Raw genomic sequence first — 144,179 nt, 5'->3', positions numbered from 1 at the left:
AGACATAGCAAAAGCAAAAATGGGCCTAATTAAGGGATAGCCAGGGAAACTGTATTTTGCTAAAAGGTGCTATAGACAATAAAGTAATATTTTAAAATATTTTATATATAGTAAATTTTTTATAAAGGCCTCATTTCTCAACTATTTAGGGAACTAAGTCAAATTTACACAAATAAGAGCCATTTATTCCCCAAATTACAAAATGGTCAAAGGATACAAATAGGCAGTTTTTGACAGAAGAAATCAAAACTATTAATGATAATATGAAAAAATGCTCCAAATCACTATTGATCAGAAAAAGGCTCATTAAAACAACTCTGAAGTGCCACTTCACACTGCTATTAGATGATATGACAGAAAAAAGGGAAAAAATGCTGGAGGGGCTGTGAAAAAATAGAGACCCTAATGCATTGGATTTTTGTTGTTGTTGTTGTTGTTTTAAAATCTAACTTTCAATTTTAGTTCCAAGGCAGAAGAGTGGTAAAACCTAGGCAATGGTGATTAATCAACTTGTCCAGAATCACACAGCTAGGAAATATTCGAAGCTAGATTTGAACCCAGAACCTCCTATCTCTGGCCACAGCTCTCAATCCACTAGCCACCTAGTTGTTCTTAATAATGCATTGTTGATGGAGTTGTAAGTTGGTCCAGCCATTCTGGACAATAATTTGTAATTATACCCAAAGAACTATAAAACCCTTTAACCTAGCATTAGAGAGATCCAAAAAGAGATGAAAGAAAAGGGGGAAAGACCTATCTGTACAAAATATTTATAGAGGCTCTTTTTGTGGTGGCACAGATTTGGAAATTGAAGGGAATATCCATCAGCTGGGGAATGGCTGAACAAATTGAGGTATATTATTGTGATGGAATACTATTTTCCTATAAGAAATGACTAGTTCTGGCAATGTAGAGTTAAACTGCAGAGTGGAACAACCCAAGAAAGCCCAATTAAACAATATGTCCAGTAGGGATGCTGAACATCAACTTGGGTATCTAATACCAAAGTGTGAGTATAAGTAGGGGAGATAGTACAGAGGAGGTGCCATATACATTTGAACATGAGTCTGTGGGAGTTACATCTTTAGTTTTAAGGAGCAATTTTGAAAGTCCAGCCTCTGGGACTTCCCTTCCATTTTCCCCTCCAGTGTCTGCTCCCCAAAATAGAAAGAGAGAGAGAGAGAGAGAGAGAGAGAGAGAGAGAGAGAGAGAGAGAAATGAAGGGAGAGCCTAAGACTAAAAGAAACTGGCTTGAGAAGGTTTGGGGATATTCTAAAATGTGTGTCTACTGTTCCTATATTTGTCTGCTAACTAATCTACTCTTTAAAGTCCTCAGTGTAGCTGTGAAATGGTTACTAAGTGCAAGAAGTTAATAAGGATGAAATGATAGCTATATATACTTATCTCTCTCTATATATATATATGTATATATATGTATATATATATATAGTTTTACTTTGTTATGAATTTTAGAGAGAAATGGTAATTAATATTTTCTGTAATAAGTTGTTGGCTATGTAAATTTTTCTGATACTTTGTAGGGAAGAGGTATAATGATAGTCTTTGTTATGATTTCATTTACATTGAAAGAGGATGGTGTAAGTATAGATGGTTTGCTGGAGTTGAACCGCATATCAGCGTCCCATACCCTTTCATTGGGGGCATACAGCTTATTATAACACTAACGTGCTGTCATGGTGAGGCAGGCCAGATGGCACAAGGAGCTAAGGGATTGGTCTGAGTTTTATGGTAGGTCTTTCTAAGTTTGAGAATGGGAGAATACTTCCTTGCCTTATGGGCTCAACGATTTGGAATGGAAAGAGATACTAGAGATTGTATAGTCCAACCCTTTCACTGTATAAATGAAAACAAAATCTGAAGCCAGAGAGGATAAGTGACTTTTCCAAAGACTTGGAATTTGGCAAGATTTGAGTCCAGGTTCCCTGATGGTAGCTCTAGCATGCTTTCCATTTTATTGCACTGCCTCAAAGGATGAAGGTTTTTTATTCCAATATAACAGAAGCCATGAATATACTAGCACCAAGACCTGAATAAAATGATCAGGAGACTAGATTTTATTAGGAAATTTAGTGTTGGGAAATTTTTGCCAGCCAGTTGACTTTTGAGCAATGTGATCATTCTTGAACCCTACTATTCACATTCTAAATTTTATACTTTCCTTGTCAGTAAATCTTTGAATAAAGTTGAACTATGCTTGACAGCTAAGGAGGGGATAGAAAGGCAGATGTGTGAGATAGGAGACATTTAGAGCAGAAATAAAAATCCAGTGTATATTTAAGGGATGATAGTATAATGGGGTGCTTATCTGGTTTAATTGGCAAAAATGAAGAGGGACTGGGGGGGGGGCAGATTCCTTGCACTGCTGTGAATCCATCAGAATTCCTTCAGAGTCTGTGACCTAAATTACCAATAATATCATGACTCTGGCACCAAAGGCTATCCATCCTTTCTCTGGGAGACCTTGGGCCTAGAGTGATCCAAATTCTCAAACTACTTGCTCCCCTACCACTGCTACCACATCCTGGCCTTGAAGCTGGAAACTAGTATGAAAGGCTGTGGGAAAAGGTGGTAGAAGATATGGGAAAAGATAGGACTCCCAACTTACCTTCCTACTCTGGAATCATTCCTACTCCCACAAGATTCTATATTAGCTGTTATTCCCTCCAAATGCTATTGAAAAATTCCCTATTTATCATTTAACCTTTTCATTCATTCAGTCAAACCGCCTTGTTTCCAAATGTAGGGTCCCCACCAAATAGACCTCCATGTCCCCCCCCCTTTAGCAATCCTTTGATTTCCAGACTCTCCCCTACTCTCAAGATCCTCTCTCCCTGAGGTATCTTTCTTGCATTGGCCCTCACAAACAAAAAAGTATTCTAGAGATCCTAGAATACTTGTTAATAGCTATGGGTTACTAGACTCACAGGTAGAGATCCCAGGCCTGATTTAAAGTCTTGGTCAGGGCAGTTCTGGCTCTTGGCTGTGAGATGCAAGAGGAAGGAAGGTGGTCTGGGCCAAGGAGGTTGGAAGGGAGATGGAATGCTCAACGACTTCTCATTTCCAAGCCCTTGGAAGAGGTGGAAGGAGATTGGTCTGAAACATGGCAGCTTAGCCTAGCTAGGGTCAAACATCTGATGGACAGGCCCTCAGGATGGAGAAGGATTTGGGATGGGAAGTCCTTGGCCATAGAGTCTAGCTCAGGGTCCTTCATTTGAGGACTCCTAAGATGTTACAACGACTATAGTTCTCATTTGAATGTTAGCTTCATCTATGTGCTTTTACTCAGGATACATCAAGTCCCCAAATCCCTGAGTTATAAACCTTTCTACCCCATCTCCCTCATGTTGTCAGAGAGCCAAGTAGGCCATATATTCTTCTTCATATCCCCAAGCAGAGCAGTAGAATCCTTCACCTCTCTTCTTCAGTAGGGTTTAATCAAAAGGCAAGTATACTAGATAGAACAAAGAAAGGGAAGAAAGGTGAAGAGGGGACCCTTTCCATCAATCTAGACTCACCTGTGATAAACAGGAGCAGGAGAGACAAGGACAAACAGGTCTCTGGGACTTTCATTCTTTCTGGGTTCATTCCTGGTCTCAGTTCTCCATACAAGGCCCAAAGGACCCCTGGGTCTATTAGACCCTTCTATCCCATGCAATGCGTTCGGCTGCTCTGAGCTCATTGAGGGAGGGGGGAAGAGGAAAGGGAGGAGGATGGCTGGGCGGGGCACCGGTTGTTTGTAACCATAAATCCTGTCCTAAGAGGGAAGCAGCATTGAGGAAATCGTTGCTTCCTGCCTGGCCCAGTTACAGGGACTAATCTCCTTGGAAGTACTAAAGAAAGAGACAGGAGTCAAATTCTCTAACCTTGATCCTTTAGACTTGCCCTTGTACCTGGCCCTGGTCTTTGTCTTGACTTGCCTGCCTCCCCCCAAACCCCCAATTCAAATCTGCCAATACTAATGCTAACCTTAACTCTGAAAGGGCAGAATTAAGAATAATGAGTGGAAATTGCAAAAAGACAAATAGGTTTGATGTCAAGGAAAAAAAAAAACCTGGTTAAAATTATATAAAAACAGAACAAGCTGCTTTAAGAAATAAGGAATTCACTGAAGGTCTTTAAGGAGAATGGTTGATCACTTGTTGTACATTTGGTAATGGGGACTCTTCTGGGTATGGTTTATTGGAAACTAATGTCCCCTCCCATTCTGAAATTCTGTAATTCTGTGATTAGTCATCTTTTAACCGTAGTCCTCTAAAAAGTATTCTTCTTGAAGTCCTTGAATCATAAACCACATCCCATTGTTCCCTATGGGACCTCTTTAGGAGGCAGAAGGGAGGGAGGGATCAGAAGCATGGCCTCATGGTGCCATAGCAGGGAGATTGGTAGGGACATAACATCAAAATGTGACAAATTTGGTGGAGCTATGGGAGTTGGGTTAGGGAAGGGGCACATGGGTATGTTTTTGTGTGACTTCCAGACTCCAAGTTTCTAGGGAAAGACCAGGAATAGGTAGATATGTTGAGTGGGGAGATCCATTGACTTGGGTGGAGTACAAGCTATATAGTTATAGTTTAATGCCTTATGTCTTTGCCTGAGAGTGAAATAGCTCCTAAAGACCCCTATACCCTTCTTCACTTCTATCCCTCTTCACGGAGACTATTTTTTCTCCTAGAAATAAACAGAACTTTTGCTTATGACTCTTTTCCTCCCAGGTCTGGAATCTCAGTCATTTCCTGGAGTTTGCTGTGGGGAGGCCAAGGCTAATTTCTGGGGTCTTGGCAGAAGAGTTTCTAACAACTTGTTACTCATTATTCTCTTATACCTCTTTTACAGGATCTGTACACCTGGCTGGCATTCCTCTTTTCTTAACCACAGACAAGACATCCCTGAACCTTAGACTCAGAGCAAGAATAAAAGGAACAGAGACAGAAAGAAGAAATACAAAGGGATAGCTAAATTGGATCAACAAAAGAGATACAAGGGTCTTCCAAATTCTTCATTTTGGAATCCTTAAGTATGCTGCTAATTTTATTGAAAACTCCATTGCCTGTCCGTTGCAAATTTTGTTGTTGCCACCTCCTTAATTAAAGTTTAGTTTTTTCCACCACCACATTACAAGGTAAGGAGGGGCTTAGGAGAAGAGTTCATATGAGCATCACTATCCCTCTGTCTCTGTCTCTGTCTCTCTCCCCTTCTCTTCCTCCAACATCATTGATATGGGGAACTCTCAATAAAGAACTATAGATATGTGTGCAGGTGAAAAATTTGCCACACCTGAGCTACATTTTCAGCATCCTTTTAAGTACATCCTCATTTGATGTACAGAGGCTTCGTAGATAAATTTGGCTGAAACCCACACTATGGGGCTCTTTTTGGGCTTTGCTTTAGTAAAGTGCTGCAGGTGTGAGTCTCTGGCTCTCTTTGCTTTGCTCACTTTCCTAAAAAAATTCTTTTCCTTTTCTTTTTCTCCTCTTTTTGTTTATTATTAAATTATATATATATATATCTGTGTGTGTGTGCATATGTACATATTATATATATATACATATATATATATATATTTTAAAACACTAGGAGTACTCATTCATTTTTACTCCTACATACCAAAACTGATCAGCATCTACTCTCCAGTTGATGGTCTTGGGAAGTTGTCTGGGATACTGAGAAATTAAGGTTGTCCTAGGTTACCTTCAGTGAGGCAAGCTTTTAATTGATTTGATGATGTTTGGGCTTCTAGGGCCCTGTCCTATTCTCCTTTATATCCTGGAAAGGAAGCTAAAGACTCCTTCGAAGAAAATAAGATAAGGGCAAATATTCTGGAGTTTCAGGTATGAGATCAAATTCTTCCTAAAACGAGCAGAGTGGGAGAACAGTGAAGACCTAGGAGATAACTTCAATTCTAAGAAAGATCCTAACCACTAAAAATAGGCACCATTTTTAAAGACCTTCCTTCAGCATTGCTTGTTCCCCTTCCTATGTCTGGGGTGTTCAAAGACAGGACTGACATCTCTCACACTTTAGCCTCTATCATATTGCTTCTCCTTAGGACTTCAGGACACCTGCTCCAGGATCACCTACTCCTAACATCTTAGGCTGGGTGCACATGATTTGGAGCTTGTGTCAGGAAGGTCAAGGGAACTTCCAGCAGTGATGTTCATTTGGCTAAATCCCAGGTGCAGCTGTATTCATTTCCAGCAACCCTCCAGGGTCTAATTGTCTCATTTTGCACAAATAGAGGAAGGGCCAGTTGTATGACTCATGGTGATGGTATTCCTTGAGGAACTTCTGAGCTTTGGACTGATATTACCCTACCAAAGATGAAAGCTTGTCCTGAATCATTGGAGTATTAGGGATGTGTAACCTTCAAAAATTCTACCCAAGATGTAGGTTCTATCCCAATCCCTGATGCTGCAAATCGATTTTCTGTGCTTTTCTTTCTTACTTACTTGCACAAGGGAGGAAGGGGCTAAGATCAAAGTCCTTTCCTGAGACTCCATTAGGGAACATTGTTTTCATGGGATTTACATTATTTATAGCTAGAAACAACCATAGAGATCATCTCTCAAGCAGCTTGGTGGCAATGTGGATAAAGCATTAGGCCTAGAGCTGGGAAGGAAAACTTAAGTTACTTGCCCAGGGTCACATAGCTAGTAAATCATCTATTTGCCTCAGTTTCCTCAGCTGCAAAGTGGAAATAATAATAGCATGTATCTCAGAGGGTAGTTGTGAGAATCAAATGAGCTAACATTTGTAAAGTGCTTAAAACAGTGTCTGGCACATAGGATGCGTTTAATAAATGTTCTCTCCTCTTCTTTCTCAACCTCCTTATTTTGCAGGGGAAGAAACAGATGTAAGAAGATTGACTTACAAAAGGTCACTTGCTAAATCTAGTAAGGAGCAGAACTAGGACTTGAATATAGGACCTTCCCCCCTACCCCAATCCAATGCATTTTCTAACATCATGCTTTCTTCTTTGGGTGATATTCACCTCAACTAGGTTTGATTGGAGGGTATTTTTTTTTGACAAGCTAGGCAGGTAGGGGGTAGAGAATTTAGGTCTTTCTAAGAGGTAAGCAGGAAGAGAGGTTCCTTGAAGTTTTTGTCTCTTACACTCTGTCTCAATAATAAGCCAGGGTTTTATCTCCCTGGTTGGAATAGTCAACTGCCTTCCTTGACTGGAGGTTCTTCCCACTCAGTTTCTTCTTTTCATGTTTGTCAGCTCTCTGGGTATTAGCCAAACCAGCAGGAAGAACAGTTTCCTAAACTGGTGTTTCTGAAGACTAGGCTTTTGGTAAGTGGGGCAAAACTAGAAGTGAGGGGCAAAGTTGGGGAGGAGGGGCAGAAGGGGGGGGGAAGTAGCAATGATTCTCTTCTTAACTTCCCCAATGCCCTTGGATTTCCCCGATCCAGACCATGCATGGCAATTGTGTGCTTAGGAAAAAGGGCAAAAGAAATGGAAGAAAATGGGCAGGAGATAAAAAGGGGATAATAGCTCACATCTATATAGCGCTTTCTGTTATAAAGCGCTTTATACACAGTATCTCATTTGATCCTCACAACATCCCTGTGAGGTAGGTAACGAAAGTATACGAGAATACCCCTTTTGGATGTGGACAAGGGACATAAACAAGGACAGTTGTGAAAGTTTTTCTTTTTGTTTTTTAAAGGCATCCCCTCTCCCCCCTGAAAAGGTACTTACTCATGTTAAATATGGCCAAAGCTTCCTTTTTCTCAGTATCTAACTTGTATGTGACAGGTTTGGAACTAACTAGGGAACTCTGATTCTTAGAATTAATTGGTGACTATAAGACAATATATATTGTCTAGATGGTAGTGAGTGATTTCATTGAAGAGACCATGTTTTGGAGCAGTGGAGTGGAGCCCTCTAGAAAGACTTGTATTTCCCTAATACTGTCATCTTTGTACTGACATCTGCTTCTTGGTAGAACTGACTGGAGGATGAAAAGGGCTTTTGCCTTTGCTTTTCCCTGAATTGCCACTCAGGGATTGAGAGGTAGAAATCTCTTAGAGCCCAAACAATGAAGCAGTACTGGAAAAATCCTGCAGATTCCAGGCTTAGGTTTTTTGCTTTTGCTGAAATGATATAACATTACCTTGGTTATAGGAAGTGTTGCTGCCCAAGTGAAACAGCTAGCAAAGAAGCAGCCCTACTGAGCAATGAATTGTACAGACTGTTCCTGAGGAAGACAAAAGGACAGCAAGTTCCACAGCAGAAATTTGTGAGTTGTCCCAGCCATGTGTTTTCTACACATTTACTTATCTGCTGTGGTTCTATAATTTTGTGCCTATTCTACTCCCATGGATATTGTGCATTGGTGGGAAAATATGTCTCTGATCGATGGGTAGCATGATGTTATTCTTCATTATTCTTGTTTTACCTTCTGTTTAGTATTTCTAATTAGCAGTTAATAGAATTGAACTGGGTGATTTGTTAAATGGGAACCACACTGGTGGTTCAAGAGCTACATCAGAAGTATATTCTTGGCCATCAGGATTACTCCTAGAACCCTGAGTAAGATCTAGAAGTGGCCACTCCAGCTATAAATCCTTCAGCCTGCCTTCGTGCATTCAGGTTCGGTGCCTGAGCCCAGATTGAGACAGAAGGGGGTAGGGTGTCAGGTGCTATGCCTGCATAATACAAGTATTAACATCCCAATTTTTTTATATATGAGGAAGCTAAGGACCCAAAAAGTTAAATTATTTGCCCAAGGTCATATAGATATGTGGCAATGCTAGGATTTGAACTGGGGTCTTCCAAGTCCAGTTTCTTTCCCTTTTATCACAGCTGCCTCTATATAGGAAGAGGAAGGAAGGAGGAAAAAAGGATAGATTTAAAGGATGGATGGATGGATGGATGGATGGAAGGTGATCTCATGTTTGCTCCTCTCTGGCTTCCAGAAGTAAGCGGAAGTAAAGCTGTTAAAAGCCTTCTTGGATCTTTTTTCCCTTATCATATATATATATGTGTGTGTGTGTGTGTGTACATATATATATATGTATATACCTCTCAAATATATATGTATACATATATTTTTTTTACTTGTCTGAGATATAATTAGATTAAGTTTAAAGGAAAGGAATAAAAGTCTGGAATAGTGACATTTAAGATAGGTATAAAGCAGGATGCTACCCCATATTCTATTATTGCTGCCCACAGGCTTTGGAGCAAAAACCCTCTGGCCTAACTCAATGGTGGACATGGGCAGGGTTGTAAATAAGGGTGCAGGCAGCCTTTGGGAAGCAACAAACTTGAGGGAATTACCCAGTATAGTAGTAGTAGAGGAGGAGGGGAAAAGGTTGCAACAGACTAGGACTCTAGCTCCAAAACATATGGCTGAGGTTAGGGATTATAAAGGAGAAAATGATTGTTCTTAACTTTAAAGATAACCTGTATCTAGGGTAATTACACTCTATTTTACATGATAGGAATGCTTTGAGATTTACCCAGAACACCCCAGGGTTATTAAATTTGGGGCACAGGGAATTTCTGAATCCAAGGAGCCAGGCAGGCTCAAGGGTCAAGATGTAGGAATATTGGTGCCTGAAATTGGGGTTAGGATGTAGTAACAATAAAAGTAGTAAAAAGTGAAAGGTCTAGGGTCAAAGGGCTTAAGCCCTTTGAATCAGTCCTTGGAGGAAGAGGGCCCTGAGAGGTAGTTTGTGGAAGGGCAAGGCTGCTTTCTTTCCAGGAGGCTTTGATAGGGAGGGCACCAGGGCAATGTTCCAGCTCCTGGAAGTGTACTGGAAATGTATGAGGGACAGACAGAGTGCACAGAGCCTGGCTCCCTTGAGGGGGCCTCCCTCACTTTCAGCTTTTTAATTGCATTCTCTCCACACACAGATTATTGCCTCTCTATGGACAGTATGGGTGGCAGAAACAAAAGGCCGACTACCAGAGGGCCTAGCCTAGTCCCTCTCTACTAAGTTGTTAGTTCAATTAGGGAAGCTACCCTTGTCCTGCTTCCCAAGGACCCGGGTGTCTGAGAGAAGGAGATTGAAGTGGCAGAGGGTCAAGAGTCGGAACATGACTTCCCGACCTCTCAGTAGTTTTGATCATTGGGAATCCACTCCAAAGACTGGAACCTTTGTTCTCTCTATCCAAATATGAGAAAAAGAGTTAGCAAGGTTTGTCCAATAGGGGCCTCTAGTTTCTTTCTGAGGAATTCTGATTGTTTGCAAGTTTTGTTGGGAGAGGGAAGATATGGAAGTTGGGGAAGGGGGAAAGAGGAAGGGGGAAAGAGGAAGGTTCAATGGGGATGGATACAGTTCTCCTGGAGTAGGGTAGAATCTTTGCTTCCAAAGCAAAAACCCCTTTGCCTCTTCTCCTCAGGTCTGGTGTCCCCTTAAATAGGGATGGCAGGACTGCCCTGTGTGATGCTGAGGAAGTAAGGGTCTGCAGATTGGTTGGACCCCCATCAGTTTCCTGGGAGGCTGTACTTGGCAAACAGGGATCAAACATGAGCCAATGAGCTTCCCCCCTCTTCACCTACCATAAATTTATAGTCTAAGGGGTTGTTAGAACCTAAAGAAACCTTACAGTTAATCTCATCCAACCTCCTCCTCTTATATGTAACCTCCAGGGATAGGTTTACATACAAGGGAGGAAACCAGAGCCTACAAAGATGAAGAAACTTGCCCAAGGCCCCCTGACTGAGGCACAGGGAAAAGTCATTCTCTCTACCCTAAAGCAGACCTCACAGTTCTACTCTTCTAGGGGATATGCCTCCTCTCATGCAAACCCCCCAGCCTGCACTGACAGTCGCAAAAGGGAGATATTCACGGTGCCCAGCTTCCCGGGGAGGGCTGGTATGGGCTGATATAAAAGACCCACCCATGGATTCTCCCCAGATGGGAGCTGCCTCTGGCCTCCTCACGGGCTGGACATAGCGTTCCTGTCTTGACTAAAGCTCTTGTCATTTTCTCCAGTCCTAAATTGCTGTGATCCTGGGCAAACTCATCTCTCTTCTGTTTCAATGTCCTGCTTAGTAAAAAGGAGCTTCCAGGGCTGGGCAAGGCGGGGTGATGGGTAAAGCCCTGGGAGCCTGGAGGAAGGGCACAAACCAAGTCCGGAGGATTAGGGTTACTGTTAGTCTCCAAGAGGCTCCTGTAGGGGCAGACCTGGAATTTAATCATCTATAGGCGGGTCCTAAGAGGACACACTCCACGCCCACCTGTTGCCATCAACCCGGAACCAAGCTGTTAAATGGGAAGCAGGGACACACCCCTCCAGCCGCCCTCACCGGCGCCCAGCTCTCCCGAGCACGGGACCGCCCCCTGAGAGGCCATGTGGGCCTCACCCCAAACGGGAGACTAAAGTCCCATCAGGCGGAGGCAGGGCCCCACGAGGGCTCAGGCACTGATCTCCACGGCGCCGGCTTCCTCTTGCTCCCGAATCATATGCACGCCTGCAGTCCGGAGGGTGCGTGTGGAACTGCGGGAGCGGCCGGGGGAGCTCGGGGACCGACTGGGGGACGTGTGCGTCCGGCTGGTGGCCGGAGAGCGGGCAGGAGAGCGCGGATAGCGGCGGGCTGAGCGAATGGGCAGCCCAGGAGAGCGGCCTGGAGCAGCGGAGGAGATAGTGTAACCGGGCGGGCCGGGCTCTGTGGTGCTCCGAGGGTCCTGGGCGGAGCTCTCCTCCCCTTCCGGTGGGTCCTGTAATGGGATGCTAAGGGTCAGAGGCACAAGCCTACTGGGCGGCCTGGAAGCTTCACGTCTCCATCCCTCTGCCCCCAATTCTATCGCCAAGTTCAATTGCCACTCAAGCCCTTGCCGGAGTCCCAGCAGACCCGGATCCTGGGACTATTCACCTTGTCCTTCAAGATGTACAGGGCCACTGGGTTCTTCCGCTCATGTTCTCCACTTCGGGGCAGGGTTTCCACTGCGAAAAGGAGAGATTGAGGGAATCACCGGCCTGGCCTGGCCTGGCCTGGCTCTCTACAGATCCTAGCACTCCCAAACCATTCATTCTAGCTCACAGATGCTAAACTACACTGGGACTCCAATCCCCTCTTCTCAAAAGTAGCAGTCATGCCTCTGATATTTCAGGAATGTAACTCAGATGATTGCCAATTCTTTCCAAAGCAGACTTTTGCTTTTTTGTTTTGTTTTAGGCCAAAATGTCTGGACTCTTGCTCTTCCCCCTCACCCCATCCTTAGAATCTCCCTGGCCCTTGGGAGACCCAGAAAGACCTAGACAAAGAAGCAGAAATCTCCCTGTATTATATTGCTGCTCTGTTCATCTGAGATGAATGGGATGGGGGAAGACAGGCTTCAGCTTCTTGCTCTCACCTTCAGATTTCACGTGATCATCATTCTGATCCTCATACTCTAGAGAGCCCTGCTTTTCCAGCTTCCTCTTCTTTCTGCAAAACAGTCCAGGAATCCCTTGAGTAAAGCCATAGGATAGGTGGGAGAAGGACTGGAAGACACAAGGCCCAGGTGGGCTTAGGATAGGTCTTGGCACAGGAATGGTATTTTTGTTGAGCAGTTAGTGAGGAAGACAGAAGAGTGGGTTATGAGAACAGGAATATTCTTCATATTCAGCAGAGGTGTTTATTATCAAGGAGGTGCTACACTACAGGAAAGCACTGAAAGTAGAGAAACAGAAGGGAATGTCAAGATGAAATCTCTGGCCCAGGATGCAGAATTCAGTAGTTACCCGGATTTTTTGGAGGGTTTCCAACATGCGCAGACTGTCACCAAAGTCACAAGGAGGAAGATGCCTCCTGTAGTCAGGATGATATAGAGGGAGCTTCTCCCTGGAGAAAGGCAGGTGGGGAAGTGAGAACTATAATAGATTGGGGTGGCAAGGAAGTAGAGGAAATGTGATGGAAAGAATTTCTCTGTAATAGAATTTCACTGTCAGACAATTCCAGAGGACAGCAATGAAATATGCTCTTCACAGTGGTAGTTGACTCAGGGGTGCAGATTGAGACACACTTTTTAGAAACAGCCAATTTGGAAATTTGTTTCACTTACCTATGTATGTTACAAAGTCTTGTTGTTTTTTGTTTTTGTTTTTTACCAGTGGAGAGATAGAGGAGGTAGAGAAAAATCAATATTTGTTCATTGAAAAAATGAATTTTTAAAAAAGAAATCTGATCATGGAATCATTGGCACCCAAACTAGAATGATACTTGACTCTTGCAGTAGGATAGATACCTGCCCTGTTGAGCTCTTCCAAGGAAAAGATACTCACGATACACAGTAAGCTTGATGGGGACACTTCGGCCTTGGCTAATGGGGTTCTCCACCAAGCAGCTATAGATGTCATCATCTGCCATAAGCACTCGGGTAATGGTGAGCACCTTTTGGTCAGGAGACAGGAGCATCCTTGAGTCATTGCTGAGTGGCTTGCCATCCTTCAGCCAAGTATAGTTGGCTTTGGTACCATTTTCATGGGAACAGTTCAATGTGAAGGCCTCACTGAGCTCTAGGACAGTAGATGAAGCCACCACTACCTGTGGCTTTGAGATGGGAACTGGGCAGGGCACAGAGAGGAAGAGTGTGGGTTAAAGACCTGAGAACTTCACAATTCCCACTCTCCGCTCATAATGTACCAGAATGTTTCCTATCACTGAATCTATGACAGGACAGGACCAATCAGAGATCATAGAATCCATCCAATATCTTTCTTCTCTCCCCCTTGATTGAAACCCTATACCCCTTACCCTTTCTCAGGGCTATTAGACTTTACATTTACAAATAATTCAGTTTTAAAAAAAAGTTTTGACTAGACTCAACCCCAACCATCCAATTCCTAGTCCCTGGCATTTCTTTATGTGAATGGCCTATATATATATACTGGATGGACCCACCTGGAAAAATTTCTGAATGGTTCCTCTTAGAGCTACTCATTCTGTACTACCACTCAGAAAGGCTCAATATCAATCCCTGGCTCTCAGTCCCTAGCCCATCCCTCCTTTCTAGACAGCTTACCATCCACAGTGAGATTGATGGTCTTTTCTCCAGTGAAAGTATCATCAGTGATGGAAATCTCTACCTCATAGGTACCTTCATCAGATGTCTGAAGATCACTGAGAAGAAGGGAACCATTCTCAAAGAGTCGGATTCGGTCACGGTAGTCAGGCCTCAGGGTGCCAATGACTTCAGTGCCAATGGATTGTACCACTGTCACTGGTTTGTCCCTCTTCAGCTGCCACTTAACTACTGGTTTGTCACTGCTGGTACTACTGTACTGCACAGAAAGCAGAGCTGACTTCCCCACAGTGCCATGGATCAGACGTACTGGGCTTGTGATATTCACCCCTTCCAGCGAGCCTAGGAAGAGGTATCCAGGAGGAAAGGGAACACTGTCAGACCCTCCACAGGAAGGAAAGTATTTTTCCTCACCTCATTCCTACCACCCATCACTCTGATCTCTCCTTGGTTACTCTTGCCCCTTAGTTACTCTTGCCCCAATCTTTTCAGGTTGTACATCTCTTTGCTAGCCACCTTTCTGTCTGTCTTGCTGTCCTCTTACCCCCAATTCTCTTGCTTTTAAGTTTTGGAAGTATAATAAAATCAGTACTGCCAATCAACCTATTTGCCTATGAGTCTACTCAACATCCCTATAACTTTCCAGATCAAGATGCTTCTTTTCAACTATCACTCCCCTTTATGGGTTGTCTGCCTTTATTAGAAAATAAGCTACTTTGAGGGCAAGGACTGTTTTCATTTTTGTACTTGTATACCTAGCTCTAATTCAGTGCCTGGCACTGTATTAGATGTTTTTATTATTTATTATTGAATGCTTTTAAATTCATTCATTCATTTTTTTATCCTTGCTACCCCTTTTCCAAGTTAAATATAACTTTCTGATACTGTCTCCCCTACCATTTTCTCTATCCTTAGGTCCCAATGTTTTCTTCCTTTTTTTTTTCTGTCTCATTGCTTTCAGTATAGCTTTCATCTTCCTCCTTTCTCTTTATATTAAATACAGCTATTCTTCTGATCCCTTGACTCTTTGCCTTTCTCAGCTCCATCTTCTTGACCAAATTCTAGCTAATTCACACCCCAGGTCCTCTAAAGGTATAATGTGAAATTCCATCCTCACCACTCTTCCAGTGGCTCCCAAGAGATAAAGGAGATCATGAAGGAGTCCCTTATTCCAGGAAAACAGGGTTTCTTTCCTCTTTATGGAACATGTTACCCAATAAGCTCAGAGGACCCCACAGCCAATGGAGGGTGGTAGTATCATTCACTTGTGGGTACCTGGCTCTCTCTCCAAAGGTGGCACACTGAGAACAAAGGACAGCATAGATTGGCTGCCCCCTGCCTCTTTAAATGCCAAGTTCAGATACAGAAATCACCTCCCCAACTTATGCAGGAAATTCCCAGTGGAATCCTTTACCCCTTCCTGTTAAGCCCCTCTGTTAGGAAGGGCTTTGTTACAGGCAAACTATTTCATATTTCAAGATAATAGAAAAGCATCCTTTTACCTCCCCCCCCCGAAACTCCCCCACTCAGTATCTGAAATTTCATAATTAGGGATTAATTTCTTTGCCATAAGCCAAAGAAATTGTGTTTTCAATGAAAAATTCAAATATTGGTGTGTGAATGTGTGTGCATATGTATGTGAGTGAGGGGTATCATTTGCATTTCATTATTAAATTTATCATATTCTTTCCTGACTGATGGTTTTGATTTGCTGGGTGGAGAGTGTTACAGGAGATGGGGAAGGTAGAAAGAACATAGAGGCACAGGGTATCTGAAAGGAAGAAAGATATTAGGGGGAAAAGGAAAATAAAGGTAGTCTAAGAGCTTGCAATCAAGCTTCATCTTTATGCCTGGGTTTCCCCTGCCATCCACTCAGCTCACTATTGTTAGCATCTAAGCAAAAATTCTTTTATCTAGGAATGCAAAATGAGGATCTCATTTACGAAACTAATTCTAGGGCCAGACCAGGGGTCAGCAACCTTTCTGGCTGTGAGAGCCACAAACGCCACATTTTTTAAAATGTAATTTCGTGAGAGCCGTACAGTGCTCACAGTGTGCGCTCCTGTAATAGGGCCTGAAAAAAAATGGACTTTATGGCTCCTGCAGAAAGAGCCATATCTGGCCCTCAAAAGAGCCAGATATGGCTCAAGAGCAATACGTTGCCGACCCCTGGCCCAGACTATTCATTATTGTTATATACAAATGGGAAGCTGTATTGCAATAGGAATAGAAACTGGTTGAGGATTTGAAACCTACACCCAGTCACTAGCTAGCTTTGTGACCTTATTAAATTACTTAAATTTTCAAGACCTTAGTTTGCTCATCTGTAAAATGAGTTAGATTAGAATTAAATGTTCAACGAATATATATTGGGTGTCCGCTGTAAGGGGAGAGAAGACATATATCTCTACTTTTACCCAGCTTACTGTCTAGTAGGAAAATATGATGCAAATACAAATAACTAGTACAAAATCACATATGAAACTGCATTAGGGAGGTGAAAACAAAGTGGAAAACCAAAGGTGGAAAAATCTTTACTGACTAGGGGAAAGATGGGGAAAGTTAGAGATCAGGAAAGGCTTCCTGAAAGAACTGCCATATGAATTACAAATCACAGAATTTGAATATAGGAAGGTATCTCAGCAGCTACCTCATCCAATCTGCCCATATTATAACATCCTTAACAAGTGCTTATCCAATTTCTACTTGAAGACTTCTAAGGAGAGAGAAAGTTCCACCATCTCTCAGTACAACCTTTGCCCACTTCTGAACAGTTCTAATTGTTGGGAGAGTTTTCCCCTGATGTTAAGTCTAAATTTTGCTTCTTGAAATTTCTAACCCTTGCTTATTGTCATGCTTTCTGGTGCCAAAAAGAACCGATCTAACCTCTCTTTCACATGACTTTTCAAACACTTGAAGAGAGCTATCACATCTCCCCCAAAGCCTTTTCTCTTAAAAGCTAAACCTGTGCAGTTTCTTAAACTGATTCTCATTTGACACTGACTCAAGGGCCTTCACCATCTAGCTTGTTTTCTGGACACTCTCCAGCCATATTAATGTCCTTCTTAAACTGCAATGCTCATAACTGAACTCAAAACTCCAGATGATGTCTGATGAGGGAAGGATATAATAGTACTATCAGTTCCCTAATTCCTAAAAACTATGCCTCTGAATGTAGTCCAAGATTAGATCTAATAGCTAACATTTATATAATGCTTATATATGTACCAGGTACAATGCTAAAGGCTTTATGTTAATTATCTCATTTGGTCCTCACAGCAACCCTAGGAAATAGGTGTGATTATTATGCTTATTTTACAGATGAGGAAACTGAGACTAACAGATGTGAAGTGACTCGGCCAAGGTGACACAGCTCAAAAGCATCTGAGGCAGGAGTCAAATTCTGGTCTTCCTGACTTAAAGTCCAGTGTTCTATCTACTAGGCCATTTACCAATCACTGGGCACATAGTTTGGTTCTTCTTTTGTTTTGTTTATCAAATCCAAAACCCTTTCAACTGCTTCCTCTCTGATTTGGCAAAATAAGTGCCCAACTTCCCTAACCAGGCTGGCATATGTAAAATTAGATATCCCTGGAAAGCAGAGATGGAAAAGATCTTAGAGAGTCTCTCTAATTCAACACTTCATTCAAGAGAAAAGGAACTTGAAGCCCCATCAGTAAAGAAGTAAATGATTTCTTCTAGGTTACACAGGTAGTAATTATTAGAACTGATTCTCTGGCATCCAAATGGAGTAATTCTTCTGCCATATATGTATCATCTGCCTCCAACTTCTCCCAAGGACACCAAAGAAATCATCTTTTAGTTAAAACCATATGGATGTTTGTCTGCATATAACAATATGCAGAGAAGTTTACAGAGTAAAGCAAATCACAGCTATCACCTCTAAATTTCTGAACTTGGAGTGCCCCCTGTATTGCTTTTAACCAAAATCACAGAACCTCAGAATTGGAAGGGACCTCAGAGGTCTATTACAATAACCTCCTGGTTGATTGGCCTCCTCCAAGTCTCTCCATATTCCAGTCTGCCTTCTACTCAGTGGTCAAAGTGATCTTCCTAAAGCACACATCTGACCTCCCTACTCAATAAATTCTAATATTATCCTATGACCGCCAGGATCAAACATAAAGAATTCAAAGCCCTTCCTAACGTATACACACCTTCTCAGTCTTACACTCCTGACACACATCCTGTGATCTAATGACACTGCCCTCCTCACTACATTCCTTAAACAAGATACTCCCATCTCTTGGCTCTGGACAATTTTCTGACTGTTCCCCATGCCTAGAATGCTCTCCCTCCTCATCTCCACCTACTGGCTTCCAGGCCTTCCTTTAAGTTCCAACTAAAATCTAGGAAGCCTTTCCCAATCCTTCTTAAATATATTGCTTTCTTTCTGTTGATCATTTCCAATTATCCTGTATATATCTTGTTTGTAAATAGTTGTTATCATGTCTCCCCCATTAGATTGTAAGCTCCTAGAGGACAGGGACTATCTTTTGCTTTTCACTGTTTTCCCAGTGCTTAGCACAATGCCTGTCTCATTTCATGTTTATTGACTGAGTCTTTCAATTTTCACCTTCCATTTTCTTCATTGGATCCTCATATAGCATTTTGTACAATTCTGGTCTCCCTCTTCTTGATGATTTAAAGCGATTTGTTATATCCTTCCTGAAATGTGACACTCAGAACAGATATCGGGAAGAGCCCAAGGTGTGATGATCACCTCTCTTGTTGTGGACATTATGCCTTCATTAATGCAGCCTTGAATCCACTTAACTTATAATAACATTGACCTGTATTGAGTTTGTAGTCCACTAAAAATCCCAAATCCTTTTCAGATGAACCCCAGCCTGGCTGTCACACCTCCCACATCTCTACTTGTGAAATACTTAAAGCAGGGACGCTAAACAGTGACTCCCCTCTAGAGCAAAATGGGTGGAATTGATTCTTCTCTCAGATATCCTACTCCAATCAAGCTCTTTTTAAAATAAAACTTCTTTCCTTTTTCAAGGTAATTTGCTTGATGTTGATTTTGTGTGTAAAAAATGGGGAAGAAGAGGGTCTATACTGTGTCGTATCACACATGAGCATATGAGGTACATGTGCACACATACCAGGGTTGTTATCCTCACTAGACGATTGGTAGTACATCTTTCTAAGCTAACACTTATTTCTAAAACTGTAGCCAAAGAAACCTCAGGAAGACCGTCACTGAAATCCTCACTGGAATCCATATTAAGTTTGGGGTTCCACAGCTTTTGAGGGTCATAGAGAACTGGGAGAGAAACCAGAGATGGAATATAAAGTTGGGAAAATAACTAGATGCAGAAATCAAAGAAGCTAGAATTATTTAGCTTAAAGAGTATTTTAATCATTAACCTCAAGTAACGTTACTGTATAGAACTTCACTGGTCACTAAATAAGAAGAAATGTTTCAGTATTAACAAAAATGATTCAGACATAATTATCACAAACAAGAGACATACAGCTTAGTATACTAGCCAAAGCGGTACCAAAAAATCGGCATGTACTCATTAGAGCAGGGCTACATTCCATTAACCTGAATTGAGGTTCTTAACCAGGAGCCCATGAATTTTTATATATAACACATTTGTATGGAAGGCAGGACGAGATATATATGCATATATATCTAGTTATACATAGGTAGATATATAGCTAGATCTATATATATACACACACACATACACATATATATACTGTATATACATATATATAATATTGTTATATATGCATATTACATATATACATAATTACATTTCAATATAACTGGCTTCCTTTGACATTCTTTTTTTCATTTTATGCATTTAAAATCATTATTCTAAGAAGAGGTCCATAGGTTTTACCAAACTGCCAAAGGAATTCTTGATTCAAAAATGGTTAAGACCCCGTGGACTGGATGATTATCAGTCTGAAAAAAAAATAGTTAAGGATAGCTTGAAAAAAAATCTCTATATCCACTTACTAGGTTTTAAAAAATCTTTCCTACATACCTAGGCAGCTAGGCAAGGTAGTAGATAGAGCAACAAGGCTTGGCATTAGGAGATCCAAGTTCAAATCCAGCCTCTCGTACTCACTGGCTGTTTGACCTTGGATTTCCTCCACTATAAAATAAGATAATAATAGCACCTAGCTCCCGAGGTTGTTGTGAAGAACAAATAAGATAATATATTTTGGCCTTTACCACCTTTGGGGTAAAGTTTATAATATAAAATATAATATATACTACATAATATAATTACAATTTATTTTCATTTATCCCAACAGTACCTCCTTGAAGCTTTAAGTAGTAACCTCAGATCCTAATGTTTGGGGATTTAGTCCATATTCATTCCATTCATGCATTTCATAAGGATTTCTATTTTTTTTTCAGCCTTAATTTTTCCCAGACTGAAGTCTTTTTTCATCTGTCTTCTTAAAGGAGGTCTTTGAATCCTTTCATTTTAGTTTTCCTTCCCTTGACCATTTCTGTTCTCTTATGTCTTCTTTGGAGTATAGAGATGAGAAATGAGACAGTATATCAAGTGCCTTTGTATAGGGATAGGATAATTTTATGTTATAATAATTATGTCAGAGCTTCATGAAGTTTGCATCACTAATCCCTCCATCCACAGAGGGTGCAACCCCTGGCTCCATCAGTAGATGGCCCTAGTGAGCTGCTGTAGCCACTGGATTTAGCAGCCAAGTCCCAAATGACAAACAACTCCATTACCCGGTCTGTACTTGAAGTCTTTCTAGTTTAGGACTGCTAGAGCATAGCCTCAAGACAACCCAAAGTTACTTCAATGCCCAGATGAGGCATTAAAGAACTATAGCAGCGGTAGTAGTATTAGTAGTGGTAGTAATAACAGTACACTTCAACTGATCTTTTTTGTTTTGTTCCTATTTGTCTGATAATGGCCACATATTCATAACTATTTGGAGCCTCTGAGGTCCCATGGTTTACAGTAATTCTTCATTATTATCCTGGATCATAATTAACAGGTCAAAGTCCATCAGCCTATGAATATAGTTTTTTTTTTTTTAAACCCTTGTACTTCGGTGTATTGTCTCATAGGTGGAAGATTGGTAAGGGTGGGCGATGGGGGTCAAGTGACTTGCCCAGGGTCACACAGCTGGGAAGTGGCTGAGGCTGGGTTTGAACCTAGGACCTCCTGTCTCTAGGCCTGACTCTCACTCCACTGAGCTACCCAGCTGCCCTATGAATATAGTTTTTATTTTTTTCCTCTTGTACTTTTTTTTTACACTTGTCCACAAGGATTCACCTGCCCTTTGTCTGCTCACTCACACAGCCTCACGAGACTTTCCTGCAGTTTGTCCCGCAGTTTGAGATCATAGCAAATTTAGAGATTTCATTTTGTGTTCTCCCTCTTCCAAGTCATCTATAAGAATTTCAGATAAGACTACATCCTTGAGACATTTCATAGGATCATAAATCTAGAGCTAGAAGGGACCTCCAAGGACATCTAATCCAATATCCTCATTTTCCAGATGAGGAAACCGAGACCCAAAGAGGCCCAAGATCACATAAGTAGTAAATGGTGAAGCTGAGATTGAACCAGCTCCTGTCTTCAAATTCAAACATCTTCTCTCTGTACCATTTGAAAGGTTAGGGCTTAGTAACAGTGTCATTGCCAAAACACGCTCTATCCAGAGAAGTGGCTTTCTATCTAGGCACTTTGTTTCCTAAGACCCAACCCATGACAAAATATCTTTCCAGTCTCATGATCTAGTTCATCCATATAGTGCTCCTTCCAGAAATCCGCATGGGTCTGATATGTGACATCTTCCTATAAAGTAGAATTTTTTGATAGTGAGTCAATGAAATGACTAAAGATGTAATGGAATATCCTTTTTTTTCAAGAGCTTTAAAAAGAACTAACATTCATTCAAAACAACCCATTCAATTCTTTTCTTTCTTTCTTTCTTTCTTTCTCCCTGTTGACCTCCAGAGTACTTTTCCAACTTCCTCAATGACTTTAGCATCTGTTTTGCCTTCTATTGATCTCTCACCATGATTCTACCTTCAATAATCATGATGATAGATCCTCAAATAGCCTAAATACACAATTATCCAATCTCTTCAACCTTTAGACCCCACCCACTATAGTCATCACTTCAAACTATACCCTGACATCCAATGACAAACACTTTAGTCACACCTTAGCTCTAAAACGTGTTACCTGTTAGTGTGCCCAAACAGTAATTAATTAATCGCTTATGTGTATCTAGTAGAGTTTCCACGCCAGAATTTCCCTACACTGGTAAAGCTATAGGTTGGGATATTAGGAAGTACAGGGCACTGTGATAAGCCATGAATTTTATTCTCCACAAGAATATTTTCAAACTTTTTCTTTCACCTAAAGTTTCCAACATTCCCTTGCAGATGACCTAGTTTTCTAAGGCCATTTTACATGCAACCCTTCCTTCCACTGTTGCATTTTGCCTATTCTCTTCTCCTTCCTCTTTCCTTTCATTTCAAAGGAAAAGGCACCCCTACTCTTTATTAGGCCAATACCTTCTTTTACTAAGGTCAGCCCTTGATCCCATAAACTTTCATGCAGCATAATATAAAGAATAATGGTTATGAAGTCAGAAACCCTGTACTCAAATTCTATCTAGGACCCATGTGACCTTGAGCAAATAGTTTATCATCTCTGGCCTTTAGTTTCCTCATTTAGAAAATGATAAGGTTGGACTAGATGGCCTCTGTGATCACTTTCATCTCTTAGGCTAAGATCCTATATCTTCCTTCATGACTTATTCCAAAAATAATCTCTTCTCTTTTATGGATCTTTAATCTCTTCTTTTCTACTGGTTCCTATCCATCTGATTTCAAATGTGCTTAAGTTCAAATCTCCCCAAATGTCAAAATAAAGTCTGTTAACCCTTATCCCATTCAACTACCAACTCTTTTCATAGCTAAATCTATGGAAAAGATTGTCTATATGTAATTCTAATGTTTATATTCTTTTCTCAATCCCTTGTAATTTGGCTGCCATCCCTGACACTTTACAGTTTTATCTTCTCTCAAGATTCACTACTAACCTCCTCAATTTTCTTCTTTCTTGAGATTTACACAGCATTTGACAGAGCGAATCATAATTTCATTTTGGCTCTTTCTTTTCCATTTATTTCTAGGATGTCATATTCTCCAGCTTTTTTCCTTACCTGCTTTTTTTTTTTTTACCTTACCTTCCATCTTGGAGTCAATACTGTGTATTGGCTCCAAGGCAGAAGAGTGGTAAGGGTGGGCAATGGAGGTCAAGTGACTTGTCCAGGGTCACACAGCTAGGAAGCGTCTGAGGTCAAATTTGAACCTAGGACCTCCTGTCTCTAGGCCTGGCTCTCAATTCACTGAGCCACCCAAGCTGCCCCCTTACCCATTTCTTTTACTACTACTAATAGCTAACCTTTATATAGCACTTACTAAGCTAAGCACTTACAATTATCTCAATTGAGCCTGACAACAACTCTGGGAGTAGACACCATTATTATCACCATCTTGCAGATGAAGAAAATGAAACAAAAAGACACTTTGTGATTTGCCCAAGGTCACCCAGCTAGTAAGTGTCAAGGCCATATTTGAACTCAGATCTTTCTGACTCCATGATGATTGTACTTTATCCACTGTGATACTGACCTGCTTTTACTAGGTCATCATTCTCTTTCTAGTCCCTTGAAATTTGTTTCCCAAGGTTCTATCTTTGCCTCTTTCCTATATATTTTCTTCCCTGATAATCTTATTAGTAATTAATTTAATTGTCAATTATAGAAGGCTCCCAAAATTTTATTTGAATTCTTAAGATCCTGTCTGGAGCCCATGTTTCAGACTCAAACCTTTAACTTCCCACAAGACATCTCTACCTACATATCCCATTGTTACCTCAAAATCAGCTAAAATAGAACCAAGCTTATTATCTTTCTCCAAAAATGTACTTCTTTAAAAAAATTAATGATGATCTTTTTACATGATCACTTCTTGATGACCCTTTTATTTCCCTGCCACCAAAGAATTTTAATTCAATTCAAGAAGTATTTTAAAGTGTCTGTGCCAGGCAATATTCTAAGCCCTGAGGTTACAAAGATATTCATTCTTCATCTGCAATCTACCTCTTATCTGATAAGAAGCAGGAAATTTGCTTTCTTCTCAGTCTTCTGAAGTCACAACTATCATAGAAAAGATTTTGATCAAATCTATTTTTTCACCTGACTTCAATATTTCAGTCAGTGGCATCACTATTCATTCTAATTTCTATATTTGAAACTCTAGTGTTACCTTTGACTTTCTACTTGATCTCTCATATCTAATCAGTTCTTAAACCCCATCTATTTCTACCACCATAATACCTGTTAAATTTTGTTCTCTCTTCTCTATTCCAGTGCCATAAAACCATAGTACAGGTATTCATCAGCTTGGTCTACTACAATAACATTTTTTCTTAAGAATGGGATTTTCATTTTCATCAACAAGTATAAGCAATAAAATATGAGACTAAAGGAAAGTTTTTTAAAAACCTCAAACTAACAAAAAAAAAGATTGTAAATAATTGTATATCTAACCACAAACTTCCATTATTTACTAGCTGCTATCTTATACACCTTCCCAATTCTACAATATTCCCCACACCAAATTGTCTTTCACACTGGTGCCAGGCTTAAATTCCTTATGAATAGGTCTGGCCATGCCACTTGTTTTCTCATAATTCTTCAATGGCTCACTCTTGCCTGTGGAGTAAAGTTGAAATTCTTTTGATTGGAATTCAAGGCCTTCTGAAATCTAGCAACATCTTTCTATTCTAACCATGTCTATTCTATTCTCTTCCTACAAACTCTGTTTTCTAGTCAATCTGAACTAGTGCTTACACGATCCATATCTTTTCATTTCTCTGCCTTTGTTTATACTGTTCCCAATGCCTATACTGTCCTTGGCATCCTTTGTCCCTTCTCCTATTTAATTCCTAACAATCCTGTTTAAAGCCTATTCAGATGGCATACTTTAGGAAACTTTTCTTGATTGTCCAACTGATAATGACTTTCTTCCTTTAGATCTCATTAGCCACTGACTTTCCAAGTACAAACTTCTCATCCAGTCATCTAAGCCCTAGAAACTCTAGCACTGATTTACCTATTCTACACTGAATACGTACTTGTTAAGTGTTTGCTGAACTGAATCGCTATGAGTGCCAAAGTGCCTTCCTCCATGCTAAATGTTTTTCAGGGGGGATGGGAGATGTATGAGATCTATTCTGAGGAGAAACTCAGATGACATACAGTCTGGTCGGAAAAACAAGATTTCCATACAGGAAATGAACAAAGAACAGTACTAGACAGAATATAAGTTAGTGATAATAGATGTGATATAAATAATAAATGCTGTAGGAAGTCAAGACCAGGAAAGAAAAGTGTTGTTTTTAGTAGCAGTAGGACACTTCATGGAAGGAATGGGACTTAGGATGAGTCTTGAAAAATGGATAAAATTTGGGTAGGTAGGTAGTAGTGGGAGAAGGAAATATTTCCATGCTATTTCCAGGTAGCAGAAATAGCATGAACAAACAAAAGTGGTTTATTTTCTTTCTTTTGTTTTCCAGTGGGTGAAGGGCAAGAAAATAAATGTTTGAAAACATAGAAATAATATAACAGAGAGTGATCCAGATCACAAGGAGAAAAGACACCAGACCCCTGGTTTGCTATGAAATCTGCCTAGCAATTAAACTGATAAGCCAGAGATTCTTTGTTTTTTTCCGCATTCCTTTATCTACTGTTTTCTATGATCCTTGAGCTCTCTCCCACATCACAGAAGACTTGAAAAGAAAAAAGGAAGATACAGGTAATTTTGCTTATCTTCATAAACTAAGAGAACTTATCTAATTTCGGAATAGTAAAACTGCAGGGAATGCAGGTTGTACATCTAAATCAAAAGGGACAGAAGGAAGAGAAACTAAAGAACGTGCTCTCCCAGGGCATTGAGACAGGCAAGATAATTATGACAATCATTGTTTAAAATGTTAATGTTTCATCTCCTAGATTTGAAACACAGCAACTTGCACAAAGTGTTTAATGGCTTTTTTTGCCCAAAGGGTAGGAGGCAGCTGCCTAAATTCAGAAAGGAGAACAGTCCTGGATAGTTGGCTCTGAGCACTCTGTAAGGATCAGAGGGGACATCCTAGAGTCCGAGGGAAGGTTGGCAATCTGGACATGTGTGTCAGGCAGAGACAACTTAAGTTGATCACCACCTGATGGCTACCTCATATACTGCATCCAAAGTGACTAAACTAGCCTTGATTTTAACGTCTGTGGTCATGAGCTGAAACCAAACATAAATGCTTCATAAGTCTAGGAAGAATTTATAGGATTGGAGAAGGGGAAGACTAGAGGAAGGGAGCCAGGTTTTGAGACTACTGTGATATTTCATAGATTGGAGTAGAGGCATTGGGAATGAAGAAGAAAGGACAAAGAAATGTTCAAAGGAAGAATTGGCAGGATGTGGAAGCTGATGAGGTATAGATAGAAAAGGAAGAGGAAGGCCTGAAAGAAGATGCCAAGGTCTCTAGTTTAGGTGGCTAGGGATCATGACAATTATAGTTGTCAGAGCAAGGTAAGGAGAAGATGATGAATTTGACTTTGAGTTTGAGGTGAATCAGAGAATCTTTATAGATGTGGAAGCCCTCAGAGGTTACCTAGTTCAACCTTCTTCACAGCATCTTTGACAGGTAGTTATCAAGCACACACAGTGACAGGGAACAACTCACAAGGCACTCTTCCCATTTGGAGAGAGTTCTAATTGTTTGAAAGCTTTTTCCTTAATTTGTTCTGAAATTTCACTTTTTCTGTTACCAATTGTCCTACTTCACCTCTGAAGCTACACAAAATGAGCCTTACTGTTCTTCCACTTGCCTATTCATCCTATCATTCTGTCACCCTCATGGTTAGGTTATATATGGTAGGATATTTGAAGGAAGGTGTCCTGGGAGGCAATTTGAAATATAGGACAGAATGTCAGATAAGAAGTCAGGTTTATCAATAGATTTTAAGTCATTAGCAATATACCAAATAGTCATAAGAGCATTTTTTGTAGTAGCAAAACCCAAATGGATGCGCATAAATTTGGAAATGGTTGAAATGGTTGTACAGGAATGAAATGGATTATTATATTGTTTTCTAAGGGCCAATATATTTGAAGAATTCAGAGAAACATGGGAAAATTTTATGAAATGACAGAGAATGAAGAAAGCAGAACTAACAGAATAGTCAATATACAAGATGACCATAAAAATATAAATGAGGACAACAGTAAAAGACAACAGAACTCAGATCAAAAGCAATGATCAGTACTAGATCCAGATGAATGATGTTAGAATACATTACCTTTCTCTTAGTAGAGAGGTGGTGGATTACTGATGAGGAATGTTACATGCTCTGTCAGTCGCGGTCAATGTGCCAAATGGTTTTGTTTATAACTTTTTTTTCTGTTATAAAAGAGGGTATGATGGGGGGATTATTCAGAAGTAAATGTGGTGTAAAAGTAAAAAATGCACTAACAAAACATTTTTAAAGGTTATTAGTATAGAGATAGTATTTGAAAATATAATAGTAGATGAGCTCTCTAAGCGAATGGAAAAATGCCAATAACTGAACATTTAGGAAATGCCTAGAGGTAGCAAGTAGAGAAGGCTGAATTACCAATAGATAAAGAGGGAAAATTAGGGAAGTAGGAAAAGATCAGGGTATTATGTTATGGAAGCCCTAGAGAGTTTTAAGAGGAAAGGAGTGATTGATAATGTCAAATGCCACCAAAAGATTAAAGAAAATAAGGAATAGAAAAAAATCATTGGATTTTTCAAGAAGAACATTATTGATTACGTATGAGAGAGGAATTTCAGTAGAAAAGACATCTCCATCCTTCAGGTTCTACCTTACATACCTGACTCTACCAGGTTGACATGATTCCAGATTTACATAGGCAACCAGATGATTGAGATCTCTTGGCCCATGGTAATTATCAGGAGACAAAAACAAAACAAAACAAACAAACAAAAAAACACCTCATCTTAAATCAGAGGTGGGGACTAGGATGCTTAAGATGAATCCCACCTAAACAATTATGCCAATGGTAATGATATAACCAAGTGTCATACAACCTAGGCTTCTCAACACCCCAGTTGTGGAAGATCATGCTGCCTGAGTTAATATTTAGAAAGCTTTTAGCAGTGCCTAGCACATAGTAGGTACTTTAATACATTTTTGCTCCCTTCTCTTCAGTCCCTTCTCAGTCTGCATGTCACTCAGGTAGTCTCTAGGCTGCCTCAACAAGTATAGAGACCAAGTATAGAGAACAAGTATTCTCACCTGCATAGCGTGAGAAGACAAGGTGGAAAATACAGAATTTGCTCCTTAATCTCATAGTCCCTTAGATCTTCACCTTTATTAAATTTGCAGGGGTGGGGGGCAAAACGGCATTTCCCTAAACCTCATACATCCATAGCAAAGGGAAAGTCCTTGGTGAATCATCTTATGAGGAGGCAGGATACCAAAATACCAAGTATTACCTGGATTCTGCCTCTCTATGGGGCTCCAAGAACCTGTACCATTTTGTTTTGTTTTGTTTTTAAATAGGGAAATAACTATTTCAGTATAATTGGTTTCCTTTGTAATCCTATTTATTTTATGCTGTACATTTTAAAACACTATGAGGATGGGGCAACTAGGTGGCTCAGTAGATTGAGAGCCAGGCCTAGAGATAGAAGATCCTGGGTTCAAATTTGGCCTCAGACACTCCCAGCTGCATGATCCTGGGCAAATCATTCAACCCCTACTGACTCCCCTTCCAGTGCTCTTCTACCTTGGAACCAATATGGAGTATTTGTTTTAAAACAGAAGGTAAGGGTTTTTATAAAAAACAAATCCCAAAACAACACTATAAGGAGTTCTATTGGCTTCCCTAGACTATTAAAGGGGTTCGTGATACATGAAATTGTGAAGATCTCCTCTTTTAGAGTCAGGAAATAGAGATAGGAAGGAAAATATACCGGGGGCTTCACTAACTTTAACTGAAAGAAGAAAAATTAGTTGAATGTCCCTCCCCCAAACTATATTTCATCCTTAAAAAGGAATTTTGAGGAGAAAGTCGTACATACCAAGACCCATCTGAGCAAGGGGAGCAGACATTGCTACAGATGTGGGAGGCTAACAATGATCCACATTCCTATTATTTATGAGGCACTACTGCCATCAAGCTCTTAATTCTCTAAGAAATGGATGGGAACAGTACAGGAGTTAGGTCTCTATGGCATAAAGGTCTGCTGTGATGCAGCCCAGTGCCTGGAACATAGTAAGTGCTTTAAAAATGTGTTTTGACTTAAGATTGTGATGGTTGAGACCCAGTCAATGTTGATGAACAAAGGGGAATGAAAGGGGAGACAGGATGTTATTTTTTTCAAAGCTTCTTTCATTCTTTGCCTTTTTAACTCTGGAAAAGTTCAGAGGAGACCAGAGCAAAGCACCCCACTCCCCACACTACTCCTTAAACCCCTACTAGTGTGTCATCATCTAAAAGCATGCCAAAAGGACCCATGCCAACAAGTCAGGCTATAAGAAAACAGTTCGATGTAGCTCATCTTTATGTACTGAATGTTGTGGGAGCTCCAGGCCATGCAGCCTTTGTTTTTTGGTGGGGGGAGGACAGGAGGGAGTAAGGAGGATGAAGAAATGTATTCAAGACTAAAAGCCTGAATTCACAATACTTCCCACGGCAGCTGAGCTTTCTCCCCTCCTCCCACTGCAAAGACATTCAGCCCCCCTCCCCCTCATTTCCCGAAGAAGCCCCTTGGTTCCTTCTCCAAACCCATCTGCTCCCCACCCCCCTCTCCTACCTGTCTGGATCAGGAGGAGGCAGACGAAAGGAGTGAGGCTTGGGGCGCTGGAGCCTCTGAACAGGGCTCCCCTTTCTCTCTTCATTTTGGGTTGAGTTCTTGGGCTCTGGTGCAGACAATTAGCATGATTTCTCCACTCTGGGCACGTCCCTTTGTACCACTTGGAGTTTCTCTGTTCCAGTACAACCCTGCCAACTTGCCTCTGAATACACAGAGCTCTGTGTGTTGCTCAGCTTGCTCTTTTCTCTCCCTCGGATCTGACATTTTCTGGTTTCCTGAGCCCTACATCCTCAATTTCCAAAAGGTGGAATTAGGAGCTGCTGAAAAGCCACCGGGACAGGTCCAAGCAGGATGCAAAGCACAAATGCTAGTTGCTTCCAGACTCACCTGTGCTGAATAGGAAGATGGTGTGCCAAGGGGTAATTTCCCCCGTGGGGATTTGAAGTTGAGAATAATGCAGGGAACCAAGTTGGAGTTATACAAAGAAATTAGACTCTGTGTCCCAGTCTTAGGCAGTCACCAGTCCACTTTCCTTGTTTTTAAGGGGGTGGGGGCTGACCATGCCAAGGAAATGCCTCCAATGGGCTCTGATGGGAGAAAGGGGTGGAGTTCCTGAGCAGCCAGAATCTGAAGAAGCAAGTAACTAGTAAAGAAATGAAATCTCCCCTTCAACTCCCAAGGAAAGGAAAAAACTTCTGTTAACTTGGAAACAAATACAGAACTTCCACGTAGTTAGAAAACCCACTCTTTAAACAGTGATTCCCAAACATTTTTGGCCTACTGCCCCCTTTCCAGAAAAAATATTACTTAGCCCCCTGGAAATTAATTTTTAAAAATCTTAATAGCAATTAATAGGAAAGATAAATGCACCTGTGGCTATAACCGCCTCTCCTGGATCCCTCTAGCACCCACCAGGGGGCGGTAGCACCCACTTTGGGAATCACTGATCTAGAAAAAGGGCTAGGCTCACTAATCCGGCCACCACACAGAGTCATAAATGAAATTCCATACAGAACTAAAGGCTCTGAGACTCTGGGAACCATATCCCTGGGAGAAGACACCATTCTAGATGCCAACTCTGAAGAGATACTGAGCCTGAGAGTCTCTTATGCCTTTTTAGGAAGCTTACAAAGACCAACCACAAACAGGTGTGTAGACCTCCTAACATTCAGCAGCTATGGCATTAGAGAATGGTTAGCTGTAACAAAGTAAAGACAAAGGTCAAACTCAGGAGCTGGGCTTCCGGAGAGAAAACTTTTATCCTATAGAGAAGCCTCCAAAACAAAAAGGTGCTTAACATTCAAATCAAAATAGGTGTGCTTAGTACTGGGGTTTCTCAAAAGTAAGGGTAAACTGAGTCATCCAGAAATCCATGCTGACACTTCCAATTCTGTTATTTTTACATCTTTCTTCTTCTTTTCCTGTTTGATTATTTCTACTATTACAGAATCAAAGTGCTTATGTGCTCCTCTCAAAAGTCATCTTGTTTTTGACAAAGAATGCTATCCACCTCCAGAGAAAGAACCTTTGGAGTCAGAATGTAGATGAAAGCAAAAGATTTTTCAATTGTTTATATGGGTTTATGTTTTAGGCTTTTGGTTTTATAAGATTATTCACTTACAAAAATGAACGATATGGAAATGTTTTGCATGATAATATATGTATAACCTAGAAAAAAGTCAACTTGTATAACTTCTTGCCTTCAGACAGAATACAGTTATTAGTTTTTAAAAACAAGTCAAAGCAAGAATAAGAATAATGTCCTGGTGGTGGCACCAGAATAGCAGATCACAGCAGTTATTATAATTTATAGCATTGGGAATAGATTTAGTAATCTGATTGTCCTGAGAAGAAAACATCTTTTCCCAGTTATGACTGTCCTATTCTGTGCAGGGAACTCAAAGTCCTCTGGTTGAAGCTAGCTCATCAGCGTAGAATTCAGGATGGGTAAATCCAACAGCTAGCCATAGGAAGAATCTGTCTTTCCAACGCCAAGTTCCATACCTTTTCACCATCAGGTGTCAGTCATTACTGTGACCAATTCCTCTTTTGCTTGCCAGTCTTAAACCTTCGACTACTTTAAACAGCTGTAGATTGAAGGGGGTTACATCCTATTTTAATTTCATCTTTTCATAATGGCAACATGCCTATTAGGTAGCCTGAGTTTCCATAGTTGATAACTTGTTATATTCCAGTTGCCTGGGGGGTTAGAATTTTTGTGGGGGTGGGTCAAGGAGAGATAGCCTAAAGAGAATAGAGGTTGCAAGAAGGTGTTCTTTAAATGTTGTGACTACATTAGAGATATGATTTTCTGTAAACCACAAGGCAGGATATCTCTAGTCTCTGCCATCTTGAGAAACAGAAGGTAGGGGAGGGAGGTACAATGGATCCATCCAAAAGGAACACTGATGTACTTAGTGGGATTACAGCCTACTTCCCAAACTCCAGAGTATCTGAATAAGAGAAGGATTGTGATCTCTGATTCAGAAGCCAACATTTGATGCAAAAATGCAACCTTTGCGCTTCACTATCTTTCCTTTCTCTCTTCTTCTCCCCTCTTACTGTAAGAAAGGTGTGTTCTGCAATAAGAAAATGCAGATTCCATTGGGGCTGCTTAGCTTTGTGGTTTAGAGCTTCTAGACTTGCGTGAATAGTATACAAAGGAATTTATTTTGAACCATCTAATTCATTTTCATTTCTTTTGAACATTTTAAGCATGAATTGGTTTTTGAGATTTTTACATTTCTACTAAAACTTCCCTTGCATAGGGCTTCATCAAGTCCTAATCCATTGTCTATTTGGTGTGGAAATGGCCCTGGATTCTCAAAAGCTATGTTAGTGGAGGACAATATTGAAGCAGCAGATTCTATCCTGCTAGAGAGATGCTGACAACAATACTAACAGCAGACTAAATCAGTTTTCTGAGTGCCAGCCTAACTAAATACAAAGAGGTTCATCACAAGTAGACTTGCCATAGTGATTAATTCTTTGGCCAAGGCAACCCATGAAACAAAGAAAAATGCAAAATGGCTCTAAGACTTGTGCAAACTGCCTATGTATAATCAACCCTCTGTCCTGTTAAGAGTAAATATCAAGGGGCAGCTGGGTAGCTCAGTGGAGTGAGAGTCAGGCCTAGAGACAGGAGGTCCTAGGTTCAAACCCGGCCTCAGCCACTTCCCAGCTGTGTGACCCTGGGCAAGTCACTTGACCCCCATTGCCCACCCTTACCAATCTTCCACCTATGAGACAATATACCGAAATACAAGGGTTTAAAAAAAAAGAGTAAATATCAAAATTAGTACAGAAATAGAAGAATAAAAATGAGAGAAAGATATGGCATGTAATTAAAACAACTTCATCTTGACCTATTTTAGTGAGTTACTGATAATGTAAAAAAAAAGAAAAAACATGTACAACTACAAAATTTCATATAGAGATTTAAACAATGTATATAAATTGCTATAACAAGAAGACCAGAAGAACCTAAAAGGCATTTTAACAGCAAATGTTTATTTTACTTGTCGTACACAGAAATCTGAGAATCAACCAGTTTGGAAAACAACATCCATCTGTAAAATTTTATGGATCATGGAAAGTTCATGGAAGGATTGCAAGTAATATCACTTTATAAAACAGAGCAAAGCTGTGGAGGATAAAATCAGTTTAAAGAAAGCTTGGCAACAGACCCAACTAAGCAAAGATATTTGTCCCCAGGATATTAAAGATGAAAATGGAAGACCAATAAATAGAAGAAAAATGAAAAAGATCATCAAAGATTCTTTTAAAGTAACCAACTCCTTTTGCCATGTTAGTGGAACTATTGCTCTTGGATTCTATCATTATAGTCCCAGATTTAGAGAGGAGGTAGGAAAGACATTAAAGAAATAAAAAATGAGAGAAGTCACTAGATTAGATTGAGTGTGCTGGAGGCAACACAATTGTGAGGCACTGAGGAATTCATTGACAAAGTATCTAAAGACAGATAGGGCAACTAGGTGGTATTGTTGATAAAGAAAATGCTGGGCCTGAAGCCAGGAAGACTTTTCTTCTGGAATTCAAATCTGGTCTCAAGGCAGTTACTAGCTGTATTACCCTGGGCAAGTCACTTAACCTATTTGCCTCAGTTTTCTTATCTGTAAAATGAGCTGGAGAAGAAAATGGCAAGCTACTCTAGTATCTTTGTCAAAACAAAAAACCAAAACCAAACCCAAAGGAGGTCACAAAGAGTTGGACATGGCTGAAATGACTAAACAACAAATAGAGGTTCATGAAAGATAAGAGGAATTTGCAGTATATAAAATAAAGACTATAAAGAATTGGAGTAAAGGAGTTCTTTAAAAAATGTGTGATCATAAAAAGAGCAGTAAAGAACTAGAGTAAAGGAGATCATCAAAAAAAAAAAAGTATGATCATAAAAAGAGAAGTAGAAAAATGAGACCTGTACAAAGTGTGCTCCAGTAGAATCTTTGCTACGTCAAGAAAAAGAAAGGCCCCACCACCCATCTCATCAAGTGATCCCTGTGATAAATTTATGAGAGGATATCAACACAAGATAGAAAGGCAGGAATAGGTTCTGGTTTGCATAACTGGAGGTAACATAGAAATGAATAAAAGATCAAAAATCTATTTTTGTATTTGAGTAAGGGTGAAATGTCGGTCAGATTAGCAAAGGTCAGATGACATTTGCCCTTGTCAAGACTTTTTGAATCCTGTCATTCCATGTCAGTTTTCTTTAAGTACTAACTAAAATCTCTCCTTCTAAAGGAAGATTACTAAATCCTTCTTAATTCCAGTACCTTCTCTTTTAATTATTTCCTACTTATATAGTTTGCTTTTTGTTTGCACATTGTCTACTCCATTCTAGCTTGTAAGCTTACAATAAGATTGTAAGCACTGTGAGGACAGGGACTGAATTTCCTTCCTTTTCTATCCCCAGCACATAACACAGTGATTGTCACATAGTAGGCATTTTAATAAAGGTTTATTGATTGATTGATTGAAAGAGGAAGTTTCACATAGAGAAAACAGAATGTAGGATTTAAATTAATATCCAACATTTAAAGAATTATATTTTATAAAGTTTATTAGTAATAGCTTGAAGTAGAAGGAATAAAAAGGAAATAGAAGTAAAAAAACCCTCATTATCTAACAAAATTAAGACTATGTGTGCAATAGTCTCCTGGTTCTCACCTCATGCCCCCTCCACCAAACCAATCAGATCAAGAGAGCAATCAGTGGGACTATACTAAATTTGGAACCTCTCTACATCAGCACATAATGTGAGAAGGAGAGTAGGGTGCTGGGAATCAGAGCTTTTAGGGTAACAGATTCTAATTACACAATCCCCCCTGTGATTCCCATGGAAAACGAGCATGTAGAAATCTCCCAGATTTACATGCCTAGTTTCCCCATGGAATCAGTACACATGACCAACTTACATTTCTAAAGATCTATAACTAGAGGTACATACAATATTGCACTTTCTAAGGGGAAATTACAATAATTTGGGGATAAGAGGAAAATAAAAAAGAAAGAGAACAAAACCAATGATTGCTAGGCACTTTGACAAAAAGCCAATTAGGGGGCAGTCCCTAATTGGTATAAGAGTGTACAGTCAAAATAAATATGTTCAATCCCCCACAGTTCAATTTTACTACATCCCAAAGTTCATTCTGGATCCTTTGGTGCAGTTTGAGGTTTCTGCAGGCATCTCCATGGTGCCTTCTCCAAACAGTTCACTTTCTAGATTCAGGGAGGTAGCAAGTTTCTTATCCTAAAATTATTCTCAAACAAGAAAACATTATTTATAAAACTAGAATTTTGTGACAATTATACAATCCTTCCAAGGAGGGTGTTGACAAACACAGGGATCACCCTGAAATACATAGCTGAGTTATGAGGTATATGAATCAATCATTAAAAGGAAGTCAAGAACATAAAGAAAAACCAAATAGAAGAAAAGAAAAAAAATTAAATGGTATATAAAAATTCTGAGTAAGCAAGAATAAGCTTATAACAGGTCCTAGAATCAGGGCCCAATATAGTGATTTATGTCCCACATGCCTATAGGACCACTGAAGCAATATGTACTTATCCAATCAGTATCCACTACAGAAAATTGCCACACTTATGAGAGACAGAAAAAAGGACTAGATTTTAGCAGCAAATGGGAAATACCATTCCCTGGTCTGATTTTACCTTAGCTCTCAGGGATAGGGGACCCAACCAAACTGAGGTACTTTGTCTGAGTCTGGCATGGGGAAATCCTGCATCTGACATTGTCAAACAGCTGCTTCCTTGAACCTCAAAACAAGTCCTCTGTCTTGGTGCAGATGCTCATCAATCCCATTGGGATTGGTTGGTCTCCCTGACCTTGTGCTTCTTGGCACTATATAATGGCTCTTTTATGGTCCCTTCTCCTGGAATCAGACACGATCTTTAATCAAAGTCCCATAACATTTAACAATTAATGGAAAGCTTTCATAGTCTAAAGATTTTGGGTATGCATTAATATTAGGGCTAATGAATATTGTAAACTATTTTAATGCCAAATACTCTATCATACATACAAGGAAAAACAATGATAAAATAAAAAAATCAAAAGTATATAGTTCACAATCAGTGACACACTATGTTTGCCCAAGGAGAGGCACAATACAAATGTTTCTCACCCCAAAATGAGATCCATTTCCTTTTTAACTTGGCTATGATCCATAATGTGAGTGCAAATGATTTTCACTAAGTAACAGCTTTATAAAACAGTAATATAACAGGTAATGCGCATTCAAAGAAATACCAAAATCCCCAAATCACAAGAGTCCATTTAATGACAATAGCAAACAAACCCACTAGCATATTGCTATCATATAGGATTCACATGAGTTGCTGTGTGACACTGAAAAAAAAAACCAACAACAACCTTTGAAGCTCATGGATACTTGTCACAAGTTCTCCAGATCTAGCCAATCTTTCAACTTTGGCTGAGATATTTTTTAACAAAGTCTATTACTGCCATCATTCCAAAATTTGGCAGAGGAGCCCAGAAAAAAAAATACCAAAAAACAACTTTTGTACTGATGATGAAAACCTTTTGGGTCTAAAATGTCACCAAGAATCTAGATCATTCTGGTGGAAGGGTAGAGTAAGCTAAAGAGTTACAAATAAAAAAAAATCTAGTTGTTACAAAGTTCCCTGTGGAAACCTTTCCACCTCCTGAATGAGATTATAACCCATCATGGGGTAACCAAGCCCCTTGGGAAACCTCCCTCCTCTGGTATGAGACTGTAATGGCCATAAAAGGCATATCTTTATATGTCCCATCCATTGCAATGTGAAGGTGAGGACTACAATAGTGAAAATCACTTCTGATATCTCATCATTACATTTTTTTTAAACCTTTACCTTCCATCTTGGAGTCAATACTGTGTATTGGCTCCAAGGCAGAATTGTGGTAAGGGTAGGCAATTGGGGTCAAGTGACTTGCCCAGGGTCACACAGCTGGGAAGTGTCTGAGGTCAGATTTGAACCTAGGACCTCCCATCTCTAGGCCTGGCTCTCAATCCACTGAGCTACCCAGCTGCCCCTCATCATTACATTTTTAATAAATGTGGAGGTGGGGAATACAATAGTGCTATTGCACTGCACTTCAACTACTAAATGAACCCTTACCTTTTGTTACAAACAACTTAAAGGTAGACAAATGATGTCAGAGGTAGTGGTGCTCCTAGGTATCCTGAAAAATCACTTATGAAGACCCCTTAAAATCAATTAAAAATTTTAGATCATTAAATTCTCCAAAAGTTGTTTATAGGTTGTAACCAGTTTGATGGAGTCCATCTATCATCATCTATGTGACAATTAACAAAGGCAAAAAGAAACAAAAGGCTATTTAGGCAACATGTGACCTCAATGGATCTGGTAACAAACCCAGCATCCATAAGGTCCTATGGTTTTGCCACAGAAAAGGGTTTGTGCAAGTTGTTTATAGACTTTTACAATGGTATTTTCTCCAGTCCAATCATAGGGGGCAGTACAAATAAAGACAATGTAACAGCACACATAGCTAATGGCCAAAACATAGTAACTTTAAATGATTCAGTATAACAGACTATATTAGATTAGATTGATATGACTAAAAAAAAACAAAATTAAATTTTAAAACAATTAGCAAATACAATATATGTGACAGGATTATAGACACTGAATTCAAGAGTCCTTTTCTCCAATTCCAGTAGCTGCATTTCAGAGACTTCTTCACGATTTAGAGGGGAAAAATCTAGAATAGTTAGCAATGGAGTCTGAAAAGCTAAAAATTCATATCCAGACTCTTTAAGGTTCCTTCCCCTCCCCAGTATCATCATCCATCTAGGTTCCTTTGGTCACACCTCTGGGGTTCCCCATACCCACAGTGTGGACAAACCCCATATTGTGTATGTTACAGAGACTGGGCAGGCCAAAATGGCAAGGGGGCATAGGGAGATGAACCTCTCCCACCCCCCAAATCTCAGGATTACTCAAGCTAATTGCAAGGACAAATGCATCCAGAAATAGTAGTCAGAAAAGACACCCCACCCCAAAAGTTTGAGCAGTGTAAGCTCTGTATTGCTCTCTCAGAATGGGAGCTATTTGAGATAGGCAGATAACTGGGCCATGCTTGCAATTCTACTTATTAAATTGGTTGCAAATCTATTTCCTAACTGTAGGTAGTGCTAACCTACTTATGTACTGGCTAGGAGTAAAGATTTCATAATGCTAGTAAATGGAGACATGCGCCAATCAGCCTTTGAATGGAGGGCTGCAAAAAGGCTTTAGCCCAAGGCTAAGTTAGTGAGGGAAAACAAAAGCTTTCTATTTTAGGAACTGTGAAGGTAAAAACTCCTGAGAGTCCCTTAGTTGAGCTGGTTTGGGAGAACAAAAAGGGTTTAAATGGCTACTATGCTTGAGACCCACATTGGGGTTTAGGAAAGACCTTAAAGAGAGAGTAAACTTCTAGGAGTAAGATAAGGTTAAACTTTCTCAATTTAGCCCAATAATTAATACCTTATAATAATAAAAAAAAACTGAGCTGAAATTATTAACTTTCTCCAACACTCTGGGATTCTGGGCTGCAAGATGGTATCTTGTGGGGCAGCAGGGTTGTTTCCTCCAGGTAAAAGAGTCAGGAGGGTTAGAGGCTAATTTTTGCTAAACACACACACACACACACACACACATACCACACACACACACACACACACACACACACACACACACACACACACACACCTGGCTTATTAGGTCACAGCAAGCAATGGCTATTCAGTTGCTTTCAGTATAAGAGAAGAAAATGGGATTTAGATCTCACCTTTTTGCTTCCAAATGACTCTTGGGTGGGCAATGAACAGTAGGAAGTGTCAGAAGGTGGCTGCAGGCTCAGTAAGGACCCCTAAGGCAGTTAGTGAGGGAGGTAGGAGTGGCAGCAACAGGCGGAGTTCCCTGGATAGGGGGGAGGGCAAGAAGGCTAAGGGAGGAGAGAAATGTGTTTTTTTCAAACTAATCTACTCACTTAGTAAGGGTCTAAAATTCCAGACTTCTGGTTGCTATGAATGTAAGATTTAAATTAATATCCAACATGCCAAGAATTATATTTTGTAAAGTTTATTACTTGAAGTAGAAGGAATAAAAAGGAAATAGAAGAAGGAATAAAAATGAAATAGAAGTAAGTAATATCTAACATGCCAAGAATTATACTTTGTAAAGTTTATTACTTGAAGTAGAAGGAATAAAAAGGAAATAGAAGTAAAAAAAAAAAAGTTATATCTAACAAAATTAAGACCACATGAGCAATAGTCTCCTGGCTCTTACCTAACACTCCCTTCACCAAACCTACCAGATCAAGAGAGTGAGAGGCAGGGCTACACAACATTTGTAACTTCCCTACATTAGCATGTAATATAAGAAGAAGAGTGGGGTGCTGGGAATCATAGTTTTAGATTCTAATTAAACAAGAATGGTGTTAGAAATTAGTTACTGGAGGCAGCTAGGTGGCTCAATGAATAGTTTCAGGCCTGGAGACAGGAGGGCCTGGGTTCAAATCTGACCTCAAATACTTTCTAGCTGTGTGACCCTGAGCAAGTCACTTAACCTCGATTACCTATCCCTTACTGATCTTCTGCTTTGAAAGGTATATTTAGTGTTAATTTTAAGGCAGAAGATAAGGGTTTAAAAAAAGCCAAATGAGTTATGGGCTTCAGAAAACCTCCATGCTAATAGCATTCATGATAAGATGGTACCAGCTTTTTGAATTCCTATCTCAGAGTCATAGGAAAGATGTGAGGAAAAGAAATTGTGGACATAAGAGGAAGGTGATGTTGAGGACATGAAGGGGCCAGGTGACATTCAGGAGAAAGCAGAACTGTGATCTGCTACCTTAGTCTCCCCCAAACTCTCTTACCCTTTCCCCAAACCTTGTAATTCCTGTTGCTTAAATGGAGAGTTCCATCCCTGGCTACAGAAATCTAAACACCTCCCTTATCACCTCACCTCCAGCACACTTTCAGAGATCTATAGCACATGGTGCATAATCATTCTTTAACTCCAAGGGTTACTCCTTTTCCTCCCACCTTCCCACAAAGGTACCTTGGGGCATTTTCCCTTCATCCAGCTTCATAAAATTTTGCTTTAGTGAACTGGTAGTAATAGGGTCCTACCGTGGGTTTGATTTATCAGAACAGAGAGAAATAAAATGAGAGGCAAATACCAGCCAGAGCTTTTGCAGAGCTACAGAGCCCTGCCTAGGAAACAAGGAATTTGTGTGCGGCTTTGTATAGAGAGTGGGCAGGGCTATGCTGCTCCAGCAACCACCAAACAAGGGTCAGATTTGCTGGCTTCTTTTTGAAGCAAAATGAATATGGATATTTTTTGTTTGTATGTTTTTGAGTGAGAATGGACTGGGAAGAATGACCCTCTTCGAAGAGTTTTTTAAACTTCAGGTTATTCTTTGTAAAAGATACCAAATCAAAGAAAATGGAGATGAGATCAAAACTAAAACAAATCTCAAAAGGCCCCTTCATTTTGCCTCTCTTTCAAAGCCACCCTTCTTATCATCTCCCAGGTTTTGCTGCCAACAGAACACTGGAGAAGCATGGTGTCCTGAGGATATGAAAGAAATGAGTGTAGTTGGAACAGATATGAGGCTTAGAGAGAGGTATGGATTCCCTAAAAGGATAGGGGCCAAAGAAGAAGCATGGGAGTCTCAGATAAGGCATGAATTTCAGGTGAAATAAGGGCAGTTATGAGATCTTTGTGTTAGAAAGTGGGTGAGGAACATTTACTTCAGCACAAGAAAACTGAGAGTAAATATTTGATTTCTGAAAAGAGTTATCTCTCGTTCAGATGCTGAGTGTGATTTCAGCTTGTGTCCATGGTTTTTAAAAGTGCCCTATTCAGCAACTCTTCAGAGGAACAAAAAGAAAGAAATTAATTGCTTTTTAAGCATTGCAGTGGCACAACTGACCTATTTAAGATGCAGTAAGGACATTCTGAAGAATATCTCTAGAGTGCTTGTAAAGCTTCATTGCCCAAAGACAAATAAGTTAAAAAATCACGGGGAAAATTACCAAACTTTCCTCATTAATTTTCTTTTAGATCTTAAAAGTGTTTCCATCCTATTCTACTAAATAGGACATATGGAAGGACATATCACCAATCCATTAAACTAGGTCTCCTTCCAAGAATTGGGGTACAGGAGATATAGCAAAGCTTGTAGCAGAATCTTGCCCAAAGAATCAGAGGCTCAAAACTCTGTTCTATCTAGAGGCATGAAAGTGTTTATTTAAAGAAGAGGGTTAGTGCAGTGAAATAGCCCTATGCTGATGAAATGGCCTTAGAACTGATGGAATGGCCCAAGCCATTCATCTGATTCCCATTCCAGGGAATTTGCCATCTTTTCCCAGAATAGCTCACCTCTGGGCATTTTGGAGTGTTCCAGGAAGAAAACCCTGGAAAATGGGAGTAGAGGAGGAAGGTATGGATCCAGGTAGAGGGGTATTTTTCAGTCTGACATGTCACAGGTGAACTTAAGGAAATGAAAAAGAAAATAAAGGGCACATAGAGGTTTGGGGGGATTCCCCTGGACTGTGAGAATCTTCAGTGTACATGCCTTATGTTCCCTCTGCTATTCCACCTGCCATCATTTGCCAGTATAGGAGATGCTCTTATCAGTTGGGGACTTTGGGATGGTATAGAACTGTAAAAGAAAAATACAGAACAGTATAAGACTAATACAAATGACTAGTACATATTTTGCAATGTATGCTCACTAGATTTCAGAACATGAGGGCCCTGCTTCTATCACTGGCCACCTCTATCAGTACTTTACATATTAGGTTCTGGATAGAAAGGGATAAGAAAGATTTATACATATGAAGGGACATATTCTCCTTTGGAACTATATTCCTTCCAAGCCAATGCAGACCTTGATAGGTAATGATGCTACCCCAGTATGGAATCTGGTTGAAAGGGGATGTAGAACATGTGTCTATTGGGAACAACATCCTTTATAGGTATGTGTGGCAAATACCTGGTGTTCATACTACCCCAGTGCAACCTCTAGTTGGAGGGAAGCATTTATAAGGTACATAGTAAGAAATTGAGGACAATCTCTTGTGAGAGAGACAAGATATAAGAAGAATCCAACAGGCCAATGGAAAAGAAGGAAAAAGAAAATGCATGCAAAGGTAGGGAATGTCCTCACAGCTCTATCTAACTATTGTTGCTAAAAGAAGCCTTTTGTCTGTGTGTTGGAATTAGTTAAATTAATGAAAAAATAATTTATTAAGTTCTGACTATGTGTCTACCCCTGAGGATTTAAAAAAACAAAATAAATGAAAAACAAGATGACCCTGCCCTTAAGGAGCTTATATTCCAGTAGAAGAAAACAACATATAAGGGGGACCAGAACTTAATCTATATAGCCTAGCTCTCATTGCTCTTCTACCTTAGAATTGATAGTTGGTAAGGATTTGTACTTTTTTAAAGGAGAGGAAAAATCTGCACATCTTCCCAGGCATTTTTTAATCTGAAAAACCATGGCTGTAAGATTTGAATGTTTTGCAGATCTGGTGCTGAAAGGATGCTTTCAGACTCTGACACTCATGAATTTAATTGTTGCACGTAAGTTCAAATTCTGACTACCACTTATAGCCCATGTGACTTTGAGCAAGCCAATTATCCTCTATGGCAGTGATTCCCAAAGTGGGTGCTACCGCCCCCTGGTGGGTGCTGCAGCGATCCAGGAAAGCGGTGATGGCCACACTTTTTTTGTATTACATTCTATTCTGAGTTCAATAAATAGTTTCATAATTTCTAGGGGGCGCTAAGTAAAAATTTTTCTGGAAAGGGGGTGGTAGGCCAAAAAAGTTTGGGAACCACTGCTCTATGGGTTTCAATTTCTTCATGTAGAATATATAAAGGCTGAACTAGATGACTCCTATGTTTTTCTTAGAATGATGCTGGTTTTCATGATAGCTGATCCCAAAGTTGGGGAAAGGAAAAGAAGGAAGAAGGGTATACATTCAGTGGCATGGCAAAAAAGGAAATAAGAGAAATCTGGTTTTGTACAACTTGTTATTGATGAAATTATGCTTCCTTTTCTAAATGCTTACAAATATATTAATAATGAGCTTTATAATTTTGCTAGAAAAAAGCTCATTGGCCAATAGTTTGCAGACTCTATTTTTCCCCCTTTCTTTGAAAATTGGGATAACATTTATACAGCTTGTCTTACAATATCCTTCCTGACCCTCCATCTCCCTCCACCCTTTCCCCTCCACTTTTCATCCCCAGTGTTTTAAATGTCTATGCTTTGAAATTATATTGACAGCTTCCCCCCCCCCCCCCCCCAATATACTAGATTGTGTTCATGCAGTACTGCTGGCCAGAACTCAATGGGTTTAGGAGGTACTTGCTCACCTACTATCTCTTCATTTATCCAGTGTTTCAATTCCTTATTAACTATTTTTATTCTCTCTTTCCTGGTCCAAATATTGTTCTCAGTGGCCAAGAGTTGAGTTCTGTTGTCTGTAAGCATCTACACCAAATATTATCCTGTTGCTTCTTGGTTCCTTCTCCCCCCAAGTGGCTTAAAAAGCTGTTTATTTTCCTTAGTATTCATGGCCAACTTTATCTTATTCTGAACTTTCAAACTGAACACTTGACTTTATTCTTACGGAACTATTCTTTTATATTCATCTAGTTACTTTGCTCGTTTCCATTTTCCATACTTGCCAAGGAAGACTCATCTTTCCTGAGCTCAACTCTTAGACACTTATTAACTGTGTGACCCTAGGCAAGTCACTTAACCCTGTTTGTTTCAGTTCCTCATCTGTAAAATGAGCTGGAGAAGGAAATGGCAAATGGGGTCAGTGAAGAGTCAGACAAATGAACAGCAAGTTTACTAAAATCTTAAAAAAAAACACCAACTATGTTCATCAATGAATTCCCACAAGTTGGTTGTGAACTACATTGATTCTTTGGATAGTTATTTCCTCTTTTCAGTTGTGGAACCTTTTTTTTTTTTAGACATATCTGAAAGGCATTTGGGTGGTACAGTAGATTGAGCATTAGGTTCTGGAGCTTTGTCACCTCAAGTACTGATTCAAGCACACATTAGCTGTGCAGCTCTTGGCAAGTCGTTAACCTATATGCAACAGTTTCTTAAGGGTCAAATGAGGATAATAATAGTACACGTAGGGGGAAGCTGGGTAGCTCAGTGGATTGAGAGCCAGGCCTAGAGACAGGAGGTCCTAGGTTCAAATCTGACCTCAGACACTTCCCAGCTGTGTGACCCTGGGCAAGTCACTTGACCCCCATTGCCTACCCTTACCACTCTTCTGCCTTGGAGCCAATACATAGTATTGACCCCAAGACGGAAGGTAAGGGTTAAAAAAAAATAGTACACCTACCTCCCAAGGTTCATATTTGTAGAGCTCCTAAACAGGAGTCTGTTAAAACTTTGAAATCTCTTCCAAAATCTATCATGCCTATTGGATCATGGCTCACTGCCTCATAAGAGCTCTCAAAATATTGGAAGATAAGCTTTTATGTGCCTTCTAAACATCCTTTCAAGAGTCCTAGCTTGGAAGTCCGATTAGAGCTCTTACAGCACTGGCAGAAACGGGGTTGAAGTGAAATGTCACATTGGAATGGCCCCAAATAGGTCCTAAGAGTAGAATGGTCCAGCACAGGGTAAGGATGTTATGTTATGTTATGATGGGATATCTGGACCACTAAAGGAAAGGAGCCGGAATTTAGAGAACTTCCCGTGGCTCTAAGTGAAACCTATCTGACCCAGAAACAGAAATAGAAGGTGAAAGAGAGAGAAGAGAAGGGCAGGTAGAGAGGAAGGATTTGATCCTCCAGTCCTCTGATGCGCGGCATTTCGCCCTAGCCGTGCTGATCTTCCTAATTTATGGGGTACTTCTTTTCCTAAAAGGCAGGCGGTTCTAAAGTAAAGAGTTCGGTTCCTTCTTAATGAAGGGTTCTTTTCTCGCTAGAGAAGAAAAGAACATTTCAGAGACAAAGACTCGTGAGGATAAGGTTCACTACCGGCGAGATCGGACAGCAGCGCCCCCCAACGCACACAACGACAGACAAAGAACTAGAAACTGCCCCACCCCCTCGGGAAGTATAGATTCCGAGGCTGCAGGAACCGGAAACAATGTAACTGGAGGCAGAGTTCAAGTCTCTTCTACATTCCGCCTCGGATGCCCAGAGAGAGGGTGGGGCCCGGAAGGGGCGGGAGTAAAAAAATGTGGGGTGGGCGGAGCGCCGAAATAGAAAGTGGCGGTTTAGACGTTGTAGTTACTTAACTGTGTTTTCATTTTTGGGTCTGGGATCCCGATGGCGGTCCCGGGCCTGCAGCAGCGTTCCCTAAGCAAGAGCGGGATCCAGGCGCCGCCGCCAGGTCGGGCTGTCTTATGTCCCCGGCCTTCCGGACACCGCCATCCTGCCTTAACCCAACACTCGGCTGTCTTTGCCCGCGTCCAGGTTCTCTTAAATTTCCTGCCCCCGGCGCCTCTACCTCTTCACTTGTCCCTCCCCCCTCCCACTTCGGAGCCCCTGGGCCCTCCATTCCCAGCCCATCTTCCCCCACTCTTCCTCCAACCCCCGGGGCCTTGCCCCTTTTCCCCAGGGGCCCAGCCCTCGCGTGGTTTTGTAGGTGATGAGTTTGAAGCAGCCTCTTAAAGATGCTGATGTTTTCCTCCTGAGCAGGAATCATGGACGTCTCAAAAACCAGCACCGACCAGAAAGTCTCGATGTGCCCCCTGGGTGGAACAAACTTTTGAGAAGAACCGGGCCCTGCTAGCAGTGCTGGCTGAGAGAAATGAGGCAGTGGCGCCTATTGGGGCTTGGGTGGAGTGTCCCTCACGGTGTGGTGAGGAAGCCCCCGCATCTGTGAGTGCCACTTTTATCTAAAATGGGCATGGGGGAGGGTATACCCTTTTACCTTCTCTAAACCTGTGCTAAGCCACCAATTGAACAGCGTGGGCTTCCAGGGTCTCCACTCAAGGTTTATGTAAATAAGGATGTTTTTGTAGAAGGAGTTCTGAACTTCTGGGTCGTATCATTTGCGAAATGTTAACCGTTGTTGAGCACCTCCTGAATGCAAGGTAATGGACCACTTTCTAGAATGAGCCCAAGCCACACTTAAGACAATATCATTCCTGCCCCTCAAATAATAAACTTGAGGAAACAAGCACAATCAATAAGCTAAATAATGTTTCCACATAAAATCAAAGGATCTTAGAACCTCAGAAGCTGCCTGAAGTTTGAATCTCCATGTAGATACTTCGAAACCATAATAGTGGCTTCTTTCCAAGTTCACTGATCATTATAATCACACAATATTCAGTTTCTATTTTTGTTGTTGCTATTTCATTGTAGTTATATCAATTCTTTTCCTGACTGCTTTTCTTAATTTTGCCATTTTCCCCTTGATTATATTCTTCAGGTTGTTTTGACAACACAGTAATAGAACATCACATTTATGGGCTACAGTTTGTTTAGCTGTTCCTCAAATCAGTGGACATCTACTTTGTTTCCATTTCTTTGCTATGACAAATAATGTTGCTCTGAAAATTTTAGGATATATTCTTGTGTTTTTAACACAGGTAAATGCAATTCACATTTATATGTTTCTTGAGAAGGGTTCTGCAACAAATGAGTTCAACTGTTATTTGAAAAACCGCTAAACTTGTTTATTTCAGTTTATAATCTCACCAATGGGCAAAATATATAAAGCTTTAAATAACACTAAGATGGGAGGAGGAGGAGAATCTAAAAAGACCAATCTGTAAGTCCAGGGTCTGCTAATTAATACCTTTGTGACCTTAGGGAAATTACCCAACCTTTCACAGTCTCAGTTTTTTCATTTGTACAATGAAGATGCTGGAATCTCAAAGATCTCTAATAGCTTTAAATCTTATCCCATGTGATAGAATCAGTAAGCACTAAAGTTCAGGGGAAAACCAAAACCCTTGGCTCCAGAAAGGGCAGAACTATCAATAGTTGAAAGTCTAAGAGAAGTATGTAAGAAGAAAAAAAATCTTAACAATTAGAGCTATCCAAAAGTGGAACTGACTGCTATTAGGACATAGTATAATAGTGGATTTCCCTCATGAGAGGTCTTCAAAGGCATTGAATGACCATTTGTCTGGGTTTGAGAGAATTCTTTTTTAGGTTTGGATTGGATTAGATGGCTTCTAAATTGCTTTATAAATCTGAAATTTTGTATTATACATGTGACCTTATTAGGCAAGTCCCTTATTTCTCTAGATTGCAGCTTTATCATCCACAAAATGAGTGGGTCAAATGAAATCTTTAAGGCCCCTGATAGTTCTTCATTCTTTGATCTTATACATTTGGAGAATTTAGGAAGAATTAATAGAACTTATTGACTTGTTGGATCTGGTGGGAAAGTGAGGAGCTAAAAATGATGTAGGGGGGTGGTTCCAGATTGGGTGACAATTTTTTAGAATTGTCACCTCATCTTTTATTTTTTGTGATATAAATCCTGGTGACATTTATGTTCTTTTCCATTTCCTGCTCATCCCTATTTGCACACATATTCCTTAATGGCAGGTATTTTATGAGGTGAATCAAAAGTAATTTGGTTTTGAGAGTGTGGAAAGGGGACTAATAAAACTGGAAAGATACATTGGGGCTAAGTTGTTCCTCACATATGGCATTTCATCTCCTGTCACCATGCTTTTCTTCTGCCTGTCCTCCTTACATATATTACCTTTCCTTCTCACTTTTACCTCATAGACTTTATTTCTCAAAACTCAGCTCAAACACCACTTCTATAAAAAGTCTTTCCTAACCTCCCATATGTTAGTGCCTTCCGTCTATCCTTAATTACCTTGTATTTTTTCTTGTATTCTGTATGTACATGTATATTTTTTGTATTTATGGGGTGTGCATATGTATTCTATATAGTTGTATATGCACATGCTATCTCTTATAGGATTGAAATTCTCTGAGGGAAGATATCTTTTGTATTTGTATATACTGGGAAAAACACATGATATCAGCATTTGTAACAACTGTTTATTGGTTAATTGCTACAAAATATAGGGAATATTTGTATTGAATTGAAAAAATGAATAATGATAATCATGCAGTAGAAGACGAATTGTTAATCAGGGACACCGTCCTAATGAAATATGATTTGGTTCATGTTCTTGAGAATACTTTGACCTGTTCTATAGTTTTAATAAATATATATATTGAGTTCTGGTTAAAATCGATTCATTTTTGTGTTCTTAAGAAATGACAATTTAAAAAATTACTTGGTTCGTAATTTATCAAATTATCATCATTTAAGTTTTCAGGTCATTGGTACCTGATGCTAACTAAAAAAGTGTCAAAATCTACAATTTTGAATCCCATCCATGTCCTTGCCTCAAAGTAATTTTGATCTGGGAACCTTAAAAATGTTTATCTGTATACCTGGATTTTTTTTTTTCAGAATTTTATTCAAATTTTCTTTTAGTTTATAACAGGAGAGGTCAGATATGCAAAACTACCTGGGAAATGAAGCTCATTTAATTCTTTTTGTCTCCTAAGGTTTCAGCATCTCAGTTAGAAGAAGAATTTAAGGAACAACAACGGTTAAAAGAAGAAGCTCTAAAACGCTTTCAGGAACAAGTGAAGAACAGAGTAAATCAGCAAATGAGGCTAAGAAAAAAGCAGCAGCTTCAGAAATCCTTTGAAGCAGTAAGTTCAGGAGTGAATCTCAATATGGGTTTGTTAAGGAATAGAGAGGAAAAAACAAAGATTGAGATTTTATTGTACACCTTGCTTTGGAGTCCTATTTGGTATAACTTTGAATTTAGTACATGGAGCAGAAATCCACTAATTAGTGAATCTCAGCTCTATTACTAATACATCATGGATTCATTGTAGGGCCCTAATTGTACTACAATTTCTGTTTTTAAAAATCAATCTATAAACATAATAAATTTATTAAATATCTACTATATTGTGAAATGCTGAGAGGCAAAAGAAAAGTCTTCCCTTAAGAAGCTCACTGTCTAATAGGGGAGACAAGCAAACAAATTAGTACAAATAAGTTATATACAGGAAATAGGAAATAATTTGGAAGGGAAGGCATTAGAATTTAGAAGAGTTGGAAAAGGCAGTCTTCCTGTAGAAGATGGGATTTTAGTTAAGATAAAGGAAGGCAAGGAAGTGAAGTAGGTGGGGTTAAGGAGGGAAGGCTTTCCAGGCCTTTAGGACAGCCAGAGAAAATGCCTAGAGCCAAACAAAGAGTAGCCAGTGTCTCTGGATTGAAAAGTACATAGCTAGTAGGTAAGGTGTGAGAAAGTAGAAAGGTTAGGAGGGGCATAGGTTTGTAAAGGGTTTTGAATGCTAAGCAGAGAGTTTTATATTTGATCCTAGAAGCATTAGGGAATCATTGGAGTTTATTGAGTAGGAGAATGATATGATCAGGCCTTTGGTTTTGGAAAATCACTTTGGTGGCTCTGAATGGAGGATGGATTGGAGTGGGGAGGAATTTGAGCCAGGCAAACTCATCAGCAGGCTATTATAATAAGTTAGGTGTGAGGTGATGAGGGCTTGCACTATGGTGGTGACAGTGTTAGAGGAGAGAAGAGGCATATTCAAGGGATGCTGCAAAGGTGAAATCAGTGGGCCATGACAACAGATTGGATATAGGGTATGAAGAGATAGTAAAGAATTCAGGGTTGCATATAAGTTGTAATCCTGAAAGACTGGGAGGATTGTACTGCCCTTAGTGGGGAGGTGGAGTTAGGGGAACAATAATGAGTTCAATTTTGGATGTATTGAATTTAAAGTGTCTATTGGACTTGCAGTTCAAGATACTTGAAATGCATTTGGAGATACAAGACTGATGACTGTAGGTCAGCAGAGAAGCTGGGACAGTATTGGTAGAATTTGAGAAGCATAGAGAAGGCAGTTAAATCCGTGGGAGCTGATGAGATCAATAAGCGAAGTAGTAGAGGGAGAAGAGAAGAGGCCTAGGATAGCCCTGAGGTACCCCATAGTTGTCATGACATAATAAAGCTATTTATCTTCTTGAAATTTTACCAGGTAGCCAAAAAATCTCTAAAGTACTTTTGGGCTTACAGGAATTTGCTGAATAAAAGTGGTATCTGTGATACTTAAGTTGGAGATTCAATGCATCCTTTCTTCCATTATATATAGGCAGAAAAAGAAAGCACTGTAGCCATGCAGTCTTCCAATTTAGCCCCACACTTGACTCCTAAAGGAAGGACAAACATTTTTCAAAGCAATTTGAAAAGTACCATCCGAAGTTCTGATTCTAGCTTCCAAACTCTTCGTGATATTGAAAAGGAGGAAGAAGATGAAAATGGAGCATTTCAACAGCAGGCCTTGGCTGTAAGTACATTCCCTACACTTAATATATCCAGTGTATCTCAGTCCTAAACTACTAAAACTCCTTTGTTTAGACATTGCTTTGTATATCTTAAAGCATTGTACAAGTATTAGTTTTTATGATTAGGATACTTTGTGGTATAGTTATAGTGTTTATGTGTGCCATTTGATTACAAATAGTTGAGAACAAAACCTTAGATACCACATTTATATTAAACATTTTTATGAAAACAACATTCTTTTGGTAATTTTATTTTGTGCACTTGGTATTTTAAAATTGAATACCAGGACAAGTCAAATAACATGACACTATATAGTAAGATTACATGGTTTTATTCATGCAGGGACTTCTGCACATTATGTGCCTGGGCTGTTTGTTGATCTGTTTGTTGCAACACACACTGTTTGTGAACTGTTTATCTGTGAAACACTATTTATCATATTACCTAAGAGGAATAGAGAATGATTTATTTAGTTAAGAAATCAAAGGTACTAGATCTTAGTACTTAAATCAGCATACTATTGGCATTCTTTCAATAAATAAAGTACCTACTGTGTGCAAGGCATTATGTTTGGCTTATGAAATAGAAGAATAAGATACTCTTTCTACCTTCATACTGTGTGCGTGTGTGTGTGTGTGTGTGTGTGTGTGTGTGTGTGTGTACAGGTTATCAAGGGAGGTAAGACATGCATATAAATGACCTACATACATGGCATAATATGAAAGCAAAACATGAGGTATGAATGATATGACTAAATTCACTTTTTTTTTTTTTTTTTTTAATTTTTTTTTTTTAATTTTAAACCCTTAACTTCTGTGTATTGACTTATAGGTGGAAGATTGGCAAGGGTAGGCAATGGGGGTCAAGTGACCTGCCCAGGGTCACACAGCTGGGAAGTGTCTGAGGCCGGATTTGAACCCAGGACCTCCCGTCTCTAGGCCTGGCTCTCAATCCACTGAGCTACCCAGCTGCCCCCCTAAATTCACTTTTTATATTATTAGGAAAAGGGCAGAAAGCATATTAGAGATCAGAAATATATACATTTTCCCCCATCATAATGTTCATTTTTTTCCTTGAGATCATAACTCTCTAACATTGAACTTTCAAGTTATGGTAAACTTTAAAAAAATCATTGTGTTGGGGCAGCTGGGTAGCTCTGTGGATTGAGAATCAGGCCTAGAGACGGGAGGTCCTAGGTTCAAATCCGGCCTCAGACACTTCCCAGCTGTGTGACCCTGGGCAAGTCACTTGACCCCCATACGCTTACCACTCTTCCACCTATGAGCCAATACACAGAAGTTAAGGGTTTAAAAAAAAATCAACGTGTTATTATAGTTATTTTTATCACTTTGTAAAATAACCAGATAATTAGAATCAATAAGTATTTAGTGAAGGTATACTATATATCAGAGATGGTAAACCTATGGCCATGGGTGCCAAAGATCGCATGCAGCGCGCTCTCTGTGGATATGCAGCTGCTATTCCCCCTTCTTCTTTCCCCTCCCCCCCAACCAGAGTTTGTTACTAGAAAGGCAGAAGGACTCAGGTGGAGCTGCTCCTCTTCCCCCTCTCCACCATGCCTGATGACATTTTTTTCACATCCTCTCTCCTCTGCCCAGTAGAACAATGGGAGAGCTTTTTCCTTCCCCTGCGTGGGGTAAGAGGAGCTGGGGGATGGGATGGGGGTGGGGCCTGGCACTCCTATCTCTAAAAGGTTTGTCATCACTGCTACATAGTGAGCATTTTTAGGCATAATAATATTAATAATAACAACAACAACAAAAACTCACATTTATATAGTATTTTAAAATCTGCAAAGTGCTTCAAGTATATTAACTCATCATTTCATTTAATTGTTACAACAATCCTATGAATTAAGTGATATTATTCACATTTTTCAGAAGAGGATACTGAGGTAGACAGTGGTTAGGTGACTTGTCCTGGGTCAGACAGCTAATAAATGTCTGAGGTAGGGTTTGAACTCAAATCTTCTTCACTCCCAAATCCAACCCTGTTCATTTCACTATTTAGCTGCCTCTATACAAAAGTAACCAGTGTGAGATTATAGTTTACCTCAAAAGATAAAATTAATTCAAATGAAACAGAACAATATGAGATAGAAAGATGAGAAACCATGAAAGGACTCATGGAAAAGTTTGAGATTGAGCTGTACTTTTAATTGATGTGTAGTATTTGAATAATCAGAGGATATTTAAGTTGCAGGCTGACATTAGGGAATAGAATGAATAAAGGCCCAGAATCAGAAATGATCATGGCTTTATGGGGCAAGAACTTATTAAAGAGCCTGAAATTTAGTCATTATACACTGAATAGTGAAAGTGATCCTCCTACTTGGATATAGTGAAATTATCAGTTCCGTCATGATTAAGCATCATAGAATTAGAATTTTGAAGCTGGAAGAGACCTTTAAGGTCAAATATCCAACAACCTATACAATAAGGAATCCTACTTATAGCACCTATAACATGATTTATGTAGCCTCAGCTTGATCATTTCTGGTCACAAAGAACTCATTTCTTTGCATGCCAGTTTGTTCTAATGCTGGAAATCATTTGGAAACAATTCCTTTAAATAGCCCCCATCTAAGTCTTCCCTCATTTGACACTGTTTCCAGACCCCTCACCATCCTTTTGAATGTAAAATGTAAAACTTCTCATCTGTAAAATGAACTCTTGAAAGAAAGAGCAAATCATTCCAGTATCTTTGCCAAGAAAACCTCAAAAGAGGTCATGAAGAGTCAGTCATCACTAATTGCCTAAAAAATAACCACAAAATCAGAAGAGACTTCAAGAAGTTACCTATCTAGGCTTTTGTCTTGTGGATGGAATTTTGTAAGATTTAAATTAATGTTCAATACTTCAAGTATTATTTTATAAAGTTTATTATCTGACAAAACAGAACCACGTGACTAAGTTTTTCTACCTTTTCAAAAAAAAAAAATGCCCATTCCACCAAAGCTGAGACAGGAAGGAAAAGCAAGAGGCGGGTCTACACCAAATTTATATCCTGCCTACATCAGCACGTAATGACAGAAAGTGAGTAAGGGTGCTGGGAATTGTAGTTTTGCTGGGGAATCGTAATTTTTAGGGTAACAGATTCTAATTATACAATCCCCCCTGGGATCCTTTGGGAGACTAGTTTCCCCAATGGATCATGTAAACATAACCAACTTATAAATGACAATAATTTGGGGATAAAAGGGAAAGAGAACAAAAGCAATGATAGCTAGGTACATTGACAAAAAGCCAATTAGGGAGTCCCCTTTGGCATAAGAGTATACATACAAATAAATGTGTTACAACCCCCCATAGTTCAATTCATTATGCTCCATGGTTCATTCTGGGCCTTCTGATGCTGTGGAGGTTTTTTCAGGCATCTTCATGGTGCCTTCTTCAAACAATTCATCTTCTGGATTCAAAGAGTTATTGAACTCCTCCTAAAATTTTTTTTTTTTAAGATTTTTTAGTTTTATGATAATTATATAATCCCTATGATGATTACACAATTTCCACAGTGTCCATTGGTCAGCTTTATTTCTTTATGGATAGTGAGATCATATGATCAAGGTTCTTGCTTCTCCCTACATAACCCTTTATTGATACACAACTAGGAAGGAGTCTTGGTAGGTTTGGAGAAAAAGTAATAGATTGTGGGGTCAGGGCAAGAACATTATGATTGGCTATACTAAGAAAGAAGGCTTGGCATTCAAGTGAGGCTAATCACCACCTTTCTCTGAGTTAAGGAATGTTAATTGTTTTATAGGACCCATCTACATTTTATAATTTTTGCTAGAGAATTGAAACTACCAGACTTGCTATCTCCTTGCTATCTCCTTGGGCAGACTTGCCCAATTGTACAAGGACAGGTATATCTTTTGGCGATGGTTCTAAGTTAGCTTGAAGGACTTAAGATTTCTTGGAAGTATAAAAGGGTTACCAGTGTGAGAGAGAACATCTTTTATTAACTTTTAACTCAAAGGGAAAGCAGAATTCTGAACTCCACCCCTGATTATATAAAGGGGACTTAATCAGGTATAGAATCAATCACAATATGAAATCAATACAATATAGAATTAATTACAAAGTAGAATTGATTTGAATTTCTCATGACTTCCCAAAGTCTGGAAATTAAATTTAGTCCTTAAACTCTAAACTAAATTCAGTACTTTTAAGGATGTCCCTAGATACTCTGTGCCCCTGACTCTGGGAATGAAGTAGAATACGATTGCATTTTGATATGTCATCTGGAAGGTAGCCATTGGTGGCTGTTAGGAAGATTAGATTTGTTGGCATTAATTTTATTTATTAAACTGGTAGTTTCCTTTTAAGATTTTCCTGAGGACCACCTCTATGGATATTAAAAAAATTACCAAATATTCATTTGCATATAATTTAATGGCCTATATGAACCATGTAAATGTTGACTTTTAAGCCAAAGCATCACAGTGGGGATAAGTGAGCCTGAAGCAAAGTCTTCATCATTGCTAGGCTTTATAAATTGCAACCACATTTCATGTGAAAAGGACTTTGGGTCACATATTAGCTTTTTTTAGCCCTGCATAAACAAAGGTAATGATCACTGTTATCTTATAAATAAGTTAATCTCTTTCATACAATATATTTTAATGATTTAATAAGTAAAACTGCCATTTAAAAAGATATAAACTATCTGTTTTATTCACTATCTATCACTGGCTCATGTTACCAGTATTGGTAGAGAAAGGAAGGACTACAAATATTAATATCTTCCAGAAACTTTTGCTGGATCAATTTGGAGAATACTTCTTCAGGCATTGTGGTGGGTGATTGTGATAAAGGTTTGAACTTTATTTTACTTCTTACTGCAAGTCTATTACAAAGGAGACTTTGATTCCTTGGCCACCTGGCATAGGACAGTGTCACCTACCACTTGGCAAATAATAAGAACAAGAATAATTCATGATACTGTGTTTTTTTTATAACCTTAGTTATACATATGCTTCATTATGTATTGTGAATAGCTTCATCTTGACTTGTTTAGCCACTCTGAAACTAGCTCATTGAAATGTGACTTTTTTTAGAAGACAAATGCCACTTTTTAAAGTTAATCTCCTTGCAAAGAGATACAAATTCTTTTAAAACAATTAGATTCTAGTAAGAGGTTGTATATTGCAGGAGACCAGAATAGTAATGAGAAAGGGAGATTGAAACCTAGATTACTGTTTAGTAATCATCTGAAATTTTTTCATCATCTTTGCATATAGTTCTTTACAAGGAATTTATATAGACCAGTTTTTCTCATTTTAGGAAAATTGTTTTCTTCAAAATTCTAGCAAGATGGTTGAACTAGTCATGACTTTCCCACTACTAAAATGTACAGCATGGGAAGAATCCACCCTTATTTGCTGCTGTCTTTAGTAGTCTTTAAAAGGGAATAGTTTATAATCCTTTTCTCCCTGCAGGAATATTTTGTATAGAATCATGAGATTCCAGTTCTTCTAAATCTATTATCTTATAGTCTTATTTAAGACAGATTGTACATTAATGAAAAGTAATAAAAAGGTAAATACCCATATGATGGATAGAGAGAAAATGAATGTGTGGACAACATAAAAATTAATAAAGGCTCACATAATAGCACTTTTGCAGAATATAGTATTAAAAATGAGTTTAAAATCTGCTTATAGCCTTGACAAAGGGAAGTTAGAATAAAGATTTTAAAGGAAAATGGGATTTTTGTCTAAAAGTGGGGAAAGGATAGCCCAAAGTGGGAGAGAAGAGTATATAAAGAGACTAGCAAAACTTTTTTTGAGGAAAAGGTTTCTAGAATTGAAAGGTATGAGTAAGAAATAACAAAAGCAGTTAGGTTGGCAAGTAATAGCTGATAGGATTCATGGTCAGAGGTCTGGCATTTGGAAAGATGATTAAATTAATAATAATAACACATTTTTACAGAACTTCAACATTTTCTTCAGAACACTGTGAAATCAGTAGTACAAGGAAAGTATTTCCATCTTACAGATGAGGAGCTGGGTGTCTATAAGTGGTTGTTAAGTTGCCCATGGTCACATAGTAGGTAGCTAAGGCAGGATTTAAGCATAGATCTCCTGAGTTCCAAGTAGGATGTTAAGGTGAGGAGTATCTACTCAATAGTTGCTGTGTTTATTAAACCAGACTTTTAGCTTTGGGTATTTTTGTGCTCACAAAGTAAAAATAGACATCAAAAACTTACTTGACTGATAGATCTAAGTGATGAAATAAAAATCGCTAGTTGAAATGAAAATAAAGTTGTTATACAAAAATATTATCACCAGATGAAAATCATCTGTGAAAATAATCCTCTTATTTGGCATGTATTTAATAGCAGGAGCCTAGTTCCTGTTAGAACACTTGTTGCTATTGGTATTAACACTTGTTTTTTTTTCTTTTTTCCTTGCTTTCTCTGGCAGCTCAGCCAAACTGTGAAGCAAGCCCGTCAACAACTGGCTTCCCGAAAAACCACAGATGGAGAGAAGCCATTAGGACTTTCAGAAGATAGCATGGAGAACAGCCCTACCCAAGAGGTAAATTAGTTTGCTAAGAGACTCCACTGAATCAAAGTAACAGTTTGTAGTGAACTTATAGAGAGGCTTTGAATGTAAAAGATCTAACTTTAGAGAGTATTGTGAAACTGACAAGTCTATAGATTAAAATTCCATTCTCTGGTTTCTTTCATATTTCCTTCAAAGTCTGTAGAACTAGATGCTGAACTCACCTTCATTAACTTATGATATCTTCACTTAGAGTTCCTTTTGAATTCTTAGTGAGAGGTATTTATAAAGTTTCTGCATTACATCCTTTGAAGAGTATCTGTACTTCCTGCATTTCCAATTGCCTACTGGATATAATTTCCTAGATGTCCTATCAGCTTGTCAAACTCAATACATCTAAAACCCAATTTATTGTCTTTCCTTTTCCCCTCTAAACAAAAGATCAAGAATATCAAGGGAAATAATGAAAAACAATGTGAAGAATGATGGCCTAGCAGTACCAGATCTTAAATTGTACTAGAAAGCAGTGATCATTAAAACAATATGGTACTGGCTAAGAGACAGAAGGTAGATCAGTGGAATAGCTAGGGGTAAATGACCTCAGCAAGCTAGTGTTCTATAAACCCAAAGATCCCAGCTTTTGGGACAAGAACTCACTATTTGACAAACTGTTGGGAAAATTGGAAAACAGTATGGGAAAAATTAGGTTTAGATCAATATCTCACACCCTATACCAGTGATTCCCAAAGTGGGCGCCACCGCCCCCTGGTGGGTACTGCAGTGATCCAGGGGGTGGTGATAACCACAGGTGCATTTATCTTTCCTATTAATTGCTATTAAAATTAAAAAAAATTAATTTCCAGGGGGCTAAGTAATATTTTTTCTGGAAAGGGAATGGTAGGCCAAAAAAGTTTGGGAACCACTGCCCTATACCAAGATAAATTCAAATTAGGTAAATGACTTAAATATAAGGAGGGAAATCATAAATAAATTAGGTGAACATTGAATAGTGTACCTGTCAGATCTATGGAAAGGGAAGGAATTTAAGACCATGCAAGAGAACATTTCAAAATGTAAAATGAGTGATTTTGATTATATTAAATTAAAAAGGTTTTATACAAACAAAACCAATGCAACTAAAATTAGAAGGAAAGCAACAAACTGGAAAAACATTTTTATAACAAAATTGGGTAAAGGTTTAATTTTCCTTTTCTCCTCTAAAAGTCACTTCTTGAGATTTCTTGATGGCACCACTCTTTTTTCAGTTGTTCAAGTTCATAACCTTAGAGTGTTCCTAAACTTTTCTCCTTTTTTTTACTCCCAATTTCAATAAATTGCCAAAATTTGTTGATTCTACCTCTGTAACACCTTTCTTCATCACCCTTTTCATTGTTCATATGGCCACTGTTGTCTTTATGTCCTATCACCTGCGCTTTTGTAGTAGACTCTTAATGACTATTTCTGATTCTAGTCTCTTAAAATAATCTTCCTAAGGCAGAAGCCTAACAATGTTGTTTCCCAGGTCAAAAATCGACAGTAGCCTCCTTTTACCTTGAGGATGAAATACACACTCTTCAGATTGCCTTTTAAGGCCCTCCACAGTCTGACTCCCAACCTTTCAAGACTTATTTCATATTATTACTCTTCATACATTCTGAAGTCCACTTAAATAGGCTACTAACTGTCCCTATCTCCCCCTTGCAATCAGCATTCCATCCACCTTCGTGTACACTGGCCCCCATGCCTGAAATGCATTTCCTTTTCACATCTCCTTTTAGAATCCTTAGTTTTCTTTCTAGGCTTATATCAAACATCACCTCCAAACCGAAGCCTTTTTTGATTCACTTCTGTCCCATTCCCCCTTAGTTTTTAGCATCCTTTTCCTTCCGAAACTACTCTATATTCATACTTATGTCTCTTTCCATCCCAATAGATTTTAAACTTTTTAAGGGAAGGGACCCTTCCTTTTTTTTCTTTTATTCCTCCATGATTTGTGCCTTTATACATAATAAGTGAATATAAAATAGTTGTTAAGTTCTGTACTGACTATTGCTTAAACTAGCTTCTTTTTAAACATATTATATTTGAATATTTTAGTGGATCTGTGATTACTCCCTCTAATGGTGATTAGTCCACACCTACTCATCCTTTGCTATTTCCATCCAGGTCCTTTCCTCAGTGTTTTCATAAAATACCTAACCAGAACATTGAGGGCTTTCTTCTGGTAGTTTTTTTTTTCCTCATGTTTTCTGGGTGTCAGTATAGTCTCCAGGCTGCTCATCTGATATTCCTTACTAATTATATGAATATCTCACCCTATTTTTCTAATTATAAATTTCCTGGCTAATATTTTCATTCCACTTTTTGCATGTAAATAAATGTGGCAATATATTTTAGTCTATTTGTGTTCATTAATTCATCTTTCTATTCCCACTGGTTTATTTGTTGTTTTGATTTCCTTGGGAACTGAGATGTATCATAATTTGCAGCCATATAACATCAATAAAAGAATGTTATGTTTTAAATGGGTATTGGTTTCAGAGAACAGTTTGAAAGTGCTTCATGGTTTTTAAAATCCATTCTGATCTGATCTATTCCACCTATTTAATTCTGGACCCACCTCATCATCCATCTACATTTCTTGCTTATTCTGGGTCCTGGACTGTCAGTGGACCACCCATCCAACTAGGTTTTACAATTTGGACAATAGACTTTTTTAATCCACTTAGCTTTTCATATGTGGCCCCTTCTCTTGAGTGATCTTGTATCTTTAGAGGAGTCTCTTTAGTATTCTGTGGCTTGATGCAATCAGCACCATGTCAGCTCCAAACCTTCTGGAGAATTTTACCATCTCTAGGAAATCCTTTCATTTGAATTCTCTGCAAGACATTCTTCATGCCAGTGGCCAACACTGACAACAATCCCTCTATTTTTGGACTCATGTTGATAGTGATAAATAATTGAACAAAGTTACTTCTGGTTGCATATGTAAAGGAATCTTAATATATGCATAGGAGACAAGTTTACCATTGGAAAGCCTTAAATAAGGCTCTGCTCTATTTTTTGCTGATAAGTCAAATGATATTCTATAATCAGCAATCAGCAAAATCTTTTAATTCCTATACTTTTCTTTTTAAACTTTTTTTTTTAAATTTTAAACCCTTAACTTCTTGTGTATTGACTTATAGGTGGAAGATTGGTAAGGGTAGGCAATGGGGGTCAAGTGACTTGCCCAGGGTCACACAGCCGGGAAGTGGCTGAGACCGGATTTGAACCTAGGACCTCCTGTCTCTAGGCCTGGCTCTCAATAATTCCTATACTTTTTAATTAATAGTCTGACTAAGAAAACGTTCTCTCTTATAGGAAATTGTTTGTAAAAGCCTACCTATTCCTTTCACTTATTTTCATCAAGAATTCCTTCAGTAGGTAGGTAGGTCATTCTCATAGAGATTTTATAAAGATGTGAAAGTAGACTTACTGGATTGGTAGTTATTGCTACTCCAACATTTTGCTAGATCTTTCCAATTTGGTATTGATTTTTGACCTTTTTTGCTATTTGATAGTCTATTAAAATCCAATGATTCAGGAATGATTTCCACATTAGTGACTAGTAGTTTCCTGGCTATTGTTCATGACACACCATGTTAGCATTTTCAGAATCTCTTCTTGAAAAAATGATTTATGGATATGAGATATCTGTGTAGTGTTTATCATTATAATCATTTCAAATGTGAGTGCCATTTCAGCTTTGCAGATATAAACAGAAAAACAGGATGGCTTATTGGATAGAATATTGGACTTGTCAGGAACACTTTTGTTTAAATTCTTTCTCAGGCACTTAACTAGATGTTTGACATAGAGTAAATTACTTAATTTTTTCAGCCTCAATTTCTTCATCTATAAAATGGCCATAACTGTAGCACCTACTTCAATGGAATTGTTTTAAGAATCAAATTTGAAATTATGCATAGTATGCTTCAGAAGTCTTAAAGTGCTGTGTAAGAACTTTTATTACAAACTTTCAACTTTAAATTTCTTAATCCCAAACCATATTTTCTAACATTTTCCAATCCTTTCTTGTGTCCACATTTACATAGAAGTTTCTGAATGTAACTGAGCATGTATTGACTTCATTTGGAGGATCTTATTAAGTGTTTCATAGACTTTTTTTACTTTTCTTTTCCTCTGAATCAAATTTTGGTGTATAGGTTGTCATCTCCATGGTGATCTTTTTGCTTATGCTCATCTGTTACTGCATATTATATATTATCATATATTGATCTATTATTGCATTTTGAGGCAAAATGATCAAGTGTCTCATGTAATGATGTTGCTTGTTGCCTTTAAGCATTTAATGAACCAACTCTCTCAACTACTATATCTTATCCTTCTGTTTATTTGCAATTTCCTTCTGTCTTCCTGCTTTGTATATTGAGTATATCTGTATTGAAATTTCAGTTCTTATTATATTCTTATCCTATTAAACATCATTTTTTGGATAAAGATCTCACATATCAAATGCTTGACAATTAAATTTCATGTTTATGAAAAGTCTGCAAATGATTTCTTAGCATCTTCTAACTTCTTTTCCGCTACTAACGCCATCACTACAGAAGGAGAAAGGGGCATATCAGATCTGAGGTTTGTTTTGTATTTTTATATCATGGGTTGCTATGGCCAAAGAATTATTTACTTAGTAGCCAAGCTGCTCCATTGGTTGTGACCTCTCTGGATTTAAATAGGCTGGTTTTCAGACCACAGACATGTTCTTCCCAGCTTGGTAGCACTTACTTGTCTTCTATTGACATTACCTGGGATTCCTCCACACTATGATGAAGCTTCAGTGTCGGAATTTTAGGAAATATTGTGTGGGTAAATGGTGGAAAGGGGGAAAGTGAATAAGCATTTTTATTGTGGCTACTATGTGCCTGGCACTGTAACCATCTTATAGGTTAAGTCCAAAAGAATTTACTTTCTCTTTTTTTTTCTAGTTTCTCAAAAGATTTATTTAGTGCTTCTTTGCTCTGTACTAGATGCATATTACCTCCATAGCTATTCATTATTATAATTTCAATTAGTAAATGTTTGGATAGAGGTATGTGACCTCTTTATGAGGTTTTGTGATTGAATGCTAGACCTAAAATCAGGAAAATCTAAGTTCAAATCCTGGTCCAGGCATTTATAACAAGGAACTTTGATTAAGTAGCATAGCTTTTTTCTTAATATCTTTTTTCTGTAAAATGGAGATAATTATAACACCTACCTTGTAAGATTATAATGAAGATCAAATTAGATGCTAGATATAAAGTGTTTTACAGATTCTTAAAGCTCTACCTTTATGGTCCCCCAATGGTTGGTACTATTGTAAAACTCAAATGAGATAATGTGTTCAAATGCTTTTTTAAAGCAGCATATAAAGGTCACTTATTATTATTCTTATTATTAGTGCCTCTACGTGGAACTATTGTGGTTAATTGTAGAACTCATTTTTTGTCAGGAACCTGGCAAGGCAGTTGCTTTTCTGCGTAAGCACTCCCCAATTACGTAGTTTCTAAGGCCTTTACAAACACAGAGTATTTAGCAGCACTGTGTTTTAGAGTTGTTAGGTTGGCTCCAGGATGCTAGTAGAGGGGGAGGTGATTGAACCTTGTTTAGTAATCCAGATATATCAGTATTATCAGATCCTATGGTCTGACACAGGGCATTGTGTGAAGCATGCTCCAGTGATTTGACTGATGTTTTTCCAGAAAGAATGCTATCCACAAACTTGATTTGAAATCATTATCTACAAGAAGAGAGGATTAAATCAGATATATCATTGTTGTATAAACCAGGCATATTGTCAAAGGCGCCACTCAGTTTAAAGTCTTATTTTTACGTTGAAATCAGACTGTGTGTTTCCTCCTCAAGACTGTTTGTGTGTTTCCTGGGTAAAGCGTCAGAAAAAAAAATCTACTCCATGTGAACAGTGACTGGAAATGGAGTTAACACTATTTTGTAAATGAAATCAAGTTTATTACCCCTCCTTCTCAATCCTAGACTGCTTTTACCCTCTTAATTACAAGGGGTGGGAACCTACCACTCAGGAAAGGAGGAGGATCTTATAACTGCAGTTGCTTCAATCTGTTTTCTTGTTAGGATTGTCTTTAGTCACATCAGAATTACTCTAGCTATAAATGTTATCTCAACCCTGAAGATAGAAACCAAAAATGTCCTTGCTTGTTGCTTTCTTCTTGTCCGGTTTATAAAACCATAAACCTCCTGGAATTTTTACCAGTTCAAAAAGTAAAGCTGATATTTTTCGCAATCAGACCGAGGCGGTATGATATTTGTTGTCATATATCATTCATCCTGTATTATTCCAGAATGTATCAGACCTGGCCTTTTAAGGTTAGTGAGAGTCTCATGGAGAGCTCTCATCAACACCTAGAGTATGACCACTCACACGTTGCACTTATTTGAAGATTTTTCATTTTGTGTCATTTTCTTTTAGATTGCACTCCTCAGGCAGCCAATATCTCTTAGGAAAGATGAGAGAGGAAGAAAGGACTCTCCTCTGAAAGATCATCAAGATCAGCTACTTCCAGCCCAGGCCTCCATCAGAGATCAGGCAGAGCAGAAGGAAGAAGACAGGGAGCAGCAGAAAGTAAACTCCTCTGGGTTAGGGCAGGGGCTTGCTAGGACTATACACACTATAATTGCTTTGGCAGTATAGTTAGGTTCTGGGAAGTTAGGCTAAGGTTTGTATCTTGAATTATCCCATAATGTACCAGACAAACCCAGCCTACTAAGAGTGATCCTAAGACTTTTAATGAAACCTAGAAAATTATTTCTAGTATGATGTCCTTGCCAAGACTATTGATATTTTGTTTGTCTTTGTCAGAAAACATACATTAGACAACTATCAATTGTTAGTGCAAATGGTAAGAGGACGGAAAAGCCCATTCCTTACCATATTTCAGGCAAGATACAGGACCAGGAGACTGTAGAGGTAAGTGAACCATGGGAAATAACCCCTTGGGATTTGAGATAGAACTATGCTGCAACTGGTTTGGGGCTATAGTATTAGGAGTATCCATATTAAAACCCTGCATTTTAGTCTAGATTGCCCTATTAAAATTACCCAATAGCTTTCATTGAAACTTTGACATATTTTCACTATCATGTTGAGGTGTAGATATAATTTATATATGTATTTATACATATATGCATATACACTTTTTTTTTTTAAAGAAAGCACTTTATAAATTAGGTTCTGGGAACTTAGGCCAAGGTTTATATCTTGAATCATCTCATAATGTACCAGACAAACCCAGCCTACTAAGAGTGATCCCAAGACTTTTGATGAATCCTAGAATATTATTTCTAGTGTATTCCCCTTAACCCAAACAATATTTTGTTTGTTCTTTTCAGAAAACAAATTTTGGGCAGCTGTCAGCTATTAGTGCAGATGGTAAGGAGACAGAAAAGCTTCTTCCTTATCATCTTCCAGACAAGATACAGGCCCAGGAGACTACAGAGGTAACAGAACCATGGGAAATAACTGCTTGGGATTAGATATAGAACTTGCCAAGATTATGCTGCAACTAGTTTGAGGCTATAGCATTAAGACTCAGGGAATAGAACTTAAAATATCCTTATTAAAATCCTGCATTTTCCCTAGACTGCCCTATTAAAATTACCTAATAGCGTTCATTGAAACTGTCATATTTTCATTGTCATATTGAGGTAGAGGTAATTTATGTTATATATATATTTTTTTTTAATTAAAGAAAATACTTTATAAGTTGGATTCTAGGAAATTAGGCCAAAGATTTTATCTTGAATTATCCCATAATGTACCAGACAAACTCAGCCTACTAAGAGTAAGCCCAAGAGTTTTGATGAAACCTAATTTAGACTATTGATATTTTTTTTTTCCAGAAACCATATTTTGGGCAGCTATCAGCTGCTGGTACAGATGACGAGGATACAGAAAAGCCCCTTCCTTATCATATATCAGGCAACATACAGGCCCAGGAGACTGCAGAGGTAAGTGAACTATGGGAAATAACTGCTTGGGATTAGATATAGAACTTGCCAAGATTATGCTGCAACTAGTTTGAGGCTATAGCATTAAGACTCAGGGAATAGAACTTAAAATATCCTTATTAAAATCCTGCATTTTCCCTAGACTGCCCTATTAAAATTACCTAATAGCGTTCATTGAAACTGTCATATTTTCATTGTCATATTGAGGTAGAGGTAATTTATGTTATATATATATTTTTTTTTAATTAAAGAAAATACTTTATAAGTTGGATTCTAGGAAATTAGGCCAAAGATTTTATCTTGAATTATCCCATAATGTACCAGACAAACTCGGCCTACTAAGAGTAAGCCCAAGAGTTTTGATGAAACCTAATTTAGACTATTGATATTTTTTTTTTCCAGAAACCATATTTTGGGCAGCTATCAGCTGCTGGTACAGATGACGAGGATACAGAAAAGCCCCTTCCTTATCATATATCAGGCAACATACAGGCCCAGGAGACTGCAGAGGTAAGTGAACTATGGGAAATAACTTCTTGGGATTTGAGATAGAACTTTCCAAAACTATGCTGCAACTGGTTTGGGGCTATAGATAGTATTAGGAGTCAGGAGATGGAACTTAAAGTATCACATTAAAATTTTGTATTTGTCTAGATTTCTCTATTAAAATTACCCAATAGCTTTCATTGAAGCCTTTGTATATTTTCACTATCATTTTGAGGTAGGGGTAATTACATTATATATGATATATGATATTGATATTGATATTATATAATTATTATATCATATTATGTTGTAATATACATAAAATATATTTATATTTATTTAATTTATTTCAGATATTTGCTGTGGATTTTACTAGTGAAGGAAGAAGTAAAACATTCCCTGTGGAATCCTACAGAGAACAAGGGGTACCTTATGCTGATGACAGAGAGGAGCAAAAAGTAATGACTACTTAGAGTTTGGGTTGGGACTTGTTAGGACTGTATCATATATGGTGTGTGATCAGTGGTATCAGTTTATGGAGTTGGGCCAAGGACTCAGTGTCCTATGTATGCCATAAACTGTAAATTACTCTAAAGCTCTTACAAAAGCATAAAGGAGAATCACTGTTGTATTTCCTCCATTTGTGGGCCAAAATGTATATTTTGTAATTTTTTTTTTTAGAAGACATCATCTGGTATAAACACTGATATCACTGGAGAGCTTTCAGAACTGATTGAAGAAGAGGGCCACAAAGAGTAATCTCAGGTTTAGGATTAGGCTTTACTAGAACCGTTACTATAACTGGTTTGGCAGTGTACAATTAATACTCTCTGGGAATGGAGTTAAGAGAATAGTGTCCTATTTACTCTATTACGTATCAGAATTTTCTACCTTATTAAAATTGCCCCATACCTCCTCACTACAGCTAAAAGTATATTTCCTAGAAAAGTCTCCACATTTATATATGGTGTTTGTGGCTTTATAGAAAACATTTTATTGGCTACTAGTATCTCCCTCAGATGTCACCACAGCAAGTGAGGGAAGGAGACAGAAGTTGTCTCTTAAAGTCCACCAGAAACTTGTACCTAGTATTTTTTTAAAACCCTTACTTTCTGTGTTAGAATCAATACTAGGCACAAGTTCTAAGGCAGAAGAGCAGTAAGAGCTAGGCAATTAGGGTTGAGTTACCCAGGGTCACACAGCTAGGAAGTCTGTGAGGCCAGATTTGAACCCAAGACCTCTTGTCTCCAGGCCTGACTCTCTATCCACTGAGCCACCTAGCTGCCTCTCACCTAGTCTTTATGGCCAGGCCTTTAGCAGAGATCAGGCAGAGAAGAAAGGAGAGGAAAGGGAGTAGCAGAAAGTAAAACTTCTTCAAGTTAGGGCTAGAGCTTGCCAGGACTATACTTCATTTTCTTTGACAGTATAGAGTTAGGTGATGGGAAGTGAGTCTAAGGTTTATGTCTTGAACTATCCCATAATGTACCAGACAAACCCAACCTACTAAGAGTGATCCCAAGACTTTTGATGAAACCTAGAGAATTTCTATTGTATTGCTCTTACCCAGACTATTGATATTTCGGGTTTTTTTTTTTTTTTTTTTCAGAAACCACATTTTGGGCAGCTATCAACTGTTGGTGCAGATGGTAAAGGAACAGAAAAGCCCCTTCCTTACTATATTCCAAGCAACATACAGGCCCAGGAGACTGCAGAGGTAAGTGAACTATGGGAAATAATTCCTTGAGGTTTGAGATAGAATTTGCCAAGACTGTGCTGTAACTGGTTTGGGACCATAGCAATAAGAGTCAGGAAATAGAACTTTAAATGTATCCATATTAAAATTCTGAATTTTCCCTAGATTACTCTATTAAAATTATCTCATAGCTTTCATTGAAACCTTGGTATATTTTCACTATCAAAGTGAATTGAAGTAGTTTACATTGTGTGTGTGTGCGCGCGCGCGTGTGTGTGTAAGTTAGGCCAAGGTTTTTTATCTTGATTTATCTTATAATGTTACGAGACAAATCTACCCTACTAAGAGTGATCCCAAGACTTTTGATGAAGCCTAGAGAATTATTTCTATTGTATTGCCCATACCCAGACTATTGATATTTTGTTTTTCCTTTTTAGGACCCATATTTTGGGCAGCTATTGACTGTTGGTGCAAATGGTAAAGGGACAGAAAAGCCCCTTCCTAACCATATTCCAGGCAAGGTGCAGGCCCAGGAAACTACTGAGGTAAATGAACCTTGGGAAATCTTAGGTTTTGAGATAGAATTTGCCAAGACTGTGCTGCACCAGGTTTGGGGCTATAGCATTAGGAGTCAGGAGAATGGAACTTTTAACTATCCATATTAAAATCCTAGGATTTTACTGGTGAATTTAATTAAACAAAACATTAGGTTCCAGGAAGTTAGGCCAAGTTTTTATCTTGAATAATCCCATAATGTACCAGACAAATCCACCCTACTAAGAGTGATCCCAAGACTTTTGATGAAACCAGGAGAATTATTTCTATTGTATTGCCCATACCCAGACTATTGATATTTTGTTTTTCCTTTTCAGGACCCATATTTTGGGCAGCTATCAACTGTTGATGCAAATGGTAAAGGGACAGAAAAGCCCCTTCCTAACCATATTCCAGGCAAGGTTCAGCCCCAAGAAACTTCAGAGGTAAATGAACCATAGGAAATCTTGAGATTTGAAATAGAACTTGCCAAGACTGTGCTGCAACTGGTTTGGGACCATAGCATTAGGAGTCAGGAGATGGAGCTTAAAGTATCCATACTAAAATCCTGCATTTTCCCTATATTACCCTATTAAAATTACCCAATAGCTTTCATTGAAGCCTTGATATATTTTCACTATCATAGTGAATTGAAGTAATTTACATTTTTTTGTATTTTTTTTTTTTGATAAAACACTTTCCAGATATTCACCATGGATTTTACTGGTGAATTTAATTAAACAAAATACTTTATAGCATTAGTTTCTAGGAAGTTAAGCCAGGGTTTTTATCTTGAATAATCCCATAATGTGCCAGACAAATCCACCCTACTAAGAGTGATCCCAAGACTTTTGATAAAACCTAGAGATTTTTTTCTGTTGTATTGCCCATACCCAGACTATTAATATTTTGCTTGTCCTTTTCAGAAACCATATTTTGGGCAGCTATCAACTGTTGGTGGTAAAGGGACAGAAAAGCCCCTTCCTTACCATATTCCAGGCAAAGTTCAGGCCCAGGAAACTGCAGAGGTAAATGAACCATGGGAAATTTTGGGATTTGAGATAGAATTTGCCAAGACTTTGCTGTAACTGGTTTGGGGTTATAGCATTAGGAATCAGGAGATAGAACTTAAAGTATTCATATTAAAATCCTTAGGATTTTACTGGTGAATTTAATTAAACAAAACACTTTATAGCATTAGGTTCTAGGATGTTAGGCCAAGGTTTTTATCTTGAATTATCCCATAATGTACCAGACAAATCCACCCTACTAAGAATGATCCCAAGACTTTTTTTTTTTTTTTTAAACCCTTGTACTTCAGTGTATTGTCTTATAGATGGAAGATTGGTAAGGGTGGGCAATGGGGGTCAAGTGACTTGCCCAGGGTCACACAGCTGGGAAGTGGCTGAGGCTGGGTTTGAACCTAGGACCTCCTGTCTCTAGGCCTGACTCTCACTCCACTGAGCTACCCAGCTGCCCCGATCCCAAGACTTTTGATGAAACCTAGAGAATTATTTCTATTGTATTGCCCATACCCAGATTATTGATATTTTATTTGTCTTTTTCAGAAACCATATTTTGGGCAGCTATCAACTGTTGGTGTAAATGGTAAAGGGACAGAAAAGCTCCTTCCTTACCATATTCCAGGCAACATACAGGCCCAGGAAACTGCAGAGGTAAATGAACCATGTGAAGTCTTTGGATGTGAGATAGAATTTGTCAAGACTGTGCTGCACTGGTTTGAGGCCATAGCATTAGGAATCAGAAGATGGAGCTTAAAGTATCCATAGTAAAATCCCGCATTTTCCCTAGATTAACCTATTAAAATTACTGAATAGCTTTCATTGAAGCCTTGGTATATTTTCACTATCATAATGAATTGAAATAATTTACATTATACATATATATATATTTTAAATAACGAAAACACTTTTCAGATATTCGCCATGGGCTTTACTGGTGAATTTAATTAAACAAAACATTTTATAGCATTAGGTTCTAGGAAGTTAGGGCCAGGTTTTTATCTTGAATTATTCTGTAATGTACCAGACGAATCCACCCTACTAAGAGTGATCCCAAGACTTTTGATGAAACCTAGAGAAATTATTTCTGTTGTATTGCCCTTACCAAAACTATTAATATTTTATTTGTCCTTTTTAGAAACCATATTTTGGCCAGCTATCAATTGCTGTTGCAGATGGTAAAGGGAAAGAAAAGCCCCTTCCTTACAATGTTCCAGACAACATACAGGCCCAGGAAATTTCAGAGGTAAGTGAACTAAGGGAAATAACTCTTTGAGATTTTGAGATGGAATTTGCCAAGGTTGTGCTGCAACTGGTGTGGGGTGTAAAAGATGGGGCACCAGGGATGTTAAAATGTGACCTAAATGGTTTGTGGGTACACACACTGGGTTGAAGGAGAGACAGGACCAACCAGGATACGGAGACCAGGGTTCACTGTTTTAACACAGGAATGGCAGTTGGCCCCAATGGTCACCCAGCTAACCCTAGGCCAGGGTCTATGGAACCAGCAGGTAAAGGTAAAGGTTTTTAACAGTTTAATTGAGGGCAACTAAATAAAAGATGGGATAGGGGATTCTACACTTGAAAACCTAAAGGGCAAACCACAGAGCTAGGGGAGGACTTGACTACTCTAATCTAATTATCCTAAGCCAGGCAGGGCCCAAAGGAGCAGTACTGGAGTCACTAGGAAGGATGCTTCAAACCTGGTTCCAGCCAGGTTTGGCCAGCACAGCTAAAGGGCCTGAGGGTAGCTTTGGGGCTCACGGTTATCCAAGGATGATCACAGGATGCCAAGAGCCAAGGTGGTCCAAGGTACCCAGGTAGAGAGAGTGAGCTTGAGATGCTGTCCACCAGATCCCAAACTCCTTCTCCACTCGGTGCAGCTCTGCAGGTCTTGTCCACTTGCTGAAAGCTTCCACCACTCAGGATCCCAGGGAATCAGGATGCAGGGTTTTCTTAACTCTGAGATCTCCCAGGGCTAGCAACAGTTTGCGCCAACCACTAATGGAGTCTCTCTCAGGGCACAAGCCCTACTTCCTGCTCCTTCATTCCGTCTTGGAATCCTCCAGCCCTTCCTGCTAGGTCCAACACTATTACTAAATTAATTACTAAATAAACCCTCACAACAGGGGCTATAGCATTAGGAGTTAAGAGATGGAATTTAAAGTATCCATATTAAAACCCTGCATTTTCCCTAGGTTACCCTATTAAAATTATAGAATAGCTTTCATTGAAGCTTTGGTATTTTTTCACTATTAGAGTGAATCTTTATTTTTTCTTTGAATTAAGACACTTTTCAGATATTTACCATGGACTTTACTGGTAAATTAAACAAAACACTTTATAGTTTTAGTTTCTAGGAAGTTAGGCCAAGATTTTTATCTTGAATCATCCATAATGTACCAGACAATTATTTCTGTTGTATTGCCCTTACCCAGACTATTGATATTTTTTTGCCTTTTTCAGAAACCATATTTTGGGCAACTATCAGCTGTTGGTACAGATGGTAAAGGGACAGAAAAGCCCCTTCTTTACCATATTGCAGGCAAGGTTCAGCCCCAGAAAACTGCAGAGGTAAATGAACCATGGGAAATTTTGGAATTTGAGATAGAATTTGCCAAGACTGTGCAACAACTGGTTTGGGGCTATAGCATTAGGAGTCAGGAGATAGAACATAAAGTATTCATATTGAAATCCTGCATTTTCCCTAGATTACCCTATTAAAATTACCCAATAACTTTCATTGAAGACTTGGTATATTTTCACTATCATAGTGAGTTGAGGTATTTTGCATTGTATATGTGTATATACATATTTTTATTTTATTATTATTATTACATTTTTTTTTTAAATTTTAAACCCTTAACTTCTGTGTATTGATTTATAAGTGGAAGATTGGTAAGGGTAGGCAATGGGGGTCAAGTGACCTGCCCAGGGTCACACAGCTGGGAAGTGTCTGAGGCCGGATCTGAACCTAGGACCTCCTGTCTCCAGGCCTGGCTCTCAATCCACTGAGCTACCCAGCTGCCTCCTATTACATTTTTTAAATCCTTAACTTCTGTGTATTGGCTCCTAGGTGGAAGAGTGGTAAAGGTGGGCAATGGGGGTCAAGTGACTTGCCCAGGGTCACACGGCTGGGAAGTGTCTGAGGCTGGATTGGAACCTAGGACCTCCTGTCTCTCAATCCACTGAGCTACCCAGCTGCCTCTATATACATATATATATATTTTTTTAATTAAAACACTTTTCAGATATTCACCATGGACTTTACTGGTGAATTTAATTAAACAAAATGCTTTATAGCATTAGGTTTAAGAAGTTAGGCCAAGGTTTTTATCTTGAATTATTCCATAATATACCAGACAAATCCACCCTACTAAGAGAGATCCTAAGACTTTTTTTGGAAAAATTATTTTATTTAATTAATTGATTTATAATATTTTTCTGTGGTTAATTGATTCATGTTTTCCCTCCTCTCCTCCAGCCCCCTGTCCCCACCATTTCCCCCCTCCCCCCGGTAGCCAACAAGCAGTTCTACTGTTTTACATGAGTCATTGATCAAGAACTATTTCCATATTATTATTTGCAGTAATGTAATCTTTTAGAGTCTACATTCCTAATCATATCCCCATTGACCCATGTGATCAAGTAGTTGTTTTTCTTCTGTGTTTCTACTCCCACAGTTCTTTCTCTGGATGTGGATAGTGTTCTTTCTTATAAGTCTCTCAGAATTGTCCTGGTGTATTGCATTGCTGCTAGTAGAGAAGTCCATACATTCAATTGTGTCATAGTGTACATCTGTCTGTGTATAATGTTCTCCTGGTTCTGCTGCTTTCACTCTGCATCAATTCCTGGAGGTCATTCTAGTTCATATTGAATTCCTCCAGTTCATTATTTCTTTTATTATTAAAAAAGTTTTAAAAGTATTTTTTTAAACCCTTACCTTCCGTCTTGGAGTCAGTACTGTGTATTGGCTCCAAGGCAGAAGAATGGTAAGGGCTAGGCAATGAGGGTTAAGTGGCTTGTCCAGGGTCACACAGCCAGGAAGCGTCTGAGGCCAGATTTGAACCTAGGACCTCCTGTCTCTAGGCCTGGCTCTCAATCCATTGAGCCACCTAGCTGCCCCCCATTATTTCTTTTAGCACAATAGTATTCCATCACCAACAGATACCACAGTTTGTTCAGCCATTCCCCAATTGAAGGGCATTCCCTTATTTTCCAATTTTTTGCTACCACAAAGAGTGGGGTTATAAATGTTTTTCTACAAGTTTTTTTCCTTACTATCTGATCCCAAGACTTTTGATGAAACCTAGAGAATTATTTCTATTGTATTGCCCATACCCAGACTATTGATATTTTGTTTGTCCTTTTCAGAAACCATATTTTGGCCAGCTATCAACTGTTGGTGCAAATAGTAAAGGGACAGAAAAGCTCCTTCCTTACCATATTCCAGGCAACATACAGGCCCAGGAAACTGCAGAGGTAAGTGAACTATGGGAAATAACTTCTTGGGATTTGAGATAGAACTTGCCAAGACTATGCTGCAACTAATTTGGGACTATAGCATTAGGAGTCAGGAGAAAGAACTTAAAGAATCCACATTAAAATCCTGCATTTTCCCTAGATTGCCCTATTAAAATTACCCTATAGCTTTCACTGAAACCTTGTTATATTTTCACTATTATAATGAGTTGAGATATTTTATATAATATATATATTTTAAATTAAAACATTTTTCAGGTATTCACCATGGACTTTACTGGTGAATTAAACAAAACACTTCATAGTGTTAGTTTCTAGGAAGTTAGGCCAGGGTTTTTATCTTGAATTATTCCATAATGTACCAGATAAATCCACCCTACTAAGAGTGATCCCAAGACTTTTGATGAAACCTAGAGAATTATTTCTATTGTATTGCCCTTACCCAGACTATAGATATTTTGTTTATCCTGTTCAGAAACCATATTTTGGCCAGCTATCAGCTGCTGTTGCAGATGGTAAAGGGACAGAAAAACCCCTTCCTTACCATATTCCAGGCAACATACAGGCCCAGGAGACTGCAGAGGTAAGTGAATCATGGGAAATAACTTCTTGGGATTTGAGATAGAATTTGTGAAGACTGTGCTGCATTTGGTTTGGGGCTATAGAATTAGAAGTCAGGAAATGGAATTTAAAGAATCCATATTAAAATCCTACATTTTCCCTAGATTATCCTATTAAAATTACCCAATAACTTTCATTGAAACCTTGGTAAATTTTCACTATTATAGTGAGTTTAGATATTTTATATTATATGTATATAAGTATGTATGTATGTGTGTATGTATGTATGTATTTATTTATTTTTAATTAAAACACTTTTCAGGTATTCACCATGGACTTTACTGGTGAATTAAACAAAACACTTTATAGTGTTAGTTTCTAGAAAGGCCAGGGTTTTTATCTTGAATTATCCCATAATGTACTAGACAAATCCACCCTACTAAGAGTGATCCCAAGACTTTTTTTTTTTTTAAACCCTTAACTTCTGTGTATTGTCTCATAGGTGGAAGAGTGGTAAGGGTGGGCAATGGGGGTCAAGTGACTTGCCCAGGGTCACACAGCTGGGAAGTGTCTGAGGCCGGATTTGAACCTAGGACCTCCTGTCTCTAAGCCTGACTCTCAATCCACTGAGCTACCCAGCTGCCCCCAATCCCAAGACTTTTGATGAAAAGTAGAGAAATTATTTCTGTTGTATTGCCCTTACTCAGACTATTGATATTTTGTTTGTCCTTTTCAGAAACCATATTTTGGGCAGCTATCAACTGTTGGTGTAAATGGTAAAGAGACAGAAAAGCCCCTTCCTTACCATATTCCAGGCAAGATGCAGACCCAGGAGACTGCAGAGGTAAGTGAATCATGGGAAATAACTTCTTGGGATTTGAGATAGAATTTGTGAAGACTGTGCTGCATTTGGTTTGGGGCTATAGAATTAGAAGTCAGGAAATGGAATTTAAAGAATCCATATTAAAATCCTTCATTTTCCCTAAATTACTCTATTAAAACTACCCAATAACTTTCATTGTAGTGTTGGTATATTTTCACTATCATAATAAGGTTGAAGCAATTTATATCATATGTATATATGTATGTATTTTTTAAAATGAAAAACCACTTTTCACATATTCACCATGGGCTTTATTGGTTAACTTAAAACACTTTATAAGTCAGATTTTGAGAAGTTAGACCAAAGTTTTTACTTTAAACTATCCCATAACATAAGGAAAAACCCAGCCTACTAAGGGTGATCCTAAGACTTTTGATGGAACTTAGAGTATTATTTCTAGTGTTTTGCTCTTATCCAGCTATTAGTATTTTGTTTGTTCTTTTCAGAAACCACATTTTGGGCAGCTATCAGCTGCTGGTGCAGTTGGTAAAGGGACAGAAAAGCCCCTTTCCTACCCTATTCCAGGCAAGATACCGGCCCAGGAAACTGCAGAGGTAAGTTGCTTCTTATAGGTCAACAAGAACTATACTAGTCTTTATACTGAGATCTTCAGCAAAGATCTCATAAAGCAGAAAAAAAGAAGAGAGAAAACAAATAGAAGGAACTTGAATTGGAGTTTCCTAGCATTAAACTGGAATAGATGTTGAGATAGAAGTAAGAGATAGGAACATAGTTTGAAGCTTCATCTTCAAGTTTGCTTGCTGGTAAGAGGTTCTAGTAACCTTGGAGCTAAGAATCCTCTTTCTGGGTCATTGAACTCTGCAGTATAAATAGTCTCTTTTGGCACTAGGATGGTATGCTACAAACACAAATTTTGTGACTCCTGGGTAAGAGATGAATCCCACTGAAAGTAGAATTACTACCAACCCAGCTAGTTAGGAATACCCTCTTTCTCTGATTTATTTCAGTATCTTCCCCTTAGGTGATTTCATCCTTTTTAGATGTCAAGTTATTGGGATCATGGTGACACATACCACTGGCATGGTTTATAAGTGCCACCAGCTGCCTTGTGGCACAATGCCTAGACCCTGAAAACAGTGATTGAATTGTGTGTTTTAAGCCAGCTGAGTGTTTTTTGTTCCCTTCACCCCTGTCTGGGAGTTACTATTTTCTGGTCAGTTGGAGTTTATAAAAGGAGACTTATGTGGTGCCCCAAGAAACTTCTTCATAAGAGCTATTGGCAAAGAATAAGTGTTTGGAACCTTACAAAAATGTCTTGCTAAGCTCATGATCCCTGCCCTTGTTTAGGCGTTGATGCTGTGTGATGGTGCATAATTTGCTTTTATTCTCCTCTCCTGAGGAGGAGGGTAAGGAAATATTAGTGTTGACTGATGTCCATTTACACAATTAAAGAGGAAATGGTAGGTAGAGGGAGGATGATAGTCTTTTTAATGTAATCTTATTGACTATATTATAATCTATATATAGACAAAACATATCATCTTTTTAGTCATAGAGTATTACTATTAAAATTACCCAATAGCTTTCTCGTAGCCTTGGTATATTTTCACTATCATAATAAGGTTGAAGCCATTTATATCATATATATGTGTATGTATTTTTTTTTAATTTTAAACCCTTAACTTCTGTGTATTGACTTATAGGTGGAAGAGTGGTAAGGGTAGGCAGTGGGGGTCAAGTGACTTGCCCAGGGTCACACAGCTGGGAAGTGTCTGAGGCTGGATTTGAACCTAGGACCTCCCATCTCTAGGCCTGGCTCTCAATCCACTGAGCTACCTAGCTGCCCCCTGTGTATGTATTTTTTAAAATGAAAAACCACTCTTCACATATTCATGGGGGGCTTTATTTAATATAGTGTGATGGTAGGAACTATCTCATGCTGTTGAAAATTAGTCTTGTGCTTTTTAGCATACACACCATATAGCTTTTCCTTCCAACTCATGTTGTTTTCTTTCTTTTGCTCTACTAGTGATTTTCCTCCTTCTTGTATTTGTCATTTAATCACAGCAAGTATTGAGTTTATTGAGTGGCAATTGTGTGCAAGGTACTGTACTGAAGTGTCCTTGGGTTACCATTCCTCTCATTTCATGATAGAGAAATCTTTATCAGGGCTATCCTTCTGGAGTTATGTAGGTGGGAAAAAAATCCATTTTTTAAGCTGAATTTTTAAAAATTAAAAAGAGGCGATGGCCAAATGAATTCTCAGCTTCAGATCACAGCTTTGTTACTGAGGAGCTTTTATGGCACTAGTATTGGATGACAGGACTAGGCCCCACTCTTATAACCCATTTCATATTGTACTTTTTGTTTATCTCTAGGGTGTGATTTGAGCCATCTTTTTAATACTCCATAATAAGCTAATTATAATTGAGTTCTATTCTAATGGAAGAATTAAGTTTCATGTCCCTCTTTGCTATGATCATTAAGGACAAATTCAAGTGCCTGCTTTTGTTGCATGCTCATGATAGAAAGTGTGTGTGTGAATTATAGATATCAGACCCTGAGATTCTGGAACCCTTTATTTGCATTAGATTCAACCCTGTATAAACTCATGGTATGTACAAAACACCAAGATTAATGTTAACTTTAAAATATTATTGTCCATCTCCCTTACTGAACTATTCATTGTTCTCTTCTCTGTGGTCTTGGTTGACTGATTTCCTCTGAAGTTGGTCTCTTTCATTCTTTTATGCTTTATTCTTTTATTTGTAGTTTGTTTTGTTTAGGTTCTTCATAAAATTTAGCTCAATGTTGAAAATGAAATTTTTTAAAGGTAAAGTATCAAAAAATATTCTGGTTAAAAAAATACTCTGGTTAACTTTCCATAGTTTGTGGTTTAAATGCATTTGGATTATTTTGCAGGTTTATGGTGGTCCTCAGTCAGGATTAAGAAGTGAATTCCAAAATTTACCTTTATTTGAATGTGGAATAGACCAAGAAGAAGATAAGAAAGCGGTATGTGAAATGTACTAACTTAAATACACTGCCATTAATTTTATGTGTTCTTGAAGTACCTGAATTAGCATATAGCTAAAAAGCCAAGAACAACAAAATCCAAATGCTTTGAAGTAATTATAGTAGTGACCATGAAGTGAGTTGAGTAATTACAACAATAATAAAACAGTCTTCATTATTTGCAAATTATCTCAAGATTTCAGCAATTTAATTACCAACAAGTGTGTTTATAGCAAAATCTAGATTCTAGGTTAGACTTTATGATGCATATAATTTTGATTTGCTTCAGTAACTTAAATATATACTTTAGATCAGTTGGCTTTTCCTTGTTAATTTTATCACCTTATTGAGACCTAAACTTAGTTTAATCTAGTATTATTTTTTACTCAAGAACTTGATATTATACCAATATGAAACACACAAACCCTGTGCCTGTCAATAATAACAACAATAATAGTAGCTAACATTTATATAGCACTTTGTAAGGGCTAGATACTACAGTAAGTGCTCTACAAATATTAGCTCATTTTATTCACAAAAAAATTCCGAAAGGTAGATGCTATTCTTATTTTCATTTTACAGATGAGAAAGTAGATAGACATGTTAAAAGACTTGTCCAGGGTCAGGAAGTGTCTGAGATTAGATTCGAACTCAGGTCTTCCTGACTCCAGGCCCAGTCCCCCTTTCACTGTATCACTTAGCTGTTCTCTAGAAGGTATCCTAAAACACAATGTTTAGATAAGTCAGCCACAACAGCATTTGACTTTGTGTAACTTAACTCTTTGGACAAATAATTTCCTAATTTGTGCCTCAACTATAAGGTAATCCTCATCTAATGGGGTTCTCATAATAGAAACTTAAATTGATTCATATTTTGCTATCTACTTTAGTGTTGGGTACCCTTCTCTCTTTTTTTTTTTTGTTTGTTTGTTTGTTTTCACCCAGAAACAAAAAGTAGACCTAATTTTCCTTAGGAGGACAAACTAAATTAATTGTGGTATGTCTCTTTTTCCAATATATGTTATATAGGATGTCATAGAATGGCAGTTTTAAGCACTAATTCTAATGAGTATCTATAGGTGGAAGGGAAATTATCTTTTCAAGGTCCTATTCCAGTTTCCTCATATGTGAAGCAGATATATTGCTATTTGAAAGTCCTCTGATTGCTGGCTATTAGCAAATTTATCACTCTTTTCTTTTAGCGTCAAAAGCAATACTTAAGATACAGACGACTTTTCATGGATATTGAGAGGGAACAAGTAAAAGAACTAGAGAGACAAAGAAAATTTAGGAAGAAAATTGAAAGGTAAGCCTCCTGGATTCCAGTGGAAGCATAAAATGATTATTTCAGTTTCTCTAGGAAAGCAGAGATATGAAATTTTGTTTTATTTCAGCTAAGCATTTGACAGTCTCTTGTAGACTACATATTAGATAGAAGTAGACTACATGTTAGTATGAGTATGTGGATTCAGAATTTGTTGAATGATTGAACTGATGGAGAACTATGAAGAGAATTATCTAGTAGAGTGCTCCAAGGATTTAGCCTCAGCCTTCTGCTTTTAGAATATTTTTCTTACTGACTTGAAGTTGTAGAAGGTATACTTTTCATATTTTTACAGATAGTATGAAGCTGAGAGGGATGCTAATATGTTAGAAAATAGGATCCAGAAGATTATCCTCAGGTTAAAACAATGGCTGCAAATTAACAACGTGAATTCAATTAGGACAAAGTTCTGCATTTTGTTTAAAAGTCAATTTTATAGGTACTATTTGGGAAAGTTATTAAGATGCCCATTCCTATGAAATAGATCTGTGGATTTTGATCACCTGTAACCTCATTATGAGTCAATATTTTGGGTCACGTGGCACCCACAAAGTTAATGCTATCCTGAGTTACATTTAGAGAGGCCTAATGTCCAAAATTCTGCTCTGGTCAAATCCCATCTGTAGCACTGTGTTCATTTTTGAGAGATACATTTTTAAGGAAGATCATAATGATGATAGTTCCCGTTCAGAGTTTATAAGTTTGAAAGATGCTTTTACCTATATTATTTCATTTATACTTAGTGACATAGGCAAACTGAAGCATGTGCAAAAGAGGGTGAGCAGCACAATAACAGGAATGGAGAACATGCCATATGAGTAATAAGGATAAGATTGGAGAAAAGAGAGGTTGGGGCAGGGAAGAGGTCTTATTATCAGTCTTCAAGAATTTTAAGGTGTTAGATTTGTTTTGCATGTTTTTACAAGGCAAAACTAGACCCTCTAATTGCCAGAAGTTGCAGAGAGACATTTGGATTTTATGTAAGGAAAAACAAAGTTGTCCAAAATGTTAGTCTTCCTAATTGGCTTAGGAAACTGACTTAGAACTGGCTTCCTCATTATTGAAGGTATTTGGAAATTTGATGATGTTATAGGAAGGGTCTCTTTTTGGTCAGGTATATGTTTAATTGGATGACCTCTGAGGTCCCTTCAAATAGTTAGGTTCTGTGGATCCTGTCTTTTACTGATTCATTGTGAAATAGCAGGTTATTTAATCATAAGAGAATAATCCTTGCTTACTCTAGCCTCATTAATAAGATTGGGAGACATTGTCTGGAAAGAGATTGTTATAGGCATGTTCCAGATAGACTTCATAGTGTTTTGTTTTGTTTTTTTCACTTAACAGAAGGATGCTTACTTTTGAAGAGCCTTTTAAAAGAACATCTGGTGCCTTAAATAGTTTTTTTTGAGGGTAGAAAAACTTCCTAACATGGTAGGAACCACTGCTAATTGTCCATCAATGGATATAAAACCATGCTTAGACTCCAATTTATAAGAAATTTCAGTAGAGTGTATGTTAAACTATTATTAAGTGAATGGGAAATTATCACAGCATTGGTTTTTCATAGTTTTATTAATGTATTACCTACCTCAAAATCAGCAACAATGGATTGAATTCTAATTTAGTGCAAGGTACAGAATACCTTGTGAGAGATGTAAAACTGAATGAGGTGGATCTCTCCCTGTCTTTGAAGAGCTTACTGCTTATGAAGGTTCATTTGTATTCTATTTTGTTTGTCTAGTTTAAAGATATGGTATTGTACAACCCCCTTAATTAGGACAAATCTGTTAACTAATTGGTGGTGGTTTCTATCATTAGCATCAAATAACTTTCCTGTTATGAATGAAAAGTAATATTCGGCATTTTAATAGTTTTTAACAAATAAGTATAAAGCACTGTATATACATTGTATCACTTGGTACATCTTTAGTCACCAGACTAGTAAATGTCATAGGCAAGATTTGAACTGAAATATTCTTGATTCCAAGTCTAGTACTCTATCCATTATGACAAACCATCTTCCATGAAAAAAAAATTGCCTTTCTTCACATGAGTTCTGAATAAATAGATTGTATTTAGGTAGATAAAGGTAAAGATACTGCTCTTAATACTCCCTTCAGTCTCCAAAATTTTGGTTTTAGGACTGGATATCAGAAGCACTAGGGGCCACAAAAAAGAGATTAATGAGTAGGAAGAGCCATTTCCTTGACCTTTCACCATTTTTTGTGTCTTTGAAGAATTGAGGAAGAATGTTAGTTGTAAACATTGCCCGAGCAGCCTTGCATTACATAATACCTCATGAAAAGAGAGACTAGGGGTTCAGGGAATGACCTTTTCTGCTAGATATCTGTTTATTTTGCAGTGAGCAAAAAATTGAGGATGATGTCTGAAATTTTTGTATGGGGGTCTCACTGGAAAGAATTGTTTTTAATTAATTTAACCAATCATTTTAGGTGTTTTTAGCCTTTGTCTTTTTCTAAAAGTAAGTTGACTGTTAGCCACTTGTCTAGACTTGCTGTGGTATAAAAACATTCTCAAAAAGTTTTCCTAGAACTAGAAAGATCTTCAAAATGTTGTCTAGTTTGTCCTTCACGCTGTCTAAGAGACCTTCCTAATGATCTTTAGGGATAGTGAATCATAACATCCTTTGGTAATTTAGTTCTGATCACTTCAATTTCTAGGAAAGGCTTTATTTTGTCTGAATCTCTCACCATTGCTGTGGTGTTGTCAGCATCAAAGAGCCTTTCAATTCTATAGTGTCCAGAGTATAAACATTTTTTATGTATCAGCAGAAAAAGAAAAAAAGTAGACAGAAATTTAATTCAGTCCATTTAGCTGAAATGGAGACAGGAGAGTTGGGTGTTTTATGTCCAGTCTAAATCTACTAAGAACATAGTGGTAATTCTTTTCCAGAAGGAATTGTCTGCTGGACCTGTAAGGAGCACTTTCAAATTCTCTGACAGCATTTCTGCTTAAAGCTTTTGTTTTGTTATTGTTCTATCAGTGATACATTTTCTTTTCTCTTTATAGTGGGCTTTCCTGTCCACAAGTAAATTGCAAAGTCCTATTATTATCTTCGAGATGGCATTAGAAAATTTCCTTTTACAGACATGTAGCTGAAAGTATTTTTTAAATCACCGTTTCCCTTTCTGTGATGAAACCCAAAGTCCTTTTTGGGTTCTGGATGCAGGTAATATAACTTAATGACTTGATGATACAACAACTTTGACAGCATCCCGAATTGATCATACTAATCTAGACCCTGAATTAGGATTGGAACCCCCAGGTACTATTTTAAGGTCCTAATAACTTGGGAATGGTTGGTGTGGAGGGGCTCCTATACTTTCAACCTGAACTCTGCTGAAGCTCCTGCTGTTGTAGAGAGGGTTTAGAATGTATTCTTCATAATTCTTTGGAAGTTCTGGCACATACTCTAATTTAAATTTTGAAAACATTACACTCATTCCAAGCCACTAAGGAACCCCAGATCTGTATGCAATTAATTTGAGATAAGGCCAACAAGGACAGCCAAATCCACAGGATTTAGGTCATTAGCAATATAGTTATCTTGAGTGTATTTATCGTCTCTCATTAAGTCTACCTTAGTGCTATGAGGCATAACACTTTTCAAATTGCTTTTTACTTTCTTTTAAAATGTTAGAATGTAGAGTCCAGAGCTACTGCTCCCTTTGAAGTTGTTTTATAGTTTCCATGCACATCTAAGAAAGGAACTATCTCTCAGGAAGGATGTTGTTCAAATTCAAAGGATATAGAGAAAGGCACATATGTGCAGAGAATGAATTTTAAAATATCAATAGCACATGGCAGGATGAATGTTGTAGATAGAGCACTGGATTTATCATTAAGAGGACCTGAGTTCAACTCATAATGTAGTTCTTAAAGCCTTTGTGACCTCAGGCAACTTCTGAACTTCAGCCTTTTCATTTAAAAAATGGAGGTAGGCCTTGTTGGATTATAGATGGTCTCTAAAATCTCTATAGCTCTAAATCTTATAACTTTTTCGCTCAGTCAGAGCTCTGACTTTAGCTTTGACTTGTAGACCAAAATGGTTTGTTTTTAAGCTTCAAATAGTTATTTTTTCAGCTGAGCACCAGACTCTCCTCCTACACTATACTTCTTAAAGCTTATGATCCTAAAGAATCTTCTTAAACACAGAAGTGAAATTACCTTTTTTTTTAAAGTCAGAAACTTTTTCTATCTGTATCATCTTAGAAAACTTCTGTTCTAGTGTTAAAAGGAAGCTAATTACTATATTTTGAAAGAAAAATAGAAACAATACTAATCTTTGTACCTGTACAACAGGAAGAAATCCTTGGAGTTAAAGGGCAGACAGGAACTGAAGCCAAAAGGAAGGATTTTCAGTTTTCAACTTTGTAATACATATTTATTAAATTTACCAACTCTTTGGCATAGTCATATGGAAGAAGACCAAGAGCAGTGACAAGAGCTTATGATTTGATGTCGGGATCATCATGAGATTATATTAGGGATTTAGAACTTGCCAACATTAGCCCTTCATTCTAAAGGCTGAAATTTTTAATAAAATTGAACCTGTTTGTTATATGATTGTGCAAATACCCCACATACTAGATTTGCAGACTTATTGAAAGCATTTTAACTTTAACCTATTTGCTGACAACTCTTGACTTTGATTTAAAAATGATTTGAGGGAGAGGGGGCATTATATCATTACCTGTATTCACATTGAGCATTATAAAAAAAAAATCAGCTGTTTTAAAGTATAAGCATCTGCCATAGTACAATTTCTCTTATGATGAATTCAGAGCATGTTTTAATAGGCTAAAAGTGTATTCGCTTAAAAGTCGTAAACTATCTGCGTCTCTGTTATACTTTCAGTATTTATAATAGACTCAAGAGAAAAATCTTATTTTATAAGTGGACATAATCTTATCATTCAAGTGGAAAGTCAGAGGACCTGGGTTCAAATCCTGGTTCTGCCATTTACCATGTATGTGGCCTTGGACAGGTCGCTTTATCTAATCCTTGATTTGGTCTTTCTTAAAATAAGGACTGGATAACTTTCATAAAATAAGGACTATAACCCTTTTTTTAGCTCTAAAACTATTATCCAAAGAATTTGAAGAATTTTCAGATGCAAGAGAAATTAGATTCATTCTCTTTGACCTTAGACAGGCAGAAGAGTGTTTTGCACTTGCAGAGAGGTAGATTTAAATTTGATTTAAGGAAAAATTTCTTAATAACTAATGCTGTTTAGGGGGCAGCTGGGTAGCTCAGTGGATTGAGAGTCAGGCCTAGAGACAGGAAGTCCTAGATTCAAATCCGGCCTCAGACACTTCCCAGCTATGTGACCCTGGGCAAGTCACTTGACCCCCATTGCCCACCCTTACCACTCTTCCACCTAAGAGCCAAATGCACAGAAGTTAAGGGTTTAAAAAAAAATAACTAATGCTGTCCAAAAGTAAATTATTCTGCTTTTAAAAGTATCTGGCGTTGCTTCCATAGAGATCTTCAAGTATAGCTATTATTGTAAAGAAGATTCTATTCAGGTACAGGTTGTACTAAATGATCCCTGAGATAGATTTCAATTGAAATTTTGTGAAGAATAAGCAAAGGTTTTTCTATAGAATGATTATTTATATTAGTAATTGCCAATATTTTAGGGGTTAGTACTACCAGGTTTTGATTTTGTGATATGTTCTCATGAAAAATATTGAATAACCTACATATTTTCAAATAAAAATAGATCAGAATTAATCTTATTTGGATTTAATGACAGTCCTTGAAATAATTAAAAATAATTTAGTATATTTCAAAATAGGAGTCAGGAATCACTGATTTAGACTTAAGCACCAAAAACTTTTTACCTAGATTAAGAGCATACTTAGCTGCTGATGAATCTGCGTTCACTTCAGTGTAATTATTACTTTAACAATGATCATATTCAATCTATGCCTGCTCATATTGTGCAGCTCTTGTCCACTAGAGGTACAGTGGATAGAGCCCTGGGCCTGGATTTAGGAAGACCTGAGTTCAAATTTGGATGCAAGCACTTAATTGATGTGTGATCCTGAGCAACTCACTTAACCCCTGTTTGCCTCATTTTCCTCAACTGTAAAATAGAGATAAATAAAATACCCATCTCTCAGAGTTGTTGTAAGGCTCAAATGAAATAATAGTTGTGAAAGTGCTTAAATGTTCAGGTCATAGTAGGTTCTATATAAATGCTTATTCCCTTCCCTTTGTATGTATTACCATAAATTCTCCACTGGAGTCCACCCAATTATGGAGGACTTTCTTTTAGATCTCTTGACATTGCATGAATATCAATAAAGTATTCATCAGTTATCCCTTATTCTTGCTATATGACTTTCTCCACTCTTTTTCTGGGCATACATCTCAGTGATGACAACTTTTACAGCACTTAAGAGAATTCTTTTTTGACGGTGTGTTATAATCTCAACGTTGTCCTTTGGATAACCCTCAACTTTAATTTTTTTTTTCCATCTAAAAGCTTTTTTATCAACATATTTTTATAGCATAATTCTTTCCCTATATACCAGTGGTTCCCAAACTTTTTTGGCCTACTGCCCCCTTTCCAGAAAAAATATTACTTAGCCTCCTGGAAATTATTTTTTTTTTAATTTTAATAGCAATTAATAGGAAAGATAAATGCACCTGTGGCCATCACCACTCCCCTGCATCACTGCAGCACCCACCAGGGGGCGGTAGCACCCACTTTGGGAATCACTGCTATATACCCTTCACATTTTCTCCCCACCTATCTCTTAGCTTTCTTTGAAACAAATTAAGAATTAAGCAAAAATAACCCCTATAGTAACTGTGTTTAGTCTGCCACAGTCAGCATCCATAGTCCTCTAACCTCTCATTTCGGGATTGATTGCTGTATTTATTCCAAGTTTAGTTGCCTTTCTGCCATGCTTTTATTTATATTACTGTTATCCTTTCCTCTCCAGTCCTTAATATAGCTGACAAAGTGATTTTCTTTAAGCACTGGTCTGACTGTCTACCATTCTTTTCAGTCAACATCTGCTTGAGATTCTGGTAACTTTATTTTCAGTCCTCCAGAATAATCTCCTTCCTTCAGTGAATTTAGTGACTGGCTCACACTCTTTCTCTCTTGCCTAACTTTTGCCCTTGTACCAGGGGACTTGAACACATAAATTGATACTCCCTCAAACACTATGGCTTTCTACTTCCTCAGCCAACACATTCTCTTGACCCTCTCACAGCTTGCCATCCCACAAGCATACCTCATCCATATTTGTGAACTCTTAAATGCATTTACCTGATGAATATCTATTGTTATTCACTCTGCCTTACTACTCCGGATTTTGATCTTCACTTTCATTATAATCACCTCTCCCTTGACTCCTTTATTCTTTCCTAGGCCATCACTCCTGTGCAGGCTATTACTACTCTCTTCTCTTCCCCATCTTGATCTCTTGGTGAACCACTTCAATTCTGCACTGTCCTCTTCTCTTGAATCCTTTGCCCCTTTTTCATATCGAATATCTTGTCCTTCCAAATCCTAGCCCTGAATGATTCCCACCATTTGCTGCCTTTGTTCCTACTCATGTGCTGCTGAATGAAGCTGAAGAAAATCACACAACCATGCAGACTGGTTATGTCGCATCATCTCAGCTGGGCTTCCACAGCTGCAATGCAATACTTTTATACCTCCCTAATCAATTTACTATCCCACTCACTGCAGTGATTCTTCTAAAGCTTTTCATCCCTCCTCAATTCTCTTATCTCTCCCTCCCCACCTTCTCAGATAAGAACCTTGGCCAGTATTTCACTGAAAAAATTGAGACCATTGGCCTCTTCTCCCCTGTTCTTCATCTTACACCAGGATGCCTTCTGCCACTATCTTCTATTTCACTCCTGTTTACATGAAGAGATAACCTTTCTTCGTGCCAAAGCTAACTCTTCTGAATGCTTATATGATCCCATTCCGTTCCTTCTTCTCTAGTATATTATCTCCACTTTTGCACTAAAACTCAATTGTTCCCTTTTTCTTGGCTACTTTCTTACTGCCTACAAAAAACCTATATCTCTCCCAGCCTTCGACTTGATCATTTCATAATCCCTGCTAGCTATTGTTTGATATCCCTTCTCTCTTTTATGGCAGAACTAACTCCTTGAGAAGGCTGTTTGCAATAGATACTTCTACTTCCTCTCCTCTCCTCACCTTTCAGTCTGGCTTCTGACCTCATCATTCAACCCAAACTGCTCTTTCCAAAGTTATTAATGATCTCTTAATTGCCAAATCTAATGATCTTTTCTCAGTCCTTTCAATAATCTCTGCAACTTTTGACCTTTAATCACCATCTTTTCCTTTGTAGTCTCTTCTATGGATTTTTGTGGTATTTATCTCCCTTGATTCTCTTCCTGCTTGTCTGACCACTCTATCTGTCTCCTTTGCTGGATCTTTACCCAGAAGATTCTTGATAAAAGAGGGTATCCTACAGGGCTCTAAACTGTACCTTCTTCTCTCTATGTAGTATTTAATTTGATTTCATCAGCATTTGTAATTTCGGTTGCCATTCCTATGCAGATATTTCTCAGATGTATTTGTCTAGCCCTAACCCTCTCCTGACCTCCATTCTCATATCCCCAACTCACTTTTAGACATATCAAACTAGATCTTTAAAACCAGCATTTCTAAAAATGAATTCATTATCTTTCTCCCCAAACCTTGGTGTTATTCTCAACTTCCCACTCTGTCTCCCTCTTCCCCTCATATCCAAGTTCTTTTTACTCTTGTCATTTGTACCTTTGTAATATTCTCATATTCCCTTTTTTCTCCTCTGACACAGCTACTACCCTGGCGCAGATCCTCTTTACCTCACACTGAACTATTGCAATAACCTGCTTGTTGTTTACTCTGCCACAAGTCTCTCTCCATTCTAGTCCACCCTCCATTTAGCTGTCAAATGGATCTTCCTAAAGCATAAGTCTAACTATATCACCACCACCACCACCACCCCTATACACACACCCATTTAATAAGCTTTAGTGACTCCTTATTACCTCTAGGATCAAATATAAAATCCTCTGTTTGGCTTTCAAAGCCCTTCATTACCTGGCCCCTTCCTGCCTTTCCAGTTTTATAACTTATCCCCTCCACTTACAATCCAGTGACATTGGCTTTCTTGCTATCTCTTACACATAACACTCCATTTCTTAACTCTGGGCCTTTTCACTATCTATCCCCCAATGCTAGAACTCTTCCCCTCTCTTCACTTTCCTGACTTCTTTTAAACCTCAGCTGAAGTCCTCTCTTCTATTAATTTTAGTGCCTTCCTTTTGACATCACCTCCCAGTTTATCCTGTACATAGTGGTTTGCATTTTGTTTCTCTGTTGGACTGTGATCTCCTTCAGAGCAGAAATACCGTTTTTTGCTTTTGTATCCCTATCTCTTAGTACAGTGCCCTGGGACATGGTAGGTACTTAATAAATGTTAGATGACTAAGATTGACTGACTAACTCCAAGCTACTCCCTGAGGCTTCTAGGATAAACACTTCTTTTTTTGGCTTTTAAAGCCCTCATAGTCTGGTCTTAACCCGCGACATCCATTACTTCCTGTACTTTGGACACTATGGTTTATCCAAACTGGTCTTCTTTCTGTTCTCACATTTCTCATCTATGCTTTGGCACCAACCATCCTGTGTTCCTGAAACGCACTCCCTCTTTGTCTCCATAGAATTCTGTATATCTTTCATGATTCTTCTCATTTTCCTCCAATTTTTTTAATAAGTGCAACTTTTTTAAATTTATAAAAATTGTTACACTCTCTTTGTACTCTTTCTTGGTGGTCTTATTAGCTCCCTGGGATTCAGCTCTGCAGATGACTGCCAAATCTATATATCCTGCCCATCTATTTCTTAAGTGCCAGGCTTGCATCTTCATCTCCCTATCGGACAGCTCTCCCTGGATGTTCCCATAGGCATATCAAAGTCAACATACTCAAATCAGAACTCATTGTCTTTTCTTCTAAATTCACCTTTCCTCCCAACTTCTTTATTTCTGTGGAGGGTACAACTACTATTCCAGTCACACTGATAGTCTTGGAGTCACCCTCAACTCTTTGCTCTACCTTAACTCCCAAATTATTATAGTTATCAAGTTCTGTCTATTTCACTTTCTCAACAGCTCCTGCATCCCTCACCTTTGCTCTACTCACTGTAATCACCTTAGTCCTGGTGTCATCACTTCTTACTTATACTATTGCAGTAACCTCTTAATCAGTTTCTAATCTTTCCTATCTACAATTCTTCCTATATATAGCTGTCAAATTAATATTCCTGAAGTGTAGGCCTGAACATGCCAGTGTTTCTGAAGCTTTAGTGGCTCCCTATTGCCTCTAGGATAACATAAAAACTTCTCTGTTTGTCATATAACCCCAATTTACTGCCTAGCTCCATCTTGTCTTTTCACCAAGGTGGCACCAAGGATAGCTAGGGCTAGAATTGAGTTCAAATCTAGCTTCAGACTGGGCAAATTACTTAGTTTTTGTTTGCCTCAGTTTCCTCAAGTACAAAATGGTGATGACACCTGTAAGAAGTAAAATTAATATAAAAAGATAGCTTTAGAAATATTATGGTTTTTATAGATTTATTAGTAGCCATTAGAAAACGAAGCCATGTTCCATTCTGGCTTAGTCAGTTTAAAAGGCCCGCTGTTACCTGCCACCACCATGCTGGATCGGGAGCAAAAGAGGAAGTAAAAAACCAGCCATTCAATTTTATCCTCCTGTCTACATCATCACGTAACTGTCTATGTCATCACATAATGACAAGGTGCCAGTGGGCTCATAGGAAATGTAGTTCAAGGACCCCAAAACTTCCTATAACACATTGCCCCCTGAGAACCATGGGAGACTGGTCCCCCTGAAGGCTCTTGTAAACATAACCAACTTTTAAATTATAGTAATTTGGGGATAAAAAGAAAAGAGGACAAAACCAATAATCCTCTGATTGCTAGGCGCATTGACAAAAAGCCAATTAGGGGGCAGTCCCCTTCGGCATTCAAAACAAATGCATTCAACCCCTCACAGTTCAATCAATTGCACCCCAAAGTTCACTGTGAATCTTCTTGATGCAATGTAGGGTCTCTGTGGGCATCTTCATGGTGCCTTCTCCAAACAGGTTCATTGTTTGGGTTCTGGGGAGGTAGCAAGTTCCTTATCCTGAAATTACTCCCAAAAGAATTTAAACTTTACATTATAGATTATAATACATACATACCTCCCTGAGGAGAATTATAACACATTCCTCCCTGAAGAGGGTAAAGACAAACACCCAGATCAGCTAAGGATACATGACTGAGTTATGGGAGTGTATGAGTCAATTATCAAAAGAAATCCAAAAACATCAAAAAATTCCAAAAAAAAAAAAAAAGAAAAAATAACTCGTGGATGAAATATAAAATGTCAAAGTCTTATGTGCAAGAATATAAGTAAAGGAAAAATAAACTTATAACGGGTCCTTGAGTCAAGGCCCAATTAAAGTGATTTCTATAATTATGCAATTACCCATTCAATATCCAGGACTATAGAAAATTGTCATACTTATAAAAGAGAAGAAAGGACCAGATTTTTGTGTGAAAGGGAAGTATCATTCCTTTGTCTGATTTGCCTCCACTCTCAGGGATAGGGAGAGCCAGGATGATAGCCAACTTTCAGTACTTGACTAGGATGTGGCTCAGAGAAATCTGACCTTCTAACATATGTCAGAACAGCCATGATCCTGAACCCCAAATACTAGGTTCAAGTCCTTCAGTATTGGCTTAGAGGTTCATCAATCCTACCTGGATTGGTATGGTCTTTTTTGATCTTGTGCTCCTAGGTACTGTGCAGTTTCTCATCAATTCCATTGGAATTGGTTGGTCTCCTTGACCTTGTGCTTCTTTGTACTGTATTGTGGCTCTTTTGTTCCATTCTCCTGGAATCAAACAGAATCATTAATATATTCCCTTCATAGGGTGACTGGTGGATCCTTTCTGTTTCTACTTTGCCTCCTATTCCCAAGAGATTTGCAATTTTTAAAAAGATTTCCTGAAATATAAGTTAAGATCTTGTTTTGGTTATACAGTTCAAATTTGAAGATTCTCAAATTTTTTCTGCCCTCTGTTTTCAGTTTTCTTTTTTTAAATCCTTACCTTCTTAGTATCAATTCTAAGACAGAAAAGTGGCAAGTGATGGGCAATCAGGGTTGAATGACTTGCTCAGGGTCACATAGCTAACAAAGTGTTACCTGGCTGTTCCTCAGTTTCTTTTCCTATAAAATATCTTGTTTTCTTCTCTTTTTTTTTTCAGCCTTTTGACTTTGTTTTGATATTTGTTTTCTCATGGAGTCATCAGCTTCCATTTGGTCCTTTCTAATTATCAGGCAATCGGTTGCTTGAGCAAGTTTTATACTTCTTTACCAGAATGTTAATTCCCTTTCCACTTCTTTTTTTCCATAATTCTCATTTGTTTTCCCATTTTCCCCTCTTATTCTCTCTTTTCATTGACAGAAACATCTTAAATTTATTTATTTTTTAACTCTTGATTCATCTCTTTCAGGAATTTTTGCTTACACAGTGATTCCTTTGAGGCTTTGCTTATAAATGTTTTGGAGTCATTGTTTTCTTCTGGGTTGTACCTTAAGCATCACTGCCACCATTATAACTTTTTATGGTAGGATTTTTTTTTTTGTTTGCTCATTCTTTCAGCCTACTTCCTGATTTCAGACTTGATGTTAGGGCCAAGCTCTGCAAATTTCTGAAAGGAAGGTCTGGGCTTTTCCTGTTACTATTTTTCCATGTTCCTGTTACATGGTGTGTTCCAGGATCTCAGTAACAGCTCAGGATGGGGACTTGTGAGCTTTCACTGCTCCCTAAATAGTTGTAAGTAAGGGCAAAGTCTGATTGCTATCCACCCTGGTCTGAGCTCTCCAAGTTTCTGACCTAGGTTTAGTTCTGAGTAACAGCAAACTACTGCTGTTGGACTTAGCCACTCCCAACCTGCTGGAAAACTCTGCTGGTTCAGAGTGACAGAAATGTAGATCCCTTTGCCTCCTGGTTTGTGATTCTTGCCCTAGTTATTGCTTTTGGAGACTTTAGACTGGGTTAGATGCTGGAACTGAAACCATATTTTGACATCTAGGATATTAACCATACCATTCTTGCTTGCTTCTAAATTTGTTCAGGAATTACTCTGGGGTTTGAGGAGAGGACCCAGAACTTGATATTGGATGACAAAGCTATGATTTGGCACCTGTTTCTGTCAAAATACTCTGTTTGGATTTGGGAGTAACCTGGTACACATCTTCTCCCTGCCCAGGAATGTTTTATGCACAGGTCTTCTAGATAAATCTGGTCTCCAGTGTCCATAGATCTCTTCATCTGTTTCTCTACACCGAGGTGGACTGGAAAAATGATTCACTGTGACTTTTTCTTACTTCTTACTTCTTTCTTATTTACCCATTAAGATTCAGTCTGGTACGTTTTCTAGATCTGTTTGGAGAAGTTTTTCTGGGGATCTCTCTACTGCTTTCCATTATTCCACCATTTTGTTTCTGCCCTCTGCAAGTGATAATAGTTGTACCATTAGTATCTCTTGATTTAAGAGAATGTAGTGCAAGAATTCAGTAATGCTTTTAAATTTAACTTTAATCTCAACAATGTTGATGTTTATTTGAAAAAATAATATATGTATACAGGATATTATTCTATCTATAGAAGCAAAGGAATGATGGATGAATTGGAGGAGAGAGAGAGGGGGAGAGAAAGAAAGAAAGAGAAAGTGGGAAATACTTGTTAGGCTGTTACTATAGTCCAGATGGTGGTGGCAATGGAAATAGATAGGAGTAGATAAATAAAGAACTGTTTCAGAGCTGGAATCAACCTTACCTATAACTTATGTATGTATAAGAGATAAGAAAGAGTGAAGAGTCAAAGGTAATATCCAAGGGTATAAATATAGGAAATCAGTGAATGGTGGTATCATAATTAAAAATAATGAAATCAGGAGGAGAATAAAGCTAATGGGAAAAAGATAATGAATTTGGTTTTGAACTTGATCTTGTCATTGTCTACAGATTTTCTACTTCCGTCTTCATAAACCTTGAAATCCTTTAAATGATCATAACTTTTTATCATTTAACAGTAATCCTTACAATCCTTAATCCTGTTATTTGTTTTCTCTATAACCTTCAGCCCTCTATTCCTTCTCAACCCATCACCCCTACATTGTCTTTGCTCTCTTCCCTATCTCTACTACTTAGTAAACCAGTGCACTTTTACCTTCTCTTTTTACTCAAACCACTTGCTCTTTTGTCCCTAAACATTCCTTTCCAAGGATTTACTCCCACGTTCCACCTCTTTTGCTCCTAATTTACTTGCTGCTGAATATAATTAGAGGAAATCATGAAACTATTGAGTTTAGGTCCACTACAAATTTACATTCCAGAACTCCAACTGGGTCTTCACTTCATCAAGACATGTTTTTATACCTCTCTATGTGATTCTCTATCTCATATATATCTAGCTATTCCAAATTCCTGCTGTACCCTCTCTTTTTAACTGAGAATCTTATCTCCTGCTTCTCTGAAAAAAAAAACAAAAACGAGGCCATTTATTTAGAGCACATTCTTTTATTTTCTTCTTTATTTCATATCACTCAAAACATCTTGCCCTATTATCTTCACTATTTCTCATGAAGCAATGGCCCTTTTGTCCCTCCACAGGCATCCTTGATCCCATTTCCTCCCATATTTTCAAGCAGATTTCCTCTACTATCATCCTCACTCTCTCACAAACACACCCTTGTCTCCCCCCATCGTTAAAAAAAAATACCCTTGCTTGGCTTGACCATTACAGTAGCCATCATTCTATCTTCTCCCCTTCTTGGCTAAATTCTTTTAAAAGCTATATAAATTTTAATGCCTTTATGTCATTTTCTTTTCCCTTCTAAGCCCTCTGCAATTTGTTGTCATATCTTAAACTGCCCTTCCCAAATTTAGAAATGGCTCCTTAATTTCTCAACCTGATCACCTTTTCCAAGTCTTTATCCTTCTTGACCTTTCTGCAGCATTCAGTGCTGGTTGACCACCTTCTCTCCTCTCTTAAGTTTTCTTGATGTTGATCTCTCCTGTTTCTTTTCCTACCTTTAAGACTATTCATTCTTTTTATCAATTAAAATTTTTCAAATTTTAATAACAAATTTCCACCTAAGTTTTCTGAAGTTATATGATTTATATTGTCTCCCTCTCTTCTTCCCTTCCCTCTCCCAGAGCTGACAAGAAATTCAGTCTGGGTTATATACCATATTAGCCCAAATATAATATGACCCTGAATATAGTATGATCCCAAGTATTTTGAAGGGTAACTCAGAAAGAGGAAACATCCATTTTATTTTCTCCTTTTAAATTTTAAATTACAACTTTTTCTTAACTTATAAATAATGCAGGCACTTTATATTCAAAGTTTTTTTAAGGTCCTGAAAACAAGTTAAAGAAGTTTTAATGCCATCACTTTTATTAAATATGTATTACTTTTAGAGAGAAATTGTCTTCCAATATTTAATCATGTTCTCCTTCCTCTTCTATTTCCTCATCTCCCGGAGTGGAAACATCATTTGAATCATTGCTGTCACCCTCTTCTTCCCACAAAATACCATCTTCACTCCCATCCATATTGTTTTATATACAACGTTTTTTTAAATCAAAGCATAATGGACTCGAAGATTTTTTTCTTCAAGCAGTTTTGATCCAGTTCCCTAATACAGTGACTGACAGTTTCTTTATTTTTCCTGATGGAGTAAATTCATGGTTTCTAGCCAACATCCACTCATCATATTCTTTCCTTAAGTGATCTTTGAATGGCTTATTAATTACTACATCGACGTCATTCCTCCCAGAATAACAACTAGGTCCTTGAACATTTCAGCAATTCTCTTCTTCACATTTTCAGTCAGGTGACCCTTGAATGCATCGAGTATGAGCATTCCTCTCTGACACAGTAATGCATCAAGGAGCCTACCCCAGACCACATTCAGCTAATATAACACAAGTTCTTCATTCATCCATCCCTTTTCCTGCACATAAAAGATCATTCCTGATGGTAACTTTTCCTTAGGTAATGTTTTGTACCTTAAAATTACCTAAGGAGTCATTTTTTTGCCCATCAGCTGTGACTTCAAACATTACAGGCATTCAAGTTTTCTCATTTCCAGTAGTTTTAATCAAAACTGATTTGGCACCTTTAGTATTAATGGTGACATTTGATGGAATAGCAAAACAAACAGGCCTTTGGTCAGCATTTCCCGTCAGCTCCAGGAGATAACCATGCTTTTTACATATGCTGAGGCACACAATATACAATTTATGGTTTCAAGGTGAAAGTGCTCAAATATAGTGTGAACGTGACTTTCAAAGGTGTACATATTGGGGGAAAAAATGTTGCACTATATTCAGGCTAATACGGTACATGTATTATCCTGCAAAATATATTTCCATGTTATTCATTTTTGTAAGTGAATAATCTTATGTAACCAAAACATATATGCAGACAAACAAGGGATAAATCATATGTTTTCACCTGAATTCCAACAGTTCTTTCTCAGAATTGTCCTAGATCACTATATTACTGTTATTACAAGGTCTATCACATTTGATTATTCCACAATATTTTAGTTACTATGTATAATGTTCTCCTGGTTCTGCTTATTTTATTCTGCATCAATTCATGTAGTTCTTTCCAGTTCTTTCGGAAATCATCCTGTTCATCATTCCTTGTAGCACAAGAGTATTCCATCACAATCAAATACCACAATTCGTTCAGCTAGTCTGAGACTTTTCATTCTTGATTTCTTTTGCAAATAAGTCTTCCAAGGCTTTATCTTGGGCCCTCTTCTCATTTTCCTTTGTATTATCTTACCTGGTAGTATAATCAATGGACAAGTTAAATAAATATCTACCTTTAATCACTGTCTGGAACTCTAATCCTGTATCACCAATAGCCTTTTTGTATATTGAATTGGATGTCCTTGTAGGCATTTTAAACTCAGTATGACCAAAATGGAACTCAATACCTTTTCCCCAAAACCCTCCTCTTCCTTTCTTTTCTTTGACTTTCAAGGGCACTATCACCTTCCCAGTCACCCAGGTTCATGATGCTGGTTGTCATCTTTAACTCCTTAATCTACATATCTAATCTGTTTTTAAAATCCTAGAGTTTCTACCTTCATAATATCACTTTATATTTCCCCTTCTTTCTGCCTACACAACCAGAATCTTCATTCAAGACTTCATCACCCTAGTTTAGGACTTTATCAACTGAACTTTTGCAATAACTTTCTGATTGAATCTCTACCTGAAGTCTTTCCATATTCTAATTCATCTGCCATTTAGCTGCTAAAGTGATTTTCCTAAGCCCAATTCTAATTATGTCACTCTGTACTCAGACTCTAGTGGTTCTATATTACCTCTAGGATTAAATATAAAAAAAATCCTCTCTGTGGCATTTAAAGCCCTTCCTGACTTGACCCTTCCCTACCATTCTAGTCTTCTTACACTCTACTTCCTCCACTCCCTCTGTGATCTACCTGTACTGGCATATTTGCTGTTCTTCACATAGAACATAGCATCTCCTGACTCACAACGTTTGTAGTCTTTCTACCATGCCTAGAAAGTGCTGCCCTCCCTCCTCTTCTTCTTAGCTCTCCTTACTTCATTTAACATTCACCTCAAATTCTACTTTCTACAGGCTTTTTCATAACCCTTCAGCTTCTAATTTCCTCTTTCAGATTACCTTTTATTTCTCTGTATATGTCTTATATGTACATAATTATTTGTGCCCTTATCCCACATTAGAATGTGAGCTCCTTGAGAGAAGGGACTGTGTTTTTGCTTATCTTTGTATCTCTGATGTTTAGCAAGGTTCCTAGTACATAGTAAGTGCATAATAAATGCTTGTAGACTGACTGGCACAATGTTTTTGAGGTCTCAATGGGTTATCTAGTTGGCAATATTTTGAAGGCATTGGAAATATGTATCTAGATCAGTAGTGCCAAACTCATTAGAAAAGGGGGCCACTAAAATATCCATAATATTGTATAATATGAAAACCACATATTCACTCAGCTTTAAGACATTATTTATGATTGTGTTTTTCTTTATTTTGTTAAATGCTTCTGAGATGCATTTTAATCTGGTTCAGGCCACATTCAGGAATGTTGTGGATCACATGGAGCCTGCAGGCTACATGTTTGACACTTCTGGTCTATCTCAAAAGATAAATCAGGACTGGAAAGATAATTTTGGAAGTCATCCACGTAGAGGTAGTATTTTTTGCCATGAGAATGAATGAGATTGCTGAGAGAGAAAATATTATATTTTAAAAGGATAACATAAAACTCAGGCAAGGTCATAGAAGAGCACCCAAGATTCAGAAAGAGAAAGAAAAGCCAGCAAAGGAGTCTTTAGAGATGAGAGACAACCAGCAGAAAGGAATGATGAGACATCAGTGAAGATGAAGACTGACAAAAGGCCATTAGATTTGGAGATTTAGGAGTTCATTGGTTACCTTTGAAAGAGCAGTTTCTGTAGAATAGTCAGGGAAACCCCAATGCAAAGGATTGGAGAGAGAGAGAGAGAGAGAAATATAGACACATGTTTAAAGATGTTTCTAGAAAGAGGTGGAATGGTAAATAGATGGACTAAGAGAGTTAAAAAAAATAGGATTTGGGAAATCTTAGCATTTTTTAGGATGGATAGGAAAGAGCCAATGCTGAGGGCAACAGTGAAAATAAAATCCATAAGAGGATGACTGGAGCCAATGGCCTGGAAGATGTGGGAAAGAATCAGACTATGGGTACAGGGAGCAGAGTTAAGTCATAGTAGCAAAATGTCTTTCCCTGGGAGGAAGTAAAGATAGGGTGGTGATATTAAGGAATACAAGAGAACTGAAGCATTTGTGTTGAATTGCTTCAATCTCCTTATTGAGAAGTTAGATCATTTGTTCCAAGTGAGAAGGAGGGATGAGTTGGTGGTAAAAGATGAAAGGCATAATAGATTCTTGCTTAGATTTGATCCATATTTTTCATTGAAATTAGTTTTCACCCTGGTTTCTGGAGTTTCCAAAAGTATCTTTAGTGGCTTCTTGGAGGGAACAAAGACATGGAAGATAAAACAGTCCTGTGCAGTAGTCTCTGTCTTTTCTATCTACTACCTAAATGTCACAATAGGAGTTGGAGTTTTCAAGTATGAAAAACATTGCTAAAGCTATCTCAGATTCCATTGAACTAGAAAATTACTTTATAAAATAAACATAAATCTTCCTTAGTCTAATTCTTCACATTAATTTTTTAATATTTTAATACTATTACCACAAATTTTCCCTGGTAACAGTGCCCACTCAGTAAATATTATATTGTTCCAATTTTATTTAAGTTCTCTTTCCTTATCCTCTCTATCTCTTTCCCCAAATATACCATAGGTATAGACTTTCTCTTTATTCATTTTCCTTCAGGAATAAGATGCTCAATTATTATGTTTTGATTCTGCCATAGATATCTATAGATTTATCAGATTTTCATAATCTGCTATATTACTTAAGGAAATAAATTGTGAACTTCCCTCCACCTAAGATCTTGGGTTGATCTTTTAAAGTCTATATTCTTTTGGTCTCTCCTTTCTGTTTTCTAGCTTATTCTTGTAAGTACTGAACTCTCTAAGAAAGAAAGTGCTACATAATTTAAAATAATTCAGCATTTGTATTTGTTCCTCCTCTGTGTCCTTTTTGGCATCTCTCAGATTTCCTCCTTGTATATTTTCCCTCACAGCTTTTCTATCTTTTCTTTTCCTGATATACAAATATTGTCCTTGACTTGTATAAAGCACAGTACCTTTTGCCTAAGTAGCAGCAACAATGAGCTTCTTTTCTCCCTTGACCTTTTGTTTCTAGTTATTGGGCTCAGTTTATTAGAAGAAGTTGTGGTTGTTACTGGTGCCTATTTTGGACCACTTTATAAAAAAGACCCTCTTATTAAGCTGTAGATTTGTGTACAAAATTATCCTTTTGTCCCCCATCTTTGCCATTTTTTGAAGACTGCCCAGATCTTGTTTATCATTGTTGCTTAGCAAAGGTTACTAAATCAAGAGAGGGTAGGAAAGCATGTAGAAGATAATTCTAAGCTCAAAGTGTCCTTTTCACTTTAATAAACAAGTAGTTTATTATATGAACAGTGATCTGCAACAGTACAAATCCAGAATGATTTCCACATTTATCTGATCTTTCTAAAGTCTGGTCTTTGTAGCAAGAATAGACTTCCTACATATGGGTGTATTAATTTCAAAAAAGAAAATATATTCTTCTCCTTGAACTTAGACTAAAATGAATAACCTGGATCAATGGACATATGGCCAGAATTTCTAGCATAGCTCTTCTATCAAATGCTGTGAACTGTGAACAGGCTGTATAATTGCAGCTCAGAAAATAGCAACTGATTTGCCCCAGAATAACTGGTAATACCTGTCTTCATCAATTTGAGGGTTAGTTTTGTGATAAAGAATTGGCCTTCAAACTGTTAGGTCCTTTTCTCTCTACTTGCCAATTTGAGCTTCATAAAAAGCATTCTTAGATTTAGCTGGAAAAGAATTAGGTGGATACAAAGCAGTCTTTGAACATTACTACAATTGAAAAGAAGTATTAAATGAGGTAACCTCTCTCTTATGTGTTTATCTCCCTCCAACTAAAAACAGCAAACACTGATTAGGTGCCAAGGCACTGTGCCTTGGAAGGAATAGGAGGATGAAAAGCTACATAATTTCTGTCCTCAGAGAGTTTACATATTGTGTCCTTCTGGACATGTACACAAATAACTATTAAAAGTTTAAAATAATTGAAGGAATAGGCAGTTAAACAGAATGGCCATAAGAGATTCAAGGAGGGGAGGTATCACTTCTAGCTGGAGGGATAAATGATGGCCTTGATTAGGAGATGATACCCCGAGTTGAGTCTTGATAGAGAAGAACAGTACCAAAGGTTTGAAATGGACTACAGGGAGGGCAAGAATACAGTGAGATCAGGGACAAGTAAATAGTCCAGTTCTATTAGGATTTAGAATATATAAAATGATGCACTTTGAAATAAGGCTAGAAATATAGTATGGAGTCAAATGTAAGGATGGTGAGATAGTCTTAAATTTGTATTTTTTTTCTTATAAGTGGACCAATTTAAACGATCCACTTAAGCTTTTTTGCTTTGAATAAGGGTAAAATAAGTTGACTAGCAGAGAGATTGGAGAAAAATAAGTTTGGAAAGCTATTTTACCTAGTACTCTAAGTAAAAAGTGATGAAGGCTTCAACCATATTAATCTAGGCTCTCATCACTTCTTACTTGAAATATTGAAGTAGCCTCTAGTAGTTTCACTGCACTGGTCTCACCCCTCCACAATCTGTCCTATACATGTACCTGCCAAACTAATGTGTCTGACATGTAGACCCGAGCATGCCACTCTCTAAGACACTTCAGTGGCTCCTCTTTGCCACTAGGATAACATAAAAACTTCTCTGTTTGTTATTTAAAGCTCTTTACAATTTAGCTCCACTTTGTTTTCCCAGTCTGATTACACGTTATTCCTTCATATTTTTGCCAGTGTAGCCTACTTGTTGCTCTCTGTATATAACATTCTATCTCCTGCCTCACTGCTTTTGTATAGGCTTAACCTCCATGTTGGGAATGTTCTCCCGTCTCATCTTTGCTTCTTAGAACACCTAGATCCCTTCAAGGCTCATCAAGTGTAGGCCTCTTTAAAAGACCCTTCTTAATTCCTCCAGTTCTATATAATATGGCATGGTAAGTGCATCAGAGTTACTAAACTCTGTTGTTATGATAGTAATAGAAGTGAAAAGGGAAGAAGATAGGGAGAAGAAATATTTTAGAGGTAGCACTGACAGGGCTTAGAAACTAATTAAATATGATGAAGAATAAGGTAGGAAGTGTCATATTGATAATCCTTTAAACACTTTTAACTTCCTAGTTCCTTGGTCTAGTCAGTTCCCATGACCTGCTCCTCCAGTCCATCTATCCACACATGGTATTTCTCTTCCTTGTTTAGGAACTAAATTTTTTTTTTAATCTGATCATAATCAGAAGCTAGGTGGCACAATGGATAGAGCACTAGGCCTGGAGTTGGGAAGACCTGAGTTCAAAGCCAGCTTCAGACAATAGCTATATGACCTTGGGCAATTCACTTAACCCTATTTGTCTTAGTTTCCTCATCTGTACAAAGGGTCATTCACAATTGAAATGACTGAACACCAATAATGATCATAATCTTCTATCATTCACTCTTTTCCCTATGCTTTACAACCTCTAAACCTGTTATTGATTCTTATAACCTCAACCCCCTTTACCCTTTAGTTATTCTACAGATTATCACCCCTACACTAGCTTCACCTTCCTTTCTTGACTCTTTGGTAATATATTCTCTTCTAACTTAAATTATTTGCTTCCTTGTCTGAACTCCAAACACTCCTTTCCAAATCCCAAACCTAGATTGCTCCTGCCTTTTTCATTCCTAATTCACCTGCTGCTAACCATTGGAGAGAAAATCATGAAACCTTGGTGGTTAGGTCCATTATACATATATACCGTAACTTCAGCAATTGCATTCCTACTTCATCAAGGCAATCCTTTTATATCTCTCTGATTGAGTTTTTATCCCACCTACCATAGCAACTATTCCAAACTTTCTCATCTCTCAAGCCTCCCACTTAACTTTACCCTCTCATCTAAGGACTTCATTTCATACTTCTCTGAAAAAAACTGAGGCTATTTGCTGAGAACTCCCTACTTTTCCCCTTTATTCAAACATCTTCCCCTATTATCTTCCTCTTCACCCCTGAATCTCATGAAGAAGTAGCCCTTCTTCTTGCCAAGGCAAGTCTCCCCCCCCCCACACACACATATGCCCTTGATCCCATCTCCCATATTCTCCAGCAGATTATTCCTGCTATTACCCCCACTTTCTTATCTTTAGGCTCTTTCTGGTATATGCACTGGCTCTTTCCATATTTTTCACAAGCCCACCCATGTCTCCTTCATCCTTAAAAAGCCCTCATTTGGATCATCCTTCCACAATTATCTCAGACGGTATAGCTGTCTTCCTTTCTGGCTTCTCCTTTTTATATAATTTGAATTCTCTCCCCAGGACTCTAAATCTCAGCTTCCCATATTCCTTCTCATGTTACATCCTTACGTTTTGGAGATAAAATTTGTGTGTGACCCCTGTCTCTTCTCCCTGATCCATTTCCTCTTGCCCTGCTTCCCCATCCCTAGACCAACCTTTCCCTCTTAGCTCACTGGCTCCTCCCCCTCCCTCTCCCCTTACTTACTCCATAGCAACACAAACATCTAGCCAAGAGACAAGAACTGCAAATAATTCAGTTAAAGGCCTATTCCCCTTAAAGGAAGTACCCACCTTAAATAAGGATGGAGATATCATTTCCCTAAGCCACCACAAACCTTTTACACCCCCCCAAGATATTAAGAGATTCAAGCAAAATACCCCTTCTTTTGAAGATGATTCTATTGTAATTATTAAGGAGCTTGCCAACAATTTTTGTACGTATGATCCTGCATATCAGGATGTGGAAAATTTTCTCCAAGCTTTTTTGATAGAAAGAGAGAAAAATAAAATTATTTCTCTTATTAATAAGGCCTGGGGAAAGAATGTGGTTTACTGGCCAGATAAAGACTCTAGATGGTATATTAAAGACAAGAAAGATTGTTTACAACTATGCCAGGTTAGAGAGGCATTACTAAAAGCAATGAGAGATTGTTCTGATAGGATGGGTACATGGACCAAGTTTGAGAGTTTTAAGCAATAAGAGGAGGAAACTTCTCAGTTTATGGATAGACTTATTGAACTGGGAGGTAGATACATAGATCTAGATCTCTTCAAAGAAAGAGATGTCAGGCAAATCAGGAGATAGTTTGTAAATAGCTGTTGCAAAGTGGTCAAAGATTATTTTAAGGTAAATTGCCCAAACCGGCCTAATATGGACCTTGAGGAATTGAGGAGAGTCACAGTTTATGTATCTAAAGGCCATTAACAGAAAAATGATGAGACCAATGCATTATTAGAGACATTAAGGAAGGAAATAAAAGCTTTAACTTGAAAGATTTGAAAAAGAAAAAGCAGGTCAAGCAGTGGCCATTGCCCGTTTTCAGGAATCCAAAAAGTAATCATTAACATGTCATTTCTGTGCAAAAAGGGTCACATAATGATGAACTGTACGAAGTGGAATCAGGTGACTAGAAATAATAACTTTAGAAATAATAACAATTATAGAAATAATAATCCAAATGAGGCAAATGATAACACACAAAAATACCCAACAACAATATTTCCAAAGTGGGGCTCGTCCATGCTATAATCAAGGTGAAAGTGCCCCTCAGCATTGGGAATCCCAGAGAAATATCCAAGGATCTTTATGAAGGTATGAGGAGGGGAGGTGGGAAAGGGTGCTGGAATCAGAGAGTAAAATCTTTGATTTCCCAGACCCTAATGTTTTAATGCCAGTTATCATTATCCATCCCCCTTCCCCCATAGTGGTGAATCTCATGTAACCCTGAAAGATGGAAATATGTATTATGATTGCCTCTTAGACACTGGAGCCTCCAGATTGGTTTTGATGAGTACACCCGATTCTGATTGTGATTTCATTGTCTCACAAAATGTAGTGGAGGTTTCAGGGCCACCCCTAAAGGTCCAAAAGCATTCCCCTTGAGTGGTGTCTATGGGACCGCTATCAGTAGAACATTCTTTCCTTCTAATGCCTAGCTCCCCATTAAATTTGCTAGGGAGAAATCTTTTATGCAAGCTTAGAGCCACAATAACTTGCTTTCCAGATGGCACTATGCACTAGAATTGGCTGAGGAATCCTTAAATTTGCTCCCTGTGCTTCTTTCAGATAGTCAGGAGATGAAGGAGCCTCCCAACTTTGAAATTCTAGCTGATATACCCAAGTCTCTCTGGGCCACATCATCTTCTGATGATGGCCTGCTTAAATCAGCTGTTCCTGTTCAAATAAAAATAAAAATAGGAGGTCCAGCTCCTTCCATTCCTCAGTTATCATCTATCAAAAAAGGTGATTGAGGGAATTACCCTAGTGATAGATTCATTAATTGAGCAAGGAATAATAATTCCATGCAAATCTGAATATAATACACCCATCCTACCTGTGAAAAAGCCAAAATTAGACACAAATGGAAAAACTGTCTATAGATTTGTCCAAGATTTAAGGGCTGTAAATAATCATGTCATAAAGAGACATCCTGTGGTTCAAAACACAGCCACAGTTATCTCCTCTGTTCCCAGCACAACCAAATATTTCACTGTGGTGGATTTGTGTTCAGCTTTCTTCTCAATCCCTTTTCATGAGAATTCCAGAAATATATTTGCCTTTACCTGGAAAGGTTCCCAATGGACCTGGTGTTGGTTGCCACAAGGGTATGTGGACAGCCCTCACCAATTTTAATATAAGATTTAGCAAATATTAAGTTTAAGGAAAGCTGTTTGATATACTTTGTAGATGATTTGCTCTTGGCCTAACCTAATGCTATGCCAGGAAGAGAGCAAACATCTCCTTTTAGAACTGCACAAGAGAGGCCACAAGGTCTCAAAGATAAAGGTTCAATGGTGTCTCCTCAAAGTGAAATATTTAGAATTTATTTAACTGCCCACTCCATTTCCCCTAAGTGCATTGAAGATATTCAGAAATTGAGCACCCCCTCCACTAAGAAACAGTTGAGGGCAATTTTTGGAGCAACAGGGTTTTGTGGGCAGTAGATCCCTTGCTATGGGGAAATCACTAAACCCCTTATATCACTGACAAAAAAAATTCAGTCCCTTCATGGCCACCAAAAAGTAAGATTAAAATTAATATCCAATAATTCCAAGTATTATATTTTATAAGATTTATTAATAATCACTTGAAGTAGAAGAAATAAAAGGACAAACATAAAAACCCGAGTAAAGAACGCTTTCCTGACCGCGTTTGTGGGAAAAGAGAGAGTGGGGTAGGGTCACACACAAACTTTATCTCCAAAATGTAAGGACATAACGTGAGAAGGAACATGGGAAACTGGGATTTAGAGCCCTGGGGAGAGAATTATCTTTTCCCAATCTTTCTCTTTCTAGATATCTCAGCAGTATTCAATACTGCCTTCTCCCTGCTGAGGTTACTTTTCCTCTACCTCCATATATACCTAATGAACTTAGTTGTTTGAATGTTTTCCCCATTAGAAAGGAACTATTTTTGTCTTCCTTCATATCCCCACCACTTGGCACACTGTCTAGCATATAGCATGTGCTTAATAAATACTTGTTGACTGACTGTGTGACAAATTAACTGGTGTAATGAAGACTATGATAGAGTTGGAGTTAGAAGAGACCTAGGCTTCAGTACTGACCCTAACCCTGACTGATAGTTGTATGACTATAAGCAAATAACTTAGTCTCTCTCAGCTTTAGTTTCCTTACATGTAAAATTAGGATAATACCAATTGTATTTACCTCACAGGAGTGTTATGAGGCTCAAATGAAATGAAGTTTGTAAAGCTTGTGCTTAACAAGCCTTAAGACCTTACGTAAGTGACACTTATTATAAGTCTTAGACTGAGAAATTACTTATACAAAAAATCTTTATTAAAAAGCCTGTTATAGTATAATCACTATAATCATTTCCTTCTAAAGACTTGAATTTATGTAAGGCAAGAAAAGAGAAACCAAAATTGCCTTCCTGAAAGTAAGAACTAAGGATCAATCTTTGTGTATGTTATTCTTTTGAGGGGGAAGGGGAAGGAATAGTTCAAGAACACTGATTCCAAAAAAGCATTTGACTTAATTACTCAAATGTATTGAATTTTGAATTTTGTCCCCAGAGTTAAGAAGTGGAAAGAGCAGCAGCGTTGCATTGAGGAGCAAAAGATCCTGAGAAAGACCTGCGAGGAAGACCTGAATTCTGGGGTGAAAACATGTGAGATATTAGCTGATTCAAAATTGGAAGATAAGAAAGGAGCTATTAAAAAACATCAGAGAAGCAGAGAATGTATCAGGTACCTTGGGAGCAGTGTTCAGAGCTTACTACAAACTTAAAAGAAGCACCACCTGTGTTTCCCCAACACTTTGGCTTCTTGATGATCTCATCATTTCTCATGGATTCAGTTATAATTTCTATGCATATTATTCCCATGTCTGTATATCTAGCCCTAGTCTCCTAAGCACCAGTCCCATATCACTAAATGTCTTTTGGACATATTGAATTGGTTATCTTGTTGGCATATCAAATTTGGCATGTCCAAACCAGAAACTCATTATCTTTCTTCTGAAATTCTTCCCCTCTTCCCAAATTCCTCATTATATAGAGGGCAACTCACATCCCTGTCACCTAGGCTCACAACCTCAGTGTCATCTTTAATCCCTCATTGTCATTCATTCCACATATCTAATCTTTCACCAAATCTTCTTGTTCCTACCCATTACTACATCTCTCATAAAAATCCCCTTCTCTCCACTCACATAGCCACAATCCTACTTCAGATCCTCATCACCTCTTACTGGAACTGTTGCAGAAGGTTTCTATTTAGTGTCTCTCCACATTTATAATCCATTGTCCACTTATTTGCCAAGGTGCTCTTTCTAATGCATAGTATGACCATGTCACACCCTCCCCCTCACCCCCTTAAGTGAGGGCCAGTGGCTTCCTGTTACTTTCATAATCAAATGAAAACTCCATTGTTTGGCATTTAAAGCTCTTCATGACCTAGCCCCTTTCTATATAGTTCCTGCCTTTTTTATGTTTTACTCTCCTCTAAGTGCTCTCTGTTCTAGCAACACTGGCTTCCTTGCAGCTCCTGGAATATGAGACTCCATCGCCTATCTTTTATACCAAATATCTCCCATATATGGAATGTTCTCTCCTATCCCTTCCACCTCTCAGGTTCCCCAACTTCCTTCATGCCTCAGCTTAAATCTTGCCTACTCGAGGAGCTTTTTCTTTGTCCCCAGATGCTAATGCCTCCTTTTAGAGTGCTTTCTGTCTTGTGTGTGTGTGTGTATTTTTTTTGCCTAGTAGTTTACATACTATCTACCCCACTAGAATTTAAGCTCCTTAAGAGCAGAGACTTTGTTTTTCTCTTTCTGTCCCCAGAAATGAGGTTGGTGCCTTGGACTCAATATGTTCTTTTTTTTGTTTGTTTATAAACCCCTACCTCTGTCTTAGAATAAATACTAAATATTGATTCAAAGGCAGAAGAGTGGTAAAGGCTAGGCAAGGCAATTGGGGTTAAGTGACTTGTCAAGGGTCACACAACTAGGAAGTATCTGAGGCCAGATTTGAACCGAGGACTTGCAGTCTCTAGGCCTGGCTTTCAATCCACTGAGCCACCTGGCTGTCCCTCAATATGGTTTTTTAAAAATATTTCTTTATTTTTTTTTTTTTTAGTTACAAGTAGAAATAATTTTTGACAATTGGTTTCTGACATTTTTGGATTCAGAATTTTTTCCCTTCCTCCCCCATAGTAGTCAATAGTCTGGTATAGGTTGTACCAGTGCTTTCATGCAGTGCATATTTTCATAATCATCATGTTGTCATAGAAGACATCTATCACACACAAAATAAAAACTCATAAAGGAAATAAAGTGGAAGATGGCTTGCTTTCATCTGAAGTCAGACTCCAACAGTTCCTTCTTTGGCTATGGACAGCATTTTTCATCATGAGTGTCTTGTGCTTATCTTGGAAACTTGCTGATAATGGTTTAATCCTTCACAGATGATCACCTTATAATATTTCTGTTACTATCTACATTGTTCTCCTGTTTCTGCTCACTTCACTGTGCATCAATTCATAAAGTCTTTCCAGATTTTTCTGTACTCATTCTGTTCATCATTTCATATTGCACAATATCATTCCTTTTCAATCATATACCACAACTTGCTCATCTATTTCACAAGTGATGGACAGTCCCTCTGTTTCCAATTCTTTGCCACTACAAAAAGAGCTGCTAAAAATATTTTGGTATAGGTAGGTCCTTTTCCCTTATCTCTGATTTCTTTGGGATACAGACCCAGTAATGGTAATTTGTTTATGGTGTCATCCTTTATTTCGAGATCAAATATTCATATTGACTTTATCCCCAGGTATGAAGTGTGATGATGGTTTATGCCTAGTTTTTGCTATATTGTTTTCCTAGCAGTTTTTGTCAAATAGTGAGTTCTTTCCCCAAAAGCTTAGATTTTGGGGTTTAGCAAACAACTAAGTTGCTATGGACGTTAACTACCATGTATTGATTACCTAATCATTGATCTACTACTCTATTTCTTAGCCAGTACCAGATTGCTTAATGATTACTACTGAAATAAGATAATTACTTGACCTAGACTGATGGCAGTCTAGTAAAGTACTTGTTCTGTCTATAACAGGGTATAAGCTGGTCTGATAGGCCTCACCACCCAAATGACAGTTAAACGTGATCTGACTGCTATTGATCTTATAAAATAGTATTTTGATTTATTAAAATAGTTCAACACAGGGAAAGGAAGGAGGGCCAGGGAGTGGAGTCCCTAACACTTGGTCTCTAATTCTTCTCCCTCCAATCTATGGGGCTCTCATAAACCCTCTTCTGATCTTGAGGCTCCCTTTCCTACACTGTCTAGACCCCCTCAAAATCCTATGTAGCTTCCTTGACCTACTGGCCCTCCAAATATTGGTGGTGGACAAGTTATAGTTCAGCAGGAATAGATAGGGTGAGGTAGATGGGAAGTCACCCTAGTGGACCTAGCCAAATAGGGCCAAGACCTCACTTCTAGGCAGACAGGTCTCTTCGCTCTGGTTGGCTTCTTCTCAGAAAAGATGAAATCTTTTAGGCTACTGGAATATAGGAACTAGGTTGATAGGAACAGAAGAAATCCGAGTGGATAGGATCTCTCTATCTCTTGGCAGCAGAATGGTTGATGGAAGAATCACAGGATCAGGGCAAATGGCTTTCCACAGAAAGTCAGGTAACCAACGGCAGGAAGTGATCTCTCCCAACTCTCGAAAAAACAGGAATACTTCCCCCAACTGCCTCTGTGAGTCTCCTTATATCCTTTCCTCACACTCTTTGGAATCTCTCCTGTTTAGTTCCGTGCTTGAGCCAATCCCACTTTGCAGAGTCAAACACAAACCTTTGCAAAAGCTTTCCCTTGTTTTCTATCTTTCTTTCACTATAATATAGTTTGAAATGTGTTATGGCTAGGCCTCCTTTCTTCATATTTTTTTTTCATGGATTCCCTTGATACAGCGTTTTGTTCTTTCAGATGAATATTGTTGTGCTTTTTCTAGTTCTGTGAAATAATTTTGGGGTAGTTTATTTGGTATGGCACTGAATAGGTAAATTAATTTAGGTAGGATTGTCATTTTTATTATATTACTTTAGACCAGTGATTCCCAAAGTGGGCGCCACCGCCCCCTGGTGGGTGCTGCAGCAATCCAGGGGGGCAGCGATGGCCACAGGTGCATTTTGGGGCGGTGAATAACTGTAAGGGGGCGGTGATAGTATGTGACAGGGGGCACTAAGTAATATTTTTTCTGGAAAGGGGGCAGTAGGCCAAAAAAGTTTGGGAATCACTGCTTTAGACTATCCATGAATAATTACTGTTTTTTCTGATTGTTTAGGTCTGATTTTATTTGTGTGAAGAATGTTTTCATATAGTTGTATCCATATAGTTCCTAGGTTTGTTTTGGTAGAGACACCTATAGATATTTTATTTTGTCTAGTGTTATTTTGAATGGAATTTCTTTTTCTGTCTCTTGTTGTTAGACTTTGTTGGTGATAAATAGAAATGCTAATGACTTACATGGGTTTATTTTATATCCTGCAACTTTATTAAAGTTGTTCATTTTTTCTATTAGCTTTTTTATTTGATTCTCTAGGTATACCATTATATCATCTGCAAGGAATGATAACTTTGTTTCCTCATTGCCTATTCTAATTTATTCAATTTCTTTTTCTGTTCTTATTGCTTTATCTAGCATTTCTAGTACAATATTAAAAAATAGTGGTGATAATGGACATCCTTGTTTTACCCTTGATCTTATTAGGAAGGGTTTTAGTTTTTTTTTAATTGTTTTTTTTTTTTTAATCCCCTTTATAGATAATGCTTTCTGATGGTTTTGGGTAGATGGCATTTAGCATTTTGAGGAATGTTCCATTTATTCCAATATTTTCTAATCAATATGGTCTTAATAAAGGTTTCTTGACTTGCCTTGACTAGAGTCAGTCATAGAGAAAAACGGTACTTCATAAATATTCCTGAAGATCCATGGAAATATTTTTCCTATTGTTAAAGGGATTTTCTTAATCTCTCCCTCTGTCTCTTTAAGAGGCAGGAACAAAAGGATTTCTAAGTAGGAAGTGACAGATGTCTGTGAGAGAGAGCTGAAGATTCCATTACCTAGGAGACAAGGAAGATATATAAGGAAGGAATTAGTTGACAGTTGAGTTTTTTATCTCTGGACCTGGAGGGGGCAGGAGGTTGGTCTTGGTCTCTCAGTCAAGAGTCAGTACTGATAGTTTTTACTACTGACAGCTGGGATAGAGAAATGGATTTAAGGAGTTTGTAGGTGATGAATGTTTATTAGTATAGGTAGGTAGTTTGTGAATACATTTCTAGGTAGAGTAGGTTAGATTAGGCCTATTCTGGCCAGGCAGAAGAACCTAGTTAGAGTAAGTTAGAGTAGGGATTTTTAGAAATTTTAGTTAGGATTAGAAATTTAGGTATAGTCATGAGGTATTAGAGTAATAATCTCTCTTTCCTCCTTTCTATTTTCTCTCTGTACTTCTCAAATTAAACTAAGTGTTTTATCAAACTGCTCTCCTCACTTTTGTCAAATTCCTATTGATTAACCCTTACACTATATTTGTAATTTGGTGAGAGAAAGAACTAAGTTACAAAAGCATCAAAGATTTCACTCAGGAAGTCTTCTAAAGTAGAACAGAGAATCAGATCATGCCTTCTAATTCTGATACCAGTTCTTTCTGCCTATTGGCTCACCTTGCCTGACACCTATGTGTCATGGACTACTAGCACATAGTAAGTGTTTAAGAAGTTTTTGCTGATTGAACAACCTTGCTATGTTTTAACAGATATATAGAAGCTTTAAGAGCCCAGATACAGGAGAAAATGCGGTTGTATAATATTGATTTACCTCCATTGTGCTGCTGTGGTTCTGATTTCTGGGATGCTCATCCTGATACCTGTGCCAATAATTGTATCTTCTATAAAAACCATCAAGGTATGTTTTTTAGGAATATGAGAAATCTAAATGGCAAAAAGCTTAAGACATGTTAAGGTTGCTGAAAATGATTCCTATTTCTCATTTGACATTAGAATCTATATTTTCACTCACCCTTTCATACCAGAAAAATATTTTCAAATTCAGTCCTTATTATTGAAATTATGAACAAAGTTCATTTGTTAGATAGAAGGAAGGCAGAATAAAAGTTTATCTTGCCATATAGAGCAGAACTCTTACAGTTCCCAGTCTATGAGATATCAAGATGTTCATTACTACCATATATTGATCGTTCATTACATTCAAAATATGTTAACCGTTTCACATTAAAAAAAAGGTAATTTTAATTAAGTAATAAATATATATTATAATTTGGCAATAAGAATTGCTTTTTTAAAAAAGTCATTTCCTAGTATTATCACCATCACTTTTAAATCCTCCCTTGAAACAAAAATCTAATTGGGTAAAACCTGTTTATCATGGCATAATCAACATTCTCTCATAAGCCTGTGCCTCTCTCCTGGGGTCAGGGAAGTTTTACATTGTCCATTTTGTTGGGATATTGAGATGACTTCACAAAGTATCAACTCCATTGGTAAGAACCCTATCTGGCTAGAAGCACTTCCTGCTATGTTGGGAAAGCAGATAAATCATCACTCAGTTCCTGTGTCCTGTTTAACAACAAAGGCATTCATTTCTAGGGTCACAAAAAGTGTATATGTGAGATACTTTTAGTGAGATACTGATGATATTTTTCATTTAAGTGACCTAAATTATTTGACTGTCATTCTAATTAACCCCTCTGAAAAGTTAATATTAATAAATGCCAATAGTAGTTTGTATGTGACTATAAGCTATTCATGTAGCCACTCTGAACCTGTTTCCTCATCCATAAGATGGAAATAGTATCTGCAATACCTACTTCTATAGGTTGTTGTGAAATTGTAGTGAGATGGGGCAGCTAGGTATTATAGTGGATAGGACACAAAGCCTGAAGTCAGGAGAACCTGAGTTTAAATCTGACCTTAGATACTTCATATCTGTATGATCCCAGACAAGTCAGTTAACTTGTTTGCCAAGGTCTTGCCCTTCTGTCCTAGAGTTGTTACTAAGACATGGAAAGTAAGGGTTTAAAAAAAGTTTCAATGAAATAATGGATGTAAAACTCTTTGCAAACTTGAAAGTGCTGCATAAATGCTAAGGGTCAGGCATTGGATTCTTGGAGGTGTTTATTTCATTGGCAAAGGAAATTCACTGCAAGAAAATTTCCTTTTCCAAAGCAGAATTGTACCTGTTCTGCAACTTAAAATCTTAGAAAGTTGGCTGGAGATAACCACTGAGTGGTTAAGTGATGATAATTAGTTTTCATTAGTCATCATGATATGTTTTTAGATTAGGAAAACAGAACTAGTAGGAGTAGGATTGGGTTGTGGAGATTATTTTGGTGGTTGATTTTTATTGATCACTGTGAAAACTTATTTACAGCATATACTCAAGCACTACGTTCTGTCATCTCATCTTGTGAAATTTCTGAAAATAACTCATCAATGCGACTTGCCATCCACAATTTTGCATCTACGCGCAGACGGAATTGGAAGATTCAGTCTCAGTAAGAAGTTGGCATCAGACTTCATTCAGTTCTTCAGAGGGTATTGGATTCAGCTGATCAGGTGTATGATTTTAGGAAGTGGGATTGCCTCAAGTATCTACCTACTCTCTTGAAAGTTGGACCTTGACCCATGGATTATATACTGTGTCTTAGGGTCAGAATACAAATTGGAATCTATACCTAGTTTCTTGTATGTGTGAATCACATGGGTGCTATTTTTTTTTAAAGATCAGCAATCAGACTGAAATGGTACCTGACAGCTCTGCTGCTAATCAAGAAGAGGTTTTGTGAAGACTTCTTTCTCAGAAGATAATTTTCAATTATTATCTGTTCAGAACTGGCTTTATTTCATTATTTTGACCAAAGATAAAAGTATCTGAATGGGACAGGTGTTCAAATGAATCTCTAAATATCAATAGTCATCTTTATTATTTTCTTTTCTACTTGTGCATAAGAATCTGAGATGGGAGATATTGGATTTTGAAACACATCATCACCTCAAATATCTTCTACACAATTCCATGACCTTGGAGAGTTTTTATTTGCATTTTTTTTCCTTTAGAAGACTTAAGAAAAAGTAAGTAGTTCCTCTGTGTACCGAGAATCCTTGTGTGAAAGAAATAATATTTGGGAAAATGAAACTAAACTTGAAATAAATCAAGCCTTTTCTTCTGTCCCCATTTTGAATCAATTAATGAAATAAGTTTCCTTGCTGAGCAGATAAAATAAAAGTTCTCATTCATGATATGAGTTTGGTTTGTCATGGCAGCTTCCTGACCTGTTTTCATCTGGTAGGTAAATTAACCATGCAGGTGCTAGTTAGTACCTAATGATGAAATGTTTAAGCTGTATCTCATAGCTGCTGAAACAGCTAGTAATGTGCGGCAGAAAAAAAATCTCAAGCTCTTCTTTCACTTTACCATTTATGTAACCATTTCTGTCAAAATGCCCATAGCTCCAGCCTTAAAGAATTTTTCTGTTGACCTTTGTTTCACTTTGATTTGACAAATGTTTATGTACCTTATCTATGCAAAGCACTAATTTTGAGATGTTCTATATTTTCCTTCCTTCTTAACACAAATATCTGAACTGCTTGTGATCTATAAAATCTCTTGCTGCTGTAGAAGTCATTACTTGTGTGGTCTTATGATTTACCTGTGGGTAACTTGCTGAGTTGGTAGTGGGACCAGAGAAGGTTGATCTTTACCTAGGCCTAGTGAATTCTGTCCCCAACTAAGGTTTTTCTCTAATATAGGTTCAACCTAAGTGCAAATTTATCCTTAGTTGACAAGGTACCAGTATTTTTCTTTTATGGTATTGGAGAATTATGGAGAACCTAACTACCCTCCAGGAAGAAACCTATGTCCCATGCGTCAAAAAATTTTTCAGATTAAATTATAGGAGAATCTAAAATATAAGTTTATGGAAATGATAACTTTGAAGATTAATTCTGCCAGTTCCCCAGATTGTCATAGATTATCATTTCCTGGTCTTTCCCATAAAAAATAGTTTAAAAAAACTGAGTTGATGATTTTCAGATAAATTTTCTTCTTTTTGAGAAAAACTGATTTTGGGTCCATTGTATGAAACTAGAGGGTATGCTATCAATTCATTTCGGAATCTGAATAAGAATCAATTTAAAATCTTCACGTTATCTGATATAGTTTGTTACTAGTAACTTTGAAAGAATGTTTATATGCTTGTTTATTAAGTTCAGTGTACTTGACACTGAAAGTTTCTACAGGATGGTTTTGTTTCCATTGGATTCTTTTAAATCAGAAACAGCATGATTCTATAGAATAAATAGTTGTAAATCCCTGGAAATAAGAAAACTGTAATTCAAATTCTAGCTTTGTTACTAACTGACTAAGTGACCTTGGCTTAAGCTTACTAAACCTCAGTTTCCTTATCTATAAAATGAGGAAGCTAAAGTCTTCTAGCATTGTTTACTTGGACAAAAAGAAGGCTCCCTACATACAGTTCTTTGCTGCTTCTCTGATTCTTTCCAAGAGCAAGATCCTGCCTTTCAGTTTCTCTGATGTGTTAGATAGATAATTTATTTTGATACTGTACCTTCTTGGGCAAGAATTCTAAAATTCTATGATTCTATAAATAAAAGTGATTTCATACTTTTTAATATTTTTATCTGCCTCTTCACTTCATTCACCAAATGACATGTTTGTCTGTAGCAGACCAGTGATAGAATCGGATTATAGCTAGTGACATAGGGAAATACCTGTATTTCCTTCTTAATTCTCTTATGATACCCTCACTTCAATCTTCCCTGCAAAGACAATCTTGAAGTACTGATAGAGTTATTTAGGGTGAGGAGAAGTAGAGGACTATAGGAATGGTGGGGAAAGTATTATAAACTCAGCTAGAAAATCGTAACCCTCTTATCTCTATCCTGAGGAGATCTTTAGTGAACTTATATCTATATCAGGAAGTGGGACTCTAGAGTACTTTGAATGTATACTAAAGAAATTCAGAATTATAGGTGATAATAAAGCATCAGTTTTAAGATTAAAGTTAGGTCTTCTATGTGGCATGTTTCCATGAATGGTTCCACTTTGACTGCTAGCCCTGAGCAATTTTGATGCTTATCATAATAATAGCTCATATTTACATAGTACTTTTCCACTTAGAAAGTAATTTCCCACCCATTCTTGATGCATAGTGCTTGTCATAGTCAATAAATGCTTGTTGAATGACTGGATAAATAGATGGATGCATAGATTAAATAAAGATTTTTCATACCGTGACTCTGAGTTAGAGAATTTAAGTGATGTATCCATAGTCATGTTTTTAGCTAGTTGGTGGCAGAGCCAGGACTTGAACAAATCTCCTAATTGCTATGGAATAGGAAGGGACCTCTGAGGTTATCTAGTCCAACCCTACCTGAATATGACAAAACCTCTATAAATATCTGACAAATCATTATCCAGCTTTTGCTTGAAGAAATCCATTGAGGAGCATCCAGCTGCCTCCAAAAGTGGCTCATTCCTTTTTTTGATTGTTCTAATTGTGAGGGAGTTTTTCCTTGTACTGATCCTAAATTTGCCTCATTGTAACTTCTATTTATTTACTTCTTCCAGTTCTGCCTTCTGGGACCAAGCTGAACAAGTTTATTAAATCTTCTTTGTGATAGCCCTTTTAAAAATAAATTATCTCATTCATACCTGCCCACATCCCAGTCATGTCTTCTTTAGACTAAACACTCCCAGTTCTTTCCATCAATCCTTGTGGCATTGTTTCAAGGCCCTTCACCATCCTGGTTGCTCTCCCCTTGAATGTTCTCTAGCTTATCAGTATCCATCTCAAAATGTAACCAACACTAAACACAGAACTCTGATCAGAAGAGAGTCCATTGAGACTATCACTATCCTAGTCTAAGACATACCACCTCTCCACAATATCAAAAATCATATTGGGTTTTTTTCATTTGCTATATATAACCAGTAAATATATTGAGCTTTCTACTAAAACTTACGTTTTTCAGATGAAATGCTTTTTAATCATACTTCTACTCTGTTTTCCTTATAAAACTGATTTTTTAAAATCCCAAACTAATAAATTTAATTTGTTAGGGATAAGTGTAGATTCAATGCAACATTCTGATTTTTTAAGACTTTTTGGGAAATTACCATCACCTAATAAATTAGCGACCCTTGACTGTGTCAGTGTCATCTGTAGATTTAATAAGCATGCCACCTGTGCTGCTGATTTTTTTAAAAAAAGAAATATTTACTAAGAAATGTGTAGCAAGAACAGAAATTTTAAAAACATTCTTGGGGGAAGCTAGATAGCTCAGGAGATTGAGAAATAGGCCCAGAGAGGGGAGGTCCTGGATTCAAGTCTGGCATCAGATGCTTCTTAGCTGTGTGACCCTAGGCAAGTCACTTAACCCCTGTTGCCTAGTCCTTACCACTCTTCTGCCTTGGAACCAATACTTGATTCTAAGACCAAAGGTAAAGGTTTAAAAAAAATTCTGCTCAAATCTTTGGGGGGGCACTCTTCTATTACACATAAAGTCTCTGGAAAGAGTAGGTTCAAACCTAAAGGCATAATGGTAGTATACCGAGCATAATGTCACAATACTATCTCTCCCACTCTTGGTTTGGAAAACCCAATCAAAGGTACTGATAAAAATAGAAGGCCATGGCCAAGCACAGATTCCTGGAACAAGTTAAAAGCATGAAAGGTTCTAGGGGAGATCTATATCTTTCACATTCCAGTAAAGGTCTAAAAAATTCACCAGAAGAAATAGTGATAAAACTAAAATGAAAATGGCTATAAGCACCTCTATCTAGAACTACATAAGAAAATTCCAAGAAATCTGTAGACGAATGGAAACACACCAGAGTTAGTTAAAGACACAGCAACAAGCTGTTTAGAGCTAAGAGACAGACCCAGAAGAACTACAGGAAGAGACAGAGCTAGTCCTGCGCAATGCAAAGTCCAGGGCAAGCCAAGCCCAGCACTTCAGCAACTCATCTCAAAGCCAAGAGACAGGGCTGGACCAATGATGCAGCAGCCTGCTGCCCAAGGAACATGCTACAACCACAGCAGGAAGTGAGTCAAGGCAGCAGCAGGGAAGAAAGATACTTTAGGGCTTTTTTTTTAAGAGGCCTGGTATAAATGTAATGACAACTCATCTCCGGAGCCCATCAGGGTTGTATCAGAGGATGAAGCCAACTCTGAGCTTCAGGACAGTACAACAAGGAGGAGATAGAGAAAAGGCCAAAAATCAAAACCCATATTGAGCCAGCAAGAGACCAAGCTAAAAACTATACAGGATGAGAGCTGGGCTTAGCTGGGAATCCAGGCCCACCCATCCCATTCAAGAGTACAGGAAGAAGTAGAGTGTATGGGGTGTTCAGGGACGACTAGCCCATCTAGCTTGTCAAGCCCATTTCAGGGCTGCTTATCCACCTTTGGTGTCCACTTCTCACCCAGCTCTCATCGTGGGTCCTCAAAGGCTCCTTCGAAGGCATAGTGTGCACATCAGCCATACCCCCAGTAAAACCATCTTGGCAGACAGGCTAAACCAAGTTGAGGGCAACTGCCAGGCCTCATACCTGCTGTTAAGGAGCATGTCTACCTCAAACGTGTGAAGACTTCCTCCACCAAAATGAGTAGATTGAAAACATTTTGCTCCAGTAGCTATGAAGGCTGCTGAAATAGTTGCTGTGGAGCTCTTAGAACTTGGTCAGACAATGAAGATGCCAAGGTCATCCACTGCAAACTGGGTCATCACTAATTGTCCTGACTTGTCTTGCCACTGGACTTTGATGACTCTGGAAGAGGGAGTGAGGCTGATGACTGTACAGCTTTGCTTCATTTAAATCCAGCTTGTGCAAGTCAAGATATCACTTTTGTGATGTCACTGGGCCTCTTTGAAAACAAAGAATAAATAACAGGAGGAAGTACATTAACACAAAGTCTCAAACCAGACATTTAGATGGGAGATGTGACTAAAACAGAAGAAAACACTAAGCAGAATGAAACAATAATATGGATTCAGAGAAGCCCAAGAGATAAACACATGAGAGGGGAGGCTGATGCAACAGTGCAAATAAGAATCATCCTGACCTAGGATGGTAGCTATATCAGTAGAGAAAAAGAGACAAATACACATAGAAACAAGATTAGGCAATTGAATGAATATGCTGAAAGGGTGAGGAAAGATTTAATATTGCCATGGTCGTGGACCTGGGAGGTGAAGAAGATGGCCATGCTCAAACAGAAATAGTGAAGTTCAAAAGAAGGTTGGGTTTTTTGTATTTTTTGTTTTTATTTTTTAGAAGAGTAGATTTGAGGGAGGGAAATGAGTTCTGTTTTGGTTGTGTTGAGCTTGAAAGGTCTATGCTTTGGGGCATCCATTTTAAAATATCTAGTAGGTATCCGGGAAGGGAAGGCTAGAGTTCAGGAGAAAGGCAAAGACTGGGTATATGATGAAATATTAAATACTTTATGCTAAGCAGTAGGGATACCATTAGAAGAGCAAGAGTTTCTGTTCTCACAGAACCCTCAATCTAAAGGAGAAGACAACACAAAAAAGATTTAAGCTCCAAATTAGATGGAAAGGTTGCATGATCCTGAAAGAATAGCAGCAAAGCAGATGGCAATACTTCTTTAATATGATTTCCTCTGATAAAAATCATTAAAGTTTTCTGATGTTAAACCATTTGTCAGTACCAAGGACTTTGGTGACAAAAACTTCCTTTTTTGGGGGGGTCTTCAGTATGTGTGACTATATAGTGTGTGTTCAATTACAGGAAGCAGTTGCCAACCTGCATATCCATAGAAGTTGCTTCCTACCTAGGGTGATAGTTATAGACAGTGGCCTGGAAAAATTAGTATTCCAAAGGCTTTTGAATATAGAGTCCATGGCTATCTCCATCAGAGTCTTAAGGGAAGATAGTAGTTGTAGTAGTAGTTTGACTTACCTGGCAAATGCTACGTCATTTCTTTCCTTCAGGGTGCCTTGCTGCTTCTGCCAGTTTGGCTTGCCTGTCTTGTGAGTGGTAGTTGTTGTGGATGGATGCCCCATCTATACAGGGCTGTTTTTCCAGATGATGACTTGGAGGGCTGTGCTAGAAGCAGCCTAGTGGTGGTCTAAAGGGGCAATGTCATTCTCAGGAGGCTCTTATATTTTATGTGTCTCTTGGTGGCAATTGGTCAGCAGTTGGACATCCCTTTTCCACACAGATTTCTTGATGGCTGGAGGGTCTAGAAACAAGTCTGATGGTTTCAGTGACACTGCTTTCCTGAAACTCTTAGATTCAGAGACTAGATTATCTCCATCATAGGCAGAGAAGTGATGGTGGTTATGATGGTACTGATGGTTTAATTTGTCTGGCATATGCTGCCCCTGTTCAGAAAGAAAAGAAGGAAAAGAGAAGGGAGGGGAGAGAAGGAGAGCAAAGGAAAGGAAAAAGGAAAGGAAGGAGAGAGGGAAACAAAGGGAAAAAAGAAACTAGTAAACATCTGCAAAAAGATGATAACTAAACCCATAGAAGTTAATAAGGTCACCAAGCGAGAGCATAAAGAAAGGTTGCAGGACAGCTTTATAATATAGATTATGAATTAGCAAAAGAAATTGAGAAGGAGGATTAGGCAAGTAGGAAGAGAACCAAGAGAGAACATTCCCAGAAAGAGAAGAAAGAATATCCAGGAGAAGAGGGGGTTAACCAGTGCCAAATGTGACAGAGAAGTCAAGAACAATGAGGATTTAGGAAAGTCCATCACATATGACAGTTAGGAAACCACTGGTGACTTCAGAGAAAGCAGTTTCAGTTTTATAGTTCAGAAGTCAGATTGCAAAGGTTTGAAAAGTGAGGAGAAAGCAGAGGCCCTGAGTGTGTGTGTATGTGTGTGTATATATATAAACCAGCTTTTTTCTATTCATTTGGCAGTAAAAAAGAAGTATGGTATAATAATGATGATAATATATCAAGGAGATGGTAAGATTTTTTTAAGAATGGGAGAGTCACATTTTTTTGATGGCAGCAGGAAATGAAACGGAAAGATGGGATGGAGATGATTGTAGGAAGAATCTGTTAGGGGGGAAAAAACAAATAGGAAAGGTTAGGATCAAAGGTACATATAGAAGGGTTGACCTTCATAAGAAGGACCATTCTTTATCAGTATAAGAAACTTGGTCAAGTGCTTGGCTAAAATATGGGGAAACTATTTGGCATTCTCTAGATCTACCAGTCTAGTAAACCTATCAAGAAAGGGATCCATATTAGTTTGTCATGGCCTATTCTTAAAAAAGGAAAAAAGTTATTGATGGATTGTGTTTCATATCTCATTTATTTCTGGATATTTGGTTCTCCTTCTTATTTCCTACCACCACTCCCTTCTACTACTGACTAGAATCTTGTTATAAAAAAAAATTGTTTGGAGGAAAAAAAACATTTTCAAAAACGAAAAACAATTTTCATGACCTCTTCTTGATAAAAACTATGCTGGTTCTTTGTGATTACTTTCTTTTCTAAATGTTAACATATCTCTTTAACAATAGATTCTAGAATTTTGCCTAGGAATCAAAATCATCTCCAATATTCTATAGTTGGCAAACTCCATTTTCTTCCTTTCTTAAAAATGACATTTGCTGTCCAATCTCTTCTATATTCCAAAGTCTTTGAAAAATCACTGTTGCACAACAATCACATAAGTTTTTCTGAATCTGAGGGTTTAGATTACCTGGGCCTGTTGGCTTAAACTCTAAGAACAGCTAGGATTAAAAAAAAAAAGAAGAACAGCTAGGTACTGTCTTACCATTTCTTTATTTCTCTTGGCTTTCAGTACTTAATTGGGCATATGTTTTCTGTCCTTTCCTAAATATTACCTAAATCTAAAGATTATAATACATTGGCAAAGAAAATAGAAGCAAGAATGGAGCTAAGTAGCTCTGCTTTCCCTTTCCACCCACATGGAACAATAAGTCCTAGCCCATCTTTGATTTTTGTCTTTTCCCTAATACAGCTTTAAAAATATTTATACTATTATCTTTAGCATTTCTCAATAGCTACAGTCCATTCTAAGCTTTAGTACACCTGATACTATTCTCAAAAGAGACATGCCATCCCTTCAGATTTATCTTCTGTTACTTTCCCCTCTTTCTATATTCTGTACAAGTCTTTTTAAACTCATAAGTTGGTTGATGAATTCCCCTTGTATCCAAATGCATGCCTACTCTTTTGACAACTCCTTTTCCTCCTCATCAGGATTGCTTTGTTTCCCATGTCTGCAGTTCTGAATTCCCTTGTAGAATTTTGATCCATGGGATTCTGCTTATTTCCTAGAACCACTTGGAGTCTGTCCTTAAAACTAGGCAGCATGTCATACTATATTCAACCTTCCTCTCATTTATCACACATTCTAAGAAGGAATAATTACTTCTTTATAAGGTCCTGTCATTTCCTCCTCAACAAACAATTCCTTCTCATTTGTGAGAATCAGAATACAAACTTTCCCCAATGGTTCTTCCATCTTTTTTAATTTGACTTTGGCAAACTTCTGGCCATGTCAGTTGCTATACTTTATTTGTTATTGTGGTTGTTTAATTGTTCCAGGCATGTCTAATTCTTTGTGGTCCTATTTGGGATTTTCTTAACAAAGATCCTGGAGTAGTTCACCATTTTCTTTTCTAATTCATTTTACATATGAGGAAACTGAGACCAACATCAATAACTTGCCCAGGGTCACATAGCTAAGTAAGTCTCTGAGGCCAATTTTGAACTTAAGAATATTAGTCTTCCCTTGTTGTCTTCCTTTCCCTTTCATTTTAAAGCCCTTTTAATTAGATTTCCAAAAAATTTAAGCAAATGCATTTTTTTGGCAAACATCCATTCATTCTTTTATTTTAAGCCATGGTCCAGAATATAAATCCCTTTCTCACATACAGTCAGCAGCAATGATGAAATCATCCCCTGTACCCTTATAGTCTTCAGTTTCTTTCCCAAGACTTTGTAATCTTTAGCAATGTTTTTCAGCATTCAATAGTAGATTGGCATCTGGTTTGACAAGCTTTGGGAGGTTCTCTCTCAAGTTCTAGGTACCTACCTCAGGAAGACAGCAGACCTCTCTCCATAGTTATCAGGTCAACAAAGTACTGCTTAAATACCCCTCCTCAATAGAATCAGAGAATCACTGATTTGAAGCTGAAAGAGAACTCAGAGGCCATCAAATGAGGAGACTATTCCCAGAGAGTTAAAGTCACTTGCCTGATGTCACACAGGTAATAAGTAGCAGGACTACAATTTGAACCCAGGTCTTCTGATTCTAAACCCAATACTCCTTCTAGTGCAACATATTATCTTTCCACCATATCACTTTCTCTGGCCCTGACTATATGATCTCTGACCTTTCAGTGTCAGTGGATCTATATCTTCACAGAGGACAAGCAACTAACTACTCCTTTGGCAGGTCTAGTTCCTTCCTCTTTAGGAAGAGCTTCATTCTTTTACTCTTCTCAAAGTGTTCTGTAGTCTTCTTCCTTCTTCTTCATGAAATGTTGTTGTTCTACCTTGTGACCTGCCCCAGATTCAGATTCCTATCCACCTTTCCAAATGCTTTCTCTTCTTTATTTCCACATTGAAACTCTTCTGGTTTTCAACTTTTGTTTGATTTGAGGATTGTTTTGTTTTGTTTGTTCTGGGGTTTTGTTTCTTTTTCTTTTTTCTTTCTTAACTCTTCACTCCCTCTAATAACTCTTCACTCTTCAGGTTGGTATTCAAGATCCTTTGCCTTCTCTTTTAAGGAGGTACCAGTCCCTTTGGACACAGCAGTCAACAGAAAAGCAGATATAACTTTCCCTTTCAGACTGGAAAATATCCTCATTCTCCCTATGCTCGCTGGAAGTGATAGCCTCAGTGTGTCATTCTCACTAGAAGCTCCTGAAGGGAGCACATACAGCTTGTGGTATGATCTTCCACTGGAGTTGTCACTCTCTTCAGTTGTTAGCAACCTGACAACTAAACCTATCTCTTCTTTGTTTTTCTTACACACTTCTTTATCTTACCAGCCACCTCAAGTTCTTTATTTCAGTTTGTCTTTCACCTTTTCTCTCTCTGCTCTATCTCTCTTTCTGTCTCTTTCCTTCTCCTTCAGCTTTTCAAGTCCAAAAATTTCCTCCCCCAGTTTCAGTCTCTAGTCAGCATAGTTCCAAAATCCTTCAATTCTTTGTCATGCCCTTTTCTCCCTTGTACTTAAGTTCTCCTGCTCTTCCTCCTGCAAAATTTTATCTCATATAAACTGTGTTCCATTCTAATGGTTTTCCACTATATCACACTGCCTCTCAACCACTAACTACTTAGATCTGACAAGATTCCTTTGTCCTTGGGATTCTTCTACTCTGTTAATTATCTGGACCTCATCGATATGTCTTTTTTGATTGGAAAGGACAGGACATTCTGCCAACCTTTATCTTTCCATGGAGTGCAGAGTCTAAGAGCTGGTGCTTTCATCACTGCCTCCTACCTGGGATATGAAAAAAGGAAAGGACATATTGGGTTGGGTTGGGTTTATTTTTTGGTTTGAAGGCTACAAAGTTCATTTCCTTTCTGCTCCCTGATTATTTTTCTGGGAACAAGATTTTTCCCTTCAACATTCAATGTATTTAATGCATAATTTGCTTCATATTCCATACTGGGCAACACAACCTGCTTTTCAAAAAAACATCTAGGAGTTTGAAAGAGTTACAGAGGTGAATTTCTTCCTGGAACAAAAGTCACAGATCCTTTTGCATTTGCTATTCATGGCCCTGATGAGGAATTGGCTGATATTAGTGAGTAAGTGCCATCACTGGCCCTTCCTAACATCATTGATCAAGGATAGTGGATAGGCTAAAGGGAAAAAAATATCAAATTAACCCCATTTCTTTGTGTCAACTCAATAATACTGCTGCAAAAATAATCATTTATCCTAGACACGAAGTTCAAGAGAAAGCAAAAAAGGGACTTTTTACTATCACTTAGTTTATACCATTAGATCTTTTCCTGACCCTTGACCTCAGTCTGTGCTGGCAGGAATACTAAAATATATGTCTAGTGAGCTCATGAGGAAGTGTAAGCAGGAAGAACCTGTATATACCTTAGGTAAAAAAGGGTATTCCTTATCTCTCAAGCTTGTTCCTGATTACCAAGGGAATATTACTTAAACTGGGGATTTCTTAGATTCTGTGACTCTTCTACAGAGACTTCAGAATGGGTCAAAGACTAATTCAGTACAGCAGGCCTGGATAAGGAAGAAATCTTGTGACAGCCTCATCTCTCAAGATTGGACTTGAAGCCTCACAGAGCTAGCTTTCCAGGGCAGGATTACTGAACACTCAGGGGTGTTAGAGGGGTCCATAAAGGATCAGGATAGGAAGGGCAATAATGGAGGAGCAGGGACACACTAAGAGTACTGTCCTGATTTTCAAAACTAGATGAGGGTAGTGTCCACAGACTAGTCTAATTATCTTGATTTTAATTCTAGCAAAATTCTACAATATATTATTAAGGATGGTTTATGAGCATTTAAAAAAGAAAGCAAGGGGGGGGCAGCTGGGTAGCTCATTGGATTGAGGGTCAGGCCTAGAGACGGGAGGTCCTGGGTTCAAATCTGGCCTCAGACACTTCCCAGCTGTATGACCCTGGGCAAGTCACTTGACCCCCATTGCCCACCCTTACCAGTCTTCCACCTAAGAGACAATACACAAAAGTTAATGGTTAAAAAACAATTAAAAAAAAAAAGAAAGCAATGATCACTAAGAACCATGACGGCTTCAGTCAAGGACAGGCTATGTCAACTCTTAATAACTGAAAAGTGAATGATGATCCCAGAGAACAGATAATAAAACATACTTCCTCATGACAGAGAGTCTATGAATTACTAAGACAATATGCTGTATACATTGTTAGATACTATTCATTGTACTGGGCAATTTTGTCTCATTGCTTTTCTTTGTTATAACGGATTATTCAGGGAGAGATGGAAGAGATATTCTCCCCATCCCTCTCAGAAATAACAGACCTAAAAACAAAAGGTATCAACAAATTATTTTTTTTAATAAATAATGGGTCAAGTCAAACTAACCTCATTTTCTTTTTTTGAACAGACTAGTTTTCAAGAGAATTCCAAATACTCAGAGTTCAACAAGGAATTCTAACAATCCATCTGCTCTCTTTGTGAACAAAACTCAAAGATGTAGGCTTTATGATAATAATAACTGATACATGTAACAAATACCTTCTGAATGGTTGGAGCCAGAGAGCAGTCATAAATGCAAATAAACTTGTAGAAACTTCTCCACTATAGTTCCCAGAAGTCTGTCATTGGCTCTGTATTGTTTAGCATTTTTGTCCATTACAGTTACAGAATCCAAGAATTGTAATGGACCTCAGAGATGATCTAATCCTCCTCAAAGGTGACCAAGAATTACCTCATTAATATCAGTAACAAGTGGTCATCCACACTTGGCTTGAAAATATCCAATGAGGAGGAGCCTACAACCCTCTATTGTAACCCATTTCAATTTTAGACAGCTCTAATAGTTAATGAAAATTTTCCTTACATCATCATAGGATTGTAGAAAAATAGATTTAGAACTAAGAAGGACCTTAACTTTCATCTAATCCAACTTTATTTTACAGATGAAAGAACCAAGTCTCAGGTTTAATGACATGCTGTTGGTCATAGGAGTTATAAATGGCAGAATCAGGATTTGAATATGGGTCCTCTGACTCCAAATTCAGGGCACTTTCCACTTCACTACTCTCTAATTCTGCTTCATTGCAACTTCCACCCATTGTTCCTAGTTCTACTACCTAAAGGCAAACAAGTAATTTAATCTTTCTTTTATAACTCTTGAAATGCCTGTTATGTTATCCCCTCATAATTGATCATTATATATAATTTTATCCAGTGCCCTCACTGTTTTGATCAACCTTTTCTAGATGTGCTCCAATGTATCAATGGAGCTAAATGTTAAAATGTAGCACCCCAAGCTGAACCCTGTACCCCAGATATGTTCTGACCACCTAAAATCCCATGTTCTACATGAAGCCTTTTCTGATCTCCTTTAATTCTAGTGCCCTCCATTTGTTGATTATTTACAGTTTATCCTATATATATAGCTTGTTTGCACATAGTTGTTGGCATGTTACTATTCCCATTAGACTATGAACTTTAGGAGAATAGGAAACTATTTTTTGGCTTTCTTTGTATCCCTAGTGCTTAGCACAGAGCCTGACACATAGTAAGTGCTTTGACTGACCTATTATCTCTCTTTTTTTGGCACTAAGACTTTTGTGGCAACTTATGGTAACATTAACTTTTGGGGGGTATCTTGTCTTAGTTTTGACTCATTTCAGTCCACTAAAACTCCCAAGTCTTTTTCATAGGAGTCATTATCTAAGCCATGCCTCCCCACCTTCACTTGGAAAGCTTTTTGGGGGGAGGTAGGGTGGGTAACCAAAGTGTCTAGCTTTACACTTATATCTTTTATTTCACTTCTTATTCTGTCCTATCAAGATCATTCTGGATTCTATCTTACCATTTATTAATCATCTTTCTCAGTTGGTATCATCTGCAGATTTGACATTCCTTCCATGACTTCAGGCAAATCAATAATAAAAATTTCTACAGCTAGACTAGAACACTAGGCCTATCCATTAGACATCTATTAGACTCCAAGTTTACATCAGTCCATTAATGACTGCCCTCTGAATCTTCTCATGCAACCATTTCTGAATCACCTAATTTACTATTATTGTTTGCAATGAAAGCATCATATAGTGTTTGTTAAATGCTTTATAGAAACTCAATACTCTCCTCCCCTTCTTCAGCCTCATGTTATCTTTATTAAGTTCCTTAGTGTTTTAATAAGTTGGGTCCATACCTGGTATCTGAATAAATTAGTAAATGACATTAAGTTAGGAGGAATAGTTAATACATTGGATGACAAAATCAGGATTTAAAAAAAAGTCAACAAGCTAGAAAATTGATTGAGAGTCTTGAACTTAGGTTTAAAAAATCAACTTCACAAATGCAAGATAATGGAAGCATTCCTAGCCAATAGTTCATGTGAAAAATATCTGGAAGTTTTTAGTAGACTTCAAATTTAGTATGAGTCAACAGTATGACATGGTAGCCAAAAAAAGCTCATAAGGTCTTTGGCTGCATTGAGAAGTATAATGTGTAGAAAAAAGAAAGGTAATTATTTCCCTCTTCCCTGCCTTATTCAGATCACACCTGGAATGAAACTGAGTGCCATGTTTTAGGAATGGCATTGGCATGACATTAGAAACCAGGTTTGATGAAGGGACTGATCACCAGGTCATGAGATAATCAATAAAAGGAACTAGCAGTAACCTGGAGAGGTAAATACTAAGGAGAAATATAATAGTTGTCTGCAAATATTTGAAGGCTATCATATAGGGGAAAGATTAGATTTGTTTTGCTTGGTCCATAAGGATGATAGTAAGAATATTGGGTGAAAATAGCAAACTGGCAGATTTAGGTTGATTAAAGAAAAAAACTTTAACAATTAGAATTTTTCAAAATCGGAAGCAGCAATTTAGGGGGTTCCCCCTCGTAGCAGGTTGAACATATTCAAGGAGAGGGTGGATGATCACTTCTTGTTGATGTTGTAGAATGATTCCTTTTCATGAAAGGGTTGGACTAAATGACCTCCAAATTCCCTTCCAATTTTGATTCTGTGGTTTGTCTAGTAATTTGATTTTATTCCATCTCTCCTGAATGTTCCTTCACTGTTTTTGAAGGTAACACTATTACCCTGTTGCCAAATGAATGGGTGTGTCACATATATAGCAAATTAGTGCACCCTCAATATTGCTTAACCGGAGGAGTAGGCAATGTTCACATTTAAATCATTCCTAGCCCAGAGTTGAAGCTCTTGCCAGACAGGATCACTCACCTCATCATCTGGCCAAATACCCACCATAATTGATGTAGAAAAAATTATTTAGTATTCAGGAAGAATTTATTATACTGTTTAAATTCAACCACATGTGATTAAAGGTTGTCAACACATAGAATGTCTAAGTATCCCAGTAACTTTCTAGCCAAAGATGACCACAAAGGTATTTTCAATTTCCCCAAGCCTTGTATCAACCCAAAGCATTCCTGTACTGGCTGACCATACCTACTCCAACTTTCTGTCTTGGGTTACAGTTACTCATATCTATCCCTATCTACCTTACTTTCAGGCAGCCCTTTCAGCAAAATTACTGAATTGCATATTTATGTGGTTACTTTACAGGAAAACTTTTTCAAAAGCCTATGAGTAAAAGAAATCTTGGTTCAAGACTCTCCTTGATCAATGAGGCAAACTCAAGGGCAAAAAAAGGGTAAATGTATTAGCCCAAGACGCAAACAGTTATATTGTGATTTGGGAAATTCATATAAAACCTTCTATTAACTTGAAAAATGATACTCAGAGTGTGTTGTAATTGTTATCATTAGAAACATAACTTCTGACACTTCTAGGGTGGAGGCAAGATAGAACAGAAAAAGTATTCATAAGCTCTCAACATTCCCCTCCTGTCAACTTCCAAATAATGCCTCAAATCAAATTCTTGAGTGGCAAAGCCAAACAAAGGTCAGAATGAAACACTCTTCCAGCCTGTGACAAAATAGGATGTCAGAAAGAGAGATCTGTGACATGAGAGGAGAAATCCACAAGGGTGAAATGTTAGTGGTTGGACAAGATGGTGGTGACAGGAGTAGCAGCAGCTCCAGGAACTCTCAGATCAGAGACAATAAGATGACCTGGCAACTAGTCATAAAGAGATTACAAGGTCTATTTTGTTCACGAGAAACACACTTGAAGCAGAAATACAATTAAAATAAGGGGTAGGATAAGAATCTATTCTGCTTCAGGTGAAATAAAAAAGGCAAGGGTAACAATCAGAATCTTAGACAAAGCAAAAATAGGCCTAATTAAAAGGGATAAGCAGGGAAAACTACATCTTAACAAAAAAGAACCAAAGACAGTGAAATAATAACATTAAATATATGTGCCAAATGACAGAGCATTCCAATCTTAAAGGGAAAGTTAAATGAATTACAGAAGGAAATAGCAAAACTACATTAGTGAGGGTCCTCAAATTTACCCTCTCAGAGATAATCTAAATATAGAATAAATAAATAGTCAAAGTGATGAAGAAAATCTTAGAAAAGTTAGAGATGATAGACCTCTAAAGAAAAATGGGAATAGAAAGAATTATACCTTTTTCTTAGTAGTACATTGTACCTTCACAAAAACTGACCATGTCTCAGGACATAAAAACTTTATAACCAAATGCAATAAAATTTAAATTTAATAAAGGACTATAGAAGCATAGGTTGAAAGCTAGCTGGAAAGTAAATCCTAAGAAATGAGTGGATCAAAGAACAAATCAAAGAAACAATCAATTTTATTAATGAAAATTACAACAATGAGACAAAATTCCAAAATGTATGGGATGCAACCAAAGTAGTACTTGGGGGAAATTGTATATCTGTAAATGCATCAATAAAAGAGAGAAAGAGCAGAGCAATGAATTGAGCATCCAAGTAAAAAACTATTAAAAAAGTTAAAATTCCCAATTATACACCAAAATAGAAATTATGAAAGTCAAAGGAGAAATTAATAAAATTCAAAGTAAAAAAACTATTGAACTAATACAATTAGGAGCTAGGACAAAAACAAAATAATAAAGTAGATACATCATTGATTAATTTGATTAAAAAACCCTCAAATTACTATTTCCAAAAATGGAAAGGGTAAATATACCACTAATAAAGGTGAAATCAAAATAATTATTAGGGGTTATTTTCCCAATTATATGCCAGTAAAACTGGAAATCTAAGTGAAATGTATGAATATTTGCAAAATATGAATTGCCCAGATTACCAGAAGAGGAAATGGGATACTTAAATAAACTTACCTTAGAAAAAGAAATGGAATAAGCTATCAATGAACTCTCTAAGAAAATGTTCCCAGGAACATACTACCAAACATTTAAGGAACAATTAATTCCAATACTATATAAGCTAGAGGTGCATAGGTACCTCTAAGAAAGGGAGGCCTGGAGTTGGGAGGAGCTGGGTTGAAATCTAGTCTCAGACACTTCCTAGCTGTGTAACCCAAGGCAAATCACTTAGTCCCAGTTGCCTAGCCCTTACCTCTCTTCTGTCAGAACTGGCACTGTTATTGGCTTTTTAAAAATTTGATAAGAAAAAAAAATTGTATACAACTGATACTAAGACAGAAGGCAAGGGTTTAAAGAAACACACACTATATATGCATAGTGTATGTATTTATGTATATGTATATATGTATATAAAGCTATCTGAAAAAATCAATAAAGAAGGAATCCTACCAAATTCCTTTTATGACACAAATATGGTTTTGACACCTTAACTAGGGAGAGCAAAAATAGAGAAGGAAAACTATAGACCAATTTCCTAAATGAGTATGATGCAAAAATTATAAATAAAATACCAGTGTAGGGATTAAATTTATGGTTGGACTAAATATAAGAGAATGTGATCATTGATTTAGTCCCATCTTCACACTAGCAATGAGATTATAGCAATATATCACAAAGATCATACCCTATAACCTTTATACCAGGAATAGCAGGACTGATTCAATGTTAGGTAAACTATTGGAATAAATGACTCTAACAATAACAACAAAAAAAATTTACTTTTAACAATAACAACAATCATATTAAAAATGCAAAAAAGGCCTTTGACAAAATACAACATCTATTCCTATTAAAAATACCAGAGGGGCAGCTGGGTAGCTCAGTGGAGTGAGAGCCAGGCCTAGAGACAGGAGGTCCTAGGTTCAAACCCGGCCTCAGCCACTTCCCAGCTGTGTGACCCTGGGCAAGTCACTTGACCCCCTTTGCCCACCCTTACCAATCTTCCACCTATGAGACAATACACCGAAGTACAAGGGTTTTTAAAAAAAAATACCAGAAAATTTAGGAATCAATGGAGCCTTGCTTAAAATGATTAGTATCTATCTAAAATCTCAAGTAAGTATTATCTGTAATGGGGATAAACTTGAAGCCTTCCCAATAAGATCACAAATGAAGCAAAGATGTCCATTATCATCACTATTATTCAGTATTGTACTAGAAATGCTAACTATACCAATAAGATAAGAAAGCAAGATGTAAAGAATAAAAATAGGCAATGAGGAAACGAAACTATCACTCTTTGAAGATGATATGATGGTGTACTTAGAGACCTCTAGAGAATTAACTAAAAAACTATTTGAAACAATTAGCACCTTTAGCAAAGTTGCAGGATATAAAATAAACCCACATAAATCAGGAGCATTTCTATATTACTACTAATAAAATCTACCAGCAATAAAAGAGAAATTCCACTTAAAATAACTTAAAATAAGAATAACTTAAAATAAGACTTTGAAAAAAGAACCCAACATTGGACAAAAATCAACTGGAAAGCAGTCTGGCAGAAATAGGTATAGACCAACATTTCACATTATATCCCCAAAATAAGATCAGAATGGTTAAAGAACTTGGGAAGAAAGGGTGATATCATAAGTAAATTTTAGGGAAGTATAGAAAAAATATGTAAGGTCTATAGATAAGGGAAGAGTTTATGACCAAATAAGAGGATTATGAGAAGTAACAGAACATTTTGATTACAAGACATTAAATAGCTTTTGCACCAATGAGTATACAGCCAAAATTAGGAGGAAATAGGAAACTGGGAAAACTTCTTCATAGCAAGATTCTTTGAAAAAGGCCCCATTTCTCAAATATATATAGAGATGAGCTAAATTTACAAAAATGGGATCCATTCTCCAGTTAAATTGTCAGATTGGGTTATGAACACTTTCAAGTGGAAAAACCAAAGCTATTTATAGTCATTAGAAAAAGTTATCTAAATTACTATTGATTATAGAAATGCACATTAAAACAACTCTGAAATACCACCCCATACATATCAGATTCACTAACATAACAGGAAAAGGAAATTACAAATGCTAGAGATGTGGAAAACTTGGGACATAAATGCATTGTTCGTAGAGTCATGATTAAATACAACCATTTTGGGGGAATAATTTGGAACCTTTTGTATGTGTAATTGGGAACTATTTAATGAAATAAATGAAAATAATGTTATGTGACTTCTTAAGAAAAATGACTTGTTAAATCTAGAAGGTATTATATTACAAATTGAACTTTTAAAGGATATGGTCAAAATGTTAGAAAACATGTATTTAATTTCACATATTTTGCTTGAAAGTAGATCAAGTTTTTAGACTTTCTATTTGGGCAGGTCACAATGTCTTATCAAATCTGAGAAAAGCTCCTGACAGCATGCCATAAAATTCTAAGGTATTGATGTTTGAGAAACTAGGACCACTCCCAGTCAATCTGGGGCAACTTACAAGTTTGCCTATAATAGAGAGTTTTTCTCAGATAGCTTATTTGGCCATCACTTTTGAAAATTATGAAATTGTACTTGTTAGTGCATAATATTTATTGGAGTTACCTCTTTGAGCCATCTTACTAACAATAGTTTTTAGATGCAAAAATTTCATTTTTGCTTTAGGGGTAAATAGGCAATATGGATATTTGTTAGACTGGCAGCCTCAGTAGCCTGCATTTTTCTGCTGATTTAAGTTTAACTACCATGTATTCACTGTATGTGTGAAACTGCAGAAGAAGAGTACACATAATTTATAAACAAAGGATGAATAAGATATCCTTCTATGTGTCCATTGTTAATGATTATTGCAACATGAGAAAAATAACAATAGCCTAGCCTTAAGCCATGACTAGTAAAATTTTGCTCTTTGGGGTAATGTCTTTTGGGACTATCATTTGATATTATTCTCGAGTTTTAAATTGAAGTAGGATTGCCAGAATTGTCAACAGGCCAATAGTCATTCAAGGGAATGCCATGTGCTGCCCAAAGGGAGAGTGATTTGAGAACTGCTACAGGTGGATGTCTGTGCCTGGGAAAGTTGAGGGTATGACCTTCCACAGGTGAAGATAGGATCCTCTTGACTCAGTTTCCCTTTTGGGCTATTTCCTTTCTGAACAGGAAAATTTCCCCACCTGGCTAATTGTGAATCTGGCTATGATGTGCTACAAACAGTGTGGAACTTTGCTGCATGGTTGACTGTTAGCTATGGCTCTTACCTGGAACTGAACAGAACTAAGGGAGTTTTTTACCCCTCCTCATGATTATGTTAGGTTAGTCTGGGCCCTTAAAGGAACAGGCTCACTATTATCCTCCTTTTGCCTTTCATAGCAAATGTCCCTCACTTTTCCTTTCGTATTAAAGTTTTATGATAAGAATAGGCAAGCATTAGAAGTTTTTGTCATTACAATACTAAATCTATTACTAGATTAATACTAAAACATCTGGGTTACTAGAATAGGTCACAAGTATGGAAGATCTTACTATTTTTAATCTGAACTTGTAGTCAACTTCCTATCCTAAGCAACTAGATGGAGTGATTTCTTCTTTGGCTTGCCATCCCTTGCTAATAATTATATATTTATGTATAAGATTAGGTCCTTAAAGTATCTCATTCTTTCAGGATGAAATGAGGATAATATAAATCTGCAAAAGAGGAGAATTGGGTAAAGATATAAAAGTTTTTAAATTTTAATGAAGTAGTAAATTTTGAGAAAGCAGTAAGATTAGACTTTTTCTCTAAGAACTAGGATATATATATGTAAATATATACATACATACATACATAATCACACATGTAGGTATATAAACACACACACACAGTTGTCTTCCAAATGTTTCCATTGAGAAATACAAGCTTTGAGTATATTTTCATAATAAGTTCTCAAAATTAGATGAAGGATTTTAATATAAAATTGCATTAATACTTGTACATTTTTAAAATAATTTTTTCCATATCTTGAAGTCTCTCTCTGACAATATTAATAGACAGAAGGGCTCATTTTATGTCAGACTTTCAGAGATCCTTCCTTAAGATTTCTTCTTTCAGCCTATCAATGGCATTGTCCAAATCAGGTATGAGGTTCAAGTAAAGATAGAAAGAGCAAGTGATTTGAAAAAATGGAAATTCTTTTAAATTCCAAGTGAATTAAAAGTTCCTAATTTGATGTTCTTCTTGTAATTTTGTCATATAACACTGTCCATAAAGTTTGAGCTGGTTTTTAACACATGAAAACCAAATTTAAGAGGTTAAACTAAATTGTATAGAGCCTTGTTCCTGGCAGATTTTATTGTTTTAATTTTTTTTCCTTTTTTTATTTAGAATATTTTTCCATGGTTACATGATTCATGATTCCCTCCTCCCCACCCCCCAACTCTTTCCTCTCCCCTCCCAAATCCGACAAGCAGTTCCACTGGATTATACATGTATCATTTCCATGTTATTCATATATGCAGTAGAGTGATTCTTTAACATCAAAACTGTAATCACATCCATATCACACAATGTGATCAATCACATATTTTTCTAATGCATTTCTGCTTCTACAGTTCTTTCTCTGGATGTGGATAGCATTCTTTCTCATAAATTCCTCTGAATTGTCCTGGATTATTGCATTGCTGCTAGTAGAGTAGTCCATTACATTTGATTGTATCACAGTCTCTGTGTAAAATATTCGCCTGGTTCTGCTCCTTTTGCTCTGCATCAATTCCTGGTTTCATTCCAGTTCACATGGAATTCCTCCAGTTCATTATTCCTTTTAGTACAATAGTATTCCATCACCAACAGATACCACAATTTATTAAGCCATTCCCCAATTGATGGACACTCCTTCATTTTACAAGTTTTTGCTACCACAAAAAACATGGCTATAAATTTTTTTTGAATAAGTCTTTTTCCTTATTATTTCTTTGAGGTACAAACCCAGCAGTGGTATGGCTGGATCAAAGGGTAGGCATTCTGTTAAAGCCCTTTGTGCATAGTTCCAAATTGCCCTCCAGAATTGTTGGATTAATTCAAAACTCCACCTGCAATGCATTAGTGTCCCAATTTTGCCACATCCCCTCCAACATTTATCACTTTCCTTTGCCGCCATATTGGCCAGTCTACTAGATGTAAGGTGATACCTCAGACTTGTTTTAATTTGCATTTCTCTAATGAGGAGGGATTTAGAAAACTTTTTCATGTGCTTATTGATAGTTTTTATTTCCTCATTTGAAAACTGCCTATTCATGTCCCTTGATCATTTGTTGATTGGGGAATGGCTTGATTTTTTGCAAATTTGACTTAGTTACTTATATGTTTGGGAAATTAAACCTTTTTCAGAGAGTTTTGTTATAAAAAATGTTCTTCCAGTTTGTTGCTTTCGTTCTCATTTTGGTTGCATTGGTTTTGTTTGTACAAGCCCTTTTTAATTTGATATAATCAAAGTCATTCATTTTACATTTTGCAATGTTCTCTATCTCTTGCTTGGTCTTAAATTCCTTCCTTTCCAGATCTGACAGTTATACTATTCTATGTTTACCTTATTTATTTATGATTTCACTCTTTATATTTAAGTCATTTACCCATTTTGAATTTATCTTGGCATAGGGTATAAGATGTTGATCTAAACCTATTTTTTCCAATTTTCTGTTTTCCAATATTCCCAGCAGTTTTTCTCAAATAGTGAGTTCATGTCCCAAAAGCTGGAATCTTTGGGTTTATCAAACAATATCTTACTAAGGTCATTTACCCCTAGTCTAGTTCATTGATCCTCCCTTCTGTCTCTTAGCCAGTACCATATTGTTTTGATGACCACTGCTTTATAGTACAGTTTAAGATCTGGTATTACTAGGCCCCCATCCTTCACTTTTTTTTTTCATTATTTCCCTTGATATTCTTGATCTTTTGTTCTTCCAAATGAACTTTGTTATTGTTTTTTCTCTAATTCTGTAAAAACTTTTTTGGGAGTTTGATAGGTATGGCACCGAATAAGTAGATTAGTTTGGGTAGGATTGTCATTTTTATTATATTAGCTCATATTACCCAGGAGCAATTAATGTTTTTCCAATTGTTTAGATCTAGTTTTAATTGTGTGAAAAGTGTTTTGTAGTTGTGTTCCTATAATTCTTGTGTTTGTCTTGGTAGATAGATTCCTAAATATTTTATATTGGCTAGAGCAAATATAATGGGCAAACTATGGCCTGCAGGCCAGATGAGGCACCCTGAAATGTTCTATCCAGCCACACAACATTATTCCTAATCTGACGAATACAATGAGTAGGATACAATACAATGAAACTTTGAAAGAGTTGCCTTAGAAACAGACTGACAGATGAGCATTTCCTTTCCTTTGGCCCCCTCTTTAAAAAGTTTGCCCATCACTTGTCTAGAGAGATTTTATTTTATGAAGTTTCTTTTTTTTTGTATTTATTAATATTTATTTTTTAGAAAAGTTAACATGGTTACATAATTCATGCTCTTACTTTCCCCTTCACCCCACCAAGATCCACCCCCCATGGCTGATGCGTATTTCCACTGGTTTCTAGAGTGATTTTAAATGGAGTTTCTCTTTCTAACTCCTGCTGCTGAGTTTTGTTGGAAATATATAGAAATGCTGATGATTTATGTGGGTTTATCTTGTACCCTGCAACTTTGCTAAAGTTGTTAATTATTTCCACTAGTCTTTTAGTTGATTCTCTAGGATTTTTTAAGTAGACCATCATATCATCTGCAAAGAGTGATAGCTTAGTCTCCTCCTTGCCTATTTTGATACCTTCAATTTCTTTTTCTTCTCTAATTGCTACTGCTAGTGTTTCTAGTACTATGTTGAATAATAGAGGTGATAATGGGCATCCTTGTTTTACTCCTGATCTTATTGGGAAGGCTTCTAATTTATCCCCATTGCATATGATGCTTGTTGATGGTTTTAGGTATATACTGTTTATTATTTTTAGGAAACGACCTTCTATTCTTATACCTCCTAGTGTTTTCAGTAGGAATAGACGTTGTATTTTGTCAAAGGCTTTTTCTGCATCTATTGAGATAATCGTGTGATTTGTGTTGGTTTGGTTGTTGATATGGTCAATTATGTGGATAGTTTTCCTAATATTAAACCATCCTTGCATTCCTGGTAAAGAAACCACCTGATCATAATGAATAATCCTCATGATCACTTCCTCGAGTCTTTTTGCTATATAATAAGTATAAGAAGGAAAGAGGCAGAGGGGAGATTTGTAAAGGATCTGTGTGCATTGACTTTTTGCAAAGCAGCCTGGCACATGCACAGAACCTTTCAAACCCCGTTCTGGAATGTGAGGACTGCTTAAAAAGTGACACACAAAGACTGTTGGGGTCCTTGATCACTAGACACAGAGGAGAGCAGAGGGTTACTTCCTGTGGCCATTTTTTATCTAGCTGAGGGGGTAGTTGAGGTTTCCTGATCACATCTTGGAGGTTCCTGGTAGCAAGAAACTTCTGTGCTCCCAGGAGCTGCGGCATCTTTTCCCATATTGACATTCTCTGTCTGTGTGAGCTGTGAAGACCCAACGACTCTACCCTAAAGAGGAGCCCGACCACCTTGGCTCAGGCCTCTGGCCCCAGCTGTCTTACCTGGCAAACTGTATGCTGCTTCTGTTTATTAGTGGGCCAGCTAATCAGGATTTAGGTAGCTAGATTTGTAATAGGTAGAGAGATAGTATAAGGAGGGTAGCTGAAGAAGACAATCAGGCTGATTGGGAAGAGAGTATTAGATCTAGTATTAGATCTAGGGACTCCTTCGCCCTGGTTCACTAGCCCATCCTGTGTTTTAAAAATAAATCAAGTTCCTGTTTATACCATTGAGAAAGTAGTCAGATTGTGTTACCACTGTCAAACTGCAAGTGAGGCCTAACATCTGGGCCTACAGCCTGTGGTCAACTACTATTGGGCTCAGCACTGGTCAAACCCCTAAACCTGCCCTATTGACTTCTATCAGTTCCCATACTCACTTATTTCAGTTGACGAGACAAAAACAAAGAATCTGGTAAAAACAAACATTTTCTGGGCTTGGTAGCATTTGGGCCTACTAAACCCTGAAAGACAGTAGGTGGTGGCCATTTTGGAAAAAAAATTTTTTTTCTCTCAATAAGAAAATCTGTCTAGCAACAGGACCTGTCAATCAACCAGCCAGGTGCCTGTGAGGTTTGAAATATTTAAAGGGCCAGTACTGAAAATTTTTTTTTCTCACTCTAACTTAAGAAATATAATACAAAACAAAGAACAACAATAATAACAACAGCCATGGGAATACTGCCAAAGTTCTACCAGTGCCTGGTCCTATTTTACAACATGTTTCTGGTAGAAATACCAGAAAACTTCTATTTTTCACTGAATCTCTATGGGAATATGAAGTGAATGACTCTAACATTTGTAAGAACGATGTCATATGTACCAGTATTATTGTTTTTGGGATGTTCAATTTATCAGACCTATTGCACTATTAGTAATGCCCTGCAAAACCTAACAGCTATAATGCAGGATTGATGCAAGATCTCTTGCGTTTGCAAAAATGGAGGTCTATCCCAGAAGGAGAATGAACTCAAGGCTCTTGTCATGACTCTAAAAGACACTATAGAGTAGATACAAAAAAATTTTAAAATGACAAAAAGGGGAGAATGAGGCAAAGCAAAATAAATTAGAATGGCAAAATAATATTGAGACCCAGACAACAACATCATTTGATCAAGAGAATAAGGAGCCAGGAAATGCTGTTGCATCCCTATTTCCATTAAGGGATGTAACTTATTTATAGCCAGATACAGGGATTGTCCATATTAGAATGCACGAGCCATTCATAGCAGGAGATCTCAAGTCAATAAAAAATAGAATGCCAAAGTATTTTGATAAACCCCACAGGGCCATAAAAGAGTTCAAAAGGACAGTGAAATTATTTGATCCGGACTTTAAAGATGTGGACATTTTAATGGAAGGATTGTTCACCAATAGGGAAAAAGCCCAGTTTATTGACAAGACCATTAGAAATCCTGATTTAATATTGTGGCCCTCAAATACAGAACAAATTGAACTAAATTCTGCTGATAATTTTAGATTTTTGGGACAGGCTAGGCAATCTTTGATCAAGGCTATGAAGATCCATGCAAAGAGACTGGATACATGGTCAAAGTTTGAAAAGATAAGGAAAGAAACAGGTGGCAGTTTTTGCAAAGGTCTGGTGCGAAGACTTTGCAGAAGAGGTTGGCACACGCACAGAACTGTAAAAAGGGTTCCAGAATTTGGGGAAGGAATAAGAGGTAGAACTTGGGGAAGAAGTAGTCTGTTGATTACTGGACACCAAGGAGAGCAGGGAATGACTTCCTGTGGCCATCTTGTAGAAGCCAGAAGGAGATAACTGACTTTCTTGAGTAAACCTTTGAGGTTCCTGTTATCAAGATACTTCTGTGATCCTGTGAGCTGTGGCATTTCTGTACCATCCTGAAATCTATGTGTGTGTGAGCTGCAAAGACTCAGTGACTCTACCATGAAGAAGAGTCTGACCACCTTGGCTCAGGCCTTTGGCCTCGAGGGTGAAATTCCTCATTACCTTTAGTCAACTATTGTATGCTGTCATGATTTTTTAGTGGACCAGCCAGTCAGGTTTAGGTAGCTAGATTTTCTTTAGGTAGAGAAAGGGAATAGAGAGAGTAGCCTCAACTTCCATGAAGAAAGTCCACGAGGACTCGTAGTAGAATTTTGGGTGGAGAAACTAGATTATTAGACTTAGGGATTACTTTATCCTGGTCCACTATCCCATCCTGTGAAGTTGAGTTTATAATAAATCTAAGACTGTTTTATAACAACTTTGTTTCAGTCAAATTGCATTATACCATCACCAACAGGTTAGGCTTACCTCTAATCAACCGAGAGTCATCACTGGTCTCATAGAAAGTTATTTCAGCTCCATTCTCTAATTAGTTCAGCTATCAACTAATTATTTCAGTTAGTATTCTATTTAAGATTCTTGCATCTATGTTCAGTAAAGAGATTGGTCTGTAGTTTTCTTTCTTGGTTTTTGGTCTACCTGGCTTTGGAATCAGTACCATATCTGTGTCATAAAAGGAATTTGGTAAAACTCCTTCAATTGCTTATTTTGTAAAATAATTTGCATAGTATTGAGATTAGTTGTTCTTTAAATGAATTCAGAATTCACTTCTGAATCCATCTGGCCCTGGGGATTTTTTCTTAGGAAGCTCCTTGATGGCTTGTTCAATTTCTTTTTCTGAGATGGGATTATTTAAATACTCAATTTCCTCTTATGTTAATCTAGGCCATATTCACCCCTTTCACCTAGATTGTCATATTTATTGCCATATAACTGAGCAAAGTAATTCTTAATAATTAACTTAATTTCCTCTTCATTAGAGGTGAGATCACCCTTTTCATCTTTGATACTGTTAATTTGATTCACTTCTTTCTTTTTTGTTAGATTAACCAGGACTTTATCTATTTTATTTGCTTTTTCAAAGTACCAACTTTCCTGGCAGATTTTAATAGAATTACCTATGGAATCTCAGCAAATGTCCTAGAGCCAGAAAAACAAAATTTTTCTGCCTGGAGAACTGTCTGTTCCAGAATGTTTAAGAGAAGATATTGCCAGGGATCAGATGATTATATGGGAAATCTAGGACTCAAAATGTGCTGATTAAATGGACTTTAGGAGTACATCACAAAGAGACTTGGTATTATTTAATATTGGTGATCATTATTGTATTACTTTGTCTTTTTTGTCTCATGATGGTTGTGTTGCTTATAAAAGAGATATGCCCACATTCTTTTTATTTATTGTTTGAGCTGTCAGGGTCATTCTTCCTGCAATTTTTAGTCAACTGAAAACCTATTTTCTGTTTTTTATTAACCTCATTTGATCAAAACTTGTTTAATGGTGTAATAATATTAACTATTTGACATTCCTCAGATAGAAGCCAAAGGGAATTTTGAAGCTCCCCCAAATAATTTTGTTATTACCCTAGTTAACTGTAAGAGAGAGGATTTCCCTGATACTGAATTTTCTTGGTTATCTTGGTAATATATGAACTGCTCCTCTCCAATTAGTCCATTGTGAACCCTCTAAGTAGTTTAACCTGTAACCTCATTTAGTTTACCTATAGAGTCTCTTTCATAAGATTTGTCTTCTTAAGGGATGTGTAAGACTATATGACTCTTGTTATAAAGAAGGTATCTTTACTACTATTCTAGTTATTATTATTATTTTTTTTTATCCTGGGGCTCCATTCTAGGAGCATAGGGCCACAACCAGTAGGCAATGGGTCACGCAGCTGGGAAGTGTCTGAGCCCGGATTTGAACCTAGGACCTTTCGTCTCTAGGCCTGGCTCTCCACTGAGCTAGCCCAGCTGCCCCTACTTTAGGTTGCAGTAGGGTATATTAATCAGGGAAGCTGTGCTTTGGATTCCCTTGATAGCTGGTGCAGGGACACCTGAGTCCTGTCACTCAGCTGGATGTTATAATAACTGCCCCTTCTCAATAACAGCGCCCAGGCAGGATCCCTAAAGGTCAGGTGGATGGGTAACACTTTTGATTATTAATATTGGGCTCAATTAGCCTTGGATAATGTTTTCATCTGACTGTGTTGCTCCCTCCCCAAGAGTTGTGATGTAATAACTACTCAGGAAGGTACTTAATAAACTTTATCTATAGATGTTAATAAGGGAAAGGAATAATCAGGAATGGATTGGGGATAGGAGACCCTATCACTAATGGCTATGATCACTAATCCCTCAGGACTGTAGGCTGTTTCAGTAATGCTGGAGCTCTTGTTCTTCACCTCCTCTGGCTCAGCTTGGCCTCAGCCAAACCAGAGTAAGCAATCTGCTTGGTTGATACAGATATTGATGATCCCTCTCAGCTTCTTATTGCCAGTTGTTATGTCAGTCCTACAGACGTCAGGAAATACCTCCCTTACCTCCCTCTGCTTCTTCTCCTTCCCTCTTTCTGGTTCCCACCTGGGCCCGGATACCTAAATATCTAATGATGGTTCAGATGTCTAAATATCTAGGGGGAATTCAGAGAGAATCAGAGGATCCACAGTCAGATCCACAGGTCAATGCTCCAAGATCAGATCAATGTCCAAGGCCAAGGGGTCAAAGCCAAAGGGTCCAAGGCCAAGGGTCCCTGTCAGATGGCTGCCAGGGTATTTATACCCTCTGGCCAACTGCCTTTCCTCTTGTCCTCATGGCCTCTGGGAACATTCTGATGTCTCCAACTGTCTTCACCTGTCAATCAAGGTGAGACTCACAACTCCCAGAGTTTGAATATGACACTCTTCAGAACCAAGTCTGTTCAACTTCTATAACTTTGAAGGACATGCAGGATAATGATTCTGTGATATTCTTGGCCACAATAAATTTGTTTCTTGTAAGTTTAATTCCCTAATTTACTGTCATTAATGCTTACTCAAATTGATCCTTCTGACTATGAGACATTGGGAAAAATTTGCCACCCATCTGGCCCCTATCCCTCCTTGAATGAATTATATCAAGCTTTAGACAAGGTGGATAATAAGGAAGATACTTACACTGATTCAAGTTATTTTGACAAACACCCTAACCTAGCTTTTCTGCTTCTGTAATTTTGCCTTCACCAGTATGAGAATGATGGGCTTGAAAAAGCCACAAAAGAGGAAATTGTAGGGAAAATGATTTATTATACTTTTAGGGGAAATTATTATACTGTTTAAATCCAAACATATGTGATTAAAACCTGTCTATACTCAGAATGGCCAGACCCCATTAACTCTCTAGGAATGCCAGAGCTGGCTACAAAGTATTTCTAATTCCTCCAGGCCCAAATTCCTTAGCAGTCTACCCCATCCTTCTGTTTGAATTATTACTCATATCTCTCTCAATTTACCTTGCTTTCAAACTGCCCTTTCAGCAAAATTACTGAATGGCATAAATGTGATGACTATACCGGAAAGATTTTTCAGAAGCTAAAAGAAACTTTGGTTCAGGCCCCCTTCTGGCTAAGAAGACAAACTCAAGGGCAAAAAAAGGCAAATGTGTTTTATTAGCACATCAAGACAACAAACAGTTATATTGTGATTTGGAAAATTCTTTGCATGAAACCTACTGTTAACTTGAGAAATGACCCTCAGAGAATGTTGCAGTTATCATTTGAAACATAACTTCTGACAGTTATGAAGGTGGAGACAGGAGGGTAGAATAGAAAAAGTACCCATAAGCTCTTCCAATATTCCCCTTCAAACAACTTCCAAATAATACTTCACATTGAGTTCTTGAGTGACAAAGCCATCATAAGGTCAAAATGAGACATTCTTCTAGCCTGTGACAAAAATAGGATGTCAGAAAGAGAGATCTGTGACAGTAGGCGGGGAATTGTCTTACAGTCCACATGGGTAAAACACTAGTGG

The 144,179-nt window shown here is 37.8% G+C and overlaps 3 protein-coding genes across 3 annotated transcripts in view; 1 reads left to right on the top strand and 2 right to left on the bottom strand.

The window, feature by feature from the left end:
• The window catches only part of ROBO4 (roundabout guidance receptor 4), a 17,592-nt gene extending 13,920 nt beyond the window's left edge, over positions 1–3,672 (bottom strand). Inside the window, 1 exon segment of the mRNA XM_044668352.1 lies at positions 3,537–3,672. Coding sequence (XP_044524287.1) covers positions 3,537–3,672 — 136 coding nt within the window.
• A 7,719-nt stretch (positions 3,673–11,391) lies between these two features.
• On the bottom strand, positions 11,392–29,976 carry HEPACAM (hepatic and glial cell adhesion molecule). The gene is made up of 7 exons (XM_044666187.1): positions 29,892–29,976; positions 13,981–14,322; positions 13,241–13,522; positions 12,701–12,800; positions 12,331–12,404; positions 11,850–11,920; positions 11,392–11,694 (listed from the first exon to the last, which is right to left on the bottom strand). Exons 1-7 carry the CDS (start codon positions 29,974–29,976, stop codon positions 11,392–11,394), a joined length of 1,257 nt encoding a protein of 418 aa, XP_044522122.1.
• Positions 29,977–45,755: 15,779 nt separating this feature from the next.
• Positions 45,756–113,370, top strand: CCDC15 (coiled-coil domain containing 15). The gene is made up of 25 exons (XM_044668985.1): positions 45,756–45,917; positions 46,143–46,325; positions 48,999–49,148; positions 50,619–50,813; positions 57,261–57,374; positions 63,835–64,001; positions 64,755–64,862; positions 65,265–65,372; positions 65,775–65,882; positions 66,212–66,316; positions 67,465–67,572; positions 68,424–68,463; positions 69,012–69,113; positions 69,654–69,761; positions 70,246–70,353; positions 71,574–71,681; positions 73,482–73,589; positions 74,065–74,172; positions 74,887–74,994; positions 75,480–75,587; positions 77,917–78,009; positions 79,212–79,315; positions 106,298–106,471; positions 111,543–111,691; positions 113,177–113,370. The coding sequence occupies exons 1-25, from the start codon at positions 45,771–45,773 to the stop codon at positions 113,302–113,304; spliced, it is 3,039 nt and encodes a 1,012-aa protein (XP_044524920.1). The 5' UTR covers positions 45,756–45,770; the 3' UTR covers positions 113,305–113,370.
• Positions 113,371–144,179: the final 30,809 nt, after the last annotated feature.

Source organism: Gracilinanus agilis, chromosome 3 (assembly GCF_016433145.1).
Source record: "Gracilinanus agilis isolate LMUSP501 chromosome 3, AgileGrace, whole genome shotgun sequence".
NCBI lineage: Eukaryota > Metazoa > Chordata > Mammalia > Didelphimorphia > Didelphidae > Gracilinanus > Gracilinanus agilis.
The sequence above is the reverse complement of the archived record's forward strand: the minus strand, read 5'-3'. Positions and strand labels throughout refer to the sequence as shown.

Coding starts and splice junctions, on each gene's coding strand:
- HEPACAM (XM_044666187.1), bottom strand. CDS start 29,976: ATGAAGAGAGAAAGGGGAGCCCTGTTCAGAGGCTCCAGCGCCCCAAGC. Junction 12,801..13,240: donor CATCAAGCTTACTGTGTATC/GTGAGTATCTTT, acceptor GCCTTTCTCCAG/GGAGAAGCTCCCTCTATATC. Junction 12,405..12,700: donor AAACCCTCCAAAAAATCCGG/GTAACTACTGAA, acceptor ACTGTTTTGCAG/AAAGAAGAGGAAGCTGGAAA.
- CCDC15 (XM_044668985.1), top strand. CDS start 45,771: ATGGCGGTCCCGGGCCTGCAGCAGCGTTCCCTAAGCAAGAGCGGGATC. Junction 70,354..71,573: donor AGGCCCAGGAAATTTCAGAG/GTAAGTGAACTA, acceptor TGCCTTTTTCAG/AAACCATATTTTGGGCAACT. Junction 74,173..74,886: donor AGGCCCAGGAGACTGCAGAG/GTAAGTGAATCA, acceptor TGTCCTTTTCAG/AAACCATATTTTGGGCAGCT.